Source organism: Coregonus lavaretus, assembly GCF_964263955.1.
Source record: "Coregonus lavaretus genome assembly, contig: HAP1_SCAFFOLD_405, whole genome shotgun sequence".
NCBI classification, from domain to species: domain Eukaryota; kingdom Metazoa; phylum Chordata; class Actinopteri; order Salmoniformes; family Salmonidae; genus Coregonus; species Coregonus lavaretus.
In genome coordinates, this window is record NW_028160816.1 from 148,900 (window position 1) to 283,318 (window position 134,419).

The following is a 134,419-nucleotide window of genomic DNA, read 5'->3' on the forward strand; positions in this document are numbered from 1 at the left end:
CTCTATCAACTGAGCTACATCCCTGCCGGCCATTCCCTCCCCTACCCTGGACGACGCTGGGCCAATTGTGCGCCGTCCATGAGTCTCCCGGTCGCGGCCGGCTGCGACAGAGCCTGGATTCGAACCAGGATCTCTAGTGGCACAGTTAGCACTCTAGTGGCACAGCTATACAGTCCCTGTTCAGTCACTACACAGTCCCTGTTCAGTCACTACACTATACAGTCCCTGTTCAGTCACTACACAGTCCCTGTTCAGTCACTACACTATACAGTCCCTGTTCAGTCACTACACAGTCCCTGTTCAGTCACTACACTATACAGTCCCTGTTCAGTCACTACACTATACAGTCCCTGTTCAGTCACTATGCAGTCCCTGTTCAGTCACTACACTATACAGTCCCTGTTCAGTCACGACACTATACAGTCCCTGTTCAGTCACTATACAGTCCCTGTTCAGTCACTACACTATACAGTCCCTGTTCAGTCACGACACTATACCGTCCCTGTTCAGTCACGACACTATACCGTCCCTGTTCAGTCACGACACTATACCGTCCCTGTTCAGTCACGACACTATACCGTCCCTGTTCAGTCACTATACAGTCCCTGTTCAGTCACTATACAGTCCCTGTTCAGTCACTATACAGTCCCTGTTCAGTCACTACACTATACAGTCCCTGTTCAGTCACTACACTATACAGTCCCTGTTCAGTCACTACACTATACAGTCCCTGTTCAGTCACGACACTATACCGTCCCTGTTCAGTCACGACACTATACAGTCCCTGTTCAGTCACGACACTATACAGTCCCTGTTCAGTCACGACACTATACAGTCCCTGTTCAGTCACTACACAGTCCCTGTTCAGTCACTACACAGTCCCTGTTCAGTCACTACACAGTCCCTGTTCAGTCACTACACAGTCCCTGTTCAGTCACGACACTATACAGTCCCTGTTCAGTCACGACACTATACAGTCCCTGTTCAGTTACTACACTATACAGTCCCTGTTCAGTCACTACACTATACAGTCCCTGTTCAGTCACTACACTATACAGTCCCTGTTCAGTCACTACACTATACAGTCCCTGTTCAGTCACTACACTATACAGTCCCTGTTCAGTCACTACACTATACAGTCCCTGTTCAGTCACGACACTATACAGTCCCTGTTCAGTCACGACACTATACAGTCCCTGTTCAGTCACTATACAGTCCCTGTTCAGTCACTATACAGTCCCTGTTCAGTCACTATACAGTCCCTGTTCAGTCACTACACAGTCCCTGTTCAGTCACTACACAGTCCCTGTTCAGTCACTACACAGTCCCTGTTCAGTCACTACACAGTCCCTGTTCAGTCACTACACAGTCCCTGTTCAGTCACTACACAGTCCCTGTTCAGTCACGACACTATACAGTCCCTGTTCAGTCACGACACTATACAGTCCCTGTTCAGTCACGACACTATACAGTCCCTGTTCAGTCACTACACTATACAGTCCCTGTTCAGTCACTATGCAGTCCCTGTTCAGTCACTACACTATACAGTCCCTGTTCAGTCACGACACTATACAGTCCCTGTTCAGTCACTATACAGTCCGTTCAGTCACTACACTATACAGTCCCTGTTCAGTCACGACACTATACCGTCCCTGTTCAGTCACGACACTATACCGTCCCTGTTCAGTCACGACACTATACCGTCCCTGTTCAGTCACGACACTATACCGTCCCTGTTCAGTCACTATACAGTCCCTGTTCAGTCACTATACAGTCCCTGTTCAGTCACTATACAGTCCCTGTTCAGTCACTATACAGTCCCTGTTCAGTCACTACACTATACAGTCCCTGTTCAGTCACTACACTATACAGTCCCTGTTCAGTCACTACACTATACAGTCCCTGTTCAGTCACGACACTATACCGTCCCTGTTCAGTCACGACACTATACCGTCCCTGTTCAGTCACGACACTATACAGTCCCTGTTCAGTCACTATACAGTCCCTGTTCAGTCACTACACAGTCCCTGTTCAGTCACTACACAGTCCCTGTTCAGTCACTACACAGTCCCTGTTCAGTCACTACACAGTCCCTGTTCAGTCACTACACAGTCCCTGTTCAGTCACGACACTATACAGTCCCTGTTCAGTCACGACACTATACAGTCCCTGTTCAGTTACTACACTATACAGTCCCTGTTCAGTCACTACACTATACAGTCCCTGTTCAGTCACTACACTATACAGTCCCTGTTCAGTCACTACACTATACAGTCCCTGTTCAGTCACTACACTATACAGTCCCTGTTCAGTCACTACACTATACAGTCCCTGTTCAGTCACGACACTATACAGTCCCTGTTCAGTCATGACACTATACAGTCCCTGTTCAGTCACTATACAGTCCCTGTTCAGTCACTACACAGTCCCTGTTCAGTCACTACACAGTCCCTGTTCAGTCACTACACAGTCCCTGTTCAGTCACTACACAGTCCCTGTTCAGTCACTACACAGTCCCTGTTCAGTCACTACACAGTCCCTGTTCAGTCACTACACAGTCCCTGTTCAGTCACTACACAGTCCCTGTTCAGTCACGACACTATACAGTCCCTGTTCAGTCACGACACTATACAGTCCCTGTTCAGTCACGACACTATACAGTCCCTGTTCAGTCACGACACTATACAGTCCCTGTTCAGTCACTACACTATACAGTCCCTGTTCAGTCACTACACTATACAGTCCCTGTTCAGTCACTATACAGTCCCTGTTCAGTCACTATACAGTCCCTGTTCAGGCACTATACAGTCCCTGTTCAGTCACTATACAGTCCCTGTTCAGTCACTATACAGTCCCTGTTCAGTCACTATACAGTCCCTGTTCAGTCACTATACAGTCCCTGTTCAGTCACTATACAGTCCCTGTTCAGTCACTACACTATACAGTCCCTGTTCAGTCACTACACTATACAGTCCCTGTTCAGTCACTACACTATACAGTCCCTGTTCAGTCACTACACTATACAGTCCCTGTTCAGTCACTACACTATACAGTCCCTGTTCAGTCACTACACTATACAGTCCCTGTTCAGTCACGACACTATACAGTCCCTGTTCAGTCACGACACTATACAGTCCCTGTTCAGTCACTATACAGTCCCTGTTCAGTCACTACACAGTCCCTGTTCAGTCACTATACAGTCCCTGTTCAGTCACTATACAGTCCCTGTTCAGTCACTACACTATACAGTCCCTGTTCAGTCACTATACAGTCCCTGTTCAGTCACTACACTATACAGTCCCTGTTCAGTCACTACACTATACAGTCCATGTTCAGTCACTATACAGTCCATGTTCAGTCACTACACTATACAGTCCCTGTTCAGTCACTACACTATACAGTCCCTGTTCAGTCACTACACTATACAGTCCCTGTTCAGTCACTACACTATACAGTCCCTGTTCAGTCACTACACTATACAGTCCCTGTTCAGTCACGACACTATACAGTCCCTGTTCAGTCACGACACTATACAGTCCCTGTTCAGTCACGACACTATACAGTCCCTGTTCAGTCACTACACTATACAGTCCCTGTTCAGTCACTACACTATACAGTCCCTGTTCAGTCACTACACTATACAGTCCCTGTTCAGTCACTACACTATACAGTCCCTGTTCAGTCACTACACTATACAGTCCCTGTTCAGTCACTATACAGTCCCTGTTCAGTCACTATACAGTCCCTGTTCAGTCACTACACTATACAGTCCCTGTTCAGTCACTACACTATACAGTCCCTGTTCAGTCACGACACTATACAGTCCCTGTTCAGTCACGACACTATACAGTCCCTGTTCAGTCACGACACTATACAGTCCCTGTTCAGTCACGACACTATACAGTCCCTGTTCAGTCACGACACTATACAGTCCCTGTTCAGTCACGACACTATACAGTCCCTGTTCAGTCACGACACTATACAGTCCCTGTTCAGTCACGACACTATACAGTCCCTGTTCAGTCACGACACTATACAGTCCCTGTTCAGTCACGACACTATACAGTCCCTGTTCAGTCACGACACTATACAGTCCCTGTTCAGTCACGACACTATACAGTCCCTGTTCAGTCACTATACAGTCCCTGTTCAGTCACTACACTATACAGTCCCTGTTCAGTCACTACACTATACAGTCCCTGTTCAGTCACTACACTATACAGTCCCTGTTCAGTCACTACACTATACAGTCCCTGTTCAGTCACTACACTACACAGTCCCTGTTCAGTCACTACACTATACAGTCCCTGTTCAGTCACTACACTATACAGTCCCTGTTGAGTCACTACACTATACAGTCCCTGTTCAGTCACTATACAGTCCCTGTTCAGTCACTATACAGTCCCTGTTCAGTCACTACACTATACAGTCCCTGTTCAGTCACTACACTATACAGTCCCTGTTCAGTCACTACACTATACAGTCCCTGTTCAGTCACTACACTATACAGTCCCTGTTCAGTCACGACACTACACAGTCCCTGTTCAGTCACTACACTATACAGTCCCTGTTCAGTCACGACACTATACAGTCCCTGTTCAGTCACTACACTATACAGTCCCTGTTCAGTCACTACACTATACAGTCCCTGTTCAGTCACTACACTATACAGTCCCTGTTCAGTCACTACACTATACAGTCCCTGTTCAGTCACTACACTATACAGTCCCTGTTCAGTCACGACACTATACAGTCCCTGTTCAGTCACGACACAGTCCCTGTTCAGTCACTACACTATACAGTCCCTGTTCAGTCACTATACAGTCCCTGTTCAGTCACTACACTATACAGTCCCTGTTCAGTCACGACACTATACAGTCCCTGTTCAGTCACTATACAGTCCCTGTTCAGTCACTACACTATACAGTCCCTGTTCAGTCACTACACTATACAGTCCCTGTTAGTAATTGATAAAGAGCCTTAGGCTGTGTCCCAAATGGAACCTTTTTCCCTATTTAGTGCGTTACTTTTGACCTGGGCCCACCCCTCTTTAATAAAGTCATATCATGCCATACATTTATAGATTTAAGTAATACTTCATATCAAAGTTGTGCCCCAATGATGAGGGAGATGGTGTCAGGTAAATAACAGTCTGCTGGGCCAACTCCTCAAACTAGGCCTTCGTTAGCCAATACGTAAAGACCGGGAGAAACTCCTGGCACATAGGCATTGGCTATAATCGGCTTAATCTACGAACCAATCATCTCCCACAGCATCTTCCTCCTCACCTTCCCCATGCTTCGCAGTCGTGTGATTCGCTAAAATGAAATGACAAATACTTTACTCAGTAGGCCACTCCCATAGAATTCTGTGGTCACTCCCAGTAATTGTTGATATCCCAAACTGGAGACGAGGTTATTGACAAGCAAAGCATTGGCATGAGAATGATGGAGAAGGAGTTGGCATGATGGCACACTGGCATGATGACATGATGGCTACTTCATTACCTCCTTAGTACCTGGATTTGTCTTGAGTAAAACAAACACTAGGTGGCATTGTTGCTCAGGAATGCCAGTCAGACAAATTGAATAGATTGAATATGCAGACAGTATCTCTAAGTATTGTTCAAAGCCTTCCCCAGAGGTTGTGTTGAGACACTGACCCCATCACCCTGGTCGCCCTAGGAACACCCTGAGACACTGACCCTATCACCCTGGTCGCCCTAGAAACACCCTGAGAGACTGACCCCATCACCCTGGTCGCCCTAGAAACACCCTGAGACACTGACCCTATCACCCTGGTCGCCCTAGGAACGCCCTGAGACACTGACCCTATCACCCTGGTTGCCCTAGAAACACCCTGAGACACTGACCCTATCACCCTGGTCGCCATAGGAACGCCCTGAGACACTGACCCCATCACCCTGGTTGCCCTAGGAACGCCCTGAGACACTGACCCTGTCACCCTGGTTGCCCTAGAAACATCCTGAGACACTGACCCCATCACCCTGGTTGCCTCTACGCCCCCTCGTCGTGATTGGTCAACAGTAGGGATTCTTCAATAAAGTCTGTCATTCAACGAGAACTTGTTTTCATGCACTTTTATTCATAGATAAATACTGCACCAAATTGCGTGACTAAGATCTCTTCTGCAAACACTTCAATGAATGACTGATTTATAGTATCTTAGATTAATTCTGACTGTTTTTGAGGAAGTGTATACTGGCTACATCATCTCAAAATGGACAAACGGTACTATTGCCGCTTTTTCAAGCGAAGGTGTTTTAATGCAAGCACACTCGTTGGACTGAACTGAAGCATGCTGAGATTAGTTTTTAAATGTACTCTGTCTGAGAGGCAGAGAAAGACTTAACGACTTCTCATCCTCTCCCTCCCTTCTCTCACCCCTCTCTCCTCTCCCCCTTCCCCCCTCTCTCCTCTCTCCCTTCCCCCCTCTCTCCTCTCCCCCCCCACCTCTCCTCTCCTCTCCCCTCTAGATTAAGGCGGTGACTCTGTCTATGGGGCAGAGGTTGTTGGTTCTGGAGGCTGACCTGCAGAGTAAAAGTCAAATGTGATGATGATGCATCTTGACAGTGATGGACCACACTATGCCATGGGGGGGCCCGGCCCGGTGGGGTCTCATATACCCACAGGACTAAGGATCTCAACCCCCTGACCCTTCAACCCTCACTCCTCACCCCGTCCCCATTGTTAGTTCTGATAGGGTACAAACAGCCACAAGCTGTTTGTTTCACAAGGGTTAAACACCTCAAGCACCTCATATGGCACCATATTCCCTATATAGTGCACTACTTTAGACCAGAGAATGGCACCATATTCCCTATATAGTGCACTACTTTTGACAAAAGCCCTATTGAAATAGGGTGCCATTTGTGATGAAGCCATTGTTCCCTCCAAACTGTTTGTGGTTTATGTCAACTCCTGCATTCCTCGTCTGTGGTGAGACTGTTCTGTCTCATAGTCTGTCTTCTGAGTTTGGTGTTTCTTCAGTCTCATACTGTTGACTGTTCTCTCGTAGATCATGTGATTCTAAACACAACGTTGTCTTGAAGAGATGGTTCCATACCTTCAGTTATGATGGAATTATGTTCAACAGGGCAGTTTCCCCAACAGATTTTTTTTAAGCTTAGTCCTCGAATAAAAATTTAGGGGCATTTTCTCTGTTTTCTTTTTAGTCCAGGACTAAGCTTGGTCTGTGTTCGAGAAACTGCCCCTAAATGTTGAACCTAATTTAATCATAAATAGCTGGCTAACTTCTTGATTCTGCTTGGTAGTATACCTCTCTGGACTAAGCTTGTCTGGGAAACTGCCCATTCAATTCAGACATCATTGAAGCTCCGGGTTTACACGCATTTTCCAACTTTATTGGTTCTTTTTATTGTTCAAATTGATTTATCTAAATAAAGTTATATAAAACATGATTCCTTTTTGTTTTTGGTATTTATGTTTTTATAGTTTCTCAGGGACAGAAGCACGTGTGTAAGGTGGAGTCAGGCAGTCGGGGTCGTCTGGGGTCGTTGTTTACAGCCGTCTAATGTGCCTAGCAACACTTTCTTCGAGGGCGGGAAAGCCTCCCTACGCCCCCCACCCCGGAGCTAACCTCCCCCGTCACCCTACGCTCCTCCCTCTCCCCCTACCACGAGGTTTCAGTGTGTTGCCATCACAGCCTAAAACCCCTCCCCCTCCTCATATTCCCTCACCCCTCTTTCCCTCCCCTCCCCCTCCCCCTCCTCTCTCCTCCCCCTCTCCTCACCCTCCCCCTCTCCTCCTCCTCCCCCTCCCCCGTCCTCACTCTCCCCCCACCAGTGGGTGTGCTACCATAACAACAATGGCTAGATTCTATCGGATGGCGAGGTGGTCCAACCAGCTGTATCCGCCCCCAACCAGGGGCAGGTTGCTATGGTAAAAAAAGGAGCTCGTGTTGCGTTTTGCTGAGCGCCTGTTACCATCTGGCCAGCGTTTCCAAGGTGAAACAGAACCAGCCAGCTACCTGGCCCGCACACCTGTCAGACTGCCCTAGCACTCTGCACTCTCAGGGTATAGGGGAGGAGTCAATAGGAGTCTGACCCCTCTCACCGAGCCTGACGCCCTAATCCCTGTGGGGAGGAGTCAAGAGGAGTCTGACCCCTCTCACCGAGCCTGACGCCTAATCCCTGTGGGGAGGAGTCAAGAGGAGTCTGACCCCTCTCACCGAGCCTGACGCCTAATCCCTGTGGGGAGGAGTCTGACCCCTCTCACCGAGCCTGACGCCCTAATCCCTGTGGGGAGGAGTCTGACCCCTCTCACCGAGCCTGACGCCCTAATCCCTGTGGGGAGGAGTCTGACCCCTCTCACCGAGCCTGACGCCTAATCCCTGTGGGGAGGAGTCTGACCCCTCTCACCGAGCCTGACGCCCTAATCCCTGTGGGGAGGAGTCTGACCCCTCTCACCGAGCCTGACGCCTAATCCCTGTGGGGAGGAGTCTGACCCCTCTCACCGAGCCTGACGCCCTAATCCCTGTGGGGAGGAGTCTGACCCCTCTCACCGAGCCTGACGCCCTAATCCCTGTGGGGAGGAGTCTGACCCCTCTCACCGAGCCTGACGCCCTAATCCCTGTGGGGAGGAGTCTGACCCCTCTCACCGAGCCTGACGCCCTAATCCCTGTGGGGAGGAGTCTGACCCCTCTCACCGAGCCTGACGCCTAATCCCTGTGGGGAGGAGTCTGACCCCTCTCACCGAGCCTGACGCCCTAATCCCTGTGGGGAGGAGTCTGACCCCTCTCACCGAGCCTGACGCCCTAATCCCTGTGGGGAGGAGTCTGACCCCTCTCACCGAGCCTGACGCCCTAATCCCTGTGGGGAGGAGTCTGACCCCTCTCACCGAGCCTGACGCCTAATCCCTGTGAATGTATTTCTCTTTCTTCTCTCATCCCTCTTTCGCCGGGTAAAAACACAACAACAACATCTGTCCGGCCGCTGATCTGTCTGGGGCCAGGCTAGCCGGGGAGAGGGGCGCTGGTGGAGGGAGCTGGATGTGATCTGTCTGGGGCCGGGCTAGCCGGGGAGAGGGGCGCTGGTGGAGGGAGCCGGATGTGATCTCTCTGGGGCCAGGCTAGCCGGGGAGAGGGGCGCTGGTGGAGGGAGCTGGATGTGATCTGTCTGGGGCCAGGCTAGCCGGGGAGAGGGGCGCTGGTGGAGGGAGCTGGATGTGATCTGTCTGGGGCCGGGCTAGCCGGGGAGAGGGGCGCTGGTGGAGGGAGCCGGATGTGATCTCTCTGGGGCCAGGCTAGCCGGGGAGAGGGGCGCTGGTGGAGGGAGCTGGATGTGATCTGTCTGGGGCCAGGCTAGCCGGGGAGAGGGGCGCTGGTGGAGGGAGCTGGATGTGATCTGTTAGACCCCTTGACTTTTTCCACATTTTCTTATGTTACAGCCTTATTCTAAAATGGATTAAATAAAAAATTTATCATTCAATCTACACAATACCCCATAATGACAATTTTATTAAAGATAAAAACCAGAAATACCTTATTTAGATAAGTATTCAGACCCTTTGCTATGAGACTCAAAATTGAGCTCTGGTGCATCCTGTTTCCATTGATCATCCTTGAGATGTTTCTACAACTTGATTGGAGTCCACCTGTGGTAAATTCAATTGATTGGACATGATTTGGAAAGGCACACACCTGTCTATATAAGGTCCCACAGTTGACAGTGCATGTCAGAGCAAAAACCAAGCCATGAGGTCGAAGGAATTGTCCGTAGAGCGCTGAGACAGGATTGTGTTGAGGCACAGATCTGGGGAAGGGTACAAAAAAAATTCTGCAGCATTGAAGTTCCTCAAGTGCCTCCATCATTCTTAAATGGAAAAAGTTTCGAACCACCAAGACTCTTCCTAGAGCTGGCCAAACTGAGCAATCGGGGGAGAAGGGCCTTGGTCAGGGAGGTGACCTAGAACCAGATGGTCACTCTTACAGAGCTCCGGAGTTCCTCTGTGGCGATGGGAGAACCTTCCAGAAGGACAACCTTCTCTGCAGCACTCCACAAATCAGGCCTTTATGGTAGAGTGACCAGACGGAAGCCACTCCTCAGTAAAATGCACATGACAGCCCGCTTGGAGTTAGCCAAAAGGCACCTAAAGAGACTCAGACCATGAGAAACAAGATTCTCTGGTCTGATGAAACCAAGATTGAACTCTTTGGCCTGAATGCCAAGCATCACATCTGGAGGAAACCTGGTACCATCCCTACGGTGAAGCATGGTGGTGGCAGCATCATGCTGTGGGGATGTTTTTCAGAGGCAGGGACTGGGAGACTAGTCAGGATCGAGGCAAAGATGAACGGAGCAAGGTACAGAGAGATCCTTGATGAAAACCTGCTCCAGACCGCTCAGGACCTCAGACTGGGGCAAAGGTTCACCTTCCAACAGGACAACGACCCTAAGCACACAGCCAAGACAATGCAGGAGTGGCTTCGGGACAAGTGTCAGAATGTCCTTGAGTGGCCCAGCCAGAGCCCAGACTTGAACCCGATCAAACATCTCTGGAGAGACCTGAAAATAGCTGTGCAGCAACGCTCCCCATCCAACCTGACAGAGCTTGAGAGGATCTGCAGAGAAGAATGGGAGAAACTCCCCAAATACAGGTGTGCCAAGCTTGTAGCGTCAAACCCAAGAAGACTTGAGGCTGTAATCGCTGCCAAAGGTACTTCAACAAAGTACTGAGTAAATGGTCTGAATACTTATGTAAATGTGATATTTCCGGTTTTTATTTTTAATAAATTAGCAAAAATGTCTAAACCTGTTTTTGTTTTGTCATTGTGGGGTATTCTGTGTAGATTGATGAGGTGGGAAAAAACAATGTAATTCATTTTAGAATAAGGCTGCAACCTAACAAAATGTGGAAAAGGTCAAGGGGTCTGAATACTTTCCGAAGGCGAGTGATGAAGTGCGTCGTGCGTAAAAATCGACTGTTCTCGGTTGCAAAACTCACTACCTAGTTCCAAACTGCCTCTGGAGGCAAGATCAGCACAACAACTGTTCGTTGGGAGGTTCATGAAATGGGTTCCCACACAAGCACAAGATCACCATGCGCATTGCTAAGAGTCGGCTGGAGTGGTGTAAAGCTCGCCGCCATTGGAATCTGGAGCAGTGGAAACTCTACATCATCTGGCAGTCCGACGGACGAATCTGGGTTTAGCGGATGCAGGAGAACGATACCTGCCCGAATGCATAGTGCCAACTGTAAAGTTTGGTGGAGGAGGAATAATGGTCTGGGGCTGTTTTTAATGGTTCGGGCTAGGCCCCTTAGTTCCAGTGAAGGGAAATCTTAACGCTACAGTATACAATGACATTCTAGATGATTCTGTATTCCAACTTTGTGGCAACAGTTTGGGGAAGGCCCTTTCCTGTTTCAGCATGACAATGCCCCCGTGCACAAAGCAAGGTCTGTGAAGAAATGGTTTGTCGAGATCGGTGTGGAAGAACTTGACTGGCCTGCACAGAGCCCTGACCTCAATCCCATCGAACACCTTTGGGATGAATTGGAACGCCGACTGCGAGCCAGGCCTAATCGCCCAACATCAGTGCCCGACCTCACTAATGCTCTTGTGGCTGAATGGAAGCAAATCCCGGCAGCAATGTTCCAACATCTAGTGGAAAGCCTTCCCAGAAGAGTGGAGGCTGTTATAGCAGCAAAGGGGGACCAACTCCATATTAATGCCCATGATTTTTGAATGAGATGTCGACGAGCAGGTGTCCACATACTTTTGGTCATGTAATCTATTTCCCTCAAATTACACCAACCCACAAAGAACTCCCAACTCTATTGGGTGAAATACCACAGTGTGCCATCACAGCAGCAAGATTTGTGACCTGTTGCCACAAGAAAAGGGCAACCAGTGAAGAACAAACACCATTGTAAATACAACCCATATTTATGTTGATTTATTTTCCCTTTTGTACTTTAACTATTTGCACATTGTTACAACACTGTATATATACATAATATAACATTTGAAATGTCTTTATTATTTTGGAACTTCTGAGTGTAATGTTTACTGTTAATATTTATTGTTTATTTCACTTTTGTTTATCTACTTAACTTGCTTTGGCAACGTTAACATATGTTTCCCATGCCAATAACGCCCTTTGAATTAGAGAGAGAGAGAGAGAGAGAGAGCGATGGCTGGTTGAATTGCGATGTGAGATGCAATTATCGCCCCAGCCTGCAAGTCAACACACTGATACACTCTCTCTCTCTCGGAGTGCTCAGGGACACAGGATGAATAATGCAGAGGTTCTGTCTGAGTAGCTAGCAGCCTCTCCATCCATTCACCTTCTGAAGCTATGTTACCATGGAGCTACTGAACCAACAGCTCCCAGGCAGCCAATCACAGCCTTTCCTGCCTGTAACACCTGGCCAATCACAGCCAGGCCCAATGCTACGGTTACCACAGACGCTGAGCAGCCATTGGCTGAGAGCTGCCTTCTGATTGGCTTTCCTACTGGTGTTATTGAGGGAAAGTATCTGAGGGAGTGCCACCTGTGAGCTAACAGACTGGCTTACCTCCCAAATGGCACCCTATTCACCATAGGGTTCTGGTCTAAAGTAGTGCACTATGTAGGGAATAGGGTTTTATTAGGGACACACTCTAAATCCTATTTATATCTCATCAAAACAACTATGAAATGGTTTCTAGCTGATATGACAACAAGGCTGCTTCTAGGAACCTCCTTGTTGTTTATCCTCCCTACACTATACTGTATTCTGACTTAGTACTTAACCTTACCTACACTATACTGTATTCTGACTTAGTACTTAACCTTACCTACACTACACTGTATTCTGACTTAGTACTTAACCTTACCTACACTATACTGTATTCTGACTTAGTACTTAACCTTACCTACACTATACTGTATTCTGACTTAGTACTTAACCTTACCTACACTACACTGTATTCTGACTTAGTACTTAACCTTACCTACACTACACTGTATTCTGACTTAGTACTTAACCTTACCTACACTACACTGTATTCTGACTTAGTACTTAACCTTACCTACACTATACTGTATTCTGACTTAGTACTTAACCTTACCTACACTATACTGTATTCTGACTTAGTACTTAACCTTACCTACACTATACTGTATTCTGACTTAGTACTTAACCTTACCTACACTACACTGTATTCTGACTTAGTACTTAACCTTACCTACACTATACTGTATTCTGACTTAGTACTTAACCTTACCTACACTATACTGTATTCTGACTTAGTACTTAACCTTACCTACACTATACTGTATTCTGACTTAGTACTTAACCTTACCTACACTACACTGTATTCTGACTTAGTACTTAACCTTACCTACACTACACTGTATTCTGACTTAGTACTTAACCTTACCTACACTACACTGTATTCTGACTTAGTACTTAACCTTACCTACACTATACTGTATTCTGACTTAGTACTTAACCTTACCTACACTATACTGTATTCTGACTTAGTACTTAACCTTACCTACACTACACTGTATTCTGACTTAGTACTTAACCTTACCTACACTATACTGTATTCTGACTTAGTACTTAACCTTACCTACACTACACTGTATTCTGACTTAGTACTTAACCTTACCTACACTACACTGTATTCTGACTTAGTACTTAACCTTACCTACACTATACTGTATTCTGACTTAGTACTTAACCTTACCTACACTATACTGTATTCTGACTTAGTACTTAACCTTACCTACACTATACTGTATTCTGACTTAGTACTTAACCTTACCTACACTACACTGTATTCTGACTTAGTACTTAACCTTACCTACACTATACTGTATTCTGACTTAGTACTTAACCTTACCTACACTACACTGTATTCTGACTTAGTACTTAACCTTACCTACACTATACTGTATTCTGACTTAGTACTTAACCTTACCTACACTATACTGTATTCTGACTTAGTACTTAACCTTACCTACACAATACTGTATTCTGACTTAGTACTTAACCTTACCTACACTATACTGTATTCTGACTTAGTACTTAACCTTACCTACACTACACTGTATTCTGACTTAGTACTTAACCTTACCTACACTATACTGTATTCTGACTTAGTACTTAACCTTACCTACACTACACTGTATTCTGACTTAGTACTTAACCTTACCTACACTACACTGTATTCTGACTTAGTACTTAACCTTACCTACACTATACTGTATTCTGACTTAGTACTTAACCTTACCTACACTATACTGTATTCTGACTTAGTACTTAACCTTACCTACACTATACTGTATTCTGACTTAGTACTTAACCTTACCTACACTACACTGTATTCTGACTTAGTACTTAACCTTACCTACACTATACTGTATTCTGACTTAGTACTTAACCTTACCTTCACTACACTGTATTCTGACTTAGTACTTAACCTTACCTACACTATACTGTATTCTGACTTAGTACTTAACCTTACCTACACAATACTGTATTCTGACTTAGTACTTAACCTTACCTACACTATACTGTATTCTGACTTAGTACTTAACCTTACCTACACTACACTGTATTCTGACTTAGTACTTAACCTTACCTACACTATACTGTATTCTGACTTAGTACTTAACCTTACCTACACTACACTGTATTCTGACTTAGTACTTAACCTTACCTACACTATACTGTATTCTGACTTAGTACTTAACCTTACCTACACTACACTGTATTCTGACTTAGTACTTAACCTTACCTACACTACACTGTATTCTGACTTAGTACTTAACCTTACCTACACTATACTGTATTCTGACTTAGTACTTAACCTTACCTACACTATACTGTATTCTGACTTAGTACTTAACCTTACCTACACTATACTGTATTCTGACTTAGTACTTAACCTTACCTACACTACACTGTATTCTGACTTAGTACTTAACCTTACCTACACTATACTGTATTCTGACTTAGTACTTAACCTTACCTTCACTACACTGTATTCTGACTTAGTACTTAACCTTACCTACACTATACTGTATTCTGACTTAGTACTTAACCTTACCTACACAATACTGTATTCTGACTTAGTACTTAACCTTACCTACACTATACTGTATTCTGACTTAGTACTTAACCTTACCTACACTACACTGTATTCTGACTTAGTACTTAACCTTACCTACACTATACTGTATTCTGACTTAGTACTTAACCTTACCTACACTACACTGTATTCTGACTTAGTACTTAACCTTACCTACACTACACTGTATTCTGACTTAGTACTTAACCTTACCTACACTATACTGTATTCTGACTTAGTACTTAACCTTACCTACACTATACTGTATTCTGACTTAGTACTTAACCTTACCTACACTATACTGTATTCTGACTTAGTACTTAACCTTACCTACACTACACTGTATTCTGACTTAGTACTTAACCTTACCTACACTATACTGTATTCTGACTTAGTACTTAACCTTACCTACACTATACTGTATTCTGACTTAGTACTTAACCTTACCTACACTATACTGTATTCTGACTTAGTACTTAACCTTACCTACACTACACTGTATTCTGACTTAGTACTTAACCTTACCTACACTACACTGTATTCTGACTTAGTACTTAACCTTACCTACACTACACTGTATTCTGACTTAGTACTTAACCTTACCTACACTATACTGTATTCTGACTTAGTACTTAACCTTACCTACACTATACTGTATTCTGACTTAGTACTTAACCTTACCTACACTACACTGTATTCTGACTTAGTACTTAACCTTACCTACACTATACTGTATTCTGACTTAGTACTTAACCTTACCTACACTACACTGTATTCTGACTTAGTACTTAACCTTACCTACACTACACTGTATTCTGACTTAGTACTTAACCTTACCTACACTATACTGTATTCTGACTTAGTACTTAACCTTACCTACACTATACTGTATTCTGACTTAGTACTTAACCTTACCTACACTATACTGTATTCTGACTTAGTACTTAACCTTACCTACACTACACTGTATTCTGACTTAGTACTTAACCTTACCTACACTATACTGTATTCTGACTTAGTACTTAACCTTACCTACACTACACTGTATTCTGACTTAGTACTTAACCTTACCTACACTATACTGTATTCTGACTTAGTACTTAACCTTACCTACACTATACTGTATTCTGACTTAGTACTTAACCTTACCTACACAATACTGTATTCTGACTTAGTACTTAACCTTACCTACACTATACTGTATTCTGACTTAGTACTTAACCTTACCTACACTACACTGTATTCTGACTTAGTACTTAACCTTACCTACACTATACTGTATTCTGACTTAGTACTTAACCTTACCTACACTACACTGTATTCTGACTTAGTACTTAACCTTACCTACACTACACTGTATTCTGACTTAGTAATTAACCTTACCTACACTACACTGTATTCTGACTTAGTACTTAACCTTACCTACACTACACTGTATTCTGACTTAGTACTTAACCTTACCTACACTATACTGTATTCTGACTTAGTACTTAACCTTACCTACACTATACTGTATTCTGACTTAGTACTTAACCTTACCTACACTACACTGTATTCTGACTTAGTACTTAACCTTACCTTCACTACACTGTATTCTGACTTAGTACTTAACCTTACCTACACTATACTGTATTCTGACTTAGTACTTAACCTTACCTACACTACACTGTATTCTGACTTAGTACTTAACCTTACCTACACTACACTGTATTCTGACTTAGTACTTAACCTTACCTACACTATACTGTATTCTGACTTATTACTTAACCTTACCTACACTACACTGTATTCTGACTTAGTACTTAACCTTACCTACACTATACTGTATTCTGACTTAGTACTTAACCTTACCTACACTATACTGTATTCTGACTTAGTACTTAACCTTACCTACACTACACTGTATTCTGACTTAGTACTTAACCTTACCTACACTATACTGTATTCTGACTTAGTACTTAACCTTACCTACCCTATACTGTATTCTGACTTAGTACTTAACCTTACCTACACTATACTGTATTCTGACTTAGTACTTAACATTACCTACCCTATACTGTATTCTGACTTAGTACTTAACCTTACCTACACTATACTGTATTCTGACTTAGTACTTAACCTTACCTACACTACACTGTATTCTGACTTAGTACTTAACCTTACCTACACTATACTGTATTCTGACTTAGTACTTAACCTTACCTACACTATACTGTATTCTGACTTAGTACTTAACCTTACCTACACTACACTGTATTCTGACTTAGTACTTAACCTTACCTACACTACACTGTATTCTGACATAGTACTTAACCTTACCTACACTATACTGTATTCTGACTTAGTACTTAACCTTACCTACACTACACTGTATTCTGACTTAGTACTTAACCTTACCTACACTATACTGTATTCTGACTTAGTACTTAACCTTACCTACACTATACTGTATTCTGACTTAGTACTTAACCTTACCTACACTATACTGTATTCTGACTTAGTACTTAACCTTACCTACACTATACTGTATTCTGACTTAGTACTTAACCTTACCTACACTACACTGTATTCTGACTTAGTACTTAACCTTACCTACACTACACTGTATTCTGACTTAGTACTTAACCTTACCTACACTACACTGTATTCTGACTTAGTACTTAACCTTTCCAAGTCTTACCTACACTATACTGTATTCTGACTTAGTACTTAACCTTACCTACACTATACTGTATTCTGACTTAGTACTTAACCTTACCTACACTACACTGTATTATGACTTAGTACTTAACCTTACCTACACTATACTGTATTCTGACTTAGTACTTAACCTTACCTACACTACACTGTATTCTGACTTAGTACTTAACCTTACCTACACTACACTGTATTCTGACTTAGTACTTAACCTTACCTACACTACACTGTATTCTGACTTAGTACTTAACCTTACCTACCCTATACTGTATTCTGACTTAGTACTTAACCTTACCTACACTACACTGTATTCTGACTTAGTACTTAACCTTACCTACACTGTATTCTGACTTAGTACTTAACCTTACCTACACTATACTGTATTCTGACTTAGTACTTAACCTTACCTACACTATACTGTAATCTGACTTAGTACTTAACCTTACCTACACTACACTGTATTCTGACTTAGTACTTAACCTTACCTACACTGTATTCTGACTTAGTACTTAACCTTACCTACACTACACTGTATTCTGACTTAGTACTTAACCTTACCTACACTGTATTCTGACTTAGTACTTAACCTTACCTACACTATACTGTATTCTGACTTAGTACTTAACCTTACCTACACTATACTGTAATCTGACTTAGTACTTAACCTTACCTACACTACACTGTATTCTGACTTAGTACTTAACCTTACCTACACTATACTGTATTCTGACTTTGTACTTAACCTTACCTACACTATACTGTATTCTGACTTAGTACTTAACCTTACCTACACTACACTGTATTCTGACTTAGTACTTAACCTTACCTACACTACACTGTATTCTGACTTAGTACTTAACCTTACCTACACTACACTGTATTCTGACTTAGTACTTAACCTTACCTACACTACACTGTATTCTGACTTAGTACTTAACCTTACCTACACTATACTGTATTCTGACTTAGTACTTAACCTTACCTACACTACACTGTATTCTGACTTAGTACTTAACCTTACCTACACTACACTGTATTCTGACTTAGTACTTAACCTTACCTACACTGTATTCTGACTTAGTACTTAACCTTACCTACACTATACTGTATTCTGACTTAGTACTTAACCTTACCTACACTATACTGTAATCTGACTTAGTACTTAACCTTACCTACACTACACTGTATTCTGACTTAGTACTTAACCTTACCTACACTATACTGTATTCTGACTTTGTACTTAACCTTACCTACACTATACTGTATTCTGACTTAGTACTTAACCTTACCTACACTACACTGTATTCTGACTTAGTACTTAACCTTACCTACACTACACTGTATTCTGACTTAGTACTTAACCTTACCTACACTACACTGTATTCTGACTTAGTACTTAACCTTACCTACACTACACTGTATTCTGACTTAGTACTTAACCTTACCTACACTATACTGTATTCTGACTTAGTACTTAACCTTACCTACACTACACTGTATTCTGACTTAGTACTTAACCTTACCTACACTATACTGTATTCTGACTTAGTACTTAACTTTACCTACACTACACTGTATTCTGACTTAGTACTTAACCTTACCTACACTACACTGTATTCTGACTTAGTACTTAACCTTACCTACACTACACTGTATTCTGACTTAGTACTTAACCTTACCTACACTACACTGTATTCTGACTTAGTACTTAACCTTACCTAAACTATACTGTATTCTGACTTAGTACTTAACCTTACCTACACTACACTGTATTCTGACTTAGTACTTAACCTTACCTACACTACACTGTATTCTGACTTAGTACTTAACCTTACCTACACTACACTGTATTCTGACTTAGTACTTAACCTTACCTACACTATACTGTATTCTGACTTAGTACTTAACCTTACCTACACTGTATTCTGACTTAGTACTTAACCTTACCTACACTACACTGTATTCTGACTTAGTACTTAACCTTACCTACACTACACTGTATTCTGACTTAGTACTTAACCTTACCTACACTATACTGTATTCTGACTTAGTACTTAACCTTACCTACACTACACTGTATTCTGACTTAGTACTTAACCTTACCTACACTACACTGTATTCTGACTTAGTACTTAACCTTACCTACACTACACTGTATTCTGACTTAGTACTTAACCTTACCTACACTATACTGTATTCTGACTTAGTACTTAACCTTACCTACACTATACTGTATTCTGACTTAGTACTTAACCTTACCTACACTACACTGTATTCTGACTTAGTTCTTAACCTTACCTACACTACACTGTATTCTGACTTAGTACTTAACCTTACCTACACTATACTGTATTCTGACTTAGTACTTAACCTTACCTACACTACACTGTATTCTGACTTAGTACTTAACCTTACCTACACTACACTGTATTCTGACTTAGTACTTAACCTTACCTACCCTATACTGTATTCTGACTTAGTACTTAACCTTACCTACACTATACTGTATTCTGACTTAGTACTTAACCTTACCTACACTATACTGTATTCTGACTTAGTACTTAACCTTACCTACACTATACTGTATTCTGACTTAGTACTTAACCTTACCTACACTACACTGTATTCTGACTTAGTACTTAACCTTACCTACACTACACTGTATTCTGACTTAGTACTTAACCTTACCTACACTATACTGTATTCTGACTTAGTACTTAACCTTACCTACACTACACTGTATTCTGACTTAGTACTTAACCTTACCTACACTACACTGTTTTCTGACTTAGTACTTAACCTTTCCAAGTCTTACCTACACTACACTGTATTCTGACTTAGTACTTAACCTTTGTGGTGGTGTTATTGTATTGTGAATTCACTGTATTAAAAACAATCCATGTTGTTTTGAGAACAAGTCATGTTATTATCTGCAATAAACCTTATTATCATGTTATATCATAGTGGTTTTGGTTGTGAGGATATTGGATATGTTCATCTATGCTTTGTTGCTGGAGCCAGACACATTTTATTTGTCACGTGCACCGAATACAACTGGTGTAGACCCTACAGTGAAATGCTTACTGACAAGCTATTAACCAACAATGCAGTGTTAAGAAAGAATACCAAAACAAAAATCACACAAAAAAATACTATATAAAAGTACATGCAAATAGTCTGGGTAGCCATTTTATTAGATGTTCAGGAGTCTTATGGCTTGTAGGTAACCATTTCATTAGATGTTCAGGAGTCTTATGGCTTGGGGGTAGAAGCTGTTTAGAAGCCTCTTGGACCTAGACTTGGCACTCCGGTACCGCTTGCCGTGCGGTAGCAGAGAGAACAGTCTATGACTAGGGTGGCTGGAGTCTTTGACAATTTTTAGGGCCTTCCTCTGACACCGCCTGGTGTAGAGGTCCTGGATGGCAGGAAGCTTGGCCCCAGTGATGTACTGGTCCGTACGCACTACCCTCTGTAGTGCCTTGCGGTCGGAGGCCGAACAGTTGCCATACCAGGCGGTGAACAGTCTGCAGGATCCGGCCTCACCCTACTAGAATCTGAAATCAAATGTCTACTGTTTGCTGATGATCTGTTGCTTCTGTCCCCAACCAAGGAGGGCCTACAGCAGCCCCTAGATCAACAACAGCTAAGCTACGAAGTGGTAGGCCACATAAACTCACAGAACGGGACCGGCGAGTGATGAAGTGCGTCGTGCGTAAAAATAGTCTGTCCTCGGTGGTTGTCGAGGCAAGATCAGCACAACAACTGTTCGTTGGGAGGTTCATGAAATGGTTTCCCACACAAGCACAAGATCACCATGCGCATTGCTAAGAGTCGGCTGGAGTGGTGTAAAGCTCGCCGCCATTGGAATCTGGAGCAGTGGAAACTCTACATCATCTGGCTGTCCGACGGACGAATCTGGGTTTGGCGGATGCAGGAGAACGATACCTGCCCGAATGCATAGTGCCAACTGTAAAGTTTGGTGGAGGAAGAGCAATGGTCTAGGGCTGTTTTTAGTGGTTCGGGCTAGGCCCCTTAGTTCCAGTGAAGGGAAATCTTAACGCTACAGTATACAATGACATTCTAGATGATTCTGTATTCCAACTTTGTGGCAACAGTTTGGGGAAGGCCCTTTCCTGTTTCAGCATGACAATGCCCCCGTGCACAAAGCAAGGTCCGTGAAGAAATCGTTTATCGAGATCGGTGTGGAAGAACTTGACTGGCCTGCACAGAGCCCTGACCTCAATCCCATCGAACACCCTTGGGATGAATTGGAACGCAGACTGTGAGCCAGGTCTAATCGCCCAACATCAGTGCCCGACCTCACTAATGCTCTTGGGGCTGAATGGAAGCAAGTCCCCACTGCAATGTTCCAACATCTAGTGGAAAGCCTTCCCAGAAGAGTGGAGGCTGTTATAGCAGAAAAGGGGGGACCTATTAATGCCCATGATTTTTGAATGAGATGTCGACGAGCAGGTGTCCACATACTTTTGGTCATGTTGTCCATTTCCCTCAAATTACACCGACCCACAAAGAACTCCCATATCTATTGGGTGAAATACCACAGTGTGCCTTCACAGCAGCAAGATTTGTGACACCGCCTGGTATAGAGGTCCTGGATGGCAGGAAGCTTGGCCCCAGTGATGTACTGGGCCGTACGCACTACCCTCTGTAGTGCCTTGCGGTCAGAGGCCGAGCAGTTGCCATATCAGGCAGTGATGCAACCAGTCAGGATGCTCTCGAGGGTGCAGCTGTATAACCTTTTGAGGATCTGAGGACCCATGCCAAATCTTTTCAGTCTCCTGAGGGGGAATAGGCTTTGTCGTGCCCTCTTCACAACTGTCTTGGTGTGTTTGGACCATGATAGTTTATTGGTGATGTGGACACCAAGGAACTTGAAACTCTCGACCCGCTCCTCTACAGCCCCGTCGATGAGAATGGGGGCGTGTTCGGCCCTCCTTTTCCTGTAGTCCACGATCATCTCATTATTTTACATTTAAGTTATTTAGCAGACGCTCTTATCCAGAGCGACTTACAGTTAGTGAGTGCATACATTTTTCATACTGCCCCCCCCCCCCCCCCCCCCCCCCCGTGAGAATCGAACCCACAACACTGGCGTTGCAAGCGCCATGCTCTACCAACTGAGCTACAGGGGGCTTTGTCACGTTGAGGGAGAGGTTGTTATCCTGGCACCACACGGCCAGGTCTCTGACCTCCTCCCTATAGGCTGGTTGTGTGTTCGAAAGGTCTCTCACAACACTGAAGGTTCTTAAGGAAGTGACCCAACAGCAGGCAGACAGAATTGAGTGTCTGGGTTTGTCCAATAGCAACAATGCTGATAGACACAAGACAGAATGTCTGTAATAAATTAATCATATCATTATTATGATTATATCATGGTGGTTTTGGTTATAATTAAGTATGTGGATCAACTGTTTGTGGCTGGAACTATAGGCATCATTAGTCAAGTTTGTGTGATTATGTGAAATTGTGTGATTCTGATTCTGTGGGATTCTGCGTCTGTTTGTGGGTTTTTCTTCCTCTAAAAAAAACGAAGGAACCCACACGGCCACCTAGAGAAACCATTCTTGTGTAGTTGATTGTATTCCTCTTGTTACTAATTTATTTTTAAACTCTGCATTGTTGGTTAAGGTTAATTGTTAACTAAGCATTTCACGGTAGAGTTATGTTATGGGATGCGTTTTCTCCATTGTTTTTGATAGTAGGCCACTTCAGGTCCCGTTGATAGGATAGTCTTGAACGGAGCTCGCCCAGTTTGTTCTCTAGTGATTGTACGTTCGGCAACAAAATGGAGGGCAATGGTGGTGTAGATGCTCGCCGCCGTGGTCTAATTGTGACACCGCCTCTCTTTCGCCGTCGCTTCCTCTTTCGAGACCCAGGGATCAGGGCCTGGTCTGGGGTAAGCATAATGTCCAAAGCTGCCCACTCGTTGACGTAGAAATCTTCATCCAAATCAAGGTTAGTGATCGCTGTTCTGATGTCCAGAAGCTGTTTTCAGGTCATAGGAAATTATGGCGGAAATATAATGTACAAAAAAAAAGTTACAGATGCACTATGCAGAAATCATTCCGCCATTTCCTGGTTGCTACAATTCTAATAGTTTGCCTGATTTCAGTTTATGTGACAAAACAATCAAGTATAGTGTAGAGAATCACTGTAACGTCTAAACCGCTGTGAAATATATTTTCCATTACCAAAAATATTGTATTTTCAGCTGTTTGAAGCTGGTGTACAAAACCGAAAGTAAAAGACGCAAAAAAACTGAAACTTTAAAAAATGGAAAGCACAGAAATAGCGTATATAGAACACATCTACTGCGTCTTAGACTTGCTTTCAATGAGAATGACAGCGCTATAACTCACATTTCTATGTTCATTTTGTTGTGTTGCCCAAAAGGTTACATATTGCAGCTGAAAGATCAGCGAAAAAATGTTTATTTAAAAAATAAAAAATAGTAGAATTGGCCAGGAGCCCATAAGGAGGAGGAGCCAACAGGAGGAGCCAACAGGAGGAGCCAACAGGAGCCCATAAGACAGCGTTTTCCATTGGCCAGGAGCCCATAAGACAGCGTTTTCCATTGGCCAGGAGCCCATAAGACAGCGTTTTCCATTGGCCAGGAGCCCATAAGACAGCGTTTTCCATTGGCCAGGAGCCCATAAGACAGCGTTTTCCATTGGCCAGGAGCCCATAAGACAGCGTTTTCCATTGGCCAGGAGCCCATAAGACAGCGTTTTCCATTGGCCAGGAGCCCATAAGACAGCGTTTTCCATTGGCCAGGAGCCCATAAGACAGCGTTTTCCATTGGCCAGGAGCCCATAAGACAGCGTTTTCCATTGGCCAGGAGCCCATAAGACAGCGTTTTCCATTGGCCAGGAGCCCATAAGACAGCGTTTTCCATTGGCCAGGAGCCCATAAGACAGCGTTTTCCATTGGCCAGGAGCCCATAAGACAGCGTTTTCCATTGGCCAGGAGCCCATAAGACGGCGTTTTCCATTGGCCAGGAGCCCATAAGACAGCGTTTTCCATTGGCCAGGAGCCCATAAGACGGCGTTTTCCATTGGCCAGGAGCCCATAAGACGGCGTTTTCCATTGGCCAGGAGCCCATAAGACGGCGTTTTCCATTGGCCAGGAGCCCATAAGACGGCGTTTTCCATTGGCCAGGAGCCCATAAGACGGCGTTTTCCATTGGCCAGGAGCCCATAAGACGGCGTTTTCCATTGGCCAGGAGCCCATAAGACAGCGTTTTCCATTGGCCAGGAGCCCATAAGACAGCGTTTTCCATTGGCCAGGAGCCCATAAGACAGCGTTTTCCATTGGCCAGGAGCCCATAAGACGGCGTTTTCCATTGGCCAGGAGCCCATAAGACAGCGTTTTCCATTGGCCAGGAGCCCATAAGACGGCGTTTTCCATTGGCCAGGAGCCCATAAGACGGCGTTTTCCATTGGCCAGGAGCCCATAAGACGGCGTTTTCCATTGGCCAGGAGCCCATAAGACAGCGTTTTCCATTGGCCAGGAGCCCATAAGACGGCGTTTTCCATTGGCCAGGAGCCCATAAGACAGCGTTTTCCATTGGCCAGGAGCCCATAAGACGGCGTTTTCCATTGGCCAGGAGCCCATAAGACAGCGTTTTCCATTGGCCAGGAGCCCATAAGACGGCGTTTTCCATTGGCCAGGAGCCCATAAGACGGCGTTTTCCATTGGCCAGGAGCCCATAAGACGGCGTTTTCCATTGGCCAGGAGCCCATAAGACGGCGTTTTCCATTGGCCAGGAGCCCATAAGACAGCGTTTTCCATTGGCCAGGAGCCCATAAGACAGCGTTTTCCATTGGCCAGGAGCCCATAAGACAGCGTTTTCCATTGGCCAGGAGCCCATAAGACAGCGTTTTCCATTGGCCAGGAGCCCATAAGACGCGTTTTCCATTGGCCAGGAGCCCATAAGACGGCGTTTTCCATTGGCCAGGAGCCCATAAGACGGCGTTTTCCATTGGCCAGGAGCCCATAAGATGGCGTTTTCCATTGGCCAGGAGCCCATAAGACGGCGTTTTCCATTGGCCCAGGAGCCCATAAGACGGCGTTTTCCATTGGCCAGGAGCCCATAAGACGGCGTTTTCCATTGGCCAGGAGCCCATAAGACGGCGTTTTCCATTGGCCAGGAGCCCATAAGACGGCGTTTTCCATTGGCCAGGAGCCCATAAGACGGCGTTTTCCATTGGCCAGGAGCCCATAAGACGGCGTTTTCCATTGGCCAGGAGCCCATAAGACGGCGTTTTCCATTGGCCAGGAGCCCATAAGACGGCGTTTTCCATTGGCCAGGAGCCCATAAGACAGCGTTTTCCATTGGCCAGGAGCCCATAAGACAGCGTTTTCCATTGGCCAGGAGCCCATAAGACAGCGTTTTCCATTGGCCAGGAGCCCATAAGACAGCGTTTTCCATTGGCCAGGAGCCCATAAGACAGCGTTTTCCATTGGCCAGGAGCCCATAAGACAGCGTTTTCCATTGGCCAGTAGCCCATAAGACAGCGTTTTCCATTGGCCAGGAGCCCATAAGACAGCGTTTTCTATTGGCCAGGAGCCCATAAGACAGCGTTTTCCATTGGCCAGGAGCCCATAAGACAGCGTTTTCCATTGGCCAGGAGCCCATAAGACAGCGTTTTCCATTGGCCAGGAGCCCATAAGACAGCGTTTTCCATTGGCCAGGAGCCCATAAGACAGCGTTTTCCATTGGCCAGGAGCCCATAAGACAGCGTTTTCCATTGGCCAGGAGCCCATAAGACAGCGTTTTCCATTGGCCAGGAGCCCATAAGACGGCGTTTTCCATTGGCCAGGAGCCCATAAGACGGCGTTTTCCATTGGCCAGGAGCCCATAAGACGGCGTTTTCCATTGGCCAGGAGCCCATAAGACGGCGTTTTCCATTGGCCAGGAGCCCATAAGACGGCGTTTTCCATTGGCCAGGAGCCCATAAGACAGCGTTTTCCATTGGCCAGGAGCCCATAAGACAGCGTTTTCCATTGGCCAGGAGCCCATAAGACAGCGTTTTCCATTGGCCAGGAGCCCATAAGACAGCGTTTTCCATTGGCCAGGAGCCCATAAGACAGCGTTTTCCATTGGCCAGGAGCCCATAAGACGGCGTTTTCCATTGGCCAGGAGCCCATAAGACAGCGTTTTCCATTGGCCAGGAGCCCATAAGACGGCGTTTTCCATTGGCCAGGAGCCCATAAGACGGCGTTTTCCATTGGCCAGGAGCCCATAAGACGGCGTTTTCCATTGGCCAGGAGCCCATAAGACGGCGTTTTCCATTGGCCAGGAGCCCATAAGACAGCGTTTTCCATTGGCCAGGAGCCCATAAGACAGCGTTTTCCATTGGCCAGGAGCCCATAAGACAGCGTTTTCCATTGGCCAGGAGCCCATAAGACAGCGTTTTCCATTGGCCAGGAGCCCATAAGACAGCGTTTTCCATTGGCCAGGAGCCCATAAGACAGCGTTTTCCATTGGCCAGGAGCCCATAAGACAGCGTTTTCCATTGGCCAGGAGCCCATAAGACAGCGTTTTCCATTGGCCAGGAGCCCATAAGACAGCGTTTTCCATTGGCCAGGAGCCCATAAGACAGCGTTTTCCATTGGCCAGGAGCCCATAAGACAGCGTTTTCCATTGGCCAGGAGCCCATAAGACAGCGTTTTCCATTGGCCAGGAGCCCATAAGACAGCGTTTTCCATTGGCCAGGAGCCCATAAGACAGCGTTTTCCATTGGCCAGGAGCCCATTAGACAGCGTTTTCCATTGGCCAGGAGCCCATAAGACAGCGTTTTCCATTGGCCAGGAGCCCATAAGACAGCGTTTTCCATTGGCCAGGAGCCCATAAGACAGCGTTTTCCATTGGCCAGGAGCCCATAAGACAGCGTTTTCCATTGGCCAGGAGCCCATAAGACAGCGTTTTCCATTGGCCAGGAGCCCATAAGACAGCGTTTTCCATTGGCCAGGAGCCCATAAGACAGCGTTTTCCATTGGCCAGGAGCCCATAAGACAGCGTTTTCCATTGGCCAGGAGCCCATAAGACGGCGTTTTCCATTGGCCAGGAGCCCATAAGACAGTTTTTTCCATTGGCCAGGAGCCCATAAGACGGCGTTTTCCATTGGCCAGGAGCCCATAAGACGGCGTTTTCCATTGGCCAGGAGCCCATAAGACGGCGTTTTCCATTGGCCAGGAGCCCATAAGACGGCGTTTTCCATTGGCCAGGAGCCCATAAGACGGCGTTTTCCATTGGCCAGGAGCCCATAAGACGGCGTTTTCCATTGGCCAGGAGCCCATAAGACGGCGTTTTCCATTGGCCAGGAGCCCATAAGACAGCGTTTTCCATTGGCCAGGAGCCCATAAGACAGCGTTTTCCATTGGCCAGGAGCCCATAAGACAGCGTTTTCCATTGGCCAGGAGCCCATAAGACAGCGTTTTCCATTGGCCAGGAGCCCATAAGACAGCGTTTTCCATTGGCCAGGAGCACATAAGACAGCGTTTTCCATTGGCCAGGAGCCCATAAGACAGCGTTTTCCATCAACAAAACACCAAATGCACTGTTGGAGCTAGGAACACAAGCATTTCGCTACACCCGCAATAACATCTGCTAAATATGTGTATGTGACCAATACATTTTTATTTTATTTGAAATGGAATTTCCCATGGAAGAACGGTGTCACATCCAATAGAGTTCCAGACACTTGTAGAATCCAAGGTCCATTGAATCTGTTCTGGCGGCTCGTTGCGGCCCAACGCCCTATTAAGACACTTTAAATGTTGGCGTTTCCTTTATTTTGGCAGTTACCTGTAGATGTTCAGTTAAGGGCTCTATTCAATCCATATTGCGGAAGTTCAACGTTACACCGTGATTTAAACTTACAGGCAGTGTTCCGCGTTAGCGGAGACTGTATTCACGGTAAACACTGCATATGTCGGCTCAATCGGAAAATGATCTTTACATTTCAATCGTGCAATCTTTAATGCTTCAGCGATCCAGATTGAATAGAGCCCTGAGTGTTTTCAGGTTGGTAGACTATAGTTAACCCTGAGTGTTGGTAGACTATAGTTAACCCTGAGTGTTGGTAGACTATAGTTAACCCTGAGTGTTTGTAGACTATAGTTAACCCTGAGTGTTTGTAGACTATAGTTAACCATGAGTGTTTGTAGACTATAGTTAACCCAGAGTGTTGGTAGACTATAGTTAACCCAGAGTGTTGGTAGACTATAGTTAACCCAGAGTGTTGGTAGACTATAGTTAACCCTGAGTGTTTGTAGACTATAGTTAACCCTGAGTGTTTGTAGACTATAGTTAACCCAGAGTATTTGTAGACTATAGTTAACCCTGAGTGTTTGTAGACTATAGTTAACCCTGAGTGTTTGTAGACTATAGTTAACCCTGAGTGTTTGTAGACTATAGTTAACCCTGAGTGTTTGTAGACTATAGTTAACCCAGAGTGTTGGTAGACTATAGTTAACCCTGAGTGTTTGTAGACTATAGTTAACCCTGAGTGTTGGTAGACTATAGTTAACCCTGAGTGTTTGTAGACTATAGTTAACCCTGAGTGTTGGTAGACTATAGTTAACCCTGAGTGTTGGTAGACTATAGTTAACCCTGAGTGTTGGTAGACTATAGTTAACCCTGAGTGTTTGTAGACTATAGTTAACCCTGAGTGTTGGTAGACTATAGTTAACCCTGAGTGTTTGTAGACTATAGTTAACCCTGAGTGTTGGTAGACTATAGTTAACCCTGAGTGTTGGTAGACTATAGTTAACCCAGAGTGTTTGTAGACTATAGTTAACCCTGAGTGTTTGTAGACTATAGTTAACCCTGAGTGTTTGTAGACTATAGTTAACCCTGAGTGTTTGTAGACTATAGTTAACCCAGAGTGTTGGTAGACTATAGTTAACCCTGAGTGTTTGTAGACTATAGTTAACCCTGAGTGTTGGTAGACTATAGTTAACCCTGAGTGTTTGTAGACTATAGTTAACCCTGAGTGTTGGTAGACTATAGTTAACCCTGAGTGTTGGTAGACTATAGTTAACCCTGAGTGTTGGTAGACTATAGTTAACCCAGAGTGTTGGTAGACTATAGTTAACCCTGAGTGTTGGTAGACTATAGTTAACCCTGAGTGTTGGTAGACTATAGTTAACCCTGAGTGTTGGTAGACTATAGTTAACCCTGAGTGTTTGTAGACTATAGTTAACCCTGAGTGTTGGTAGACTATAGTTAACCCTGAGTGTTTGTAGACTATAGTTAACCCTGAGTGTTGGTAGACTATAGTTAACCCAGAGTGTTGGTAGACTATAGTTAACCCTGAGTGTTTGTAGACTATAGTTAACCCAGAGTATTTGTAGACTATAGTTAACCCTGAGTGTTTGTAGACTATAGTTAACCCTGAGTGTTTGTAGACTATAGTTAACCCTGAGTGTTTGTAGACTATAGTTAACGAGTGTTTGTAGACTATAGTTAACCCAGAGTGTTGGTAGACTATAGTTAACCCTGAGTGTTTGTAGACTATAGTTAACCCTGAGTGTTGGTAGACTATAGTTAACCCTGAGTGTTTGTAGACTATAGTTAACCCTGAGTGTTGGTAGACTATAGTTAACCCTGAGTGTTGGTAGACTATAGTTAACCCTGAGTGTTGGTAGACTATAGTTAACCCTGAGTGTTTGTAGACTATAGTTAACCCTGAGTGTTGGTAGACTATAGTTAACCCTGAGTGTTTGTAGACTATAGTTAACCCTGAGTGTTGGTAGACTATAGTTAACCTGAGTGTTGGTAGACTATAGTTAACCCAGAGTGTTTGTAGACTATAGTTAACCCCTGAGTGTTTGTAGACTATAGTTAACCCTGAGTGTTTGTAGACTATAGTTAACCCTGAGTGTTTGTAGACTATAGTTAACCCAGAGTGTTGGTAGACTATAGTTAACCCTGAGTGTTTGTAGACTATAGTTAACCCTGAGTGTTGGTAGACTATAGTAACCCTGAGTGTTTGTAGACTATAGTTAACCCTGAGTGTTGGTAGACTATAGTTAACCCTGAGTGTTGGTAGACTATAGTTAACCCTGAGTGTTGGTAGACTATAGTTAACCCAGAGTGTTGGTAGACTATAGTTAACCCTGAGTGTTGGTAGACTATAGTTAACCCTGAGTGTTGGTAGACTATAGTTAACCCTGAGTGTTGGTAGACTATAGTTAACCCTGAGTGTTTGTAGACTATAGTTAACCCTGAGTGTTGGTAGACTATAGTTAACCCTGAGTGTTTGTAGACTATAGTTAACCCTGAGTGTTGGTAGACTATAGTTAACCCAGAGTGTTGGTAGACTATAGTTAACCCTGAGTGTTGGTAGACTATAGTTAACCCAGAGTGTTGGTAGACTATAGTTAACCCTGAGTGTTGGTAGACTATAGTTAACCCAGAGTGTTTGTAGACTATAGTTAACCCTGAGTGTTGTAGACTATAGTTAACCCCTGAGTGTTTGTAGACTATAGTTAACCCAGAGTGTTGGTAGACTATAGTTAACCCTGAGTGTTGGTAGACTATAGTTAACCCAGAGTGTTTGTAGACTATAGTTAACCCTGAGTGTTGGTAGACTATAGTTAACCCAGAGTGTTGTAGACTATAGTTAACCCTGAGTGTTTGTAGACTATAGTTAACCCTGAGTGTTTGTAGACTATAGTTAACCCTGAGTGTTGGTAGACTATAGTTAACCCTGAGTGTTGTAGACTATAGTTACCCTGAGTGTTTGTAGACTGTAGTTAACCCTGAGTGTTGGTAGACTATAGTTAACCCTGAGTGTTGGTAGACTATAGTTAACCCTGAGTGTTGGTAGACTATAGTTAACCCTGAGTGTTTGTAGACTACAGTTAACCCTGAGTGTCTGTAGACTATAGTTAACCCTGAGTGTTTGTAGACTATGGTTAACCCTGAGTATGTGTAGACTATAGTTAACCCTGAGTGTTGGTAGACTATAGTTAACCCTGAGTGTTGGTAGACTATAGTTAACCCTGAGTGTTTGTAGACTATAGTTAACCCAGAGTGTTGTAGACTATAGTTAACCCAGAGTGTTTGTAGACTATAGTTAACCCTGAGTGTTGGTAGACTATAGTTAACCCAGAGTGTTGGTAGACTATAGTTAACCCTGAGTGTTGTAGACTATAGTTAACCCTGAGTGTTTTTAGACTATAGTTAACCCTGAGTGTTTGTAGACTATAGTTAACCCTGAGTGTTGGTACACTATAGTTAACCCTGAGTGTTGGTAGACTATAGTTAACCCTGAGTGTTGGTAGACTATAGTTAACCCTGAGTGTTTGTAGACTATAGTTAACCCTGAGTGTTGGTATACTATAGTTAACCCAGAGTGTTTGTAGACTATAGTTAACCCTGAGTGTTGGTAGACTATAGTTAACCCTGGGTGTTGGTAGACTATAGTTAACCCTGAGTGTTGGTAGACTATAGTTAACCCTGAGTGTTTGTAGACTATAGTTAAACCTGAGTGTTTGTAGACTATAGTTAACCCTGAGTGTTGTAGACTATAGTTAACCCAGAGTGTTTGTAGACTATAGTTAACCCTGAGTGTTTGTAGACTATAGTTAACCCTGAGTGTTTGTAGACTATAGTTAACCCTGAGTGTTTGTAGACTATAGTTAACCCTGAGTGTCTGTAGACTATGGTTAACCCTGAGTGTTGGTAGACTATAGTTAACCCTGAGTGTTTGTAGACTATAGTTAACCCTGAGTGTTTGTAGACTATAGTTAACCCTGAGTGTTTGTAGACTATAGTTAACCCTGGTGTTGGTAGACTATAGTTAACCCTGAGTGTTGGTAGACTATAGTTAACCCTGAGTGTTTGTAGACTATAGTTAACCCTGAGTGTTTGTAGACTATAGTTAACCCTGAGTGTTGGTAGACTATAGTTAACCCAGAGTGTTTGTAGACTATAGTTAACCCTGAGTGTTTGTAGACTATAGTTAACCCTGAGTGTTTGTAGACTATAGTTAACCCTGAGTGTTGGTAGACTATAGTTAACCCTGAGTGTTGGTAGACTATAGTTAACCCTGAGTGTTTGTAGACTATAGTTAACCCTGAGTGTTGGTAGACTATAGTTAACCCTGAGTGTTTGTAGACTATAGTTAACCCAGAGTGTTGGTAGACTATAGTTAACCCAGAGTGTTGGTAGACTATAGTTAACCCTGAGTGTTTGTAGACTATAGTTAACCCTGAGTGTTTGTAGACTATAGTTAACCCTGAGTGTTGGTATACTATAGTTAACCCAGAGTGTTTGTAGACTATAGTTAACCCTGAGTGTTTGTAGACTATAGTTAACCCTGGGTGTTGGTAGACTATAGTTAACCCTGAGTGTTGGTAGACTATAGTTAACCCTGAGTGTTGGTAGACTATAGTTAACCCTGAGTGTTTGTAGACTATAGTTAACCCTGAGTGTTGGTATACTATAGTTAACCCAGAGTGTTTGTAGACTATAGTTAACCCTGAGTGTTTGTAGACTATAGTTAACCCTGGTGTTGGTAGACTATAGTTAACCCTGAGTGTTGGTAGACTATAGTTAACCCTGAGTGTTTGTAGACTATAGTTAACCCTGAGTGTTTGTAGACTATAGTTAACCCTGAGTGTTGGTAGACTATAGTTAACCCTGAGTGTTGGTAGACTATAGTTAACCCAGAGTGTTTGTAGACTATAGTTAACCCTGAGTGTTTGTAGACTATAGTTAACCCTGAGTGTTTGTAGACTATAGTTAACCCTGAGTGTTGGTAGACTATAGTTAACCCTGAGTGTTGGTAGACTATAGTTAACCCTGAGTGTTTGTAGACTATAGTTAACCCTGAGTGTTGGTAGACTATAGTTAACCCTGAGTGTTTGTAGACTATAGTTAACCCAGAGTGTTGGTAGACTATAGTTAACCCAGAGTGTTGGTAGACTATAGTTAACCCTGAGTGTTTGTAGACTATAGCTAACCCTGAGTGTTTGTAGACTATAGTTAACCCTGAGTGTTGGTATACTATAGTTAACCCAGAGTGTTTGTAGACTATAGTTAACCCTGAGTGTTTGTAGACTATAGTTAACCCAGAGTGTCTGTAGACTATAGTTAACCCTGAGTGTTGGTAGACTATAGTTAACCCTGAGTGTTTGTAGACTATAGTTAACCCTGAGTGTTTGTAGACTATAGTTAACCCAGAGTGTTTGTAGACTATAGTTAACCCTGAGTGTTTGTAGACTATAGTTAACCCTGAGTGTTTGTAGACTATAGTTAACCCTGGGTGTTGGTAGACTATAGTTAACCCTGAGTGTTGGTAGACTATAGTTAAACCTGAGTGTTTGTAGACTATAGTTAACCCTGAGTGTTTGAAGACTATAGTTAACCCTGAGTGTTGGTAGACTATAGTTAACCCAGAGTGTTTGTAGACTATAGTTAACCCTGAGTGTTTGTAGACTATAGTTAACCCTGGTGTTTGTAGACTATAGTTAACCCAGAGTGTTTGTAGACTATAGTTAACCCTGAGTGTTGGTAGACTATAGTTAACCCTGAGTGTTTGTAGACTATAGTTAACCCTGAGTGTTTGTAGACTATAGTTAACCCTGGGTGTTTGTAGACTATAGTTAACCCTGAGTGTTGGTAGACTATAGTTAACCCTGAGTGTTTGTAGACTATAGTTAACCCTGAGTGTTTGTAGACTATAGTTAACCCTGGGTGTTTGTAGACTATAGTTAACCCAGAGTGTTTGTAGACTATAGTTAACCCTGAGTGTTGGTAGACTATAGTTAACCCTGAGTGTTTGTAGACTATAGTTAACCCTGAGTGTTGGTAGACTATAGTTAACCCTGAGTGTTTGTAGACTATAGTTAACCCTGAGTGTTGGTAGACTATAGTTAACCCAGAGTGTTTGTAGACTATAGTTAACCCTGAGTGTTTGTAGACTATAGTTAACCCTGAGTGTTGGTAGACTATAGTTAACCCTGAGTGTTTGTAGACTATAGTTAACCCTGAGTGTTGGTAGACTATAGGTAACCCTGAGTGTTTGTAGACTATAGTTAACCTGAGTGTTTGTAGACTATAGTTAACCCAGAGTGTTGGTAGACTATAGTTAACCCAGAGTGTTTGTAGACTATAGTTAACCCTGAGTGTTTGTATACTATAGTTAACCCAGAGTGTTTGTAGACTATAGTTAACCCTGAGTGTTTGTAGACTATAGTTAACCCTGAGTGTTTGTAGACTATAGTTAACCCTGAGTATTTGTAGACTATAGTTAACCCTGAGTATTTGTAGACTATAGTTAACCCAGAGTATTTGTAGACTATAGTTAACCCTGAGTATTTGTAGACTATAGTTAACCCTGAGTGTTTGTAGACTATAGTTAACCCAGAGTATTTGTAGACTATAGTTAACCCTGAGTATTTGTAGACTATAGTTAACCCTGAGTGTTTGTAGACTATAGTTAACCCTGAGTATTTGTAGACTATAGTTAACCCTGAGTGTTGGTAGACTATAGTTAACCCTGAGTATTTGTAGACTATAGTTAACCCAGAGTATTTGTAGACTATAGTTAACCCTGAGTATTTGTAGACTATAGTTAACCCTGAGTATTTGTAGACTATAGTTAACCCTGAGTGTTTGTAGACTATAGTTAACCCTGAGTGTTGGTAGACTATAGTTAACCCTGAGTGTTGGTAGACTATAGTTAACCCAGAGTGTTTGTAGACTATAGTTAACCCTGAGTGTTTGTAGACTATAGTTAACCCTGAGTGTTGGTAGACTATAGTTAACCCTGAGTGTTTGTAGACTATAGTTAACCCTGAGTGTTTGTAGACTATAGTTAACCCAGAGTGTTTGTAGACTATAGTTAACCCTGAGTGTTTGTAGACTATAGTTAACCCTGAGTGTTGGTAGACTATAGTTAACCCTGAGTGTTTGTAGACTATAGTTAACCCTGAGTGTTTGTAGACTATAGTTAACCCTGAGTGTTTGTAGACTATAGTTAACCCTGAGTGTTGGTAGACTATAGTTAACCCTGAGTGTTTGTAGACTATAGTTAACCCTGAGTGTTTGTAGACTATAGTTAAACCTGAGTGTTTGTAGACTATAGTTAACCCTGAGTGTTTGTAGACTATTGTTAACCCTGAGTGTTGGTAGACTATAGTTAACCCAGAGTGTTGGTAGACTATAGTTAACCCTGAGTGTTTGTAGACTATAGTTAACCCTGAGTGTTTGTAGACTATAGTTAACCCAGAGTGTTTGTAGACTATAGTTAACCCTGAGTATTTGTAGACTATAGTTAACAATGGGTGTTGGTAGACTATAGTTAACCCTGAGTGTTGGTAGACTATAGTTAACCCAGAGTGTTTGTAGACTATAGTTAACCCAGAGTGTTTGTAGACTATAGTTAACCCTGAGTGTTTGTAGACTATAGTTAACCCAGAGTGTTTGTAGACTATAGTTAACCCTGAGTGTTTGTAGACTATAGTTAACCCTGAGTGTTGGTACACTATAGTTAACCCAGAGTGTTGGTAGACTATAGTTACCCAGAGTGTTTGTAGACTATAGTTAACCCTGAGTGTTTGTAGACTATAGTTAACCCTGAGTGTTTGTAGACTATAGTTAACCCAGAGTGTTTGTAGACTATAGTTAACCCAGAGTGTTTGTAGACTATAGTTAACCCAGAGTGTTTGTAGACTATAGTTAACCCTGAGTGTTTGTAGACTATAGTTAACCCTGAGTGTTTGTAGACTATAGTTAACCCTGAGTGTTGGTAGACTATAGTTAACCCTGAGTGTTTGTAGAATATAGTTAACCCAGAGTGTTTGTAGACTATAGTTAACCCAGAGTGTTTGTAGACTATAGTTAACCCAGAGTGTTTGTAGACTATAGTTAACCCTGAATGTTTGTAGACTATAGTTAACCCTGAGTGTTTGTATACTATAGTTAACCCTGAGTGTTTGTAGACTATAGTTAACCCTGAGTGTTGGTAGACTATAGTTAACCCTGAGTGTTTGTATACTATAGTTAACCCTGAGTGTTTGTAGACTATAGTTAACCCTGAGTGTTGGTAGACTATAGTTAACCCTGAGTGTTTGTAGACTATAGTTAACCCAGAGTGTCTGTAGACTATAGTTAACCCTGAGTGTTGGTAGACTATAGTTAACCCAGAGTGTTTGTAGACTATAGTTAACCCTGAGTGTTTGTAGACTATAGTTAACCCTGAGTGTCTGTAGACTATAGTTAACCCTGAGTGTTGGTAGACTCTAGTTAACCCAGAGTGTTGGTAGACTATAGTTAACCCTGAGTGTTTGTAGACTATAGTTAACCCAGAGTGTTGGTAGACTATAGTTAACCCTGAGTGTTTGTAGACTATAGTTAACCCTGAGTGTTTGTAGACTATAGTTAACCCAGAGTGTTTGTAGACTATAGTTAACCCTGAGTGTTTGTAGACTATAGTTAACCCAGAGTGTTTGTAGACTATAGTTAACCCAGAGTGTTTGTAGACTATAGTTAACCCTGAGTGTTTGTAGACTATAGTTAACCCTGAGTGTTTGTAGACTATAGTTAACCCAGAGTGTTTGTAGACTATAGTTAACCCTGAGTGTTGGTAGACTATAGTTAACCCAGAGTGTTTGTAGACTATAGTTAACCCTGAGTGTTTGTAGACTATAGTTAACCCTGAGTGTTTGTAGACTATAGTTAACCCTGAGTGTTGGTAGACTATAGTTAACCCAGAGTGTTTGTAGACTATACTTAACCCTGAGTGTTGGTAGACTATAGTTAACCCAGAGTGTTGGTAGACTATAGTTAACCCAGAGTGTTTGTAGACTATACTTAACCCTGAGTGTTGGTAGACTATAGTTAACCCAGAGTGTTGGTAGACTATAGTTAACCCAGAGTGTTTGTAGACTATAGTTAACCCTGAGTGTTTGTATACTATAGTTAACCCTGAGTATTTGTAGACTATAGTTAACCCTGAGTATTTGTAGACTATAGTTAACCCTGAGTGTTTGTAGACTATAGTTAACCCTGAGTGTTGGTAGACTATAGTTAACCCTGAGTGTTGGTAGACTATAGTTAACCCAGAGTGTTTGTAGACTATAGTTAACCCTGAGTGTTTGTAGACTATAGTTAACCCTGAGTGTTGGTAGACTATAGTTAACCCTGAGTGTTTGTAGACTATAGTTAACCCTGAGTGTTTGTAGACTATAGTTAACCCAGAGTGTTTGTAGACTATAGTTAACCCTGAGTGTTTGTAGACTATAGTTAACCCTGAGTGTTGGTAGACTATAGTTAACCCTGAGTGTTTGTAGACTATAGTTAACCCTGAGTGTTTGTAGACTATAGTTAACCCTGAGTGTTTGTAGACTATAGTTAACCCTGAGTGTTGGTAGACTATAGTTAACCCTGAGTGTTTGTAGACTATAGTTAACCCAGAGTGTCTGTAGACTATAGTTAACCCTGAGTGTTGGTAGACTATAGTTAACCCAGAGTGTTTGTAGACTATAGTTAACCCTGAGTGTTGGTAGACTATAGTTAACCCTGAGTGTTTGTAGACTATAGTTAACCCTGAGTGTTGGTAGACTATAGTTAACCCAGAGTGTTTGTAGACTATAGTTAACCCTGAGTGTTTGTAGACTATAGTTAACCCTGAGTGTTGGTAGACTATAGTTAACCCTGAGTGTTTGTAGACTATAGTTAACCCTGAGTGTTTGTAGACTATAGTTAACCCTGGGTGTTTGTAGACTATAGGTAACCCTGAGTGTTTGTAGACTATAGTTAACCCTGAGTATTTGTAGACTATAGTTAACCCTGAGTGTTTGTAGACTATAGTTAACCCTGAGTGTTGGTAGACTATAGGTAACCCTGAGTGTTTGTAGACTATAGTTAACCCTGAGTGTTTGTAGACTATAGTTAACCCAGAGTGTTGGTAGACTATAGTTAACCCAGAGTGTTTGTAGACTATACTTAACCCTGAGTGTTGGTAGACTATAGTTAACCCAGAGTGTTGGTAGACTATAGTTAACCCAGAGTGTTTGTAGACTATACTTAACCCTGAGTGTTGGTAGACTATAGTTAACCCAGAGTGTTGGTAGACTATAGTTAACCCAGAGTGTTTGTAGACTATAGTTAACCCTGAGTGTTTGTATACTATAGTTAACCCTGAGTATTTGTAGACTATAGTTAACCCTGAGTATTTGTAGACTATAGTTAACCCTGAGTGTTTGTAGACTATAGTTAACCCTGAGTGTTGGTAGACTATAGTTAACCCTGAGTGTTGGTAGACTATAGTTAACCCAGAGTGTTTGTAGACTATAGTTAACCCTGAGTGTTTGTAGACTATAGTTAACCCTGAGTGTTGGTAGACTATAGTTAACCCTGAGTGTTTGTAGACTATAGTTAACCCTGAGTGTTTGTAGACTATAGTTAACCCAGAGTGTTTGTAGACTATAGTTAACCCTGAGTGTTTGTAGACTATAGTTAACCCTGAGTGTTGGTAGACTATAGTTAACCCTGAGTGTTTGTAGACTATAGTTAACCCTGAGTGTTTGTAGACTATAGTTAACCCTGAGTGTTTGTAGACTATAGTTAACCCTGAGTGTTGGTAGACTATAGTTAACCCTGAGTGTTTGTAGACTATAGTTAACCCAGAGTGTCTGTAGACTATAGTTAACCCTGAGTGTTGGTAGACTATAGTTAACCCAGAGTGTTTGTAGACTATAGTTAACCCTGAGTGTTGGTAGACTATAGTTAACCCTGAGTGTTTGTAGACTATAGTTAACCCTGAGTGTTGGTAGACTATAGTTAACCCAGAGTGTTTGTAGACTATAGTTAACCCTGAGTGTTTGTAGACTATAGTTAACCCTGAGTGTTGGTAGACTATAGTTAACCCTGAGTGTTTGTAGACTATAGTTAACCCTGAGTGTTTGTAGACTATAGTTAACCCTGGGTGTTTGTAGACTATAGGTAACCCTGAGTGTTTGTAGACTATAGTTAACCCTGAGTATTTGTAGACTATAGTTAACCCTGAGTGTTTGTAGACTATAGTTAACCCTGAGTGTTTGTAGACTATAGGTAACCCTGAGTGTTTGTAGACTATAGTTAACCCTGAGTGTTTGTAGACTATAGTTAACCCAGAGTGTTGGTAGACTATAGTTAACCCAGAGTGTTTGTAGACTATAGTTAACCCTGAGTGTTTGTATACTATAGTTAACCCAGAGTGTTTGTAGACTATAGTTAACCCTGAGTGTTTGTAGACTATAGTTAACCCTGAGTATTTGTAGACTATAGTTAACCCTGAGTATTTGTAGACTATAGTTAACCCAGAGTATTTGTAGACTATAGTTAACCCAGAGTATTTGTAGACTATAGTTAACCCTGAGTATTTGTAGACTATAGTTAACCCTGAGTGTTTGTAGACTATAGTTAACCCAGAGTATTTGTAGACTATAGTTAACCCTGAGTATTTGTAGACTATAGTTAACCCTGAGTGTTTGTAGACTATAGTTAACCCTGAGTATTTGTAGACTATAGTTAACCCTGAGTGTTGGTAGACTATAGTTAACCCTGAGTATTTGTAGACTATAGTTAACCCAGAGTATTTGTAGACTATAGTTAACCCTGAGTATTTGTAGACTATAGTTAACCCTGAGTATTTGTAGACTATAGTTAACCCTGAGTGTTTGTAGACTATAGTTAACCCTGAGTGTTGGTAGACTATAGTTAACCCTGAGTGTTGGTAGACTATAGTTAACCCAGAGTGTTTGTAGACTATAGTTAACCCTGAGTGTTTGTAGACTATAGTTAACCCTGAGTGTTGGTAGACTATAGTTAACCCTGAGTGTTTGTAGACTATAGTTAACCCTGAGTGTTTGTAGACTATAGTTAACCCAGAGTGTTTGTAGACTATAGTTAACCCTGAGTGTTTGTAGACTATAGTTAACCCTGAGTGTTGGTAGACTATAGTTAACCCTGAGTGTTTGTAGACTATAGTTAACCCTGAGTGTTTGTAGACTATAGTTAACCCTGAGTGTTTGTAGACTATAGTTAACCCTGAGTGTTGGTAGACTATAGTTAACCCTGAGTGTTTGTAGACTATAGTTAACCCTGAGTGTTTGTAGACTATAGTTAAACCTGAGTGTTTGTAGACTATAGTTAACCCTGAGTGTTTGTAGACTATTGTTAACCCTGAGTGTTGGTAGACTATAGTTAACCCAGAGTGTTGGTAGACTATAGTTAACCCTGAGTGTTTGTAGACTATAGTTAACCCTGAGTGTTTGTAGACTATAGTTAACCCAGAGTGTTTGTAGACTATAGTTAACCCTGAGTATTTGTAGACTATAGTTAACAATGGGTGTTGGTAGACTATAGTTAACCCTGAGTGTTGGTAGACTATAGTTAACCCAGAGTGTTTGTAGACTATAGTTAACCCAGAGTGTTTGTAGACTATAGTTAACCCTGAGTGTTTGTAGACTATAGTTAACCCAGAGTGTTTGTAGACTATAGTTAACCCTGAGTGTTTGTAGACTATAGTTAACCCTGAGTGTTGGTAGACTATAGTTAACCCAGAGTGTTGGTAGACTATAGTTACCCAGAGTGTTTGTAGACTATAGTTAACCCTGAGTGTTTGTAGACTATAGTTAACCCTGAGTGTTTGTAGACTATAGTTAACCCAGAGTGTTTGTAGACTATAGTTAACCCAGAGTGTTTGTAGACTATAGTTAACCCAGAGTGTTTGTAGACTATAGTTAACCCTGAGTGTTTGTAGACTATAGTTAACCCTGAGTGTTTGTAGACTATAGTTAACCCTGAGTGTTGGTAGACTATAGTTAACCCTGAGTGTTTGTAGAATATAGTTAACCCAGAGTGTTTGTAGACTATAGTTAACCCAGAGTGTTTGTAGACTATAGTTAACCCAGAGTGTTTGTAGACTATAGTTAACCCTGAATGTTTGTAGACTATAGTTAACCCTGAGTGTTTGTATACTATAGTTAACCCTGAGTGTTTGTAGACTATAGTTAACCCTGAGTGTTGGTAGACTATAGTTAACCCTGAGTGTTTGTATACTATAGTTAACCCTGAGTGTTTGTAGACTATAGTTAACCCTGAGTGTTGGTAGACTATAGTTAACCCTGAGTGTTTGTAGACTATAGTTAACCCAGAGTGTCTGTAGACTATAGTTAACCCTGAGTGTTGGTAGACTATAGTTAACCCAGAGTGTTTGTAGACTATAGTTAACCCTGAGTGTTTGTAGACTATAGTTAACCCTGAGTGTCTGTAGACTATAGTTAACCCTGAGTGTTGGTAGACTCTAGTTAACCCAGAGTGTTGGTAGACTATAGTTAACCCTGAGTGTTTGTAGACTATAGTTAACCCAGAGTGTTGGTAGACTATAGTTAACCCTGAGTGTTTGTAGACTATAGTTAACCCTGAGTGTTTGTAGACTATAGTTAACCCAGAGTGTTTGTAGACTATAGTTAACCCTGAGTGTTTGTAGACTATAGTTAACCCAGAGTGTTTGTAGACTATAGTTAACCCAGAGTGTTTGTAGACTATAGTTAACCCTGAGTGTTTGTAGACTATAGTTAACCCTGAGTGTTTGTAGACTATAGTTAACCCAGAGTGTTTGTAGACTATAGTTAACCCTGAGTGTTGGTAGACTATAGTTAACCCAGAGTGTTTGTAGACTATAGTTAACCCTGAGTGTTTGTAGACTATAGTTAACCCTGAGTGTTTGTAGACTATAGTTAACCCTGAGTGTTGGTAGACTATAGTTAACCCAGAGTGTTTGTAGACTATACTTAACCCTGAGTGTTGGTAGACTATAGTTAACCCAGAGTGTTGGTAGACTATAGTTAACCCAGAGTGTTTGTAGACTATACTTAACCCTGAGTGTTGGTAGACTATAGTTAACCCAGAGTGTTGGTAGACTATAGTTAACCCAGAGTGTTTGTAGACTATAGTTAACCCTGAGTGTTTGTATACTATAGTTAACCCTGAGTATTTGTAGACTATAGTTAACCCTGAGTATTTGTAGACTATAGTTAACCCTGAGTGTTTGTAGACTATAGTTAACCCTGAGTGTTGGTAGACTATAGTTAACCATGAGTGTTGGTAGACTATAGTTAACCCAGAGTGTTTGTAGACTATAGTTAACCCTGAGTGTTTGTAGACTATAGTTAACCCTGAGTGTTGGTAGACTATAGTTAACCCTGAGTGTTTGTAGACTATAGTTAACCCTGAGTGTTTGTAGACTATAGTTAACCCAGAGTGTTTGTAGACTATAGTTAACCCTGAGTGTTTGTAGACTATAGTTAACCCTGAGTGTTGGTAGACTATAGTTAACCCTGAGTGTTTGTAGACTATAGTTAACCCTGAGTGTTTGTAGACTATAGTTAACCCTGAGTGTTTGTAGACTATAGTTAACCCTGAGTGTTGGTAGACTATAGTTAACCCTGAGTGTTTGTAGACTATAGTTAACCCAGAGTGTCTGTAGACTATAGTTAACCCTGAGTGTTGGTAGACTATAGTTAACCCAGAGTGTTTGTAGACTATAGTTAACCCTGAGTGTTTGTAGACTATAGTTAACCCTGAGTGTCTGTAGACTATAGTTAACCCTGAGTGTTGGTAGACTCTAGTTAACCCAGAGTGTTGGTAGACTATAGTTAACCCTGAGTGTTTGTAGACTATAGTTAACCCAGAGTGTTGGTAGACTATAGTTAACCCTGAGTGTTTGTAGACTATAGTTAACCCTGAGTGTTTGTAGACTATAGTTAACCCAGAGTGTTTGTAGACTATAGTTAACCCTGAGTGTTTGTAGACTATAGTTAACCCAGAGTGTTTGTAGACTATAGTTAACCCAGAGTGTTTGTAGACTATAGTTAACCCTGAGTGTTTGTAGACTATAGTTAACCCTGAGTGTTTGTAGACTATAGTTAACCCAGAGTGTTTGTAGACTATAGTTAACCCTGAGTGTTGGTAGACTATAGTTAACCCAGAGTGTTTGTAGACTATAGTTAACCCTGAGTGTTTGTAGACTATAGTTAACCCTGAGTGTTTGTAGACTATAGTTAACCCTGAGTGTTGGTAGACTATAGTTAACCCAGAGTGTTGGTAGACTATACTTACCCCTGAGTGTTGGTAGACTATAGTTAACCCAGAGTGTTGGTAGACTATAGTTAACCCAGAGTGTTGGTAGACTATAGTTAACCCTGAGTGTTTGTATACTATAGTTAACCCTGAGTGTTTGTAGACTATAGTTAACCCTGAGTGTTGGTAGACTATAGGTAACCCTGAGTGTTTGTAGACTATAGTTAACCCTGAGTATTTGTAGACTATAGTTAACCCTGAGTGTTTGTAGACTATAGTTAACCCTGAGTGTTGGTAGACTATAGGTAACCCTGAGTGTTTGTAGACTATAGTTAACCCTGAGTGTTTGTAGACTATAGTTAACCCAGAGTGTTGGTAGACTATAGTTAACCCAGAGTGTTTGTAGACTATAGTTAACCCTGAGTGTTTGTATACTATAGTTAACCCAGAGTGTTTGTAGACTATAGTTAACCCTGAGTGTTTGTAGACTATAGTTAACCCTGAGTGTTTGTAGACTATAGTTAACCCTGAGTGTTTGTAGACTATAGTTAACCCTGAGTATTTGTAGAATATAGTTAACCCTGAGTATTTGTAGACTATAGTTAACCCAGAGTATTTGTAGACTATAGTTAACCCTGAGTATTTGTAGACTATAGTTAACCCTGAGTGTTTGTAGACTATAGTTAACCCAGAGTATTTGTAGACTATAGTTAACCCTGAGTATTTGTAGACTATAGTTAACCCTGAGTGTTTGTAGACTATAGTTAACCCTGAGTATTTGTAGACTATAGTTAACCCTGAGTGTTGGTAGACTATAGTTAACCCTGAGTATTTGTAGACTATAGTTAACCCAGAGTATTTGTAGACTATAGTTAACCCTGAGTATTTGTAGACTATAGTTAACCCTGAGTATTTGTAGACTATAGTTAACCCTGAGTGTTTGTAGACTATAGTTAACCCTGAGTATTTGTGGACTATAGTTAACCCTGAGTATTTGTGGACTATAGTTAACCCTGAGTATTTGTAGACTATAGTTAACCCTGAGTGTTTGTAGACTATAGTTAACCCTGAGTATTTGTAGACTATAGTTAACCCTGAGTGTTTGTAGACTATAGTTAACCCAGAGTATTTGTAGACTATAGTTAACCCTGAGTATTTGTAGACTATAGTTAACCCTGAGTGTTTGTAGACTATAGTTAACCCTGAGTGTTGGTAGACTATAGTTAACCCTGAGTGTTTGTAGACTATAGTTAACCCAGAGTGTCTGTAGACTATAGTTAACCCTGAGTGTTGGTAGACTATAGTTAACCCAGAGTGTTTGTATACTATAGTTAACCCTGAGTGTTTGTAGACTATAATTAACCCTGAGTGTCTGTAGACTATAGTTAACCCAGAGTGTTGGTAGACTATAGTTAACCCTGAGTGTTTGTAGACTATAGTTAACCCTGAGTGTTTGTAGACTATAGTTAACCCAGAGTGTTTGTAGACTATAGTTAACCCAGAGTGTTTGTAGACTATAGTTAACCCAGAGTGTTTGTAGACTATAGTTAACCCTGAGTGTTTGTAGACTATAGTTAACCCTGAGTGTTTGTAGACTATAGTTAACCCTGAGTGTTTGTAGACTATAGTTAACCCAGAGTGTTGGTAGACTATAGTTAACCCTGAGTGTTGGTAGACTATAGTTAACCCTGAGTGTTGGTAGACTATAGTTAACCCTGAGTGTTTGTAGACTATAGTTAACCCTGAGTGTTGGTAGACTATAGTTAACCCTGAGTGTTTGTAGACTATAGTTAACCCTGAGTGTTGGTAGACTATAGTTAACCCTGAGTGTTGGTAGACTATAGTTAACCCTGAGTGTTGGTAGACTATAGTTAACCCTGAGTGTTTGTAGACTATAGTTAACCCTGAGTATTTCTGGTGTGTTTCACCCTTTCATCCGGTCCGTGGCTGAGCTATAGGAGTCTGTGTCATAGTCTGTTTGTGTTTCTGGTGATTTGGCTCTCACTGTCCCCTTTGGTAAACAAAGGGCTTGGACCCTAATACACCCCCACGGTTCTCAGCGGCTTAGCCACACCGATTTAACCAGGGAGGCCTGTTTCTGCTGTGTGCATGTCTCACAGCGTTGGGGACCCCCCTTATTCGACTGGTCGCAGGGCGGTGTGACAGAGAACGGTTTATGGAGGGGACCGGGGCACCATACTTGAGTGGATTAACAGTGTGTGTGTGTGTGTGTGTGTGTGTGTGGGGGGGGGGGGGGGGGGGTAGTAGGGCGGGGTCGTTCAGCTGTGGTGTTGGTTTCATGACCACCACAGATGTCTTGTGAGAAATGGATATGCCATGTGTAGGGAGGGTACGGGTGGGGAGGGTACGGGTGCGGGTGGGGAGGGTGCGGGTGGGGAGGGTACGGGTGGGGAGGGTACGGGTGCGTGTGGGGAGGGTACGGGTGGGGAGGGTACGGGTGGGGAGGGTACGGGTGCGTGTGGGGAGGGTACGGGTGGGGAGGGTACGAGTGCGTGTAGGGAGGGTACGGGTGCGTGTAGGGAGGGTACGGGTGCGTGTAGGGAGGGTACGGGTGGGGAGGGTACGGGTGCGTGTAGGGAGGGTACGGGTGGGGAGGGTACGGGTGCGTGTAGGGAGGGTACGGGTGGGGAGGGTACGGGTGCGTGTGGGGAGGGTACGGGTGCGTGTAGGGAGGGTACGGGTGCGTGGGGGGAGGGTACGGGTGCGTGGGGGGAGGGTACGGGTGCGTGTAGGGAGGGTACGGGTGCGTGTAGGGAGGGTACGGGTGCGTGGGGGGAGGGTACGGGTGCGTGGGGGGAGGGTACGGGTGCGTGTAGGGAGGGTACGGGTGCGTGTAGGGAGGGTACGGGTGCGTGGGGGGAGGGTACGGGTGGGGGGAGGGTACGGGTGCGTGTAGGGAGGGTACGGGTGCGTGTAGGGAGGGTACGGGTGCGTGGGGGGAGGGTACGGGTGCGTGTAGGGAGGGTACGGGTGCGTGTAGGGAGGGTACGGGTGCGTGTAGGGAGGGTACAAAACTGTTCGCTGCTCTGGCACCCCAATGGTGGAACAAACTCCCTCACGACGCCAGGACAGCGGAGTCACTCACCACCTTCCGGAGACATTTGAAACCCCACCTCTTTAAGGAATACCTGGGATAGGATAAAGTAATCCTTCTACCCCCCCTTACCCCAACACACCCCCCACCCCTAAAAAAAAAATAAAAAAAATAAAAAAAACATTGTAAAGTGGTTATCCCACTGGCTATAAGGTGAATGCAGCTATTTGTAAGTCGCTCTGGATAAGAGTGTCTGCTAAATGACGTAAATGTAAATGTTTAGGGAGGGTACGGGTGCGTGTGGGGTGGGTACGGGTGCGTGTGGGGAGGGTACGGGTGCGTGTGGGGAGGGTACGGGTGCGTGGGGGGAGGGTACGGGTGCGTGTAGGGAGGGTACGGGTGCGTGGGGGGAGGGTACGGGTGCGTGTAGGGAGGGTACGGGTGCGTGGGGGGAGGGTACGGGTGCGTGGGGGGAGGGTACGGGTGGGGAGGGTACGGGTGCGTGGGGGGAGGGTACGGGTGCGTGTAGGGAGGGTACGGGTACGTGGGGGGAGGGTACGGGTGCGTGGGGGGAGGGTACGGGTGGGGAGGGTACGGGTGCGTGGGGGGAGGGTACGGGTGCGTGGGGGGAGGATACGGGTGGGGAGGGTACGGGTGCGTGGGGGGAGGGTACGGGTACGGGTGGGGAGGGTACGGGTGCGTGTAGGGAGGGTACGGGTGCGTGGGGGGAGGCGACGGGTGCGTGGGGGGAGGGTACGGGTGGGGAGGGTACGGGTGCGTGGGGGGAGGGTACGGGTGCGTGGGGGGAGGGTACGGGTGCGTGTGGGGAGGGTACGGGTGCGTGTGGGGAGGGTACGGGTGCGTGGGGGGAGGGTACGGGTGGGGAGGGTACGGGTGCGTGGGGGGAGGGTATGGGTGCGTGTAGGGAGGGTACGGGTGCGTGGGGGGAGGGTACGGGTGCGTGGGGGGAGGGTATGGGTGCGTGGGGGGAGGGTACGGGTGCGTGGGGGGAGGGTACGGGTGCGTGTGGGGAGGGTACGGGTGCGTGGGGGGAGGGTACGGGTGCGTGGGGGGAGGGTACGGGTGCGTGGGGGGAGGGTACGGGTGCGTGGGGGGAGGGTACGGGTGCGTGTAGGGAGGGTACGGGTGCGTGTGGGGAGGGTACGGGTGCGTGGGGGGAGGGTACGGGTGCGTGGGGGGAGGGTACGGGTGCGTGGGGGGAGGGTACGGGTGCGTGTAGGGAGGGTACGGGTGCGTGTGGGGAGGGTACGGGTGCGTGGGGGGAGGGTACGGGTGCGTGTAGGGAGGGTACGGGTGCGTGTAGGGAGGGTACGGGTGCGTGTAGGGAGGGTACGGGTGCGTGTAGGGAGGGTACAAAACTGTTCGCTGCTCTGGCACCCCAATGGTGGAACAAACTCCCTCACGACGCCAGGACAGCGGAGTCACTCACCACCTTCCGGAGACATTTGAAACCCCACCTCTTTAAGGAATACCTGGGATAGGATAAAGTAATCCTTCTACCCCCCCCTTATGCCATGTGTAGGGAGGGTATGGGTGTGTGTTGGGAGAGGCCACAGAAGGCCATGTCTGTTTTCCATCACCCTACTGGGACTCACATTCTTCTTTACCAAGTCTGCCTTTCAGGGTTGAGACCAGGTACTTACTATGACTTACTCAAAATTAAACTTAATATTTGATTTGATCAATATTTTTTTGGTGTGACATTGGATTATTTGGTTTATATTTATAAATCTGGATTGTGTGCAAATGTCTAGTATGAATAGCCCTAACCCTAACCCTAGTATGAATAGCCCTAACCCTAACCCTAACCCTAGTATGAATAGCCCTAACCCTAACCCTAGTATGAATAGCCCTAAGCCTAACCCTAGTATGAATAGCCCTAACCCTAACCCTAGTATGAATAGCCCTAAATCTAGTATGAATAGCCCTAACCCTAACCCTAGTATGAATAGCCCTAACCCTAACCCTAGTATGAATAGCCCTAACCCTAACCCTAGTATGAATAGCCCTAACCCTAACCCTAGTATGAATAGCCCTAACCCTAACCCTAGTATGAATAGCCCTAACCCTAACCCTAGTATGAATAGCCCTAACCCTAACCCTAGTATGAATAGCCCTAACCCTAGTATGAATAGCCCTAACCCTAACCCTAGTATGAATAGCCCTAACCCTAACCCTAGTATGAATAACCCTAACCCTAGTATGAATAACCCTAACCCTAACCCTAGTATGAATAGCCCTAACCCTAACCCTAGTATGAATAGCCCTAACCCTAACCCTAGTATGAATAGCCCTAACCCTAACCCTAGTATGAATAGCCCTAACCCTAGTATGAATAGCCCTAACCCTAGTATGAATAGCCCTAACCCTAACCCTAGTATGAATAGCCCTAACCCTAACCCTAGTATGAATAGCCCTAACCCTAGTATGAATAGCCCTAACCCTAACCCTAGTATGAATAGCCCTAACCCTAACCCTAGTATGAATAGCCCTAACCCTAACCCTAGTATGAATAACCCTAACCCTAGTATGAATAGCCCTAACCCTAACCCTAGTATGAATAGCCCTAACCCTAGTATGAATAGCCCTAACCCTAGTATGAATAGCCCTAACCCTAGTATGAATAGCCCTAACCCTAGTATGAATAGCATTTCAGAAATGTTCAATAAAGGTTGAGTATGTACACACACACAGACACCACACACACAGACACCACACACACAGACACCACACACAGACACCACATACACAGACACCACATACACAGACACCACACACACAGACACCACACACACAGACACCACACACACAGACACCACACACACACAGACCACACACACAGACACCACACACATACACAGACACCACACACACAGACACCACACACACCCACACACACCACACACATACACAGACACCACACACACAGACACCACACACACACACACACCACACACACAGACACCACACCCACAGACACCACACACACAGACACCACACACATACACAGACACCACACACACAGACACCACACACATACACAGACACCACACACACAGACACCACACACACCCACCCACACACACCACACACATACACAGACACCACACACACAGACACCACACACACCCACACACACCACACACATACACAGACACCACACACACAGACACCACACACACAGACACCACACACACAGACACCACACACACACACACACACACACCACACACACCACACACACATACACCAACACACACCACATGCACAGACCCCCACACACACACACCACACACCACACACACACACACAGACACACACACACACACACACACACACACACAACACACACACACACCACACACACATACACCAACACACACCACACACACAGACCCACACACACACACACACACCACACACACAGACACCACACACACACACACCACACACATACACAGACACCACACACACAGACACCACACACACAGACACCACACACACCGTGTGTCTATTGGCAAGCCCCCAGACAAGGAGCATGTGCCGTAGAAGGACCAGACAGAGACATCATTGATTTAGTATAAATATTTAAAATATTTTATAAGCCATCATAGAAATCTCTCAACACTCAAAAGCAAAAAGCAATCAATTACAAAAGCTTACTAAAGAACTCGAATCAAGTCAGTCCAAATCAATCTCAATATTGACCACAAAAGATGTACATATTCAAATTGATTTTAAAATGGTTTTGCATGCAGATTTTGACAGATATGAAAGATCTATCTCAACAGTGAGAAGCCTTGTGTAAAGTATGTGGAAGCATTAGTTAGTCCAATACAGATAGAATGTTACACTACAATCCATCATTGGAACGTTTAGTATTTACAGCAAACTCACTTCATGGCACTACACCACCACTGTTTCCATTTGTTCAGAAAGCACCTTGGCAATACCGGCATGGCGGCAGGCAGAACACACATATAGTACTATTGCACAAACTACAGTCAGTTTACTTAAGGTGATATGAAATCTCTCTCTCTCTCTCTCTCTCTCTCTCTCTCTCTCTCTCTGTCTCTCTCTCTCTGTCTCTCTCTCTCTGTCTCTCTCTCTCTCTCTGTATCTCTCTCTCTCTCTCTCTCTCTCTCTCTCTCTCTTTATCTCTCTCTCTCTCTCTCTCTCTCTCTCTCTCTCTCTGTCTCTCTCTCTCTCTCTCTCTCTCTCTCTCTCTCTCTCTCTCTCTCTCTCTCTTTATCTCTCTCTCTCTCTCTGTCTCTCTCTCTCTCTCTCTCTCTCTCTCTCTCTCTCTCTGTCTCTCTTCTCTCTCTCTCTCTCTCTGTCTCTCTGTCTCTCTCTCTCTCTGTCTCTCGCTCTTTCTCTCTCTCTCTCTCTCTGTGTGTCATTCAGCTCTCTCTCACAACACGATACACACCAATGACAGGTAACACTGTGGAGCTCCACGTCATGTGTTCCAGTCACCGGTGTCACACCAATCGTTGACAGTACAAAGTGCCATTTTCATTTCAATCCACCTTAGTCTTTTTTTTATAGTCTTTAGTGTTTTACTGTATTACAATAGTTTTTCCCTCTAACACCAAGAGCGCCTCTGTGTATCTAGAGTCGTAGTGTTGTCATGGCGACTGCCTCAGCAGAGGACAAGTTCCGAGGCCGCTCAGGAGTGAGATCCAAACTCTCTCAAACGACCAGACCCTATCTCCTCGTTTCATAGTGCACTACTTTGGACCAGAGCCACACCTCCAGATGGTCTTCCATCATCATCTTTGTCCCGCTACCCACAATGCTTCAGCAGAGGGTCTTGAGCGCCCCGGAGGCACAGAGCAGCGTCTGCATGTGGTAGGGGGGCGGAGACACCAGATCCTCCTCCACCGCTTGCTCCGCCCTGAAACTGAACGGCTGGAAGGGGACCTTCTTCTTCAGGATCTGGCCGATGCCCATAGAGGGGAACTTACTGCCACGGTCCTGGGGGCTGTCTGGCTCAATGCTGCCCCCAATGGACGGAGGAATGAACGCAGATGACGGGTTGAGGGGACTGAAGGCTGATTTGGGCGGGGAAAAGGCTGAGCCTCCCGGGGGGCTGCCGAAGATGCTAGGGGGGCTACCGCTGGTGTCAGAGTCACCCGAGTTAGAGGATGACTTTTTGGGCTGGGGGTTGACAATGAGGACAGGGGGGCTGGGGATAGTCGCCTTTTTTAGGTAGGAGGAATCAGGGTGGAAGGCCGAGACGTGTCGCGGAGGAGAGAAGGTCCCATTGGTCAGTTTGTACCAGGGCGTGGCCGAGGCGGGAACCACGACGTCGTCGATTGGCTCAGCTTTGGAGAGGGAGTCGTAAGAGTGCATGCCGATTGGAGAAGGAGCCGGGGGGGCGGGGATGTGGTCTGGGCTGGTATTGGCTGCCTGGAGGGTTTCTAGGTGCCTGATTGGCTGTGGCATGTGGGGGAATAGGGGGTGGATCTCCAGGTATTCCATGGAGGACGAGGCGACAGTGCCGGACGGGGCGAGAGGAGAGGCGCGGTGGAAGTTACCTGTCACCGCTCGCAGCAGACCTGAGAGAGCGAGAGAGAGATGGAGAGGAGAGAGAGGAGAGAGAAAAGTGTTATCCTCTGGGCTGACATGTATCCACACAACGGTGGTCTTTATACCCTAAAATAACACCAATCAGTCCATGACATCACACAACCCAGATAATGTTGTTTTATCTGTCTCTCTCACCCAGTGCTAACCCTATCTAATTCTGCTCTGAACGCGACACTCTGACATCTTCTCCCTTCATCTGCCTCTGAGAACAATAGAGAACAGTACAGAACAGTTCAGCTAGTCTCAGTGTTTAGCTGGTCTCAGTGTTCAGCTGGCCTCAGTGTTCAGCTGGTCTCAGTGTTCAGCTGGTCTCAGTGTTCAGCTGGTCTCAGTGTTCAGCTGGTCTCAGTGTTCAGCTGGTCTCAGTGTTCAGCTGGTCTCAGTGTTCAGCTGGTCTCAGGGTTCAGCTGGTCTCAGTGTTTAGCTGGTCTCAGTGTTCAGCTGGTCTCAGTGTTCAGCTGGTCTCAGGGTTCAGCTGGTCTCAGTGTTCAGCTGGTCTCAGTGTTCAGCTGGTCTCAGTGTTCAGCTGGTCTCAGTGTTCAGCTGGTCTCAGTGTTCAGCTGGTCTCAGTGTTTAGCTGGTCTCAGTGTTCAGCTGGTCTCAGTGTTCAGCTGGTCTCAGCTGGTCTCAGGGTTCAGCTGGTCTCAGGGTTCAGCTGGTCTCAGCTGGTCTCAGGGTTCAGCTGGTCTCAGGGTTCAGCTGGTCTCAGGGTTCAGCTGGTCTCAGGGTTCAGCTGGTCTCAGTGTTCAGCTGGTCTCAGTGTTCAGCTGGTCTCAGTGTTCAGCTGGTCTCAGCTGGTCTCAGGGTTCAGCTGGTCTCAGTGTTCAGCTGGTCTCAGGGTTCAGCTGGTCTCAGTGTTTAGCTGGTCTCAGTGTTCAGCTGGTCTCAGGGTTCAGCTGGTCTCAGTGTTCAGCTGGTCTCAGCTGGTCTCAGGGTTCAGCTGGTCTCAGGGTTCAGCTGGTCTCAGGGTTCAGCTGGTCTCAGGGTTCAGCTGGTCTCAGTGTTCAGCTGGTCTCAGTGTTCAGCTGGTCTCAGCTGGTCTCAGGGTTCAGCTGGTCTCAGGGTTCAGCTGGTCTCAGCTGGTCTCAGGGTTCAGCTGGTCTCAGGGTTCAGCTGGTCTCAGTGTTCAGCTGGCCTCAGTGTTCAGCTGGTCTCAGTGTTCAGCTGGTCTCAGGGTTTAGCTGGTCTCAGTGTGAATGTGACGTTATCTCTCTAAGTGTCATGATGTTCTCTCTGATAGTCAGAGCTATTTTAGGACCAGACATGAGGATAAATTATGAAATGTAACTGAACTTGTGGGATACATTGTTGTTGTTGCACACACACACACACACACACACACACACACACACACACACACACACACACACACACACACACACACACACACACACACACTGTTTTCTAGTGATTAAAGAATCAGGGTGAGTATGTATGGTAGCCGTCTTTCCTCAAACAGTTTCTTCTTTGTTACATAAGTACACACAGGGTCAACAGCCCAGAGAGAGAGAGAACAGCCTAGTTAATTGAGGAGGTGTGACTTGATGAACGTCAGAGAGAGAGAGAACAGCCTAGTTAATGGAGGAGGTGTGACTTGATGAACGTCAGAGAGAGAGAGAACAGCCTAGTTAATGGAGGTGGTGTGACTTGATGAACGTCAGAGAGAGAGAGAACAGCCTAGTTAATGGAGGTGGTGTGACTTGATGAACGTCAGAGAGAGAGAGAACAGCCTAGTTAATGGAGGTGGTGTGATTTGATGAACGTCAGAGAGAGAGAGAACAGCCTAGTTAATGGAGATGGTGTGACTTGATGAACGTCAGAGAGAGAGAGAACAGCCTAGTTAATGGAGGTGGTGTGACTTGATGAACGTCAGAGAGAGAGAGAGAACAGCCTAGTTAATGGAGGTGGTGTGACTTGATGAACGTCAGAGAGAGAGAGAACAGCCTAGTTAATGGAGGAGGTGTGACTTGATGAACGTCAGAGAGAGAGAGAACAGCCTAGTTAATTGAGGTGGTGTGACTTGATGAACGTCAGAGAGAGAGAGAACAGCCTAGTTAATGGAGGTGGTGTGACTTGATGAACGTCAGAGAGAGAGAGAACAGCCTAGTTAATGGAGGTGGTGTGACTTGATGAACGTCAGAGAGAGAGAGAACAGCCTAGTTAATGGAGGTGGTGTGACTTGATGAACGTCAGAGAGAGAGAGAACAGCCTAGTTAATGGAGGTGGTGTGACTTGATGAACGTCAGAGAGAGAGAGAACAGCCTAGTTAATGGAGGTGGTGTGACTTGATGAACGTCAGAGAGAGAGAGAACAGCCTAGTTAATGGAGGTGGTGTGACTTGATGAACGTCAGAGAGAGAGAGAACAGCCTAGTTAATGGAGGTGGTGTGACTTGATGAATGTCAGAGAGAGAGAGAACAGCCTAGTTAATGGAGGTGGTGTGACTTGATGAACGTCAGAGAGAGAGAGAACAGCCTAGTTAATGGAGGTGGTGTGACTTGATGAACGTCAGAGAGAGAGAGAACAGCCTAGTTAATGGAGGTGGTGTGACTTGATGAACGTCAGAGAGAGAGAGAGAACAGCCTAGTTAATGGAGGTGGTGTGACTTGATGAACGTCAGAGAGAGAGAGAACAGCCTAGTTAATGGAGGTGGTATGACTTGATGAACGTCAGAGAGAGAGAGAGAGAGAGGTAACGATAGATTAGTAGAGAGCAGGATGCAAAGAGAGGGGTGGAACAATATGAGCGAGGGAAAGAGGGAGAGATATTTTGGCCTAAGTTAATTGGGTCAATGGAGGAGTGTGACTTGTGCCTCTAGGGAGTGAGAGGCTGCACCCTGAACAAGCCTGCACAGATTTTAACACTACCTCATCAACTCAGCTATCTCAGATCATCGTCTTCTCTCTAGTAAAATATAATATGCTGTACATGTCTAGTCCTTTGGGTACCTGGGACTGAGTTCTCTGGCTGAGTTCTCTGGCTGAGTTCTCTCTGTCAGAACATGCACATGCACCCCTGTTCCATGGCCCAGACCAGGGATATTCAAATGTTACACAACGAGGTCTGGACTACTGCAGGGCTGCGTTCAGTACGTTTTAAAGTTCTGGAACGTTCAATTAAACGGAAACTGTGCTGTACTGAACGACCAGTTGAAAAATGGGGAGGGGTTGGGGAGCGCTGTCAACATGTCCGTTCTACAGGGACCTAGATGAATGCCTCGGCACACAGCCAGCCTCCTCCATGCCTCCTCCATGTCTCCTCCATGTCTCCTCCATGCCTCCTCCATGTCTCCTCCATGCCTCCTCCATGCCTCCTCCATGCCTCCTCCATGTCTCCTCCATGTCTCCTCCATGCCTCCTCCATGCCTCCTCATGCCTCCTCCATGTCTCCTCCATGTCTCCTCCATGTCTCCTCCATGTCTCCTCCATGTCTCCTCCAGCCTCCTCCATGTCTCCTCCATGTCTCCTCCATGCCTCCTCCATGTCTCCTCCATGTCTCCTCCATGCCTCCTCCATGTCTCCTCCATGCCTCCTCCTCCATGTCTCCTCCATGTCTCCTCCATGCCTCCTCCATGCCTCCTCCTTGTCTCCTCCATGTCTCCTCCATACCTCCTCCATGTCTCCTCCATGCCTCCTCCATGTCTCCTCCATGTCTCCTCCATGCCTCCTCCACGTCTCCTCCACGTCTCCTCCACGCCTCCTCCACGCCTCCTCCATGCCTCCTCCATGTCTCCTCCATGCCTCCTCCATGTCTCCTCCATGCCTCCTCCATGCCTCCTCCATGCCTCCTCCATGTCTCCTCCATGTCTCCCCCATGTCTCCTCCATGCCTCCCCCATGTCTCCCCCATGCCTCCTCCATGTCTCCTCCACGCCTCCTCCACGCCTCCTCCACGTCTCCTCCACGCCTCCTCCACGTCTCCTCCATGCCTCCTCCATGTCTCCTCCATGCCTCCTCCATGCCTCCCCATTTTGTTGAGTCCATGGTGACTGCAGCAGAAGAGCCAGTGCTTTAATTCAGCTTTGTGTCATCGTAGCTAACAAAAGATGCCCGTACACTGATATGTTCTAATGTATTAGCCAGTCAGCTAGCTACCTATAAGTCATATGAATCGAAATGATCACTTTATTGTCTGCTAGCTGGCTGCTGACAGAGCTCATGTTTATAATGTTAACGATTGTTGCTAGCCTGTTTGTCAACTTGGCTTTTCACTCTCACCCAAATGCTTGTAATGACTAGGACCTAGTAAGCTATTTCACTACCTGACGTTGATTGCTAGCTGCTTGTTAACAAAAGTCACTGTTCATAGTGAATGTATCCTGTTTGGTAACTTTGCTTATCACTCTATCCCACACAGACTCTGATGAAGCAACCCCAGCCCTGTGTCCAGCAGCAACCCTATCCCTGTGCCCAGCAGCAACCCTATCCCTGTGCCCAGCAGCAACCCTATCCCTGTTCCCAGCAGCAACCCCTGGGCCCAGCAGCAACCCTATCCCTGTGCCCAGCAGCAACCCTATCCCTGTTCCCAGCAGCAACCCCTGGGCCCAGCAGCAACCCTATCCCTTTGCCCAGCAGCAACCCTATCCCTGTGTCCAGCAGCAACCCTATCCCTGTGTCCAGCAGCAACCCTATCCCTGTGTCCAGCAGCAACCCTATCCCTGTGCCCAGCAGCAACCCCTGGGCCCAGCAGCAACCCTATCCCTGAGCCCAGCAGCAACCCTATCCCTGTGTCCAGCAGCAACCCTATCCCTGTGCCCAGCAGCAACCCCTGGGCCCAGCAGCAACCCTATCCCTGTGCCCAGCAGCAACCCCTGGGCCCAGCAGCAACCCTATCCCTTAGCCCAGCAGCAACCCTATCCCTGTGTCCAGCAGCAACCCTATCCCTGTGCCCAGCAGCAACCCTATCCCTTAGCCCAGCAGCAACCCTATCCCTGTGCCCAGCAGCAACCCTATCCCTGGGCCCAGCAGCAACCCTAGCCCCAAACAACGAGATCTGGAGTGGGAACAATGAGATCTGGAGTGGGAACAACGAGATCTGGAGTGGGAACAATGAGATCTGGAGTGGGTACAACGAGATCTGGAGTGGGAACAATGAGATCTGGAGCGGGAACAATGAGATCTGGAGTGGGAACAATGAGATCTGGAGTGGGAACAACGAGATCTGGAGTGGGAACAACGAGATCTGGAGTGGGAACAATGAGATCTGGAGTGGGTACAACGAGATCTGGAGTGGGAATAATGAGATCTGGAGTGGGAACAATGAGATCTGAGTGGGAACAATGAGATCTGGAGTGGGAACAATGAGATCTGGAGTGGGAACAATGAGATCTGGAGTGGGAACAACGAGATCTGGAGTGGGAACAATGAGATCTGGAGTGGGAACAATGAGATCTGGAGTGGGAACAATGAGATCTGGAGTGGGAACAATGAGATCTGGAGTGGGAACAACGAGATCTGGAGTGGGAACAACGAGATCTGGAGTGGGAACAACGAGATCTGGAGTGGGAACAATGAGATCTGGAGTGGGAACAACGAGATCTGGAGTGGGAACAACGAGATCTGGAGTGGGAACAATGAGATCTGGAGTGGGAACAACGCAGCAATGAGGCTGCAAGGAAGAATGTAAGAGAGCGTTGTGAATTTGCTGTGTGGTCGCAAGAAAGGCAGTAGGAGGACGGAAGCTTGTGACCACCTTTTCTGGCATTATAGAGCGTAGGGTTGTGGGTTCGATTCCCACGGCGGGCCAGTATGAAAAATGTATGCACTCACTAACTGTATGTCGCTCTGGATAAGAGCGTCTGCTAAATTACAACAACAAAAAAAAAGGGCTGGAAAGGGCTGGCCTGATTCCCCACAACCCTGCTCCCTAGCAGGCCCCACACGAGCCAGCGTACAGCGGCACCCTTGAACACAGACCTCCACCACCTCAAGGACAACACCAGCCAGCGTACAGCGGCACTCCTGAACACAGACCTCCACCACCTCAAGGACAACACCAGCCAGAGCAACAACAGCACCCCTGAACACAGACCTCCACCACCTCAAGGACAACACCAGCCAGCGTACAGCGGCACTCCTGAACACAGACCTCCACCACCTCAAGGACAACACCAGCCAGAGCAACAACAGCTATCATTGGCTGTAGTTTCCTTTTCACCCTGAACAGACAACACCACAACGCCTTTCAACTTTTTCTAGTTTTTGTTACATACTACAGTATTTAGATTTCCACTGTGTTATATTTTACACACTTGATTTTTAACTAAATTTTAACTTAAACCTTTACATACTTTGAAAATGTGGTTTCAGTTTGCAATTACTTTAACTTTTGCACTGTATTATATTTTGCACTAAGTTGCTGTGTTTTGAACTGAATTGCATGTTTAAGATATTACATTTATACTCTTAAAATCAGTTTTTTGGTCAACCGTTTTTTTTTTTTCAACCGCTTTTATCCATACTCAGTGGTATGGTAAACAATGCAAGTATTTAGATAAACAACAACATTTAGGTAAACAATGCAAGTATTTAGATGTCAGAAGTCCAGCTATACACACCATTGCAAGCATCTGCAACTCAGTGAGTTGAAGTCCAACACTACGGTCAAGCCATTCCACATATTTACACGTCTGATGGTGTATGTAGATTTGAACCTTTAAGCCTTTTCCAGAGATGACAATTTAACCAAAAATTAAAGCAGTTGAACCTTCTGGACCTTCTGACACGTAAAGGAAAGGGGACCATTTTCATGAGAAAGCTTTAAATAAAGGTTAAAATACAGGTCATGTGACATTAATGTCCAAAACACAGTGACCTTACAGTACACTCCCTCCATAATAAATATCTACATGTCTTGACTATCAGAGAGTGATGTAAGACAAATTAAAAAGAGACAGTGTTATCAAACAATTCTTTATTAAGCGTAAACACAAAACAAATCTACAATAATGTAATGTAATGATCATTTCCCCTTCTCAACTGCGGTCCCGTCGATGTGGATAGGGGTGTGCTCCCTCTGCTGTTTCCTGAAGTCGATCAGCTCCTTCATTTTGTTGATGTTGAGGGAGAGGTTATTTTCCTGGCACCTCTCCGCCAGGGCCCTCACCTCCTCCCTGTAGGCGGTCTCGTCATTGTTGATAATCAGGCCTACTACTGTTGTGTCATCTGCAAACTTGATGATTGAGTTGGAGGTGTGCGTGGCCACGCAGTCAATGGTGCACAGGGAGTACAGGAGGGGGCTGAGCACGCACCCTTGTGGGGCCCCTGTGTAGAGGATCAGCGAAGTGGAGGTGTTGTTTCCTACCTTCACCACCAGGGGGCGGCCCATCAGGAAGTCCAGGACCAAGTTGCACAGGGCGGGCTTCAGACCCAGGGCCAAATTGCAAATTGAAGTGGGTCTAGGGTGGCAGGTAGGTATGGTAGAGGTGATATGATCCTTGACTAGTCTCTCAAAGTACTTCATGATGACAGAAGTGAGTGCTACGGGGCGATAGTCATTTAGTTCAGTTACCTTTGCATTCTTGGGTACATGAACTATGGTGGACATCTTGAAACAAGTGGGGACAGCAGACTGGGATAGGGAGAGATTGAATATGTCCGTAAACACACCAGCCAGCTGGTCTGCGCATGCTCTGAGGACGCGGCTAGGGATGCCGTCTGGGCCGGCAGCCTTGCGGGGGTTAACACGTTTAAACGTCTTACTCACGTTGGCCACGGAGAAGGAGAGCCCGCAGTCCTTGGTAGCGGGCCGCGTCGGTGGCACTGTGTTATCCTCAAAGCCTGTGTCTGTACCGTCATGTGTTCCCCCTGGGGCTGGCCCGGCCCAGTCTGGCCGTAGTGGGCTTCATCTGTAACCTGGGAGCCATCAACCCTCTGGCTGAGATGCAGGCCCGCTGGGCCACCCAGGTCTTTAAAGGGTTACTAACACTGCCCTCCATGCTGCAGGACATAAAGAGAGACACCAGCACCTGTTTGGAGCGGCACCCTCTCCAGGTGGACCATATCCCCTATCTTGACTCCATGGCAGAGGAGTTAGGGGTTCGACCCAACCTCCTAGGGTTGCTGCTGAGGGAGCCTGGTGTGGAGCCTGGTGTGGAGCTGCGTGTGCTGCTGGGGCCCAGTACCGTCTGAGAGGGCCAGGACAGTGGGATGGGGGCCCGCCAGGCTGCACTCACCCAGTGGGAGCGAGTAGCCCAGCCATTCAGGACCAGGATGGCTCCAGAACCAGAGAGCAGAACCAGAGCCTCCTGTAGTCTGAGACTGACTGGCGCTGTTCTCCTACTAACCCTCTACACACAGTCTCTTATCACACCAAAACAGACCTCCTCTATAAGATGTACAGTCTACCTGAGACCATTTCGGGGTGGAAATGAACAATACGGGTCTGTTGGCCACCATTTTATCTCCAGTGTTAAGATCACCCGCACAGCTGATCTCAATAGTCCTGCTTTCTCCCAATATTTTACAATATACAGGGTATTATCTTTCTGTAGAAATAAAAACCTGGTAATCGAGCAGACTAAGGGGTGATTTTAACTATTTGATAATCATTCAGTACAACTACAATAAAGTAATTTCTTGTTTAAGACATCAATTATACTGTGGCAATAAATCGGTTATGTGAATGGAAAACTCATGTTGGTGCACTCATTACGTTTTCATTTCCAAACTATGTCATCCATTAATTGCAACTTGTGTAATTACGAATGGCTAAAATATCCCTGAACTGTCCACATCTAAAATGTGTAACAAAATCAAGACAATCATGATTGAGTTAATATAATCTAATCAAGGTATTTCAGATGACACAAATTATATTCTAGTTATATTGATATGTTTATATGATTAATCGCATTGTCTGAAAGCGTACAAAGTACACTGAAAACATCAAAAATACATAATTTATACAGCTAAAAACAACAATGCGATGTCAAAACAAGTTGAAATTTGGGTTAAAGAAAGTGTGCTTTATCAATTTACCTGATTTTGCTAACCGTTACATTGGACAAAATCAAGACATCAATATTCTTGTAAAGCTTTTTTGTATTAAGAAAATCTTAAATTACAGCTTAATTTGAGCAAATTCCTAATTTTCCATTAATCGTGATTAATCACAGGAAATCCCGTGATTAACTCAATAAAAAAATTTAATTGTTTGGCAGCCCTAAAATTCTTACAATACGCATTTTAAATTATTTACCAGCCTTCTGATTTCTAATGTTCCTTACGGGTCGATATTTCATTGGGGGCGGGAGTAGATAGCCTAGATGCAGATGTCTGGTAACCACGGTAACAACATGAGATCAACTGATCTGCGGGTTTATTCTTGTGGGTTTTTGGTTGAAGGCAAGCTTCTCTTAACACGCAGGTGCATTGAATCTCCCGTTTAGTAGCATCAAGTGCTAACATACAGCTGCGTGTTAAGTTCTGCCTGTTGGTTACTAAGTGTGTGAAAGACAACTACAGTAGACTAGACCATTGTGCTGTCTTATTAGAGACAAATGTACGAAGAGAATGCATCAGAGCAAGGCTATCCAACCCTGTTCCTGGAGAGCTGCCCTCATGTATGTTTTCGCTCCAACCCCAGTTGTAACTAACCTGATGCTGCGTTCGTGAAGGTGGTAATATTTACCACATACAACTGGGAAGAATCCAGTTGAAAGGCCCTTCAACTGGTAACTAGGGAAACTAGTCTATCATCCCCATGCACTGAGTTTCCCACTTGCACCTCTGACATCACTGTCAACAAAAAAAGACTGCAAGCATGACGGCATCTTCAGCAGTTGTTGTTCATGGTAAGAACTAAATACAAAATTTTTGATACAAAATTCATTCTGTTCATATTTATTTTGACTTAGAAAGTGAAAGCAGCTCTGGATATAATTTTTATGGGCAGCAACTGAGAAAAACAATCACAAGCATTCTAATGACATCCATGTTTGTGTATTTCCCAGTTCAAAACGTGAATGTACCCAACTGGTATTTATGACTTCACAACGGGTAATTACCACCTTCCCACTTGGTTATGTGCTAGCTGTACGCAGTGCTAGCTGTGCCACTAGAGATCCTGGTTCGAATCCAGGCTCTGCTGTAGCCGGCAGCGACCGGGAGACCCATGGGGCGGCGCACAATTGGCCCAGCGTCGTCCAGGGTAGGGGAGGGAATGGCCGGCAGGGATGTAGCTTAGTTGGTAGAGCATGGCGTTTGCAACGCCAGGGTTGTGGGTTCGATTCCCACGGGGGGTAAGAAAAAAAATATATAAAATAAAAAAATAAAAATAAATAAATAAGGTATGAATAAAATAAAAATAAAAACTAACTGTAAGTCGCTCTGGATAAGAGCGTCTGCTAAATGACTAAAATGTTAAATGTTATGAACGCAGTATGGTTCAGCTTATCAACCAGCTAATTAAATCAGCTGGTAGAGCATGGTGTTGTGGGTTCGTATGAAAAAAAATAAAAAAAATTGTATGCACTCACTAACTGTAACTAACTAACTGTAATTTGCACCCCAGTATCTCTATTTGCACATCATCTTTTGCACATCTATCATTCCAGTGTTAATACGAAATTGTAACTATTTTGCACTATAGCCTATTTATTGCCTTACCTCCATAACTTGCTACATTTGCACACACTGTATATATATTTTCTGTTGTATTTTTTTACTTTATGTTTTGTTTACCCCATATGTAACTCTGTGTTGTTGTTTTTATCGCACTGCTTTGCTTTATCTTGGCCAGGTCGCAGTTGTAAATGAGAACTTGTTCTCAACTGGCTTACCTGGTTAAATAAAGGTGAAATAAAAATAAATAAATACAAGTCTCTCTAGATAAGAGTGTCTGCTAAATGACTAAAATGTAAAATGTAAATGTAAAGAACTTGTTTAGCTTGTCTGGCAGCAAGAATTCGGTGTCCGCGACATGGCTGGTTTTCCTATTGTAGTCCGTGATTGTCTGTAAACCCTGCCACATACGTCTCGTGTCTGAGCCGTTGATTTGCGACTCCACTTTTTCTCGATATTGATGTTTTGTCTGTTTGATTACCTTGCGGAGGGAATAACTACTCTGTTTGTATTCTGCCATATTCCCCGTCACCTTGACATGGTTAAATGCGGTGGTTCGTGTTTTCAGTTTTTCGCGAATGCTGCCATCTATCCATGGTTTCTGGTTAGGGTAGGTTTTAATAGTCACAGTGGGTACGACATCTCCTATACACTTCCTTATAAACCCACTCACCGAATCAGCGTATACATCTGTATTATTCTCAGAGGCTACCCGGAACATATCCCAGTCCGCGTGATCAAAACAATCTTGAAGCGTGGATTCCTGTTTGAGTTTCTGCCTATAGGAAGGGAGGAGCAAAATGGAGTCGTGGTCAGATTTGCCGAAAGGAGGGCGGGGGAGGGCCTTGTATGCATAGCGGAAATTAGTGTAACAATGGTCCAGTGTTTTACCAGCGCGAGTGCTACAGTCAATATGCTGATAGAATTTAGGTAGCCTTTTTCTCAAATTTGCTTTGTTAAAATCCCAAGCTATAATAAATGCAGCCTCAGGATATATGGTTTCCAGTTTGCATAAAGTCCAGTGAAGTTCTTTGAGGGCTGTCGTGGTATCGGCTTGAGGGGGATATACACGGCCGTGACTATAACCAAAGAGAATTCTCTTGGGAGATAATACGGTCGGCATTTGATTGTGAGGAATTCTAGGTCGGGTGAACAGAAGGACTTGAGTTCCTGTATGTTACTACAATTATACCATGAGTCGTTAATCATGAAACACACACCTCCGCCCTTCTGCTTCCCGGAGAGATATTTATTCCTGTCTGCGCGATGTACTGAGAACCCAGATGGCTGTATGGACGGGGACAGTATATCCTGAGAGAGCCATGTTTCCGTGAAACAGAGGATGTCTCTCTGGAAGGCAACCCTTGGCCTGATCTCGTCCACTTTGTTGTCTAGGGAATGGACATTAGCGAGTAATATACTCTGAAGCGATGGGTGGTGTGCGCGCCTCCTAAGTCTGACTAGGAGACTGCTCCGGCTGCCTCTCCTCCGGCGCCGTTGTTTTGGTTTGGCCTCTGGAATCAGTTCAAATGCCCTGTGTGGTGCGAACAAATGATCCACTTCGGGAAAGTCGTAGTGCTGGTTAGTTGACGCCACTCTGATAACCAATAGTTCTTCCCGGCTGTATGTAAAAACAATTTTCTGTGATAACAATGTAAGAAATAATACATAAAAAAACATAATACTGCAAAGTTTCCTAAGGACTGGAAGCAAGGCAGCCCTCTCTGCCGGCGCCATCTTGGAACTTAAACAGAACAGAGAAGGCGGCAGGTAGCTTAGTGGTTAAGAGCGTTGTGCCAGTAACCGAAAGGTCGCTGGTTCTAAACCCTGAGCCGACTAGGTGAAAAATCTGTCAATGTGCCTTGGGCACTTAACCCTAATTGCTCCTGTAAGTCGCTCTGGATAAGAGCGTCTGCTAAATGACTCAAATGTAAATGTAGAAGGTCACAATGGGTGACACCATGCTTATGTGCCCATCTGTTTCAGTAGTCACCCTGGCTCACCGCCCCCTTCCTGTTAGCCTGCCGACGCCACAGTCATTCTGGCACTACTGAGTCAAAAATTGAAGTGCTTGTGTCCATGAACCTGTATTGGAAATAGTTTTTTTTTTTTGTTATCAGTCACACAGCATTGATATTACATTAGAGTTAAGACTGATGTTGAGTTACCATTCATTTAATATTAAGCTACTTAATTGGCCAGTACTCTTGAATTGCCATAGGCTAGTATTGTTTTTGTAGCTTTACTGTCCCTTGTAGAATAATCTAACGCCATCCCTTCTGATTGAAGTAGTCTGTGTGACTGTCGAGTGGTGGGCTTTATGATGGGTATATGGTACCTACACATTGAGGGAATCCTTTGGCAAGTTGCCTGAATCTCCGGATGGTATCCCTCAGTGCATCTCCGGATGGAAACACAGTGTATTTGTCCTTCAACTTGAGCTCAATTGCAAAACATACATTGTGAAGGGTCGAACAGACGAAAGCACTCACTGACACCAAACTTGTGTGCGATGCATCTGAAAATAGAGCCTGTAGCCAGCCACCACACCGCAATAGCAACACGTTTCCTCACTGGCACTGCGACGCTCAACCGAGTGTCGGTGAGCTCAAGAAGTGGCCGCAACTCACTACAAAGAGTGTTCAAAGTCTATGTTATTCATCCTGAAGTTTCTCACCCAGTCCACTTCGGTGAAGTTTCCAACAATGTTTTCCCACCAGGTCCAAATCGGACGATTGGCCATGGCAGGTGCTAACGCTAGCTTCTTGTCGTCTTCTTGCCCTCCTCTGATACCTAATGTTACTATATGAGCTGCTTGCTCAGAGCGGATGGGAGCTTCGGTCCGTCTAGACAAAGTTGCACGTATTTATGTCTGTATGGACCTCGGTAAGGCCATGTGTTGTCGCAATGCATTTAAAACTCGACCAAAGAGGTCAACATTTGTACCATCAGCAGCAGTTGTTCCTTGGAGAGATGAAGCCATGATGGATCTGAGCTCAACAAAATACATCTGTGAGTTTATACGCCTTCCAGGTCAAGGGGCAGGTCAAGGGGCTGGTCAAGGGGCTGGTCAAGGGGCTGGTCAAGGGGCTGGTCAAGGGGAAGGTCAAGGGGAAGGTCAAGGGGCAGGTCAAGGGGCAGGTCAAGGGGCTGGTCAAGGGGCTGGTCAAGGGGCTGGTCAAGGGGCAGGTCAAGGGGCAGGTCAAGGGGAAGGTCAATGGGAAGGTCAAGGGGCAGGTCAAGGGGAAGGTCAAGGGGAAGGTCAAGGGGCAGGTCAAGGGGCTGGTCAAGGGGCTGGTCAAGGGGCTGGTCAAGGGGCAGGTCAAGGGGAAGGTCAAGAGGGAAGGTCAGTGGGAAGGTCAAGCGGCTGGTCAAGGGGCTGGTCAAGGGGAAGGTCAAGCGGTTGGTCAAGGGGCAGGTCAAGGGGCTGGTCAATGGGCTGGTCAAGGGGCTGGTCAAGGGGCAGGTCAAGGGGAAGGTCAAGGGGCAGGTCAAGCGGCTGGTCAAGGGGAAGGTCAAGGGGAAGGTCAAGGGGAAGGTCAAGGGGCTGGTCAAGCGGCTGGTCAAGGGGCAGGTCAAGGGGAAGGTCAATGGGAAGGTCAAGGGGCAGGTCAAGGGGAAGGTCAAGGGGAAGGTCAAGGGGCAGGTCAAGGGGCTGGTCAAGGGGCTGGTCAAGGGGCTGGTCAAGGGGCAGGTCAAGGGGAAGGTCAAGAGGGAAGGTCAGTGGGAAGGTCAAGCGGCTGGTCAAGGGGCTGGTCAAGGGGAAGGTCAAGCGGTTGGTCAAGGGGCAGGTCAAGGGGCTGGTCAATGGGCTGGTCAAGGGGCTGGTCAAGGGGCAGGTCAAGGGGAAGGTCAAGGGGCAGGTCAAGCGGCTGGTCAAGGGGAAGGTCAAGGGGAAGGTCAAGGGGAAGGTCAAGGGGCTGGTCAAGCGGCTGGTCAAGGGGCAGGTCAAGGGGAAGGTCAATGGGAAGGTCAAGGGGCAGGTCAAGGGGAAGGTCAAGGGGAAGGTCAAGGGGCAGGTCAAGGGGCTGGTCAAGGGGCTGGTCAAGGGGCTGGTCAAGGGGCAGGTCAAGGGGAAGGTCAAGGGGAAGGTCAGTGGGAAGGTCAAGCGGCTGGTCAAGGTGTTGGTCAAGGGGCAGGTCAAGGGGCAGGTCAAGGGGAAGGTCAAGGGGAAGGTCAAGGGGAAGGTCAAGGGGCAGGTCAAGGGGAAGGTCAAGGGGAAGGTCAAGGGGCAGGTCAAGGGGAAGGTCAAGCGGCTGGTCAAGGTGTTGGTCAAGGGGCTGCAAGCGCATATGTCACTTCAAGCCCCTGAGCCATGCCCGAGCCCTCTGTCAGCCCGAGCCCTCTGTCAGCCCGAGCCCTCTGTCAGCCCGAGCCCTCTGTCAGCCCGTGACATTCCCGTTGCTAATGTCAATTGAAAAGCTTATGTACATATTATGTAAATTGGTTTCGTCCCGATATCTCCATTCCAAGTCTCTTCAATGGTTATAGGCCCTGAGACTGGACCACTCAGGAACACTCAGTACCACTTGGAAAGCCATTCAGGTGTGTCTTTGGCATTAAAATGTGTGTAAATGTCTCGCTGAAAAATATAACTATCCCAGGGTTAGATTTTCAGAAGACTGAGGTGGGTTCTCCTCTAACTTTTCACCTGGACTTTGCTCCTTTTTCATTCAGCACTCCAGTGTGTGTGTGTGTGTGTGTGTGTGTGTGTGTGCGTGTGCGTGTGCGTGTGCGTGTGCGTGTGCGTGCGCGTGCGCGTGCGCGTGCGCGCCTCTGGTCTCACCATTCCTGTGTTTCTTCTCCTTGCTAGGGCCCTTGCTGAAGGAACGGTAGACAGGAGTCTGTTTAGGAGGGATGGTGACCTTCTCTACGTGTTTCCTCCACTGGGTCTGGAAGTATTCATTCTTCTCTGTCTTCTTCTCTTTCTCTTGGTACACCTTTTCCTGGAGGACAGAAACATTATTACAACGTTATTACAACGTTTATACAACTTGGTACTGCTTTTCCTGGAGGACAGAAACGTTATTACAACGTTATTACAACGTTTATACAACTTTATTATGTACTATTAACATAACTTAGTGGCCTTGTGGTTAAAGTGTCCAACCTGAGATTGGAAGGTTGGGGGTTCGATCCCGGATGAGTCACACCAAAAATGGGACCGGATGTGTCTCTGCTTGGCACTCAGCATAAAGGGATAGATTGGGGGTAAGGCCCTGCTATAGACAAGCGTCCTGTCCAGGGGGTGTCCTGTACATCAAGCTGTCTCACTACAGAAACAGGAGATAGACTAGTGTCCTGTCCAGGGGGTGTACTGTACATCAAGCTGTCTCACTACAGAAACAGGAGATAGGCTAGTGTCCTGTACATCAAGCTGCCTCACTACAGAAACAGGAGATAGACTAGTGTCCTGTCCAGGGGGTGGGCTGTACATCAAGCTGTCTCACTACAGAAACTGGAGATAGGCTCCTGCCCTATGAGCTGGTCTGGCTCAGACAAGACTTACTTTACAATGTTATAAAAACATTATTACAACATCATTCAAGCGTTATTCTAGAGTTAGGCCTACTGCTTTTCGTGCAGAGGATATCATTACAATAAGCTCCTACTATTAACAGGTGTTTTCAGGGAATAACAATGTTGTTCTACAGATATTTAAAGTCTCAAGTGTTCTGATCTATTTTGGTTAATTCTGCTGTTCTGTTTTGTTGTGCTTTTGTCTTGTTGCTATGTGTGTTGCTAGTGAATGACCAGTCCTGTTATTATCTTGTCCAGATGTGTTGCTAGTGAATGACCAGTCCTGTTATTATCTTGTCCAGATTGAATTAGCAGCTCGTTGTCATCTCTTCCATAGTATTAGGATGGACAACAAAGGATCGGCATGTACCGACACAAAAATGTATGCACGCACGACTGTAAGTCGCTTTGGATAAAAGCGTCTGCTAAATGGCATATTATTATATTATTATTATTACCGCCATGGTGTTTACCCTAACCTACCCTGTCCTGTTCAGGTGTTGTGTGATAACCTACCCAGTCCTGTTCAGGTGTTGTGTGATAACCTACCCTGTCCTGTTCAGGTGTTGTGTGGTAACCTACCCTGTCCTGTTCAGGTGTTGTGTGATAACCTACCCTGTACTCCTTGGAGAGCCTCTTCATCTTGTTGCTGAGCAGGAAGTAGACAGCCAGGGTGTGACAGGCTCTGTTGGTCAGCACGGCACTCAGCACCTCGCTGTGTTTATAACCCATCCTCTCTGTCATATGGAGCAATACCATGTGGTTGATCTCCTCAATGTGGATCCTATAGAGAGAGAGAGGTTAGCCATCCAACCTGTGTGTGTCTGTGTGTGTGTGTGTGTGTGTGTGTGTGTGTGTGTGTGTGTGTGTGTGTGTGTGTGTGTGTGTGTGTGTGTGTGTGTGTGTGTGTGTGTGTGTGTGTACCTGTTGAGGTAGGGTGCTCCAGTGTTAGCGTTAGCCAGTTGTAGCCAGGAGTCAGCCATGACCTGGTGGATGTTGGGTCTCTTAGCTGGGTTTGGTTCTAACAGCTTCTTCATTAGACAGATGGCTGCTGTGGAGTGAGAGAGTGAGAGTGAGAGTGAGAGTGAGAGAGAGAGAGAGAGAGAGAGAGAGAGAGAGAGAGAGAGAGAGAGAGATGAGAAGGGGGAGAGAGAGGGAGAGAGATGAGAAGAGAGGAGAGAGAAAGATGAGAAGAGAGAAGGGGGAGAGAGAGGGAGAGAGAGAGAGAGAGAGAGAGAGAGAGATGAGAAGGGGGAGAGAGAGGGAGAGAGATGAGAAGAGAGGAGAGAGAAAGATGAGAAGAGAGAAGGGGGAGAGAGTTTGTTAAAGCTACATTCTGGGATTTAAAAAACAACAAAACAGCCGCCCGGCACTTGTTTTGGTACATTTGTTTCTGTGTGTGTCTCTGTGTGCATGTTTCTGTGTGTGTCTCTGTGTGCATGTCTATGTGTGTATCTCTGTGTGCATGTTTCTGTGTGTGTGTACCTGTAGAGAGAGAGGGCGGTAGAGGGTTCATATCCTTGTCCACCATCTTCTGCTGCAGAGCCCTGAGACTGAAGGGCTCCACGGTGAAGGGAAGGGTGCCAGTCAGCATGGCGTACATGTTCACTCCTCTGTAAGGGACAGACAACGTTACACACCTGCGTACAACAAACTATACACTCACCTAGCCAATAATACATCTCATAAAAAATGAGTTCTAGTCAACTGGTTGAGAGGTTATCTAGTAGTTTGTATAGATGTCTTTACTGTTCACAGTCTAGAAGTGTATTTATTCTGACAGAGAAATAAGGTTGACTGTTTACAGTCTAGAGGTGTATTTATTCTGATAGAGAGAAATAAGGTTGACTGTTTACAGTCTAGAAGTGTATTTATTCTGACAGAGAGAAATAAGGTTGACTGTTTACAGTCTAGAAGTGTATTTATTCTGACAGAGAGAAATAAGGTTGACTGTTCACAGTCTAGAAGTGTATTTATTCTGATAGAGAAATAAGGTTGACTGTTTACAGTCTAGAAGTGTATTTATTCTGACAGAGAGAAATAAGGTTGACTGTTCACAGTCTAGAAGTGTATTTATTCTGATAGAGAAATAAGGTTGACTGTTCACAGTCTAGACGTGTATTTATTCTCAGAGAGAAATAAGGTTGACTGTTTACAGTCTAGAAGTGTATTTATTCTCAGAGAGAAATAAGGTTGACTGTTTACAGTCTAGAAGTGTATTTATTCTGACAGAGAGAAATAAGGTTGACTGTTCACAGTCTAGAAGTGTATTTATTCTGATAGAGAAATAAGGTTGACTGTTCACAGTCTAGACGTGTATTTATTCTCAGAGAGAAATACAATCTACTGTTTACAGTCCAGAAGGGTTTTAATCTGATTTAAATAAGGTTGACTGTTTACAGTCTAGAATATTTATGTTGTAAACTGTTGACATGAAACGTGTATGTTGTAAACTGTTGACATGAAACGTGTATGTTGTAAACTGTTGTGTGTAAAACCTTTCAGTTGTGTGGTTTGTGTACTCACATGGACCAGACGTCCACCTTGGGTCCGTACTTCTTGCGGGACAGTAGTTCTGGAGCAGCATAGGCTGGGCTCCCACACTGGGTACTGAACGGGTCTGAATAACCCAGGATTCCTGCACAGTTACTGAGACCAAAATCTACAGGAGAGGAGAGAGGTTCTGAATGTCATTTCGGAGGGGGGGTTTGAGAGAGAGAGAGAGAGAGAGAGAGAGAGACAGAGAGAGAGACAGAGAGACAGAGAGACAGAGAGAGAGAGAGAGAGAGAGAGAGAGAGAGAGAGAGAGAGAGAGAGAGAGAGAGAGAGAGAGACAGAGAGAGAGACAGAGAGAGAGAGAGATGTGTGTGGGTGTTTTACAACCCTTCTGTCTGTCAGTCACTTATTCATACCCCCACCCAACCACCCACCTTCCCTTCACGTGCCACCCCTGAAATATCCTGTTACTGTAGACTAGAGGTCTGTACCCCTGAAATATCCTGTTACTGTAGACTAGAGGTCTGCCCCCCCTGAAATATCCTGTTACTGTAGACTAGAGGTCTGTACCCCTGAAATATCCTGTTACTGGAGACTAGAGGTATGTACCCCTGAAATATCCTGTTACTGGAGACTAGAGGTCTGCCCCCCCTGAAATATCCTGTTACTGGAGACTAGAGGTCTGTACCCCTGAAATATCCTGTTACTGTAGACCAGAGGTCTGTACCCCTGAAATATCCTGTTACTGGAGGCTGGAGGTCTGTACCCCTGAAATATCCTGTTACTGTAGACTAGAGGTCTGTACCCCTGAAATATCCTGTTACTGGAGACTAGAGGTCTGCCCCCCCCCCCCTGAAATATCCTGTTACTGGAGACTAGAGGTCTGCCCCCCTGAAATATCCTGTTACTGTAGACTAGAGGTCTGCCCCCCCCCTGAAATATCCTGTTACTGGAGACTAGAGGTCTGCCCCCCCCTGAAATATCCTGTTACTGTAGACTAGAGGTCTGCCCCCCCTGAAATATCCTGTTACTGGAGACTAGAGGTCTGTACCCCTGAAATATCCTGTTACTGTAAACTAGAGGTCTGTATCCCTGAAATATCCTGTTACTGTAGACTAGAGGTCTGCCCCCCTGAAATATCCTGTTACTGTAGACTAGAGGTCTGCCCCCCCTGAAATATCCTGTTACTGTAGACTAGAGGTCTGCCTCCCTGAAATATCCTGTTACTGTAGACTAGAGGTCTGTACCCCCTGAAATATCCTGTTACTGTAGACTATAGGTCTGTACCCCTGAAATATCCTGTTACTGTAGACTAGAGGTCTGCCCCCCTGAAATATCCTGTTACTGTAGACTAGAGGTCTGTACCCCTGAAATATCCTGTTACTGTAGACTAGAGGTCTGTACCCCCTGAAATATCCTGTTACTGTAGACTATAGGTCTGTACCCCTGAAATATCCTGTTACTGTAGACTATAGGTCTGCCCCCCTGAAATATCCTGTTACTGTAGACTAGAGGTCTGTACCCCTGAAATATCCTGTTACTGGAGACTAGAGGTCTGCCCCCCCCTGAAATATCCTGTTACTGTAGACTAGAGGTCTGCCCCCCCTGAAATATCCTGTTACTGTAGACTAGAGGTCTGTACCCCTGAAATATCCTGTTACTGTAGACTAGAGGTCTGCCCCCCTGAAATATCCTGTTACTGTAGACTAGAGGTCTGTACCCCTGAAATATCATGTTACTGGAGACTAGAGGTCTGCCCCCCCCTGAAATATCCTGTTACTGTAGACTAGAGGTCTGCCCCCCATGAAATATCCTGTTACTGTAGACTAGAGGTCTGTACCCCTGAAATATCCTGTTACTGGAGACTAGAGGTCTGCCCCCCATGAAATATCCTGTTACTGTAGACTAGAGGTCTGCCCCCCATGAAATATCCTGTTACTGTAGACTAGAGGTCTGCCCCCCATGAAATATCCTGTTACTGGAGACTAGAGGTCTGCCCCCCCTGAAATATCCTGTTACTGTAGACTAGAGGTCTGCCCCCCATGAAATATCCTGTTACTGTAGACTAGAGGTCTGCCCCCCTGAAATATCCTGTTACTGGAGACTAGAGGTCTGCCCCCCCTGAAATATCCTGTTACTGGAGACTAGAGGTCTGTACCCCTGAAATATCCTGTTACTGGAGACTAGAGGTCTGCCCCCCATGAAATATCCTGTTACTGGAGACTAGAGGTCTGTACCCCTGAAATATCCTGTTACTGGAGACTAGAGGTCTTTACCCCTTGAAATATCCGGTTACTGGAGACTAGAGGTCTGCCCCCCCCCCTGAAATATCCTGTTACTGTAGACTAGAGGTCTGTACCCCTGAAATATCCTGTTACTGTAGACTAGAGGTCTGTACCCCTGAAATATCCTGTTACTGTAGACTAGAGGTCTGTACCCCTGAAATATCCTGTTACTGTAGACTAGAGGTCTGCCCCCCATGAAATATCCTGTTACTGGAGACTAGAGGTCTGCCCCCCATGAAATATCCTGTTACTGTAGACTAGAGGTCTGCCCCCCCTGAAATATCCTGTTACTGTAGACTAGAGGTCTGTACCCCTGAAATATCCTGTTACTGTAGACTAGAGGTCTGTACCCCTGAAATATCCTGTTACTGTAGACTAGAGGTCTGTACCCCTGAAATATCCTGTTACTGTAGACTAGAGGTCTGTACCCCTGAAATATCCTGTTACTGGAGACTAGAGGTCTGCCCCCCCCTGAAATATCCTGTTACTGTAGACTAGAGGTCTGCCCCCCCTGAAATATCCTGTTACTGTAGACTAGAGGTCTGTACCCCTGAAATATCCTGTTACTGTAGACTAGAGGTCTGCCCCCCTGAAATATCCTGTTACTGTAGACTAGAGGTCTGTACCCCTGAAATATCATGTTACTGGAGACTAGAGGTCTGCCCCCCCCTGAAATATCCTGTTACTGTAGACTAGAGGTCTGCCCCCCATGAAATATCCTGTTACTGTAGACTAGAGGTCTGTACCCCTGAAATATCCTGTTACTGGAGACTAGAGGTCTGCCCCCCATGAAATATCCTGTTACTGTAGACTAGAGGTCTGCCCCCCATGAAATATCCTGTTACTGTAGACTAGAGGTCTGCCCCCCATGAAATATCCTGTTACTGGAGACTAGAGGTCTGCCCCCCCTGAAATATCCTGTTACTGTAGACTAGAGGTCTGCCCCCCATGAAATATCCTGTTACTGTAGACTAGAGGTCTGCCCCCCTGAAATATCCTGTTACTGGAGACTAGAGGTCTGCCCCCCCTGAAATATCCTGTTACTGGAGACTAGAGGTCTGTACCCCTGAAATATCCTGTTACTGGAGACTAGAGGTCTGCCCCCCATGAAATATCCTGTTACTGGAGACTAGAGGTCTGTACCCCTGAAATATCCTGTTACTGGAGACTAGAGGTCTTTACCCCTTGAAATATCCGGTTACTGGAGACTAGAGGTCTGCCCCCCCCCCTGAAATATCCTGTTACTGTAGACTAGAGGTCTGTACCCCTGAAATATCCTGTTACTGTAGACTAGAGGTCTGTACCCCTGAAATATCCTGTTACTGTAGACTAGAGGTCTGTACCCCTGAAATATCCTGTTACTGTAGACTAGAGGTCTGCCCCCCATGAAATATCCTGTTACTGGAGACTAGAGGTCTGCCCCCCATGAAATATCCTGTTACTGTAGACTAGAGGTCTGCCCCCCCTGAAATATCCTGTTACTGTAGACTAGAGGTCTGTACCCCTGAAATATCCTGTTACTGTAGACTAGAGGTCTGTACCCCTGAAATATCCTGTTACTGTAGACTAGAGGTCTGTACCCCTGAAATATCCTGTTACTGTAGACTAGAGGTCTGCCCCCCTGAAATATCCTGTTACTATAGATTAGAGGTCTGCCCCCCATGAAATATCCTGTTACTGTAGACTAGAGGTCTGTACCCCTGAAATATCCTGTTACTGTAGACTAGAGGTCTGTACCCCTGAAATATCCTGTTACTGTAGACTAGAGGTCTGTACCCCTGAAATATCCTGTTACTGTAGACTAGAGGTCTGTACCCCTGAAATATCCTGTTACTGTAGACTAGAGGTCTGTACCCCTGAAATATCCTGTTACTGTAGACTAGAGGTCTGCCCCCCCTGAAATATCCTGTTACTGTAGACTAGAGGTCTGTACCCCTGAAATATCCTGTTACTGTAGACTAGAGGTCTGCCCCCCTGAAATATCCTGTTACTATAGATTAGAGGTCTGCCCCCCATGAAATATCCTGTTACTGTAGACTAGAGGTATGTACCCCTGTAATATACTGTTACTGTAGACAAGAGGTCTGTACCCCTGAAATATCCTGTTACTGTAGACTAGAGGTCTGTACCCCTGAAATATCCTGTTACTGTAGACTAGAGGTCTGCCCCCTGAAATATCCTGTTACTATAGATTAGAGGTCTGCCCCCCATGAAATATCCTGTTACTGTAGACTAGAGGTATGTACCCCTGAAATATCCTGTTACTGTAGACTAGAGGTCTGTACCCCTGAAATATCCTGTTACTGTAGACTAGAGGTCTGCCCCCCCTGAAATATCCTGTTACTGTAGACTAGAGGTCTGTCCCCCCTGAAATATCCTGTTACTGTAGACTAGAGGTCTGCCCCCTCCCCCTGAAATATCCTGTTACTGGAGACTAGAGGTCTGCCCCCCATGAAATATCCTGTTACTGTAGACTAGAGGTCTGCCCCCCATGAAATATCATGTTACTGGAGACTAGAGGTGTGCCCCCCATGAAATATCGTGTTACTGTAGACTAGAGGTCTGCCCCTCCTGAAATATCCTGTTACTGTAGACTAGAGGTCTGTACCCCTGAAATATCCTGTTACTGTAGACTAGAGGTCTGTACCCCTGAAATATCCTGTTACTGTTGACTAGAGGTCTGTACCCCTGAAATATCCTGTTACTGTAGACTAGAGGTCTGCCCCCCTGAAATATCCTGTTACTATAGATTAGAGGTCTGCCCCCCATGAAATATCCTGTTACTGTAGACTAGAGGTCTGTACCCCTGAAATATCCTGTTACTGTAGACTAGAGGTCTGTACCCCTGAAATATCCTGTTACTGTAGACTAGAGGTCTGTACCCCTGAAATATCCTGTTACTGTAGACTAGAGGTCTGTACCCCTGAAATATCCTGTTACTGTAGACTAGAGATCTGTACCCCTGAAATATCCTGTTACTGTAGACTAGAGGTCTGCCCCCCCTGAAATATCCTGTTACTGTAGACTAGAGGTCTGTACCCCTGAAATATCCTGTTACTGTAGACTAGAGGTCTGCCCCCCTGAAATATCCTGTTACTATAGATTAGAGGTCTGCCCCCCATGAAATATCCTGTTACTGTAGACTAGAGGTATGTACCCCTGAAATATCCTGTTACTGTAGACTAGAGGTCTGTACCCCTGAAATATCCTGTTACTGTAGACTAGAGGTCTGCCCCCCCCTGAAATATCCTGTTACTGTAGACTAGAGGTCTGTCCCCCCTGAAATATCCTGTTACTGTAGACTAGAGGTCTGCCCCCTCCCCCTGAAATATCCTGTTACTGGAGACTAGAGGTCTGCCCCCCATGAAATATCCTGTTACTGTAGACTAGAGGTCTGCCCCCTCCCCCTGAAATATCCTGTTACTGGAGACTAGAGGTCTGCCCCCCATGAAATATCCTGTTACTGTAGACTAGAGGTCTGCCCCCCATGAAATATCATGTTACTGGAGACTAGAGGTGTGCCCCCCATGAAATATCCTGTTACTGTAGACTAGAGGTCTGCCCCCCCTGAAATATCCTGTTACTGTAGACTAGAGGTCTGTACCCCTGAAATATCCTGTTACTGTAGACTAGAGGTCTGTACCCCTGAAATATCCTGTTACTGTTGACTAGAGGTCTGTACCCCTGAAATATCCTGTTACTGTAGACTAGAGGTCTGCCCCCCTGAAATATCCTGTTACTATAGATTAGAGGTCTGCCCCCCATGAAATATCCTGTTACTGTAGACTAGAGGTCTGTACCCCTGAAATATCCTGTTACTGTAGACAAGAGGTCTGTACCCCTGAAATATCCTGTTACTGTAGACTAGAGGTCTGTACCCCTGAAATATCCTGTTACTGTAGACTAGAGGTCTGTACCCCTGAAATATCCTGTTACTGTAGACTAGAGGTCTGTACCCCTGAAATATCCTGTTACTGTAGACTAGAGGTCTGTACCCCTGAAATATCCTGTTACTGGAGACTAGAGGTCTGTACCCCTGAAATATCCTGTTACTGTAGACTAGAGGTCTGCCCCCCCTGAAATATCCTGTTACTGTAGACTAGAGGTCTGTACCCCTGAAATATCCTGTTACTGTAGACTAGAGGTCTGCCCCCCATGAAATATCCTGTTACTGTAGACTAGAGGTCTGTACCCCTGAAATATCCTGTTACTGTAGACTAGAGGTCTGTACCCCTGAAATATCCTGTTACTGTAGACTAGAGGTCTGTACCCCTGAAATATCCTGTTACTGTAGACTAGAGGTCTGTACCCCTGAAATATCCTGTTACTGTAGACTAGAGGTCTGTACCCCTGAAATATCCTGTTACTGTAGACTAGAGGTCTGCCCCCTGAAATATCCTGTTACTATAGATTAGAGGTCTGCCCCCCATGAAATATCCTGTTACTGTAGACTAGAGGTATGTACCCCTGAAATATCCTGTTACTGTAGACTAGAGGTCTGTACCCCCTGAAATATCCTGTTACTGTAGACTAGAGGTCTGCCCCCCTGAAATATCCTGTTACTGTAGACTAGAGGTCTGTACCCCTGAAATATCCTGTTACTGGAGACTAGAGGTCTGCCCCCCCTGAAATATCCTGTTACTGTAGTCTAGAGGTCTGCCCCCCTGAAATATCCTGTTACTGTAGATTAGAGGTCTGCCACCCCTGAAATATCCTGTTACTGGAGACTGGAGGTCTGTACCCCTGAAATATCCTGTTACTGTAGACTAGAGGTCTGTACCCCTGAAATATCCTGTTACTGTAGACTAGAGGTCTGCCCCCCCTGAAATATCCTGTTACTGTAGACTAGAGGTCTGCCCCCCCTGAAAGATCCTGTTACTGTAGATTAGAGGTCTGTACCCCTGAAATATCCTGTTACTGTAGACTAGAGGTCTGCCCCCCATGAAATATCATGTTACTGGAGACTAGAGGTGTGCCCCCCATGAAATATCGTGTTACTGTAGACTAGAGGTCTGCCCCTCCTGAAATATCCTGTTACTGTAGACTAGAGGTCTGTACCCCTGAAATATCCTGTTACTGTAGACTAGAGGTCTGTACCCCTGAAATATCCTGTTACTGTTGACTAGAGGTCTGTACCCCTGAAATATCCTGTTACTGTAGACTAGAGGTCTGCCCCCCTGAAATATCCTGTTACTATAGATTAGAGGTCTGCCCCCCATGAAATATCCTGTTACTGTAGACTAGAGGTCTGTACCCCTGAAATATCCTGTTACTGTAGACTAGAGGTCTGTACCCCTGAAATATCCTGTTACTGTAGACTAGAGGTCTGTACCCCTGAAATATCCTGTTACTGTAGACTAGAGGTCTGTACCCCTGAAATATCCTGTTACTGTAGACTAGAGATCTGTACCCCTGAAATATCCTGTTACTGTAGACTAGAGGTCTGCCCCCCCTGAAATATCCTGTTACTGTAGACTAGAGGTCTGTACCCCTGAAATATCCTGTTACTGTAGACTAGAGGTCTGCCCCCCTGAAATATCCTGTTACTATAGATTAGAGGTCTGCCCCCCATGAAATATCCTGTTACTGTAGACTAGAGGTATGTACCCCTGAAATATACTGTTACTGTAGACAAGAGGTCTGTACCCCTGAAATATCCTGTTACTGTAGACTAGAGGTCTGTACCCCTGAAATATCCTGTTACTGTAGACTAGAGGTCTGCCCCCTGAAATATCCTGTTACTATAGATTAGAGGTCTGCCCCCCATGAAATATCCTGTTACTGTAGACTAGAGGTATGTACCCCTGAAATATCCTGTTACTGTAGACTAGAGGTCTGTACCCCTGAAATATCCTGTTACTGTAGACTAGAGGTCTGCCCCCCCCTGAAATATCCTGTTACTGTAGACTAGAGGTCTGTCCCCCCTGAAATATCCTGTTACTGTAGACTAGAGGTCTGCCCCCTCCCCCTGAAATATCCTGTTACTGGAGACTAGAGGTCTGCCCCCCATGAAATATCCTGTTACTGTAGACTAGAGGTCTGCCCCCCATGAAATATCATGTTACTGGAGACTAGAGGTGTGCCCCCCATGAAATATCCTGTTACTGTAGACTAGAGGTCTGCCCCCCCTGAAATATCCTGTTACTGTAGACTAGAGGTCTGTACCCCTGAAATATCCTGTTACTGTAGACTAGAGGTCTGTACCCCTGAAATATCCTGTTACTGTTGACTAGAGGTCTGTACCCCTGAAATATCCTGTTACTGTAGACTAGAGGTCTGCCCCCCTGAAATATCCTGTTACTATAGATTAGAGGTCTGCCCCCCATGAAATATCCTGTTACTGTAGACTAGAGGTCTGTACCCCTGAAATATCCTGTTACTGTAGACAAGAGGTCTGTACCCCTGAAATATCCTGTTACTGTAGACTAGAGGTCTGTACCCCTGAAATATCCTGTTACTGTAGACTAGAGGTCTGTACCCCTGAAATATCCTGTTACTGTAGACTAGAGGTCTGTACCCCTGAAATATCCTGTTACTGTAGACTAGAGGTCTGTACCCCTGAAATATCCTGTTACTGGAGACTAGAGGTCTGTACCCCTGAAATATCCTGTTACTGTAGACTAGAGGTCTGCCCCCCCTGAAATATCCTGTTACTGTAGACTAGAGGTCTGTACCCCTGAAATATCCTGTTACTGTAGACTAGAGGTCTGCCCCCCATGAAATATCCTGTTACTGTAGACTAGAGGTCTGTACCCCTGAAATATCCTGTTACTGTAGACTAGAGGTCTGTACCCCTGAAATATCCTGTTACTGTAGACTAGAGGTCTGTACCCCTGAAATATCCTGTTACTGTAGACTAGAGGTCTGTACCCCTGAAATATCCTGTTACTGTAGACTAGAGGTCTGTACCCCTGAAATATCCTGTTACTGTAGACTAGAGGTCTGCCCCCTGAAATATCCTGTTACTATAGATTAGAGGTCTGCCCCCCATGAAATATCCTGTTACTGTAGACTAGAGGTATGTACCCCTGAAATATCCTGTTACTGTAGACTAGAGGTCTGTACCCCCTGAAATATCCTGTTACTGTAGACTAGAGGTCTGCCCCCCTGAAATATCCTGTTACTGTAGACTAGAGGTCTGTACCCCTGAAATATCCTGTTACTGGAGACTAGAGGTCTGCCCCCCCTGAAATATCCTGTTACTGTAGTCTAGAGGTCTGCCCCCCTGAAATATCCTGTTACTGTAGATTAGAGGTCTGCCACCCCTGAAATATCCTGTTACTGGAGACTGGAGGTCTGTACCCCTGAAATATCCTGTTACTGTAGACTAGAGGTCTGTACCCCTGAAATATCCTGTTACTGTAGACTAGAGGTCTGCCCCCCCTGAAATATCCTGTTACTGTAGACTAGAGGTCTGCCCCCCCTGAAAGATCCTGTTACTGTAGATTAGAGGTCTGTACCCCTGAAATATCCTGTTACTGTAGACTAGAGGTCTGCCCCCCATGAAATATTCTGTTACTGGAGACTAGAGGTATGTACCCCTGAAATATCCTGTTACTGTAGACTAGAGGTCTGTACCCCTGAAATATCCTGTTACTGTAGACTAGAGGTCTGCCCCCCTGAAATATCCTGTTACTATAGATTAGAGGTCTGCCCCCCATGAAATATCCTGTTACTGTAGACTAGAGGTATGTACCCCTGAAATATCCTGTTACTGTAGACTAGAGGTCTGTACCCCTGAAATATCCTGTTACTGTAGACTAGAGGTCTGTACCCCTGAAATATCCTGTTACTGTAGACTAGAGGTCTGTACCCCTGAAATATCCTGTTACTGTAGACTAGAGGTCTGCCCCCTGAAATATCCTGTTACTATAGATTAGAGGTCTGCCCCCCATGAAATATCCTGTTACTGTAGACTAGAGGTATGTACCCCTGAAATATCCTGTTACTGTAGACTAGAGGTCTGTACCCCCTGAAATATCCTGTTACTGTAGACTAGAGGTCTGTATCCCTGAAATATCCTGTTACTGTAGACCAGAGGTCTGTACCCCTGAAATATCCTGTTACTGTAGACTAGAGGTCTTCCCCCCATGAAATATCCTGTTACTGTAGACTAGAGGTCTGTACCCCTGAAATATCCTGTTACTGTAGACTAGAGATCTGTACCCCTGAAATATCCTGTTACTGTAGACTAGAGGTCTGTACCCCTGAAATATCCTGTTACTGTAGACTAGAGGTCTGTACCCCTGAAATATCCTGTTACTGTAGACTAGAGGTCTGCCCCCCCTGAAATATCCTGTTACTGTAGACTAGAGGTCTGCCCCCCCTGAAAGATCCTGTTACTGTAGATTAGAGGTCTGTACCCCTGAAATATCCTGTTACTGTAGACTAGAGGTCTGCCCCCCATGAAATATCCTGTTACTGGAGACTAGAGGTCTGTACCCCTGAAATATCCTGTTACTGTAGACTAGAGGTCTGTACCCCTGAAATATCCTGTTACTGTAGACTAGAGGTCTGCCCCCCTGAAATATCCTGTTACTATAGATTAGAGGTCTGCCCCCCATGAAATATCCTGTTACTGTAGACTAGAGGTATGTACCCCTGAAATATCCTGTTACTGTAGACTAGAGGTCTGTACCCCTGAAATATCCTGTTACTGTAGACTAGAGGTCTGTACCCCTGAAATATCCTGTTACTGTAGACTAGAGGTCTGTACCCCTGAAATATCCTGTTACTGTAGACTAGAGGTCTGCCCCCTGAAATATCCTGTTACTATAGATTAGAGGTCTGCCCCCCATGAAATATCCTGTTACTGTAGACTAGAGGTATGTACCCCTGAAATATCCTGTTACTGTAGACTAGAGGTCTGTACCCCCTGAAATATCCTGTTACTGTAGACTAGCGGTCTGCCCCCCTGAAATATCCTGTTACTGTAGACTAGAGGTCTGTACCCCTGAAATATCCTGTTACTGGAGACTAGAGGTCTGCCCCCCCTGAAATATCCTGTTACTGTAGTCTAGAGGTCTGCCCCCCTGAAATATCCTGTTACTGTAGATTAGAGGTCTGCCACCCCTGAAATATCCTGTTACTGGAGACTGGAGGTCTGTACCCCTGAAATATCCTGTTACTGTAGACTAGAGGTCTGTACCCCTGAAATATCCTGTTACTGTAGACTAGAGGTCTGCCCCCCTGAAATATCCTGTTACTGTAGATTAGAGGTCTGCCACCCCTGAAATATCCTGTTACTGGAGACTAGAGGTCTGTACCCATGAAATATCCTGTTACTGTAGACTAGAGATCTGTACCCCTGAAATATCCTGTTACTGTAGACTAGAGGTCTGTACCCCTGAAATATCCTGTTACTGTAGACTAGAGGTCTGTACCCTTGAAATATCCTGTTACTGTAGACTAGAGGTCTGCCCCCCCCTGAAATATCCTGTTACTGTAGACTAGAGGTCTGTCCCCCCTGAAATATCCTGTTACTGTAGACTAGAGGTCTGCCCCCCCCCCCCTGAAATATCCTGTTACTGGAGACTAGAGGTCTGCCCCCCATGAAATATCCTGTTACTGTAGACTAGAGGTCTGCCCCCCATGAAATATCCTGTTACTGGAGACTAGAGGTCTGTACCCCTGAAATATCCTGTTACTGTAGACTAGAGGTCTGCCCCCCCATGAAATATCCTGTTACTGTAGACTAGAGGTCTGTACCCCTGAAATATCCTGTTACTGGAGACTAGAGGTCTGTACCCCCTGAAATATCCTGTTACTGTAGACTAGAGGTCTGTACCCCTGAAATATCCTGTTACTGTAGACTAGAGGTCTGCCCCCCATGAAATATCCTGTTACTGGAGACTAGAGGTCTGCCCCCCTGAAATATCCTGTTACTCTAGACTAGAGGTCTGCCCCCCCTGAAATATCCTGTTACTGTAGACTAGAGGTCTGTACCCCTGAAATATCCTGTTACTGGAGACTAGAGGTCTGCCCCCCCTGAAATATCCTGTTACTGTAGACTAGAGGTCTGTACCCCTGAAATATCCTGTTACTGTAGACTAGAGGTCTGTACCCCTGAAATATCCTGTTACTGTAGACTAGAGGTCTGCCCCCCCTGAAATATCCTGTTACTGGAGACTAGAGGTCTGCCCCCCCTGAAATATCCTGTTACTGTAGACTAGAGGTCTGTACGCCTGAAATATCCTGTTACTGTAGACTAGAGGTATGTACCCCTGAAATATCCTGTTACTGTAGACTAGAGGTCTGTACCCCTGAAATATCCTGTTACTGGAGACTAGAGGTCTGCCCCCCCTGAAATATCCTGTTACTGTAGACTAGAGGTCTGTACCCCTGAAATATCCTGTTACTGTAGACTAGAGGTCTGTACCCCTGAAATATCCTGTTACTGTAGACTAGAGGTCTGCCCCCCCTGAAATATCCTGTTACTGGAGACTAGAGGTCTGCCCCCCCTGAAATATCCTGTTACTGTAGACTAGAGGTCTGTACGCCTGAAATATCCTGTTACTGTAGACTAGAGGTATGTACCCCTGAAATATCCTGTTACTGTAGACTAGAGGTCTGTACCCCTGAAATATCCTGTTACTGTAGACTAGAGGTCTGTACCCCTGAAATATCCTGTTACTGGAGACTAGAGGTCTGCCCCCCCTGAAATATCCTGTTACTGTAGACTAGAGGTCTGTACCCCTGAAATATCCTGTTACTGTAGACTAGAGGTCTGTACCCCTGAAATATCCTGTTACTGTAGACTAGAGGTCTGCCCCCCCCTGAAATATCCTGTTACTGTAGACTAGAGGTCTGTCCCCCCTGAAATATCCTGTTACTGTAGACTAGAGGTCTGCCCCCCCCCCTGAAATATCCTGTTACTGGAGACTAGAGGTCTGCCCCCCATGAAATATCCTGTTACTGGAGACTAGAGGTCTGTACCCCTGAAATATCCTGTTACTGTAGACTAGAGGTCTGTACCCCTGAAATATCCTGTTACTGGAGACTAGAGGTCTGTACCCCCTGAAATATCCTGTTACTGTGGACTAGAGGTCTGTACCCCTGAAATATCCTGTTACTGTAGACTAGAGGTATGTACCCCTGAAATATCCTGTTACTGTAGACTAGAGGTCTGTACCCCTGAAATATCCTGTTACTGGAGACTAGAGGTCTGTACCCCTGAAATATCCTGTTACTGTAGACTAGAGGTCTGTACCCCTGAAATATCCTGTTACTGTAGACTAGAAGTCTGCCCCCCTGAAATATCCTGTTACTATAGATTAGAGGTCTGCCCCCCATGAAATATCCTGTTACCGTAGACTAGAGGTATGTACCCCTGAAATATCCTGTTACTGTAGACTAGAGATCTGTACCCCTGAAATATCATGTTACTGTAGACTAGAGGTCTGCCCCCCCTGAAATATCCTGTTACTGGAGACTAGAGGTCTGCCCCCCCTGAAATATCCTGTTACTGTAGACTAGAGGTCTGTACCCCTGAAATATCCTGTTACTGGAGGCTAGAGGTCTGCCCCCCCTGAAATATCCTGTTACTGGAGACTAGAGGTCTGTACCCCTGAAATATCCTGTTACTGTAGACTAGAGGTCTGCCCCCCCCCCCCCCCCCCCGAAATATCCTGTCACTGTAGACTAGAGGTCTGTACCCCTGAAATATCCTGTTACTGGAGACTAGAGGTCTGCCCCCCCTGAAATATCCTGTTACTGTAGTCTAGAGGTCTGCCCCACTGAAATATCCTGTTACTGTAGACTATAGGTCTGTACCCCTGAAATATCCTGTTACTGTAGACTAGAGGTCTGTATCCCTGAAATATCCTGTTACTGGAGACTGGAGGTCTGTACCCCTGAAATATCCTGTTACTGGAGACTAGAGGTCTGCCCCCCCTGAAATATCCTGTTACTGTAGTCTAGAGGTCTGCCCCCCTGAAATATCCTGTTACTGTAGATTAGAGGTCTGCCACCCCTGAAATATCCTGTTACTGGAGACTGGAGGTCTGTACCCCTGAAATATCCTGTTACTGTAGACTAGAGGTCTGTACCCCTGAAATATCCTGTTACTGTAGACTAGAGGTCTGCCCCCCTGAAATATCCTGTTACTGTAGATTAGAGGTCTGCCACCCCTGAAATATCCTGTTACTGGAGACTAGAGGTCTGTACCCATGAAATATCCTGTTACTGTAGACTAGAGATCTGTACCCCTGAAATATCCTGTTACTGTAGACTAGAGGTCTGTACCCCTGAAATATCCTGTTACTGTAGACTAGAGGTCTGTACCCTTGAAATATCCTGTTACTGTAGACTAGAGGTCTGCCCCCCCCTGAAATATCCTGTTACTGTAGACTAGAGGTCTGTCCCCCCTGAAATATCCTGTTACTGTAGACTAGAGGTCTGCCCCCCCCCCCCTGAAATATCCTGTTACTGGAGACTAGAGGTCTGCCCCCCATGAAATATCCTGTTACTGTAGACTAGAGGTCTGCCCCCCATGAAATATCCTGTTACTGGAGACTAGAGGTCTGTACCCCTGAAATATCCTGTTACTGTAGACTAGAGGTCTGCCCCCCCATGAAATATCCTGTTACTGTAGACTAGAGGTCTGTACCCCTGAAATATCCTGTTACTGGAGACTAGAGGTCTGTACCCCCTGAAATATCCTGTTACTGTAGACTAGAGGTCTGTACCCCTGAAATATCCTGTTACTGTAGACTAGAGGTCTGCCCCCCATGAAATATCCTGTTACTGGAGACTAGAGGTCTGCCCCCCTGAAATATCCTGTTACTCTAGACTAGAGGTCTGCCCCCCCTGAAATATCCTGTTACTGTAGACTAGAGGTCTGTACCCCTGAAATATCCTGTTACTGGAGACTAGAGGTCTGCCCCCCCTGAAATATCCTGTTACTGTAGACTAGAGGTCTGTACCCCTGAAATATCCTGTTACTGTAGACTAGAGGTCTGTACCCCTGAAATATCCTGTTACTGTAGACTAGAGGTCTGCCCCCCCTGAAATATCCTGTTACTGGAGACTAGAGGTCTGCCCCCCCTGAAATATCCTGTTACTGTAGACTAGAGGTCTGTACGCCTGAAATATCCTGTTACTGTAGACTAGAGGTATGTACCCCTGAAATATCCTGTTACTGTAGACTAGAGGTCTGTACCCCTGAAATATCCTGTTACTGGAGACTAGAGGTCTGCCCCCCCTGAAATATCCTGTTACTGTAGACTAGAGGTCTGTACCCCTGAAATATCCTGTTACTGTAGACTAGAGGTCTGTACCCCTGAAATATCCTGTTACTGTAGACTAGAGGTCTGCCCCCCCTGAAATATCCTGTTACTGGAGACTAGAGGTCTGCCCCCCCTGAAATATCCTGTTACTGTAGACTAGAGGTCTGTACGCCTGAAATATCCTGTTACTGTAGACTAGAGGTATGTACCCCTGAAATATCCTGTTACTGTAGACTAGAGGTCTGTACCCCTGAAATATCCTGTTACTGTAGACTAGAGGTCTGTACCCCTGAAATATCCTGTTACTGGAGACTAGAGGTCTGCCCCCCCTGAAATATCCTGTTACTGTAGACTAGAGGTCTGTACCCCTGAAATATCCTGTTACTGTAGACTAGAGGTCTGTACCCCTGAAATATCCTGTTACTGTAGACTAGAGGTCTGCCCCCCCCTGAAATATCCTGTTACTGTAGACTAGAGGTCTGTCCCCCCTGAAATATCCTGTTACTGTAGACTAGAGGTCTGCCCCCCCCCCTGAAATATCCTGTTACTGGAGACTAGAGGTCTGCCCCCCATGAAATATCCTGTTACTGGAGACTAGAGGTCTGTACCCCTGAAATATCCTGTTACTGTAGACTAGAGGTCTGTACCCCTGAAATATCCTGTTACTGGAGACTAGAGGTCTGTACCCCCTGAAATATCCTGTTACTGTGGACTAGAGGTCTGTACCCCTGAAATATCCTGTTACTGTAGACTAGAGGTATGTACCCCTGAAATATCCTGTTACTGTAGACTAGAGGTCTGTACCCCTGAAATATCCTGTTACTGGAGACTAGAGGTCTGTACCCCTGAAATATCCTGTTACTGTAGACTAGAGGTCTGTACCCCTGAAATATCCTGTTACTGTAGACTAGAAGTCTGCCCCCCTGAAATATCCTGTTACTATAGATTAGAGGTCTGCCCCCCATGAAATATCCTGTTACCGTAGACTAGAGGTATGTACCCCTGAAATATCCTGTTACTGTAGACTAGAGATCTGTACCCCTGAAATATCATGTTACTGTAGACTAGAGGTCTGCCCCCCCTGAAATATCCTGTTACTGGAGACTAGAGGTCTGCCCCCCCTGAAATATCCTGTTACTGTAGACTAGAGGTCTGTACCCCTGAAATATCCTGTTACTGGAGGCTAGAGGTCTGCCCCCCCTGAAATATCCTGTTACTGGAGACTAGAGGTCTGTACCCCTGAAATATCCTGTTACTGTAGACTAGAGGTCTGCCCCCCCCCCCCCCCCCCGAAATATCCTGTCACTGTAGACTAGAGGTCTGTACCCCTGAAATATCCTGTTACTGGAGACTAGAGGTCTGCCCCCCCTGAAATATCCTGTTACTGTAGTCTAGAGGTCTGCCCCACTGAAATATCCTGTTACTGTAGACTATAGGTCTGTACCCCTGAAATATCCTGTTACTGTAGACTAGAGGTCTGTATCCCTGAAATATCCTGTTACTGTAGACCAGAGGTCTGTACCCCTGAAATATCCTGTTACTGTAGACCAGAGGTCTGTACCCCTGAAATATCCTGTTACTGTAGACTAGAGGTCTGCCCCCCATGAAATATCCTGTTACTGTAGACTAGAGGTCTGTACCCCTGAAATATCCTGTTACTGTAGACTAGAGATCTGTACCCCTGAAATATCCTGTTACTGTAGACTAGAGGTCTGTACCCCTGAAATATCCTGTTACTGTAGACTAGAGGTCTGTACCCCTGAAATATCCTGTTACTGTAGACTAGAGGTCTGCCCCCCCTAAAATATCCTGTTACTGTAGACTAGAGGTCTGCCCCCCCTGAAAGATCCTGTTACTGTAGATTAGAGGTCTGTACCCCTGAAATATCCTGTTACTGTAGACTAGAGGTCTGCCCCCCATGAAATATCCTGTTACTGGAGACTAGACGTCTGTACCCCTGAAATATCCTGTTACTGTAGACTAGAGGTCTGCCCCCCCCCACCCTGAAATATCCTGTTACTGTAGACTAGAGGTCTGCCTCCCATGAAATATCCTGTTACTGTAGACTAGAGGTCTGTACCCCTGAAATATCCTGTTACTGTAGACTAGAGGTCTGTACCCCTGAAATATCCTGTTACTGGAGACTAGAGGACTGTACCCCTGAAATATCCTGTTACTGTAGACTAGAGGTCTGCCCCCCCTGAAATATCCTGTTACTGTAGACTAGAGGTCTGCCCCCCCTGAAATATCCTGTTACTGTAGACTAGAGGTCTGCCCCCCCCCCTGAAATATCCTGTTACTGGAGAGTAGAGGTCTGCCCCCCATGAAATATCCTGTTCCTGTAGACTAGAGGTCTGCCCCCCATGAAATATCCTGTTACTTGAGACTAGAGGTCTGTCCCCCATGAAATATCCTGTTACTGTAGACTAGAGGTCTGTACCCCTGAAATATCCTGTTACTGGAGACTAGAGGTCTGTACCCCTGAAATATCCTGTTACTGTAGACTAGAGGTCTGTACCCCTGAAATATCCTGTTACTGTAGACTAGAGGTCTGTACCCCTGAAATATCCTGTTACTGTAGACTAGAGGTCTTTACCCCTGAAATATCCTGTTACTGTAGACTAGAGGTCTGTACTCCTGAAATATCCTGTTACTGTAGACTAGAGGTATGTACCCCTGAAATATCCTGTTACTGTAGACTAGAGGTCTGCCCCCCCTGAAATATCCTGTTACTGGAGAATAGGGGTCTGCCCCCCATGAAATATCCTGTTACTGGAGACTAGAGGTCTGTACCCCTGAAATATCCTGTTACTGTAGACTAGAGGTCTGTACCCCTGAAATATCCTGTTACTGTAGACTAGAGGTCTGCCCCCCATGACATATCCTGTTACTGTAGACTAGAGGTCTGTACCCATGAAATATCCTGTTACTGTAGACTAGAGGTCTGCCCCCCTGAAATATCCTGTTACTGTAGATTAGAGGTCTGCCACCCCTGAAATATCCTGTTACTGGAGACTAGAGGTCTGTACCCCTGAAATATCCTGTTACTGTAGACTAGAGGTCTGTACCCCTGAAATATCCTGTTACTGGAGACTAGAGGTCTGTACCCCTGAAATATCCTGATACTGTAGACTAGAGGTCTGTACCCCTGAAATATCCTGTTACTGTAGACTAGAGGTCTGTACCCCTGAAATATCCTGTTACTGTAGACTAGAGGTCTGTACCCCTGAAATATCCTGTTACTGTAGATTAGATGTCTGTATCCCTGAAATATCCTGTTACTGTAGACCAGAGGTCTTTACCCCTGAAATATCCTGTTACTGTAGACTAGAGGTCTGTACCCCTGAAATATCCTGTTACTGTAGACTAGAGGTCTGCCCCCCATGAAATATCCTGTTACTGTAGACTAGAGGTCTGTACCCCTGAAATATCCTGTTACTGTAGACTAGAGGTCTGCCCCCCCTGAAATATCCTGTTACTGTAGACTAGAGGTCTGTACCCCTGAAATATCCTGTTACTGTAGATTAGAGGTCTGTACCCCTGAAATATACTGTTACTGTAGACTAGAGGTCTGCCTCCCCTGAAATATCCTGTTACTGGAGACTAGAGGTCTGCCCCCCCTGAAATATCCTGTTACTGTAGACTAGAGGTTTGTACCCCTGAAATATCCTGATACTGTAGACTAGAGGTCTGTACCCCTGAATTATCATGTTACTGTAGACTAGAGGTCTGTACCCCTGAAATATCCTGTTACTGTAGACTAGAGGTCTGCCCCCCCTGAAATATCATGTTACTGTAGACTAGAGGTCTGCCCCCCATGAAATATCCTGTTACTGTAGTCTAGAGGTCTGTACCCCTGAAATATCCTGTTACTGTAGACTAGAGATCTGTACCCCTGAAATATCCTGTTACTGGAGACTAGAGGTCTGCCCCCCATGAAATATCCTGTTACTGTAGACTAGAGGTCTGTACCCCTGAAATATCCTGTTACTGGAGACTAGAGGTCTGTACCCCTGAAATATCCTGTTACTGTAGACTAGAGGTCTGTACCCCTGAAATATCCTGTTACTGTAGACTAGAGGTCTGTACCCCTGAAATATCCTGTTACTGTAGACTAGAGGTCTTTACCCCTGAAATATCCTGTTACTGTAGACTAGAGGTCTGTACCCCTGAAATATCCTGTTACTGTAGACTAGAGGTATGTACCCCTGAAATATCCTGTTACTGTAGACTAGAGGTCTGCCCCCCCTGAAATATCCTGTTACTGGAGACTAGGGGTCTGCCCCCCATGAAATATCCTGTTACTGGAGACTAGAGGTCTGTACCCCTGAAATATCCTGTTACTGTAGACTAGAGGTCTGTACCCCTGAAATATTCTGTTACTGGAGACTAGAGGTCTGCCCCCCATGACATATCCTGTTACTGTAGACTAGAGGTCTGTACCCATGAAATATCCTGTTACTGTAGACTAGAGGTCTGTACCCCTGAAATATCCTGTTACTGTAGACTAGAGGTCTGCCCCCCCTGAAATATCCTGTTACTGGAGACTAGAGGTCTGCCCCCCCTGAAATATCCTGTTACTGTAGACTAGAGGTCTGTACGCCTGAAATATCCTGTTACTGTAGACTAGAGGTATGTACCCCTGAAATATCCTGTTACTGTAGACTAGAGGTCTGTACCCCTGAAATATCCTGTTACTGTAGACTAGAGGTCTGTCCCCCCTGAAATATCCTGTTACTGTAGACTAGAGGTATGTACCCCTGAAATATCCTGTTACTGTAGACTAGAGGTCTGTACCCCTGAAATATCCTGTTACTGGAGACTAGAGGTCTGCCCCCCCTGAAATATCCTGTTACTGTAGACTAGAGGTCTGTACCCCTGAAATATCCTGTTACTGTAGACTAGAGGTCTGTACCCCTGAAATATCCTGTTACTGTAGACTAGAGGTCTGCCCCCCCCTGAAATATCCTGTTACTGTAGACTAGAGGTCTGTCCCCCCTGAAATATCCTGTTACTGTAGACTAGAGGTCTGCCCCCCCCCCTGAAATATCCTGTTACTGGAGACTAGAGGTCTGCCCCCCATGAAATATCCTGTTACTGGAGACTAGAGGTCTGTACCCCTGAAATATCCTGTTACTGTAGACTAGAGGTCTGTACCCCTGAAATATCCTGTTACTGGAGACTAGAGGTCTGTACCCCCTGAAATATCCTGTTACTGTGGACTAGAGGTCTGTACCCCTGAAATATCCTGTTACTGTAGACTAGAGGTATGTACCCCTGAAATATCCTGTTACTGTAGACTAGAGGTCTGTACCCCTGAAATATCCTGTTACTGGAGACTAGAGGTCTGTACCCCTGAAATATCCTGTTACTGTAGACTAGAGGTCTGTACCCCTGAAATATCCTGTTACTGTAGACTAGAAGTCTGCCCCCCTGAAATATCCTGTTACTATAGATTAGAGGTCTGCCCCCCATGAAATATCCTGTTACCGTAGACTAGAGGTATGTACCCCTGAAATATCCTGTTACTGTAGACTAGAGATCTGTACCCCTGAAATATCATGTTACTGTAGACTAGAGGTCTGCCCCCCCTGAAATATCCTGTTACTGGAGACTAGAGGTCTGCCCCCCCTGAAATATCCTGTTACTGTAGACTAGAGGTCTGTACCCCTGAAATATCCTGTTACTGGAGGCTAGAGGTCTGCCCCCCCTGAAATATCCTGTTACTGGAGACTAGAGGTCTGTACCCCTGAAATATCCTGTTACTGGAGGCTAGAGGTCTGCCCCCCCTGAAATATCCTGTTACTGGAGACTAGAGGTCTGTACCCCTGAAATATCCTGTTACTGGAGACTAGAGGTCTGCCCCCCCTGAAATATCCTGTTACTGTAGTCTAGAGGTCTGCCCCACTGAAATATCCTGTTACTGTAGACTATAGGTCTGTACCCCTGAAATATCCTGTTACTGTAGACTAGAGGTCTGTATCCCTGAAATATCCTGTTACTGTAGACCAGAGGTCTGTACCCCTGAAATATCCTGTTACTGTAGACCAGAGGTCTGTACCCCTGAAATATCCTGTTACTGTAGACTAGAGGTCTGCCCCCCATGAAATATCCTGTTACTGTAGACTAGAGGTCTGTACCCCTGAAATATCCTGTTACTGTAGACTAGAGATCTGTACCCCTGAAATATCCTGTTACTGTAGACTAGAGATCTGTACCCCTGAAATATCCTGTTACTGTAGACTAGAGGTCTGTACCCCTGAAATATCCTGTTACTGTAGACTAGAGGTCTGCCCCCCCTAAAATATCCTGTTACTGTAGACTAGAGGTCTGCCCCCCCTGAAAGATCCTGTTACTGTAGATTAGAGGTCTGTACCCCTGAAATATCCTGTTACTGTAGACTAGAGGTCTGCCCCCCATGAAATATCCTGTTACTGGAGACTAGACGTCTGTACCCCTGAAATATCCTGTTACTGTAGACTAGAGGTCTGCCCCCCCCACCCTGAAATATCCTGTTACTGTAGACTAGAGGTCTGCCTCCCATGAAATATCCTGTTACTGTAGACTAGAGGTCTGTACCCCTGAAATATCCTGTTACTGTAGACTAGAGGTCTGTACCCCTGAAATATCCTGTTACTGGAGACTAGAGGACTGTACCCCTGAAATATCCTGTTACTGTAGACTAGAGGTCTGCCCCCCCTGAAATATCCTGTTACTGTAGACTAGAGGTCTGCCCCCCCTGAAATATCCTGTTACTGTAGACTAGAGGTCTGCCCCCCCCCCTGAAATATCCTGTTACTGGAGAGTAGAGGTCTGCCCCCCATGAAATATCCTGTTCCTGTAGACTAGAGGTCTGCCCCCCATGAAATATCCTGTTACTTGAGACTAGAGGTCTGTCCCCCATGAAATATCCTGTTACTGTAGACTAGAGGTCTGTACCCCTGAAATATCCTGTTACTGGAGACTAGAGGTCTGTACCCCTGAAATATCCTGTTACTGTAGACTAGAGGTCTGTACCCCTGAAATATCCTGTTACTGTAGACTAGAGGTCTGTACCCCTGAAATATCCTGTTACTGTAGACTAGAGGTCTTTACCCCTGAAATATCCTGTTACTGTAGACTAGAGGTCTGTACCCCTGAAATATCCTGTTACTGTAGACTAGAGGTATGTACCCCTGAAATATCCTGTTACTGTAGACTAGAGGTCTGCCCCCCCTGAAATATCCTGTTACTGGAGAATAGGGGTCTGCCCCCCATGAAATATCCTGTTACTGGAGACTAGAGGTCTGTACCCCTGAAATATCCTGTTACTGTAGACTAGAGGTCTGTACCCCTGAAATATCCTGTTACTGTAGACTAGAGGTCTGCCCCCCATGACATATCCTGTTACTGTAGACTAGAGGTCTGTACCCATGAAATATCCTGTTACTGTAGACTAGAGGTCTGCCCCCCTGAAATATCCTGTTCTGTAGATTAGAGGTCTGCCACCCCTGAAATATCCTGTTACTGGAGACTAGAGGTCTGTACCCCTGAAATATCCTGTTACTGTAGACTAGAGGTCTGTACCCCTGAAATATCCTGTTACTGTAGACTAGAGGTCTGTACCCCTGAAATATCCTGATACTGTAGACTAGAGGTCTGTACCCCTGAAATATCCTGTTACTGTAGACTAGAGGTCTGTACCCCTGAAATATCCTGTTACTGTAGACTAGAGGTCTGTACCCCTGAAATATCCTGTTACTGTAGATTAGATGTCTGTATCCCTGAAATATCCTGTTACTGTAGACCAGAGGTCTTTACCCCTGAAATATCCTGTTACTGTAGACTAGAGGTCTGTACCCCTGAAATATCCTGTTACTGTAGACTAGAGGTCTGCCCCCCATGAAATATCCTGTTACTGTAGACTAGAGGTCTGTACCCCTGAAATATCCTGTTACTGTAGACTAGAGGTCTGCCCCCCCTGAAATATCCTGCTACTGTAGACTAGAGGTCTGCCCCCCTGAAATATCCTGTTACTGTAGATTAGAGGTCTGTACCCCTGAAATATCCTGTTACTGTAGACTAGAGGTCTGCCTCCCCTGAAATATCCTGTTACTGGAGACTAGAGGTCTGCCCCCCCTGAAATATCCTGTTACTGTAGACTAGAGGTTTGTACCCCTGAAATATCCTGATACTGTAGACTAGAGGTCTGTACCCCTGAATTATCATGTTACTGTAGACTAGAGGTCTGTACCCCTGAAATATCCTGTTACTGTAGACTAGAGGTCTGCCCCCCCTGAAATATCATGTTACTGTAGACTAGAGGTCTGCCCCCCATGAAATATCCTGTTACTGTAGTCTAGAGGTCTGTACCCCTGAAATATCCTGTTACTGTAGACTAGAGATCTGTACCCCTGAAATATCCTGTTACTGGAGACTAGAGGTCTGCCCCCCATGAAATATCCTGTTACTGTAGACTAGAGGTCTGTACCCCTGAAATATCCTGTTACTGGAGACTAGAGGTCTGTACCCCTGAAATATCCTGTTACTGTAGACTAGAGGTCTGTACCCCTGAAATATCCTGTTACTGTAGACTAGAGGTCTGTACCCCTGAAATATCCTGTTACTGTAGACTAGAGGTCTTTACCCCTGAAATATCCTGTTACTGTAGACTAGAGGTCTGTACCCCTGAAATATCCTGTTACTGTAGACTAGAGGTATGTACCCCTGAAATATCCTGTTACTGTAGACTAGAGGTCTGCCCCCCCTGAAATATCCTGTTACTGGAGACTAGGGGTCTGCCCCCCATGAAATATCCTGTTACTGGAGACTAGAGGTCTGTACCCCTGAAATATCCTGTTACTGTAGACTAGAGGTCTGTACCCCTGAAATATTCTGTTACTGGAGACTAGAGGTCTGCCCCCCATGACATATCCTGTTACTGTAGACTAGAGGTCTGTACCCATGAAATATCCTGTTACTGTAGACTAGAGGTCTGCCCCCCTGAAATATCCTGTTACTGTAGATTAGAGGTCTGTACCCCTGAAATATCTTGTTACTGTAGACTAGAGGTCTGCCACCCCTGAAATATCCTGTTACTGGAGACTAGAGGTCTGTACCCCTGAAATATCCTGTTACTGTAGACTAGAGGTCTGTACCCCTGAAATATCCTGTTACTGGAGACTATAGAGGTCTGTACCCCTGAAATATCCTGTTACTGGAGACTAGAGGTCTGCCCCCCATGAAATATCCTGTTACTGTAGACTAGAGGTCTGTACCCCTGAAATATCCTGTTACTGTAGACTAGATGTCTGTATCCCTGAAATATCCTGTTACTGTAGACCAGAGGTCTTTACTCCTGAAATATCCTGTTACTGTAGACTAGAGGTCTGTACCCCTGAAATATCCTGTTACTGTAGACTAGAGGTCTGCCCCCCATGAAATATCCTGTTACTGTAGACTAGAGGTCTGTACCCCTGAAATATCCTGTTACTGTAGACTAGATGTCTGCCCCCCCTGAAATATCCTGTTACTCTAGACTAGAGGTCTGCCCCCCTGAAATATCCTGTTACTGTAGACTAGAGGTCTGCCCCCCTGAAATATCCTGTTACTCTAGACTAGAGGTCTGTACCCCTGAAATATCCTGTTACTGTAGACTAGAGGTCTGTACCCCTGAAATATCCTGTTACTGTAGACTAGAGGTATGCCCCCCCTGAAATATCCTGTTACTGTAGATTAGAGGTCTGTACCCCTGAAATATCCTGTTACTGTAGACTAGAGGTCTGCCTCCCCTGAAATATCCTGTTACTGGAGACTAGAGGTCTGCCCCCCCTGAAATATCCTGTTACTGTAGACTAGAGGTTTGTACCCCTGAAATATCCTGATACTGTAGACTAGAGGTCTGTACCCCTGAATTATCATGTTACTGTAGACTAGAGGTCTGTACCCCTGAAATATCCTGTTACTGTAGACTAGAGGTCTGCCCCCCCTGAAATATCATGTTACTGTAGACTAGAGGTCTGCCCCCCATGAAATATCCTGTTACTGTAGACTAGAGGTCTGTACCCCTGAAATATCCTGTTACTGTAGACTAGAGATCTGTACCCCTGAAATATCCTGTTACTGTAGACTAGAGGTCTGTACCCCTGAAATATCCTGTTACTGTAGACTAGAGGTCTGTACCCCTGAAATATCCTGTTACTGTAGACTAGAGGTCTGCCCCCCCTAAAATATCCTGTTACTGTAGACTAGAGGTCTGCCCCCCCTGAAATATCCTGTTACTGTAGACTAGAGGTCTGCCCCCCATGAAATATCCTGTTACTGGAGACTAGACGTCTGTACCCCTGAAATATCCTGTTACTGTAGACTATAGGTCTGCCCCCCCCCCCTGAAATATCCTGTTACTGTAGACTAGAGGTCTGCCCCCCATGAAATATCCTGTTACTGGAGACTGGAGGTCTGTACCCCTGAAATATCCTGTTACTGTAGACTAGAGGTCTGTACCCCTGAAATATCCTGTTACTGTGGACTAGAGGTCTGCCTCCCCTGAAATATCCTGTTACTGGAGACTAGAGGTCTGCCCCCCCTGAAATATCCTGTTACTGTAGACTAGAGGTCTGTACCCCTGAAATATCCTGTTACTGTAGACTAGAGGTCTGTACACCTGAATTATCATGTTACTGTAGACTAGAGGTCTGTACCCCTGAAATATCCTGTTACTGTAGACTAGAGGTCTGCCCCCCCTGAAATATCCTGTTACTGTAGACTAGAGGTCTGTACCCCTGAAATATCCTGATACTGTAGACTAGAGGTCTGCCCCCCCTGAAATATCCTGTTACTGTAGACTAGAGGTCTGTACCCCTGAAATATCCTGTTACTGTAGACTAGAGGTCTGTACCCCTGAAATATCCTGTTACTGTAGACTAGAGGTCTGCCCCCCTGAAATATCCTGTTACTGTAGACTAGAGGTCTGTACCCCTGAAATATCCTGTTACTGTAGACTAGAGGTCTGCCCCCCTGAAATATCCTGTTACTGTAGACTAGAGGTCTGTACCCCTGAAATATCCTGTTACTGTAGACTAGAGGTCTGCCCCCCATGAAATATCCTGATACTGGAGACTAGACGTCTGTACCCCTGAACTATCCTGGTACTGTAGACTAGAGGTCTGCCCCCCCCCCCCCTGAAATATCCTGTTACTGTAGACTAGAGGTCTGCCCCCCATGAAATATCCTGTTACTGTAGACTAGAGGTCTGTACCCCTGAAATATCCTGTTACTGTAGACTAGAGGTCTGCCCCCCCCTGAAATATCCTGTTACTGTAGACTAGAGGTCTGCCCCCCATGAAATATCCTGTTACTGTAGACTAGAGGTCTGTACCCCTGAAATATCCTGTTACTGTAGACTAGAGGTCTGCCCCCCCTGAAATATCCTGTTACTGGAGACTAGAGGTCTGTACCCCTGAAATATCCTGTTACTGTAGACCAGAGGTCTGTACCCCTGAAATATCCTGTTACTGTACACTAGAGGTCTGTACCCCTGAAATATCCTGTTACTGTAGACTAGAGGTCTGTACCCCTGAAATATCCTGTTACTGTAGACTAGAGGTCTGTACCCCTGAAATATCCTGTTACTGTAGACTAGAGGTCTGCCCCCCCCCCCCCTGAAATATCCTGTTACTGTAGACTAGAGGTCTGCCCCCCATGAAATATCCTGTTACTGTAGACTAGAGGTCTGTACCCCTGAAATATCCTGTTACTGTAGACTAGATGTCTGCCCCCCCTGAAATATCCTGTTACTGTAGACTAGAGGTCTGCCCCCCTGAAATATCCTGTTACTGTAGACTAGAGGTCTGCCCCCCTGAAATATCCTGTTACTCTAGACTAGAGGTCTGTACCCCTGAAATATCCTGTTACTGTAGACTAGAGGTCTGTACCCCTGAAATATCCTGTTACTGTAGACTAGAGGTATGCCCCCCCTGAAATATCCTGTTACTGTAGATTAGAGGTCTGTACCCCTGAAATATCCTGTTACTGTAGACTAGAGGTCTGCCTCCCCTGAAATATCCTGTTACTGGAGACTAGAGGTCTGCCCCCCCTGAAATATCCTGTTACTGTAGACTAGAGGTTTGTACCCCTGAAATATCCTGATACTGTAGACTAGAGGTCTGTACCCCTGAATTATCATGTTACTGTAGACTAGAGGTCTGTACCCCTGAAATATCCTGTTACTGTAGACTAGAGGTCTGCCCCCCCTGAAATATCATGTTACTGTAGACTAGAGGTCTGCCCCCCATGAAATATCCTGTTACTGTAGACTAGAGGTCTGTACCCCTGAAATATCCTGTTACTGTAGACTAGAGATCTGTACCCCTGAAATATCCTGTTACTGTAGACTAGAGGTCTGTACCCCTGAAATATCCTGTTACTGTAGACTAGAGGTCTGTACCCCTGAAATATCCTGTTACTGTAGACTAGAGGTCTGCCCCCCCTAAAATATCCTGTTACTGTAGACTAGAGGTCTGCCCCCCCTGAAATATCCTGTTACTGTAGACTAGAGGTCTGCCCCCCATGAAATATCCTGTTACTGGAGACTAGACGTCTGTACCCCTGAAATATCCTGTTACTGTAGACTATAGGTCTGCCCCCCCCCCCCTGAAATATCCTGTTACTGTAGACTAGAGGTCTGCCCCCCATGAAATATCCTGTTACTGGAGACTGGAGGTCTGTACCCCTGAAATATCCTGTTACTGTAGACTAGAGGTCTGTACCCCTGAAATATCCTGTTACTGTGGACTAGAGGTCTGCCTCCCCTGAAATATCCTGTTACTGGAGACTAGAGGTCTGCCCCCCCTGAAATATCCTGTTACTGTAGACTAGAGGTCTGTACCCCTGAAATATCCTGTTACTGTAGACTAGAGGTCTGTACACCTGAATTATCATGTTACTGTAGACTAGAGGTCTGTACCCCTGAAATATCCTGTTACTGTAGACTAGAGGTCTGCCCCCCCTGAAATATCCTGTTACTGTAGACTAGAGGTCTGTACCCCTGAAATATCCTGATACTGTAGACTAGAGGTCTGCCCCCCCTGAAATATCCTGTTACTGTAGACTAGAGGTCTGTACCCCTGAAATATCCTGTTACTGTAGACTAGAGGTCTGTACCCCTGAAATATCCTGTTACTGTAGACTAGAGGTCTGCCCCCCTGAAATATCCTGTTACTGTAGACTAGAGGTCTGTACCCCTGAAATATCCTGTTACTGTAGACTAGAGGTCTGCCCCCCTGAAATATCCTGTTACTGTAGACTAGAGGTCTGTACCCCTGAAATATCCTGTTACTGTAGACTAGAGGTCTGCCCCCCATGAAATATCCTGATACTGGAGACTAGACGTCTGTACCCCTGAACTATCCTGGTACTGTAGACTAGAGGTCTGCCCCCCCCCCCCCTGAAATATCCTGTTACTGTAGACTAGAGGTCTGCCCCCCATGAAATATCCTGTTACTGTAGACTAGAGGTCTGTACCCCTGAAATATCCTGTTACTGTAGACTAGAGGTCTGCCCCCCCCTGAAATATCCTGTTACTGTAGACTAGAGGTCTGCCCCCCATGAAATATCCTGTTACTGTAGACTAGAGGTCTGTACCCCTGAAATATCCTGTTACTGTAGACTAGAGGTCTGCCCCCCCTGAAATATCCTGTTACTGGAGACTAGAGGTCTGTACCCCTGAAATATCCTGTTACTGTAGACCAGAGGTCTGTACCCCTGAAATATCCTGTTACTGTACACTAGAGGTCTGTACCCCTGAAATATCCTGTTACTGTAGACTAGAGGTCTGTACCCCTGAAATATCCTGTTACTGTAGACTAGAGGTCTGTACCCCTGAAATATCCTGTTACTGTAGACTAGAGGTCTGTACCCCTGAAATATCCTGTTACTGTAGACTAGAGGTCTGTACCCCTGAAATATCCTGTTACTGTAGACTAGAGGTCTGCCCCCCCTGAAATATCCTGTTACTGTAGACTAGAGATCTGCCCCCCCTGAAATATCCTTTTACTGTAGACTAGAGGTCTGTACCCCTGAAATATCCTGTTACTGTAGACTAGAGGTCTGCCCCCCATGAAATATCCTGTTACTGTAGACTAGAGGTCTGTACCCCTGAAATATCCTGTTACTGTAGACTAGAGGTCTGTACCCCTGAAATATCCTGTTACTGGAGACTAGAGGTCTGCCCCCCCTTCAAATATCCTGTTACTGTAGACTAGAGGTCTGTACCCCTGAAATATCCTGTTACTGTAGACTAGAGGTCTGTACCCCTGAAATATCCTGTTACTGTAGACTAGAGGTCTGTACCCTTGAAATATCCTATTACTGTAGACTAGAGGTCTGTACCCCTGAAATATCCTGTTACTGGAGACTAGAGGTCTGTACCCCTGAAATATCCTGTTACTGGAGACTAGAGGTCTGTACCCCTGAAATATCCTGTTTCTGTAGACTAGAGGTCTGTACCCCTGAAATATCCTGTTACTGGAGGCTAGAGGTCTGCCCCCCCTGAAATATCCTGTTACTGTAGACTAGAGGTCTGTACCCCCCCCTGAAATATCCTGTTACTGTAGACTAGAGGTCTGTACCCCTGAAATATCCTGTTACTGTAGACTAGAGGTCTGTACCCCTGAAATATCCTGTTACTGTAGACTAGAGGTCTGTACCCCTGAAATATCCTGTTACTATAGACTAGAGGTCTGTACCCCTGAAATATCCTGGTACTGGAGACTAGAGGTCTGTACCCCTGAAATATCCTGTTACTGGAGACTAGAGGTCTGTCCCCCCTGAAATATCCTGTTACTGGAGACTAGAGGTCTGTACCCCTGAAATATCCTGTTACTGTAGACTAGAGGTCTGTACCCCCCCCTGAAATATCCTGTTACTGTAAACTAGAGGTCTGTACCCCTGAAATATCCTGTTACTGTAGACTAGAGGTCTGTACCCCTGAAATATCCTGTTACTGTAGACTAGAGGTCTGTACCCGTGAAATATCCTGTTACTATAGACTAGAGGTCTGTACCCCTGAAATATCCTGGTACTGGAGACTAGAGGTCTGTACCCCTGAAATATCCTGTTACTGGAGACTAGAGGTCTGTACCCCTGAAATATCCTGTTACTGTAGACTAGAGGTCCGTACCCCTGAAATATCCTGTTACTGTAGACTAGAGGTCTGCCCCCCCTGAAATATCATGTTACTGTAGACTAGAGGTCTGCCCCCCCCCCCTGAAATATCCTGTTACTGTAGACTAGAGGTCTGTCCCCCCTGAAATATCCTGTTACTGGAGACTAGAGGTCTGTACCCCTGAAATATCCTGTTACTGTACACTAGAGGTCAGTACCCCTGAAATATCCTGTTACTGTACACTAGAGGTCTGTACCCCTGAAATATCCTGTAACTGTAGACTAGAGGTCTGTACCCCTGAAATATCCTGTTACTGTAGACTAGAGGTCTGTACCCCTGAAATATCCTGTTACTGTAGACTAGAGGTCTGTACCCCTGAAATATCCTGTTACTGTAGACTAGAGGTCTGTACCCCTGAAATATCCTGTTACTGTAGACTAGAGGTCTGCCCCCCCTGAAATATCCTGTTACTGTAGACTAGAGGTCTGTACCCCTGAAATATCCTGTAAGTGTAGACTAGAGGTCTGCCCCCCATGAAATATCCTGTTACTGTAGACTAGAGGTCTGCCCCCCTTGAAATATCCTGTTACTGTAGACTAGAGGTCTGCCCCCCCTGAAATATCCTGTTACTGTAGACTAGAGGTCTGTACGCCTGAAATATCCTGTTACTGTAGACTAGAGGTCTGTACCCCTGAAATATCCTGTTACTGTAGACTAGAGGTCTGCCCCCCCTGAAATACCCTGTTACTGTAGACTAGAGGTCTGCCCCCCCTGAAATATCCTGTTACTGTAGACTAGAGGTCTGCCCCCCCCCCTGAAATATCCTGTTACTGTAGACTAGAGGTCTGTCCCCCCTGAAATATCCTGTTACTGGAGACTAGAGGTCTGTACCCCTGAAATATCCTGTTACTGTAGACTAGAGGTCTGTACCCCCCCCCTGAAATATCCTGTTACTGTAGACTAGAGGTCTGTACCCCTGAAATATCCTGTTACTGTAGACTAGAGGTCTGTACCCCTGAAATATCCTGTTACTGTAGACTAGAGGTCTGCCCCCCCTGAAATATCCTGTTACTGTAGACTAGAGGTCTGTACCCCTGAAATATCCTGTTACTGTAGACTAGAGGTCTGCCCCCCCTGAAATATCCTGTTACTGTAGACTAGAGGTCTGTACCCCTGAAATATCCTGTTACTGTAGACTAGAGGTCTGTACCCCTGAAATATCCTGTTACTGGAGACTAGAGGTCTGTACCCCTGAAATATCCTGTTACTGTAGACAAGAGGTCTGTACCCCTGAAATATCCTGTTACTGGAGACTAGAGGTCTGTACCCCTGAAATATCCTGATACTGTAGACTAGAGGTCTGTCCCCCCTGAAATATCCTGTTACTGGAGACTAGAGGTCTGTACCCCTGAAATATCCTGTTACTGGAGACTAGAGGTCTGTACCCCTGAAATATCCTGTTACTGTAGACTAGAGGTCTGTACCCCCCCCCTGAAATATCCTGTTACTGTAGACTAGAGGTCTGCCCCCCCTGAAATATCCTGTTACTGTAGACTAGAGGTCTGCCCCCCCTGAAATATCCTGTTACTGTAGACTATAGGTCTGCCCCCCCTGAAATATCCTGTTACTGTAGACTAGAGGTCTGCCCCCCCTGAAATATCCTGTTACTGTAGACTAGAGGTCTGTACCCCTGAAATATCCTGTTACTGTAGACTAGAGGTCTGCCCCCCCCCCTGAAATATCCTGTTACTGTAGACTAGAGGTCTGCCCCCCCTGAAATATCCTGTTACTGTAGACTAGAGGTCTGCCCCCCCTGAAATATCCTGTTACTGTAGACTATAGGTCTGCCCCCCCTGAAATATCCTGTTACTGTAGACTAGAGGTCTGCCCCCCCTGAAATATCCTGTTACTGTAGACTAGAGGTCTGTACCCCTGAAATATCCTGTTACTGTAGACTAGAGGTCTGCCCCCCCCCCCTGAAATATCCTGTTACTGTAGACTAGAGGTCTGTACCCCTGAAATATCCTGTTACTGTAGACTAGAGGTCTGCCCCCCCTGAAATATCCTGTTACTGTAGACTAGAGGTCTGCCCCCCCTGAAATATCCTGTTACTGTAGACTAGAGGTCTGCCCCCCCCCTGAAATATCCTGTTACTGTAGACTAGAGGTCTGTACCCCTGAAATATCCTGTTACTGTAGACTAGAGGTCTGCCCCCCCTGAAATATCCTGTTACTGTAGACTAGAGGTCTGTACCCCTGAAATATCCTATTACTGTAGACTATAGGTCTGTACCCCTGAAATATCCTGTTACTGTAGACTAGAGGTCTGTACCCCTGAAATATCCTATTACTGTAGACTATAGGTCTGTACCCCTGAAATATCCTGTTACTGTAGACTAGAGGTCTGTACCCCTGAAATATCCTGTTACTGTAGACTAGAGGTCTGCCCCCCCTGAAATATCCTGTTACTGTAGACTAGAGGTCTGCCCCCCCTGAAATATCCTGTTACTGTAGACTAGAGGTCTGCCACCCCTGAAATATCCTGTTACTGTAGACTATAGGTCTGTACCCCTGAAATATCCTGTTACTGTAGACTAGAGGTCTGTACCCCTGAAATATCCTGTTACTGTAGACTAGAGGTCTGCCCCCCCTGAAATATCCTGTTACTGTAGACTAGAGGTCTGCCCCCCCTGAAATATCCTGTTACTGTAGACTAGAGGTCTGCCCCCCATGAAATATCCTGTTACTGGAGACTAGAGGTCTGTACCCCTGAAATATCCTGTTACTGTGGACTAGAGGTCTGCCTCCCCTGAAATATCCTGTTACTGGAGACTAGAGGTCTGCCCCCCCTGAAATATCCTGTTACTGTAGACTAGAGGTCTGTACCCCTGAAATATCCTGATACTGTAGACTAGAGGTCTGTACACCTGAATTATCATGTTACTGTAGACTAGAGGTCTGTACCCCTGAAATATCCTGTTACTGTAGACTAGAGGTCTGCCCCCCCTGAAATATCCTGTTACTGTAGACTAGAGGTCTGCCCCCCCTGAAATATCCTGTTACTGTAGACTAGAGGTCTGCCCCCCTGAAATATCCTGTTACTGTAGACTAGAGGTCTGTACCCCTGAAATATCCTGTTACTGTAGACTAGAGGTCTGCCCCCCATGAAATATCCTGATACTGGAGACTAGACGTCTGTACCCCTGAAATATCCTGGTACTGTAGACTAGAGGTCTGCCCCCCCCCCCCCCCCTGAAATATCCTGTTACTGTAGACTAGAGGTCTGCCCCCCATGAAATATTCTGTTACTGTAGACTAGAGGTCTGTACCCCTGAAATATCCTGTTACTGTAGACTAGAGGTCTGCCCCCCCCTGAAATATCCTGTTAATGTAGACTAGAGGTCTGCCCCCCATGAAATATCCTGTTACTGTAGACTAGAGGTCTGTACCCCTGAAATATCCTGTTACTGTAGACTAGAGGTCTGCCCCCCCTGAAATATCCTGTTACTGGAGACTAGAGGTCTGTACCCCTGAAATATCCTGTTACTGTAGACCAGAGGTCTGTACCCCTGAAATATCCTGTTACTGTACACTAGAGGTCTGTACCCCTGAAATATCCTGTTACTGTAGACTAGAGGTCTGTACCCCTGAAATATCCTGTTACTGTAGACTAGAGGTCTGTACCCCTGAAATATCCTGTTACTGTAGACTAGAGGTCTGTACCCCTGAAATATCCTGTTACTGTAGACTAGAGGTCTGCCCCCCCTGAAATATCCTGTTACTGTAGACTAGAGGTCTGCCCCCCCTGAAATATCCTTTTACTGTAGACTAGAGGTCTGTACCCCTGAAATATCCTGTTACTGTAGACTAGAGGTCTGCCCCCCATGAAATATCCTGTTACTGTAGACTAGAGGTCTGTACCCCTGAAATATCCTGTTACTGTAGACTAGAGGTCTGTACCCCTGAAATATCCTGTTACTGGAGACTAGAGGTCTGCCCCCCCTTCAAATATCCTGTTACTGTAGACTAGAGGTATGTACCCCTGAAATATCCTGTTACTGTAGACTAGAGGTCTGTACCCCTGAAATATCCTGTTACTGTAGACTAGAGGTCTGTACCCTTGAAATATCCTGTTACTGTAGACTAGAGGTCTGTACCCCTGAAATATCCTGTTACTGGAGACTAGAGGTCTGTACCCCTGAAATATCCTGTTACTGGAGACTAGAGGTCTGTACCCCTGAAATATCCTGTTTCTGTAGACTAGAGGTCTGTACCCCTGAAATATCCTGTTACTGGAGGCTAGAGGTCTGCCCCCCCTGAAATATCCTGTTACTGTAGACTAGAGGTCTGTACCCCCCCCTGAAATATCCTGTTACTGTAGACTAGAGGTCTGTACCCCTGAAATATCCTGTTACTGTAGACTAGAGGTCTGTACCCCTGAAATATCCTGTTACTGTAGACTAGAGGTCTGTACCCCTGAAATATCCTGTTACTATAGACTAGAGGTCTGTACCCCTGAAATATCCTGGTACTGGAGACTAGAGGTCTGCCCCCCCTGAAATATCCTGTTACTGGAGACTAGAGGTCTGTCCCCCCTGAAATATCCTGTTACTGGAGACTAGAGGTCTGTACCCCTGAAATATCCCGTTACTGTAGACTAGAGGTCTGTACCCCCCCCTGAAATATCCTGTTACTGTAGACTAGAGGTCTGTACCCCTGAAATATCCTGTTACTGTAGACTAGAGGTCTGTACCCCTGAAATATCCTGTTACTGTAGACTAGAGGTCTGTACCCCTGAAATATCTTGTTACTATAGACTAGAGGTCTGTACCCCTGAAATATCCTGTTACTGGAGACTAGAGGTCTGTACCCCTGAAATATCCTGTTACTGGAGACTAGAGGTCTGTACCCCTGAAATATCCTGTTACTGTAGACTAGAGGTCCGTACCCCTGAAATATCCTGTTACTGTAGACTAGAGGTCTGCCCCCCCTGAAATATCCTGTTACTGTAGACTAGAGGTCTGCCCCCCCTGAAATATCATGTTACTGTAGACTAGAGGTCTGCCCCCCCCCCCTGAAATATCATGTTACTGTAGACTAGAGGTCTGCCCCCCCCCCTGAAATATCCTGTTACTGTAGACTAGAGGTCTGCCCCCCCTGAAATATCCTGTTACTGTAGACTAGAGGTCTGTACCCCTGAAATATCCTGTTACTGTAGACTAGAGGTCTGCCCCCCATGAAATATCCTGTTACTGTAGACTAGAGGTCTGCCCCCCTTGAAATATCCTGTTACTGTAGACTAGAGGTCTGCCCCCCCTGAAATATCCTGTTACTGTAGACTAGAGGTCTGTACGCCTGAAATATCCTGTTACTGTAGACTAGAGGTCTGTACCCCTGAAATATCCTGTTACTGGAGACTAGAGGTCTGCCCCCCCTGAAATATCCTGTTACTGTAGACTAGAGGTCTGCCCCCCCTGAAATATCCTGTTACTGTAGACTAGAGGTCTGCCCCCCCCCCTGAAATATCCTGTTACTGTAGACTAGAGGTCTGTCCCCCCTGAAATATCCTGTTACTGGAGACTAGAGGTCTGTACCCCTGAAATATCCTGTTACTGTAGACTAGAGGTCTGTACCCCCCCCCTGAAATATCCTGTTACTGTAGACTAGAGGTCTGTACCCCTGAAATATCCTGTTACTGTAGACTAGAGGTCTGTACCCCTGAAATATCCTGTTACTGTAGACTAGAGGTCTGCCCCCCCTGAAATATCCTGTTACTGTAGACTAGAGGTCTGTACCCCTGAAATATCCTGTTACTGTAGACTAGAGGTCTGCCCCCCCTGAAATATCCTGTTACTGTAGACTAGAGGTCTGTACCCCTGAAATATCCTGTTACTGTAGACTAGAGGTCTGTACCCCTGAAATATCCTGTTACTGGAGACTAGAGGTCTGCCCCCCCTGAAATATCCTGTTACTGTAGACTAGAGGTCTGTACCCCTGAAATATCCTGTTACTGTAGACAAGAGGTCTGTACCCCTGAAATATCCTGTTACTGGAGACTAGAGGTCTGTACCCCTGAAATATCCTGTTACTGTAGACTAGAGGTCTGCCCCCCCTGAAATATCCTGTTACTGGAGACTAGAGGTCTGTACCCCTGAAATATCCTGTTACTGGAGACTAGAGGTCTGTACCCCTGAAATATCCTGTTACTGTAGACTAGAGGTCTGTACCCCCCCCTGAAATATCCTGTTACTGTAGACTAGAGGTCTGCCCCCCCTGAAATATCCTGTTACTGTAGACTAGAGGTCTGCCCCCCCTGAAATATCCTGTTACTGTAGACTATAGGTCTGCCCCCCCTGAAATATCCTGTTACTGTAGACTAGAGGTCTGCCCCCCCTGAAATATCCTGTTACTGTAGACTAGAGGTCTGTACCCCTGAAATATCCTGTTACTGTAGACTAGAGGTCTGTACCCCTGAAATATCCTGTTACTGTAGACTAGAGGTCTGCCCCCCCCCTGAAATATCCTGTTACTGTAGACTAGAGGTCTGTACCCCTGAAATATCCTGTTACTGTAGACTAGAGGTCTGTACCCCTGAAATATCCTGTTACTGTAGACTAGAGGTCTGCCCCCCCTGAAATATCCTGTTACTGTAGACTAGAGGTCTGTACCCCTGAAATATCCTGTTACTGTAGACTAGAGGTCTGCCCCCCCCCTGAAATATCCTGTTACTGTAGACTAGAGGTCTGTACCCCTGAAATATCCTGTTACTGTAGACTAGAGGTCTGCCCCCCCTGAAATATCCTGTTACTGTAGACTAGAGGTCTGTACCCCTGAAATATCCTGTTACTGTAGACTATAGGTCTGTACCCCTGAAATATCCTGTTACTGTAGACTAGAGGTCTGTACCCCTGAAATATCCTGTTACTGTAGACTAGAGGTCTGCCCCCCCTGAAATATCCTGTTACTGTAGACTAGAGGTCTGCCCCCCCTGAAATATCCTGTTACTGGAGACTAGAGGTCTGTACCCCTGAAATATCCTGTTACTGTAGACTAGAGGTCTGCCCCCCCCCCTGAAATATCCTGTTACTGTAGACTAGAGGTCTGTACCCCTGAAATATCCTGTTACTGTAGACTAGAGATCTGTACCCCTGAAATATCCTGTTACTGTAGACTAGAGATCTGTACCCCTGAAATATCCTGTTACTGTAGACTAGAGGTCCGTACCCCTGAAATATCCTGTTACTGTAGACTAGAGGTCTGCCCCCCCTGAAATATCCTGTTACTGTAGACTAGAGGTCTGCCCCCCCTGAAATATCATGTTACTGTAGACTAGAGGTCTGCCCCCCCCCTGAAATATCATGTTACTGTAGACTAGAGGTCTGCCCCCCCCCCTGAAATATCCTGTTACTGTAGACTAGAGGTCTGCCCCCCCTGAAATATCCTGTTACTGTAGACTAGAGGTCTGTACCCCTGAAATATCCTGTTACTGTAGACTAGAGGTCTGCCCCCCATGAAATATCCTGTTACTGTAGACTAGAGGTCTGCCCCCCTTGAAATATCCTGTTACTGTAGACTAGAGGTCTGCCCCCCCTGAAATATCCTGTTACTGTAGACTAGAGGTCTGTACGCCTGAAATATCCTGTTACTGTAGACTAGAGGTCTGTACCCCTGAAATATCCTGTTACTGGAGACTAGAGGTCTGCCCCCCCTGAAATATCCTGTTACTGTAGACTAGAGGTCTGCCCCCCCTGAAATATCCTGTTACTGTAGACTAGAGGTCTGCCCCCCCCCCTGAAATATCCTGTTACTGTAGACTAGAGGTCTGTCCCCCCTGAAATATCCTGTTACTGGAGACTAGAGGTCTGTACCCCTGAAATATCCTGTTACTGTAGACTAGAGGTCTGTACCCCCCCCCTGAAATATCCTGTTACTGTAGACTAGAGGTCTGTACCCCTGAAATATCCTGTTACTGTAGACTAGAGGTCTGTACCCCTGAAATATCCTGTTACTGTAGACTAGAGGTCTGCCCCCCCTGAAATATCCTGTTACTGTAGACTAGAGGTCTGTACCCCTGAAATATCCTGTTACTGTAGACTAGAGGTCTGCCCCCCCTGAAATATCCTGTTACTGTAGACTAGAGGTCTGTACCCCTGAAATATCCTGTTACTGTAGACTAGAGGTCTGTACCCCTGAAATATCCTGTTACTGGAGACTAGAGGTCTGCCCCCCCTGAAATATCCTGTTACTGTAGACTAGAGGTCTGTACCCCTGAAATATCCTGTTACTGTAGACAAGAGGTCTGTACCCCTGAAATATCCTGTTACTGGAGACTAGAGGTCTGTACCCCTGAAATATCCTGTTACTGTAGACTAGAGGTCTGCCCCCCCTGAAATATCCTGTTACTGGAGACTAGAGGTCTGTACCCCTGAAATATCCTGTTACTGGAGACTAGAGGTCTGTACCCCTGAAATATCCTGTTACTGTAGACTAGAGGTCTGTACCCCCCCCTGAAATATCCTGTTACTGTAGACTAGAGGTCTGTACCCCCCCCTGAAATATCCTGTTACTGTAGACTAGAGGTCTGCCCCCCCTGAAATATCCTGTTACTGTAGACTAGAGGTCTGCCCCCCCTGAAATATCCTGTTACTGTAGACTATAGGTCTGCCCCCCCTGAAATATCCTGTTACTGTAGACTAGAGGTCTGCCCCCCCTGAAATATCCTGTTACTGTAGACTAGAGGTCTGTACCCCTGAAATATCCTGTTACTGTAGACTAGAGGTCTGTACCCCTGAAATATCCTGTTACTGTAGACTAGAGGTCTGCCCCCCCCTGAAATATCCTGTTACTGTAGACTAGAGGTCTGTACCCCTGAAATATCCTGTTACTGTAGACTAGAGGTCTGTACCCCTGAAATATCCTGTTACTGTAGACTAGAGGTCTGCCCCCCCTGAAATATCCTGTTACTGTAGACTAGAGGTCTGCCCCCCCTGAAATATCCTGTTACTGTAGACTAGAGGTCTGTACCCCTGAAATATCCTGTTACTGTAGACTAGAGGTCTGCCCCCCCCCCCTGAAATATCCTGTTACTGTAGACTAGAGGTCTGTACCCCTGAAATATCCTGTTACTGTAGACTATAGGTCTGTACCCCTGAAATATCCTGTTACTGTAGACTAGAGGTCTGTACCCCTGAAATATCCTGTTACTGTAGACTAGAGGTCTGCCCCCCCTGAAATATCCTGTTACTGTAGACTAGAGGTCTGCCCCCCCTGAAATATCCTGTTACTGGAGACTAGAGGTCTGTACCCCTGAAATATCCTGTTACTGTAGACTAGAGGTCTGCCCCCCCCCCTGAAATATCCTGTTACTGTAGACTAGAGGTCTGTACCCCTGAAATATCCTGTTACTGTAGACTAGAGATCTGTACCCCTGAAATATGCTGTTACTGTAGACTAGAGATCTGTACCCCTGAAATATCCTGTTACTGTAGACTAGAGGTCTGTACCCCTGAAATATCCTGTTACTGTAGACTAGAGGTCTGCCCCCCTGAAATATCCTGTTACTGTAGACTAGAGGTCTGCCCCCCCTGAAATATCCTGTTACTGTAGACTAGAGGTCTGTACCCCTGAAATATCCTGTTACTGGAGACTAGAGGTCTGCCCCCCATGAAATATCCTGTTACTGTAGACTAGAGTTCTGTACCCCTGAAATATCCTGTTACTGTAGACTAGAGGTCTGTACTCCTGAAATATCCTGTTACTGTAGACTAGAGGTCTGCCCCCCTGAAATATCATGTTACTGTAGACTAGAGGTCTGTACCCCTGAAATATCCTGTTACTGTAGACTAGAGGTCTGCCCCCCTGAAATATCCTGTTACTGTAGACTAGAGATCTGTACCCCTGAAATATCCTGTTACTGTAGACTATAGGTCTGCCCCCCCTGAAATATCCTGTTACTGTAGACTAGAGGTCTGCCCCCCTGAAATATCCTGTTACTGTAGACTAGAGGTCTGTACCCCTGAAATATCCTGTTACTGTAGACTAGAGGTCTGTACCCCTGAAATATCCTGTTACTGTAGACTAGAGGTCTGCCCCCTCCCTGAAATATCCTGTTACTGTAGACTAGAGGTCTGTACCCCTGAAATATCCTGTTACTGTAGACTAGAGGTCTGTACCCCTGAAATATCCTGTTACTGTAGACTAGAGGTCTGCCCCCCCTGAAATATCCTGTTACTGTAGACTAGAGGTCTGCCCCCCCTGAAATATCCTGTTACTGTAGACTAGAGGTCTGTACCCCTGAAATATCCTGTTACTGTAGACTAGAGGTCTGCCCCCCCCCCCTGAAATATCCTGTTACTGTAGACTAGAGGTCTGTACCCCTGAAATATCCTGTTACTGTAGACTAGAGGTCTGCCCCCCCTGAAATATCCTGTTACTGTAGACTAGAGGTCTGTACCCCTGAAATATCCTGTTACTGTAGACTATAGGTCTGTACCCCTGAAATATCCTGTTACTGTAGACTAGAGGTCTGTACCCCTGAAATATCCTGTTACTGTAGACTAGAGGTCTGCCCCCCCTGAAATATCCTGTTACTGTAGACTAGAGGTCTGCCCCCCCTGAAATATCCTGTTACTGGAGACTAGAGGTCTGTACCCCTGAAATATCCTGTTACTGTAGACTAGAGGTCTGCCCCCCCCCCTGAAATATCCTGTTACTGTAGACTAGAGGTCTGTACCCCTGAAATATCCTGTTACTGTAGACTAGAGATCTGTACCCCTGAAATATCCTGTTACTGTAGACTAGAGATCTGTACCCCTGAAATATCCTGTTACTGTAGACTAGAGGTCTGTACCCCTGAAATATCCTGTTACTGTAGACTAGAGGTCTGCCCCCCTGAAATATCCTGTTACTGTAGACTAGAGGTCTGCCCCCCCTGAAATATCCTGTTACTGTAGACTAGAGGTCTGTACCCCTGAAATATCCTGTTACTGGAGACTAGAGGTCTGCCCCCCATGAAATATCCTGTTACTGTAGACTAGAGGTCTGTACCCCTGAAATATCCTGTTACTGTAGACTAGAGGTCTGTACCCCTGAAATATCCTGTTACTGTAGACTAGAGGTCTGCCCCCCTGAAATATCCTGTTACTGTAGACTAGAGGTCTGTACCCCTGAAATATCCTGTTACTGTAGACTAGAGGTCTGCCCCCCTGAAATATCCTGTTACTGTAGACTAGAGATCTGTACCCCTGAAATATCCTGTTACTGTAGACTATAGGTCTGCCCCCCCTGAAATATCCTGTTACTGTAGACTAGAGGTCTGTCCCCCCTGAAATATCCTGTTACTGGAGACTAGAGGTCTGTACCCCTGAAATATCCTGTTACTGTAGACTAGAGGTCTGCCCCCCCTGAAATATCCTGTTACTGTAGACTAGAGGTCTGCCCCCCTGAAATATCCTGTTACTGTAGACTAGAGATCTGTACCCCTGAAATATCCTGTTACTGTAGACTATAGGTCTGCCCCCCCTGAAATATCCTGTTACTGTAGACTAGAGGTCTGTCCCCCCTGAAATATCCTGTTACTGGAGACTAGAGGTCTGTACCCCTGAAATATCCTGTTACTATAGACTAGAGGTCTGCCCCCCATGAAATATCCTGTTACTGTAGACTAGAGGTCTGTACCCCTGAAATATCCTGTTACTGTAGACTAGAGGAACCAGAGGTTCTGACTGACCCAGCTTCTGGAAGCTAGCTGTGTTGTCATCTTTTGTCTGTTTGTTTAGCGGAGAACTTTAACTCCTGGAATAGTTCAAGCTTTATCTCTTCCTGTCGTGGGATTGGAACTTTTGTAGCTGACTTCGTTACAGATAAGATACACTTTCACACAGTGACCCATTAGGGGTTGTTTTAAGTGACCAGTTGGTTGGGGTGTAGAGCTACCTATGAGCTTAATGTGGTCCTGTTCATCCAACAGCAGGTTTTCAATCTTCAGGTCCCTGTGAGACAGACACATAGAGGTCAACACAACACAGAACACCAGGGTTTACATATCACCAGGGTTACCATATCACCAGGGTTTACATATCACCAGGGTTTACATATCACCAGGGTTTACATATCACCAGGGTTTCCATATCACCAGGGTTTACATATCACCAGGGTTTACATATCACCAGGGTTTCCATATCACCAGGGTTTCCATATCACCAGGGTTTCCATATCACCAGGGTTTACATATCACCAGGGTTTCCATATCACCAGGGTTTCCATATCACCAGGGTTTCCATATCACCAGGCTTTCCATATCACCAGGGTTTCCATATCACCAGGGTTTCCATATCACCAGGGTTTCCATATCACATTTACATTTTTACATTTACGTCATTTAGCAGACGCTCTTATCCAGAGCGACTTACAGTTAGTGCATACATTATTATTATTATTATTTTATTTTTTATTATTTTTTTCATACTGGCCCCCCGTGGGAATCGAACCCACAACCCTGGTGTTGCAAACGCCATGCTCTACCAACTGAGCTACTTCCCTGCTATCACCAGGGTTTCCATATCATCAGGGTTTCCATATCACCAGGGTTTCCATATCACCAGGGTTTTACATAGGACCTTATCAGCACAGTCACCACACACACACTGTGACCACCTGTCAATGTGTGTCGTGGCAGTTGCTTCCAGTTGCTTCCAGTTGCTTCCAGTTGCTTCCAGTTGCTTCCAGTTGCTTCCAGTTGCTTCCAGTTGAATCCTATTGTCTCTTCTTACCCCCTAGTCTTATATTAATCTTGTTCAACTATGTATGTGTATGTATGTGTGTGTGTGTGTGTGTGTGTGTGTGTGTGTGTGTGTATGTGTATGTGTGTATGTGTGTGTGTGTGTGTGTGTGTGTGTGTGTGTGTGTGTGTGTGTGTGTGTGTGTTCAACTGTATCTACATAGACCATCTCTATATGTTGATGTCTCCATACTACTTTGATTCCCAAGCTAGCCAACAATCAACCTCAGATCTTCCCATATAGAGATTTCTGCTGTAGTTTTTTTTTATTTATGAATGGAAAATGTGTTACATTTGTTCCCCCGATCTGAAATGGGCCACCACTGTGTTGCACTTGACTCGGGCCAAATGTTATCAAAGTCTAAAGTACACTGCTCAAAAAAATAAAGGGAACACTTAAACAACACAATGTAACTCCAAGTCAATCACACTTCTGTGAAATCAAACTGTCCACTTAGGAAGCAACACTGATTGACAATAAATGTCACATGCTGTTGTGCAAATGGAATAGACAACAGGTGGAAATTATAGGCAATTAGCAAGACACCCCCAATAAAGGACTGGTTTTGCAGGTGGTGACCACAGACCACTTCTCAGTTCCTATGCTTCCTGGATGATGTTTTGGTCACTTTTGAATGCTGGCGGTGCTTTCACTCTAGTGGTAGCATGAGACGGAGTCTACAACCCACACAAGTGGCTCAGGTAGTGCAGCTCATCCAGGATGGCACATCAATGCGAGCTGTGGCAAGAAGGTTTGCTGTGTCTGTCAGCGTAGTGTCCAGAGCATGGAGGCACTACCAGGAGACAGGCCAGTACATCAGGAGACGTGGAGGAGGCCGTAGGAGGGCAACAACCCAGCAGCAGGACTGCTACCTCCGCCTTTGTGCAAGGAGGAGCAGGAGGAGCACTGCCAGAGCCCTACAAAATGACCTCCAGCAGGCCACAAATGTGCATGTGTCTGCTCAAACGGTCAGAAACAGACTCCATGAGGGTGGTATGAGCTTACAGCCCAACACCATGCAGGACGTTTGGCATTTGCCAGAGAACACCAAGATTGGCAAATTCGCCACTGGCACCCTGTGCTCTTCACAGATGAAAGCAGGTTCACACTGAGCACATGTGACAGACGTGACAGAGTCTGGAGACGCCGTGGAGAACGTTCTGCTGCCTGCAACATCCTCCAGCATGACCGGTTTGGCGGTGGGTCAGTCATGGTGTGGGGTGGCATTTATTTGGGGGCCGCACAGCCCTCCATGTGCTCGCCAGAGGTAGCCTGACTGCCATTAGGTACCGAGATGAGATCCTCAGACCCCTTGTGAGACCATATGCTGGTGCGGTTGGCCCTGGGTTCCTCCTAATGCAAGACAATGCTAGACCTCATGTGGCTGGAGTGTGTCAGCAGTTCCTGCAAGAGGAAGGAATTGATGCTATGGACTGGCCCGCCCGTTCCTCAGACCTGAATCCAATTGAGCACATCTGGGACCATGTCTCGCTCCATCCACCAACGCCACGTTGCACCACAGACTGTCCAGGAGTTGGCGGATGCTTTAGTCCAGGTCTGGGAGGAGATCCCTCAGGAGACCATCCGCCACCTCATCAGGAGCATGCCCAGGCGTTGTAGGGAGGTCATACAGGCACGTGGAGGCCACACACACTACCGAGCCTCATTTTGACTTGTTTTAAGGACATTACATCAAAGTTGGATCAGCCTGTAGTGTGGTTTTCCACTTTAATTTTGAGGGTGACTCCAAATCCAGACCTCCATGGGTTGATAAATTTGATTTCCATTGATAATTTTTGTGTTAAAAGTATTTAATAAGATTATTTCATTCATTCAGATCTAGGATGTGTTATTTTAGTGTTCCCTTTATTTTTTTGAGCAGTGTATGAATAATATAGTCTTTATAACTCTGGCTTTCCTCCCTATTAGAGTCAATTAGTAAATGGTCTAATTACAGATGGCATATGCTGATACTTTGCTGAAAATCTGTGTGTGTGTATGTATGTGCGCGTATCCGTATGTGTGTGTGTCCATGTGTTTGTGTGCATCTATGTCTCTGTGTGTGTGTGTGTGTGTGTGTGTGCGCACGTGTCCTTATGTGTGTGTGTGTGTGTGTGTGTCCATGTGTTTGTGTGCATCTATGTCTCTCTGTGTGTGTGTGTGTGTGTGTGTGTGTGTGTGTGTGTGTGTGTGTGTGTGTGTGTGTGTGTGCGTGCGTGTGTCCTTATGTGTGTCCTTGTGTGTTTGTGTGCATCTATGTCTCTGTCTGTGTGTGTGTGTGTGTGTGTTTGTGTGCATCTATGTCTCTGTGTGTGTGTGTGTGTGTGTTTGTGTGCATCTATGTCTCTGTGTGTGTGTGTGTGTGTGTGTGTGCGCGTGTCCGTGTGTGTGTGTGTGTGTGTGCACGTGCGTGTCCTTATGTGTGTGTGTGTCCATGTGTTTGTGTGCATCTGTCTCTCTCTGTGCGTATGTGTGTGCGCGTGTCCGTGTCTGTGTGTGTGTGTGCGCGTGTCCGTGTGTGTGTGTGTGTGTGTGTGTGCGCGTGTCCGTGTGTGTGTGTGTGTGTGTGTGTGTGTGTGTGTCTGTCTCTCACCTGTGCACCACTCCGGCCCTGTGTAGATGTTCCACAGCCATCACCAGCTGACGTACATATTTCTGCGTCTCTCTCTCGTCCAGCTTCTTCTTATCGTAGATCCGGTTCATCAGGTTTCCTCCAGGACACAACTCCATCACCAGGTAGTAACTGATGATGACAGATAGATGACAGGACACATCTCCATCACCAGGTAGTAACTGATGATGACAGATAGATGACAGGACACATCTCCATCACCAGGTAGTAACTGATGATGACAGATAGATGACAGGCCATACGGTCAGGTCCATCAGTATTTGGATGGTGACACAATTTGCATCATTTTGTCTCTGTAGGCCGCCACAATGGATTTGAAAGGAAACAATCAAGATGTGCTTTAAGTGTAGACTTTCATCTTTAATTTAAGGGTTTTGTCAAAATGATTGTCTGAACCGTGTAGGAAATACAACCATTTTATACATAGCCACCCAATTTCAGGGTCTCAAAAGTAATTGGACAAACTAAGATAATCAATTAAATTGTGAGTTTTAATACTTGGTTGTAAATCCTTTGCAGTCAATGACTGCCTGAAGTCTGGAACCCACAGGCATCACCTGATGCTGGGTCTGGAACCCACAGGCATCACCAGATGCTGGGTCTGGAACCCATAGGCATCACCAGATGCTGGGTCTGGAACCCACAGGCATCACCAGATGCTGGGTCTGGAACCCACAGGCATCACCAGATGCTGGGTCTGGAACCCACAGGCATCACCAGATGCTGGGTCTGGAACCCACAGGCATCACCAGATGCTGGGTCTGGAACCCACAGGCATCACCAGATGCTGGGTCTGGAACCCACAGGCATCACCTGATGCTGGGTCTGGAACCCATAGGCATCACCAGATGCTGGGTCTGGAACCCACAGGCATCACCAGATGCTGGGTCTGGAACCCATAGGCATCACCAGATGCTGGGTCTGGAACCCACAGGCATCACCAGATGCTGGGTCTGGAACCCACAGGCATCACCAGATGCTGGGTTTGCCTTGCAAAAGTATTCATCCCCCTTGGCGTTTTTCCTATTTTGTTGCATTACAACCTGAAATTTAAATGGATTTTTATTTGGATTTCATGTAATGGACATACACAAAATAGTCCAAATTGGTGAAGTGAAATGAAAAAAATAACTTATTTAAAATTATTCTAAAATATAAATTACAGAAAACTGGTGCGTGCATATGTATTCACCCCCTTTGCTATGAAGCCCCTAAATAAGATCTGGTGCAACCAATTACCTTCAGAAGTCACATAATTAGTTAGATTGCACACAGGTGGACTTTATTTAAGTGTCACGTGATCTGAGTATATATACACCTGTTCTGAAAGGCCCCAGAGTCTGAAACACCACTAAGCAAGGGACACCACCAAGCGAGCGGCACAATGAAGACCAAGGAGCTCTCCAAACAGGTCAGAGACAAAGTTGTGGAGAAGTACAGATCAGGGTTGGGTTTTTAAAAAATATCAGAAACTTTGAACATCCCATGGAGCACCATTAAATCCATTATTAGAAAATGGAAAGAATATGGCACCACAACAAACCTGCCAAGACAGGGCCGCCCACCAATACTCACGGACCAGGCAAGGAGGGCATTAATCAGAGAGGCAACAAAGAGACCAAAGATAACCCTGAAGGAGCTGCAAAGCTCCACAGCGGAGATTGGACTATCTGTCCATAGGACCACTTTAAGCCGTACACTCCACAGAGCTGGGCTTTAGAGAAGAGTGGCCAGAAAAAAGCCATTGCTTAAAGAAAAAAATAAGCAAACACGTTTGGTGTTCGCCAAAAGCCATGTGGGAGACTCCCCAAACATATGGAAGAAGGTACTCTGGTCAGATGAGACTAAAATTGAGCTTTTTTGCCATCAAGGAAAATGCTATATCTGGCTCAAACCCAACACCTCTCATCTCCCCGAGAACACCGTCCCCACAGTGAAGCATGGTGGTGGCAGCATCATGCTGTGGGGATGTTTTTCATCGGCAGGGACTGGGAAACTGGTCAGAATTGAAGGAATGATGGATGGTGCTAAATACAGAGAAATTCTTGCAGGAAACCTGTTTCAGTCTTCCAGAGATTTGAGACTGGGACGAAGGTTCACCTTCCAGCAGGACAATGACCCTAAGCATACTGCTAAAGCAACACTCAAGTTGTTTAAGGGGAAACATTTACATTTCTTGGAATGGCCTAGTCAAAGCCCAGACCTCAATCCAATTAAGAATCTGTGGTATGACTTAAAGATTGCTGTACACCAGCGGAACCCATCCAACTTGAAGGAGCTGGAGCAGTTTTGTCTTGAAGAATGGGCAAAAATCCCAGTGGCTAGATGTGCCAAGCTTATAGAGACATACCCCAAGAGACTTGCAGCTGTAATTGCTGCAAAGGGTGGCTCTACAAAGTATTGACTTTGGGGGGGGGGGTGAATAGTTACGCACGCTCAAGGTTTCTGTTTTTCTGTCTTATTTGTTTCACAAGAAAACATATTTTGCATCTTCAAAGTCGTAGGCATGTAGTGTAAATCAAATGATACAAACCCCCCCAAAAATCAATTTTAATTCCAGGTTGTAAGACAACAAAATAGGAAAAATGTAGTCTATAGTATAGTACCTGTTCTCAGTCTCCAGTATGTCCAGTAGTCTATAGTATAGTATAGTATAGTATAGTATAGTATAGTATAGTATAGTATAGTATAGTATAGTACCTGTTGTCAGTCTCCAGTATGTCCAGTAGTCTATAGTATAGTATAGTATAGTATAGTATAGTATAGTATAGTATAGTATAGTATAGTACCTGTTCTCAGTCTCCAGTATGTCCAGTAGTCTATAGTATAGTATAGTATAATATAGTATAGTATAGTATAGTATAGTATAGTATAGTATAGTATAGTATAGTATAGTATAGTATAGTATAGTACCTGTTGTCAGTTTCCAGTATTTCCAGTAGTCTATAGTATAGTATAGTATAGTATAGTATAGTATAGTATAGTATAGTACCTGTTGTCAGTCTCCAGTATGTCCAGTAGTCTATAGCATAGTATAGTATAGTATAGTATAGTATAGTATAGTATAGTATAGTATAGTATAGTATAGTATAGTATAGTATAGTATAGTATAGTATAGTATAGTACCTGTTGTCAGTCTCCATTATGTCCAGTAGTCTATAGTATAGTATAGTATAGTATAGTATAGTATAGTATAGTATAGTATAGTATAGTATAGTATAGTATAGTATAGTATAGTACCTGTTGTCAGTCTCCAGGATGTCCAGCAGCTGGGTGATGTTGGGGTGTCTGATCATCTGTTGGATGTGACCCTCTCTACGGAGGTTCTTAGTCACATAAGAGTCCTTCTTAGCCTTCCTCTTATCTATCACCTTCACTGCAACCTGGGACAGGGAGGGGGGAACGGGTTGGGGGGTAAGGGGGTGAGGAGAAGAGAGAGAAAAAGTCTAGACTGTCTGATAGACACAGGACAGCCTGTCGCCATCCCCTCCTGTACTGTATATAGTAACCTGTCCTGGTCTGTCTCCATTCCCTCCTGTACTGTATATAGTAACCTGTACTGGTCTGTCTCCATCCCCTCCTGTACTGTATATAGTAACCTGTACTGGTCTGTCTCCATACCCTCCTGTACTGTATATAGTTACCTGTCCTGGTCTGTCTCCATCCCCTCCTGTATATAGTAACCTGTACTGGTCTGTCTCCATACCCTCCTGTACTGTATATAGTAACCTGTACTGGTCTGTCTCCATTCCCTCCTGTACTGTATATAGTAACCTGTCCTGGTCTGTCTCCATTCCCTCCTGTACTGTATATAGTAACCTGTACTGGTCTGTCTCCATTCCCTCCTGTACTGTATATAGTAACCTGTACTGGTCTGTCTCCATTCCCTCCTGTACTGTATATAGTAACCTGTACTGTATATAGTAACCTGTACTGGTCTGTCTCCATGCCCTCCTGTACTGTATATAGCAACCTGTACTGGTCTGTCTCCATACCCTCCTGTACTGTATATAGTAACCTGTACTGGTCTGTCTCCATTCCCTCCTGTACTGTATATAGTAACCTGTACTGGTCTGTCTCCATGCCCTCCTGTACTGTATATAGTAACCTGTACTGGTCTGTCTCCATACCCTCCTGTACTGTATATAGTAACCTGTACTGGTCTGTCTCCATTCCCTCCTGTACTGTATATAGTAACCTGTCCTGGTCTGTCTCCATTCCCTCCTGTACTGTATATAGTAACCTGTCCTGGTCTGTCTCCATTCCCTCCTGTACTGTATATAGTAACCTGTACTGGTCTGTCTCCATCCCTCCTGTACTGTATATAGTAACCTGTACTGGTCTGTCTCCATGCCCTCCTGTATATAGTAACCTGTACTGGTCTGTCTCCATACCCTCCTGTACTGTATATAGTAACCTGTACTGGTCTGTCTCCATCCCCTCCTGTATATAGTAACCTGTACTGGTCTGTCTCCAAACCCCTCCTGTACTGTATATAGTAACCTGTACTGGTCTGTCTCCATTCCCTCCTGTACTGTATATAGTAACCTGTCCTGGTCTGTCTCCATCCCCTCCTGTATATAGTAACCTGTACTGGTCTGTCTCCATGCCCTCCTGTATATAGTAACCTGTACTGGTCTGTCTCCATCCCCTCCTGTATATAGTAACCTGTACTGGTCTGTCTCCAAACCCCTCCTGTACTGTATATAGTAACCTGTACTGGTCTTTCTCCATTCCCTCCTGTACTGTATATAGTAACCTGTCCTGGTCTGTCTCCATCCCTCCTGTATATAGTAACCTGTACTGGTCTGTCTCCAAATCCCGCCTGTACTGTATATAGAAACCTGTACTGGTCTGTCTCCATTCCCTCCTGTACTGTATATAGTAACCTGTACTGGTCTGTCTCCATCCCCTCCTGTATATAGTAACCTGTACTGGTCTGTCTCCATTCCCTCCTGTACTGTATATAGTAACCTGTACTGGTCTGTCTCCATCCCCTCCTGTACTGTATATAGTAACCTGTACTGGTCTGTCTCCATCCCCTCCTGTATATAGTAACCTGTACTGGTCTGTCTCCATCCCCTCCTGTATATAGTAACCTGTACTGGTCTGTCTCCATCCCCTCCTGTATATAGTAACCTGTCCTGGTCTGTCTCCATGCCCTCCTGTACTGTATATAGTAACCTGTACTGGTCTGTCTCCATGCCCTCCTGTACTGTATATAGTAACCTGTACTGGTCTGTCTCCATTCCCTCCTGTACTGTATATAGTAACCTGTCCTGGTCTGTCTCCATCCCTCCTGTATATAGTAACCCGTCCTGGTCTGTCTCCATTCCCTCCTGTACTGTATATAGTAACCTGTCCTGGTCTGTCTCTATCCCCTCCTGTACTGTATATAGTAACCTGTACTGGTCTGTCTCCATCCCTCCTGTATATAGTAACCTGTACTGGTCTGTCTCCATTCCCTCCTGTATATAGTAACCCGTCCTGGTCTGTCTCCATCCCCTCCTGTACTGTATATAGTAACCTGTCCTGGTCTGTCTCCATCCCCTCCTGTAATGTATATAGTAACCTGTCCTGGTCTGTCTCCATTCCCTCCTGTACTGTATATAGTAACCTGTACTGGTCTGTCTCCAAAACCCTCCTGTACTGTATATAGTAACCTGTCCTGGTCTGTCTCCATACCCTCCTGTACTGTATATAGTAACCTGTCCTGGTCTGTCTCCATCCCCTCCTGTATATAGTAACCTGTACTGGTCTGTCTCCATTCCCTCCTGTACTGTATATAGTAACCTGTCCTGGTCTGTCTCCATGCCCTCCTGTACTGTATATAGTAACCTGTCCTGGTCTGTCTCCATAACCTCCTGTACTGTATATAATAACCTGTCCTGGTCTGTCTCCATCCCTCCTGTACAGTATATAGTAACCTGTCCTGGTCTGTCTCCATCCCCTCCTGTACTGTATATAGTAACCTGTAATGGTCTGTCTCCATACCCTCCTGTACTGTATATAGTAACCTGTCCTGGTCTGTCTCCATCCCCTCCTGTACTGTATATAGTAACCTGTCCTGGTCTGTCTCCATCCCCTCCTGTATATAGTAACCTGTAGTGGTCTGTCTCCAGCCCCTCCTGTACTGTATATAGTAACCTGTACTGGTCTGTCTCCATCCCCTCCTGTATATAGTAACCTGTCCTGGTCTGTCTCCATCCCCTCCTGTATATAGTAACCTGTACTGGTCTGTCTCCATTCCCTCCTGTACTGTATATAGTAACCTGTCCTGGTCTGTCTCCATTCCCTCCTGTATATAGTAACCTGTCCTGGTCTGTCTCCATCCCCTCCTGTATATAGTAACCTGTCCTGGTCTGTCTCCAGCCCCTCCTGTATATAGTAACCTGTACTGGTCTGTCTCCATCCCCTCCTGTATATAGTAACCTGTACTGGTCTGTCTCCAGCCCCTCCTGTACTGTATATAGTAACCTGTACTGGTCTGTCTCCAGCCCCTCCTGTACTGTATATAGTAACCTGTACTGGTCTGTCTCCATGCCCTCCTGTACTGTATATAGTAACCTGTACTGGTCTGTCTCCATCCCCTCCTGTACTGTATATAGTAACCTGTACTGGTCTGTCTCCAGCCCCTCCTGTATATAGTAACCTGTCCTGGTCTGTCTCCATCCCCTCCTGTATATAGTAACCTGTACTGGTCTGTCTCCATGCCCCTCCTGTATATAGTAACCTGCCCTGGTCTGTCTCCATTCCCTCCTGTATATAGTAACCTGTCCTGGTCTGTCTCCATCCCCTCCTGTATATAGTAACCTGTACTGGTCTGTCTCCAGCCCCTCCTGTACTGTATATAGTAACCTGTACTGGTCTGTCTCCATTCCCTCCTGTACTGTATATAGTAACCTGTACTGGTCTGTCTCCATCCCCTCCTGTATATAGTAACCTGTACTGGTCTGTCTCCATCCCCTCCTGTATATAGTTACCTGTCCTGGTCTGTCTCCATCCCCTCCTGTATATAGTAACCTGTACTGGTCTGTCTCCATCCCCTCCTGTACTGTATATAGTAACCTGTACTGGTCTGTCTCCATTCCCTCCTGTACTGTATATAGTAACCTGTACTGGTCTGTCTCCATTCCCTCCTGTACTGTATATAGTAACCTGTACTGGTCTGTCTCCATGCCCTCCTGTACTGTATATAGTAACCTGTACTGGTCTGTCTCCATGCCCTCCTGTACTGTATATAGTAACCTGTACTGGTCTGTCTCCATTCCCTCCTGTACTGTATATAGTAACCTGTACTGGTCTGTCTCCATCCCCTCCTGTATATAGTAACCTGTACTGGTCTGTCTCCAACCCTCCTGTACTGTATATAGTAACCTGTACTGGTCTGTCTCCATCCCCTCCTGTACTGTATATAGTAACCTGTACTGGTCTGTCTCCATCCCCTCCTGTATATAGTAACCTGTACTGGTCTGTCTCCATCCCCTCCTGTATATAGTAACCTGTACTGGTCTGTCTCCATCCCCTCCTGTATATAGTAACCTGTCCTGGTCTGTCTCCATGCCCTCCTGTACTGTATATAGTAACCTGTACTGGTCTGTCTCCATGCCCTCCTGTACTGTATATAGTAACCTGTACTGGTCTGTCTCCATTCCCTCCTGTACTGTATATAGTAACCTGCCCTGGTCTGTCTCCATCCCTCCTGTATATAGTAACCTGTACTGGTCTGTCTCCATGCCCCTCCTGTATATAGTAACCTGCCCTGGTCTGTCTCCATTCCCTCCTGTATATAGTAACCTGTCCTGGTCTGTCTCCATCCCCTCCTGTATATAGTAACCTGTACTGGTCTGTCTCCAGCCCATCCTGTACTGTATATAGTAACCTGTACTGGTCTGTCTCCATTCCCTCCTGTACTGTATATAGTAACCTGTACTGGTCTGTCTCCATCCCCTCCTGTATATAGTAACCTGTACTGGTCTGTCTCCATCCCCTCCTGTATATAGTTACCTGTCCTGGTCTGTCTCCATCCCCTCCTGTATATAGTAACCTGTACTGGTCTGTCTCCATCCCCTCCTGTACTGTATATAGTAACCTGTACTGGTCTGTCTCCATCCCCTCCTGTACTGTATATAGTAACCTGTACTGGTCTGTCTCCATTCCCTCCTGTACTGTATATAGTAACCTGTACTGGTCTGTCTCCATGCCCTCCTGTACTGTATATAGTAACCTGTACTGGTCTGTCTCCATGCCCTCCTGTACTGTATATAGTAACCTGTACTGGTCTGTCTCCATTCCCTCCTGTACTGTATATAGTAACCTGTACTGGTCTGTCTCCATCCCCTCCTGTATATAGTAACCTGTACTGGTCTGTCTCCAATCCCTCCTGTACTGTATATAGTAACCTGTACTGGTCTGTCTCCATCCCCTCCTGTACTGTATATAGTAACCTGTACTGGTCTGTCTCCATCCCCTCCTGTATATAGTAACCTGTACTGGTCTGTCTCCATCCCCTCCTGTATATAGTAACCTGTACTGGTCTGTCTCCATCCCCTCCTGTATATAGTAACCTGTCCTGGTCTGTCTCCATGCCCTCCTGTACTGTATATAGTAACCTGTACTGGTCTGTCTCCATGCCCTCCTGTACTGTATATAGTAACCTGTACTGGTCTGTCTCCATGCCCCTCCTGTACTGTATATAGTAACCTGTCCTGGTCTGTCTCCATCCCTCCTGTATATAGTAACCCGTCCTGGTCTGTCTCCAATCCCTCCTGTACTGTATATAGTAACCTGTCCTGGTCTGTCTCTATCACCTCCTGTACTGTATATAGTAACCTGTACTGGTCTGTCTCCATCCCTCCTGTATATAGTAACCTGTACTGGTCTGTCTCCATTCCCTCCTGTATATAGTAACCCGTCCTGGTCTGTCTCCATCCCTCCTGTACTGTATATAGTAACCTGTCCTGGTCTGTCTCCAGCCCCTCCTGTAATGTATATAGTAACCTGTCCTGGTCTGTCTCCATTCCCTCCTGTACTGTATATAGTAACCTGTACTGGTCTGTCTCCAAACCCCTCCTGTACTGTATATAGTAACCTGTCCTGGTCTGTCTCCATACCCTCCTGTACTGTATATAGTAACCTGTCCTGGTCTGTCTCCATCCCCTCCTGTATATAGTAACCTGTACTGGTCTGTCTCCATTCCCTCCTGTACTGTATATAGTAACCTGTACTGGTCTGTCTCCATCCCCTCCTGTATATAGTAACCTGTCCTGGTCTGTCTCCATCCCCTCCTGTATATAGTAACCTGTACTGGTCTGTCTCCATTCCCTCCTGTACTGTATATAGTAACCTGTCCTGGTCTGTCTCCATTCCCTCCTGTATATAGTAACCTGTCCTGGTCTGTCTCCATCCCCTCCTGTATATAGTAACCTGTCCTGGTCTGTCTCCAGCCCCTCCTGTATATAGTAACCTGTCCTGGTCTGTCTCCAGCCCCTCCTGTATATAGTAACCTGTACTGGTCTGTCTCCATTCCCTCCTGTACTGTATATAGTAACCTGTACTGGTCTGTCTCCAGCCCCTCCTGTACTGTATATAGTAACCTGTACTGGTCTGTCTCCATCCCCTCCTGTACTGTATATAGTAACCTGTACTGGTCTGTCTCCATACCCTCCTGTACTGTATATAGTAACCTGTACTGGTCTGTCTCCAGCCCCTCCTGTATATAGTAACCTGTCCTGGTCTGTCTCCATCCCCTCCTGTATATAGTAACCTGTACTGGTCTGTCTCCATCCCCTCCTGTATATAGTAACCTGCCCTGGTCTGTCTCCATCCCCTCCTGTATATAGTAACCTGTCCTGGTCTGTCTCCATCCCCTCCTGTATATAGTAACCTGTACTGGTCTGTCTCCAGCCCCTCCTGTACTGTATATAGTAACCTGTACTGGTCTGTCTCCATTCCCTCCTGTACTGTATATAGTAACCTGTACTGGTCTGTCTCCATTCCCTCCTGTATATAGTAACCTGTACTGGTCTGTCTCCAGCCCCTCCTGTATATAGTTACCTGTCCTGGTCTGTGTCCATCCCCTCCTGTATATAGTAACCTGTACTGGTCTGTCTCCATCCCCTCCTGTACTGTATATAGTAACCTGTACTGGTCTGTCTCCATGCCCTCCTGTACTGTATATAGTAACCTGTACTGGTCTGTCTCCATTCCCTCCTGTACTGTATATAGTAACCTGTACTGGTCTGTCTCCATGCCCTCCTGTACTGTATATAGTAACCTGTACTGGTCTGTCTCCATGCCCTCCTGTACTGTATATAGTAACCTGTACTGGTCTGTCTCCATGCCCTCCTGTACTGTATATAGTAACCTGTACTGGTCTGTCTACATTCCCTCCTGTACTGTATATAGTAACCTGTACTGGTCTGTCTCCATGCCCTCCTGTACTGTATATAGTAACCTGTACTGGTCTGTCTCCATCCCCTCCTGTATATAGTAACCTGTCCTGGTCTGTCTCCATTCCCTCCTGTATATAGTAACCTGTACTGGTCTGTCTCCATCCCCTCCTGTATATAGTAACCTGTCCTGGTCTGTCTCCATCCCCTCCTGTATATAGTAACCTGTCCTGGTCTGTCTCCATCCCCTCCTGTATATAGTAACCTGTACTGGTCTGTCTCCATTCCCTCCTGTACTGTATATAGTAACCTGTACTGGTCTGTCTCCATGCCCTCCTGTACTGTATATAGTAACCTGTACTGGTCTGTCTCCAGCCCCTCCTGTACTGTATATAGTAACCTGTACTGGCCTGTCTCCATTCCCTCCTGTACTGTATATAGTAACCTGTACTGGTCTGTCTCCATTCCCTCCTGTACTGTATATAGTAACCTGTACTGGTCTGTCTCCATCCCCTCCTGTACTGTATATAGTAACCTGTACTGGTCTGTCTCCATTCCCTCCTGTACTGTATATAGTAACCTGTACTGGTCTGTCTCCATGCCCTCCTGTACTGTATATAGTAACCTGTACTGGTCTGTCTCCATTCCCTCCTGTATATAGTAACCTGTACTGGTCTGTCTCCATTCCCTCCTGTACTGTATATAGTAACCTGTACTGGTCTGTCTCCATGCCCTCCTGTACTGTATATAGTAACCTGTACTGGTCTGTCTCCATACCCTCCTGTACTGTATATAGTAACCTGTACTGGTCTGTCTCCATGCCCTCCTGTACTGTATATAGTAACCTGTACTGTTCTGTCTCCATTCCCTCCTGTACTGTATATAGTAACCTGTACTGGTCTGTCTCCATTCCCTCCTGTACTGTATATAGTAACCTGTACTGGTCTGTCTCCATCCCCTCCTGTACTGTATATAGTAACCTGTACTGGTCTGTCTCCATACCCTCCTGTACTGTATATAGTAACCTGTCCTGGTCTGTCTCCATTCCCTCCTGTACTGTATATAGTAACCTGTACTGGTCTGTCTCCATGCCCCTCCTGTACTGTATATAGTAACCTGTACTGGTCTGTCTCCAGCACCTCCTGTATATAGTAACCTGTCCTGGTCTGTCTCCATCCCCTCCTGTATATAGTAACCTGTACTGGTCTGTCTCCATCCCCTCCTGTATATAGTAACCTGTACTGGTCTGTCTCCATCCCCTCCTGTATATAGTAACCTGTCCTGGTCTGTCTCCATCCCCTCCTGTATATAGTAACCTGTACTGGTCTGTCTCCATTCCCTCCTGTATATAGTAACCTGTACTGTTCTGTCTCCATTCCCTCCTGTACTGTATATAGTAACCTGTACTGGTCTGTCTCCAGCCCCTCCTGTACTGTATATAGTAACCTGTACTGGTCTGTCTCCATTCCCTCCTGTACTGTATATAGTAACCTGTGCTGGTCTGTCTCCATCCCCTCCTGTATATAGTAACCTGTACTGGTCTGTCTCCATCCCCTCCTGTACTGTATATAGTAACCTGTCCTGGTCTGTCTCCATTCCCTCCTGTATATAGTAACCTGTACTGGTCTGTCTCCAAATCCCTCCTGTACTGTATATAGCAACCTGTACTGGTCTGTCTCCATTCCCTCCTGTACTGTATATAGTAACCTGTACTGGTCTGTCTCCATCCCCTCCTGTACTGTATATAGTAACCTGTACTGGTCTGTCTCCATTCCCTCCTGTACTGTATATAGTAACCTGTACTGGTCTGTCTCCATGCCCTCCTGTACTGTATATAGTAACCTGTACTGGTCTGTCTCCATTCCCTCCTGTATATAGTAACCTGTACTGGTCTGTCTCCATTCCCTCCTGTACTGTATATAGTAACCTGTACTGGTCTGTCTCCATGCCCTCCTGTACTGTATATAGTAACCTGTACTGGTCTGTCTCCATACCCTCCTGTACTGTATATAGTAACCTGTACTGGTCTGTCTCCATGCCCTCCTGTACTGTATATAGTAACCTGTACTGTTCTGTCTCCATTCCCTCCTGTACTGTATATAGTAACCTGTACTGGTCTGTCTCCATTCCCTCCTGTACTGTATATAGTAACCTGTACTGGTCTGTCTCCATCCCCTCCTGTACTGTATATAGTAACCTGTACTGGTCTGTCTCCATACCCTCCTGTACTGTATATAGTAACCTGTCCTGGTCTGTCTCCATTCCCTCCTGTACTGTATATAGTAACCTGTACTGGTCTGTCTCCATGCCCCTCCTGTACTGTATATAGTAACCTGTACTGGTCTGTCTCCAGCCCCTCCTGTATATAGTAACCTGTCCTGGTCTGTCTCCATCCCCTCCTGTATATAGTAACCTGTACTGGTCTGTCTCCATCCCCTCCTGTATATAGTAACCTGTACTGGTCTGTCTCCATCCCCTCCTGTATATAGTAACCTGTCCTGGTCTGTCTCCATACCCTCCTGTATATAGTAACCTGTACTGGTCTGTCTCCATTCCCTCCTGTATATAGTAACCTGTACTGTTCTGTCTCCATTCCCTCCTGTACTGTATATAGTAACCTGTACTGGTCTGTCTCCAGCCCCTCCTGTACTGTATATAGTAACCTGTACTGGTCTGTCTCCATTCCCTCCTGTACTGTATATAGTAACCTGTCCTGGTCTGTCTCCATCCCCTCCTGTATATAGTAACCTGTACTGGTCTGTCTCCATCCCCTCCTGTACTGTATATAGTAACCTGTCCTGGTCTGTCTCCATCCCCTCCTGTATATAGTAACCTGTACTGGTCTGTCTCCAAATCCCTCCTGTACTGTATATAGCAACCTGTACTGGTCTGTCTCCATTCCCTCCTGTACTGTATATAGTAACCTGTACTGGTCTGTCTCCATTCCCTCCTGTACTGTATATAGTAACCTGTACTGGTCTGTCTCCATGCCCTCCTGTACTGTATATAGTAACCTGTACTGTTCTGTCTCCATTCCCTCCTGTACTGTATATAGTAACCTGTACTGGTCTGTCTCCATTCCCTCCTGTACTGTATATAGTAACCTGTACTGGTCTGTCTCCATCCCCTCCTGTACTGTATATAGTAACCTGTACTGGTCTGTCTCCATACCCTCCTGTACTGTATATAGTAACCTGTCCTGGTCTGTCTCCATTCCCTCCTGTACTGTATATAGTAACCTGTACTGGTCTGTCTCCATGCCCCTCCTGTACTGTATATAGTAACCTGTACTGGTCTGTCTCCAGCCCCTCCTGTATATAGTAACCTGTCCTGGTCTGTCTCCATCCCCTCCTGTATATAGTAACCTGTACTGGTCTGTCTCCATCCCCTCCTGTATATAGTAACCTGTACTGGTCTGTCTCCATCCCCTCCTGTATATAGTAACCTGTCCTGGTCTGTCTCCATACCCTCCTGTATATAGTAACCTGTACTGGTCTGTCTCCATTCCCTCCTGTATATAGTAACCTGTACTGTTCTGTCTCCATTCCCTCCTGTACTGTATATAGTAACCTGTACTGGTCTGTCTCCAGCCCCTCCTGTACTGTATATAGTAACCTGTACTGGTCTGTCTCCATTCCCTCCTGTACTGTATATAGTAACCTGTCCTGGTCTGTCTCCATCCCCTCCTGTATATAGTAACCTGTACTGGTCTGTCTCCATCCCCTCCTGTACTGTATATAGTAACCTGTCCTGGTCTGTCTCCATCCCCTCCTGTATATAGTAACCTGTACTGGTCTGTCTCCAAATCCCTCCTGTACTGTATATAGCAACCTGTACTGGTCTGTCTCCATTCCCTCCTGTACTGTATATAGTAACCTGTACTGGTCTGTCTCCATTCCCTCCTGTACTGTATATAGTAACCTGTACTGGTCTGTCTCCATTCCCTCCTGTATATAGTAACCTGTACTGGTCTGTCTCCATTCCCTCCTGTATATAGTAACCTGTACTGGTCTGTCTCCATGCCCTCCTGTATATAGCAACCTGTACTGGTCTGTCTCCATTCCCTCCTGTACTGTATATAGTAACCTGTACTGGTCTGTCTCCATTCCCTCCTGTACTGTATATAGTAACCTGTACTGGTCTGTCTCCATGCCCTCCTGTACTGTATATAGTAACCTGTACTGGTCTGTCTCCATTCCCTCCTGTACTGTATATAGTAACCTGTACTGGTCTGTCTCCATGCCCTCCTGTACTGTATATAGTAACCTGTACTGGTCTGTCTCCATTCCCTCCTGTATATAGTAACCTGTACTGGTCTGTCTCCATTCCCTCCTGTACTGTATATAGTAACCTGTACTGGTCTGTCTCCATGCCCTCCTGTACTGTATATAGTAACCTGTACTGGTCTGTCTCCATACCCTCCTGTACTGTATATAGTAACCTGTACTGGTCTGTCTCCATTCCCTCCTGTATATAGTAACCTGTACTGGTCTGTCTCCATCCCCTCCTGTACTGTATATAGTAACCTGTACTGGTCTGTCTCCATGCCCTCCTGTACTGTATATAGTAACCTGTACTGGTCTGTCTCCATACCCTCCTGTACTGTATATAGTAACCTGTACTGGTCTGTCTCCATGCCCTCCTGTACTGTATATAGTAACCTGTACTGGTCTGTCTCCATCCCCTCCTGTACTGTATATAGTAACCTGTACTGTTCTGTCTCCATTCCCTCCTGTACTGTATATAGTAACCTGTACTGGTCTGTCTCCATACCCTCCTGTACTGTATATAGTAACCTGTACTGGTCTGTCTCCATGCCCTCCTGTACTGTATATAGTAACCTGTACTGTTCTGTCTCCATTCCCTCCTGTACTGTATATAGTAACCTGTACTGGTCTGTCTCCATTCCCTCCTGTACTGTATATAGTAACCTGTACTGGTCTGTCTCCAATTCCCTCCTGTACTGTATATAGTAACCTGTACTGGTCTGTCTCCATACCCTCCTGTACTGTATATAGTAACCTGTCCTGGTCTGTCTCCATTCCCTCCTGTACTGTATATAGTAACCTGTACTGGTCTGTCTCCATCCCCTCCTGTACTGTATATAGTAACCTGTACTGGTCTGTCTCCAGCCCCTCCTGTATATAGTAACCTGTCCTGGTCTGTCTCCATCCCCTCCTGTATATAGTAACCTGTAGTGGTCTGTCTCCATCCCCTCCTGTACTGTATATAGTAACCTGTACTGGTCTGTCTCCATCCCCTCCTGTATATAGTAACCTGTCCTGGTCTGTCTCCATCCCCTCCTGTATATAGTAACCTGTACTGGTCTGTCTCCATTCCCTCCTGTATATAGTAACCTGTACTGGTCTGTCTCCATGCCCTCCTGTACTGTATATAGTAACCTGTACTGGTATGTCTCCAGCCCCTCCTGTACTGTATATAGTAACCTGTACTGGTCTGTCTCCATTCCCTCCTGTACTGTATATAGTAACCTGTCCTGGTCTGTCTCCATCCCCTCCTGTATATAGTAACCTGTACTGGTCTGTCTCCATTCCCTCCTGTATATAGTAACCTGTACTGGTCTGTCTCCATGCCCTCCTGTATATAGCAACCTGTACTGGTCTGTCTCCATTCCCTCCTGTACTGTATATAGTAACCTGTACTGGTCTGTCTCCATTCCCTCCTAACACCCCCCTTCTCCTCTATTCCCCCCTCATAACACCCCCCCCCCCTCCTAACACCCCCTCTCCTCTATTCCCCCCCTCATAACACCCCCCCCTCCTAACACCCCCTCTCCTCTATTCCCCCCTCCTAACACCCCCTCTCCTCTATTCCGCTCTCCTAACACCCCCTCTCCTCTATTCCCCCCTCCTAACACCCCCTCTCCTCTATTCCCCCCTCCTAACACCCCCCTCTCCTCTATTCCCCCTCCTAACACCCTCCTTCTCCTCTATTCCCCCCTCCTCTATTCCCCCCCTCCTAACACCCCCCTCTCCTCTATTCCCCTTTCTTAACACCCCCCTCTCCTCTATTCCCCCCTCCTAACACCCCCCTCTCCTCTATTCCCCCCTCTCCTCTATTCCCCCCTCCTAACATCCCCCTCTCCTCTATTCCCCCCTCCTAACACCCCCTTCTCCTCTATTCCCCCCTCCTAACACCCCCCTCTCCTCTATTCCCCCCTCCTAACACCCCCCTTCTCCTCTATTCCCCCCTCCTAACACCCCCCCCTCTCCTCTATTCCCCCCTCTCCTCTATTCCCCCCTCTCCTCTATTCCCCCCTCTCCTCTCTTACCCCCTCCTAACACCCCCCTCTCCTCTATTCCCCCCTCCTAACACCCCCCCTCTCCTCTATTCCCCCCTCTCCTCTATTCCCCCCTCTCCTCTATTCCCCCTCTCCTCTCTTACCCCCTCCTAACACCCCCCTCTCCTCTATTCCCCCCTCCTAACACCCCCCTCTCCTCTATTCCCCCCTCCTAACACCCCCCCTCTCCTCTATTCCCCTCTCCTCTATTCCCCCCTCATAACACCCCCCCCCCCCCTCCTAACACCCCCCTCTCCTCTATTCCCCCCTCCTAACACCCCCCTCTCCTCTCTTACCCCCTCCTAACACCCCCCTCTCCTCTATTCCCCCCTCCTAACACCCCCTCTCCTCTATTCCCCCCTCCTAACACCCCCCCTCTCCTCTATTCCCCCCTCTCCTCTCTTACCCCCTTTCCTAACACCCCCCACTCTTCTATTCCCCCATCTCCTTTATTCCCCCCTCCTAACACCCCCTCTCCTCTATTCCCCCCCTCCTAACACCCCCTCTCCTG

At 45.6% G+C, this 134,419-nt stretch overlaps 1 protein-coding gene and 1 pseudogene across 2 annotated transcripts in view; one reads left to right on the forward strand and one right to left on the reverse strand.

Moving 5' to 3' along the window:
- Positions 1–7,440, forward strand: part of mis18a (MIS18 kinetochore protein A) — a 16,166-nt gene extending 8,726 nt beyond the window's left edge. Inside the window, exon 5 of the mRNA XM_084195916.1 lies at positions 6,497–7,440. Within this exon, the coding sequence (XP_084052042.1) occupies positions 6,497–6,574 (78 nt within the window). The 3' untranslated portion in view covers positions 6,575–7,440. The remainder of the gene's footprint in view (positions 1–6,496) is intronic.
- Positions 7,441–51,785: 44,345 nt separating this feature from the next.
- On the reverse strand, positions 51,786–121,055 carry LOC311121422 (hormonally up-regulated neu tumor-associated kinase homolog B-like; annotated as a pseudogene). Its single transcript has 10 exons — positions 120,932–121,055; positions 120,457–120,751; positions 117,178–117,327; positions 113,740–113,795; positions 71,184–71,319; positions 70,143–70,270; positions 69,582–69,708; positions 69,273–69,441; positions 67,924–68,083; positions 51,786–52,546 (listed from the first exon to the last, which is right to left on the reverse strand). The product of its transcript is annotated as a hormonally up-regulated neu tumor-associated kinase homolog B-like (transcript).
- Between the last annotated feature and the right edge of the window lie 13,364 nt (positions 121,056–134,419).